Below are 144179 nucleotides of genomic sequence, written 5' to 3'. Positions count from 1 at the left end.
ATGAATTTTCAACTCTAAATTTGTGACATAAAAAAGCCAAATTTTTTTTAAAAGTATATTAGTGTTCACTCTCATTTATGCGCCAAAGATTTGTTGTAAGTTTAAAAGTTGGGGAAAAGGTAGTGCTCTAAAGAGATTGTTGTAGTTTCTTTGTTTTCATGTCATCACAGTTTTATGTAAAAAATTTATGAAAATTTGCATTATAAAGAAATACATTTAATTAATTAATCAAATGTATAGATGTGAAAAAAAAATTGACCACTATAAGTAGAATCTATATAGGCACCAATGTATTAGTCTATGCTGATCACCAATGGCCAATAGCATTATACCTGTGATAGTAGTGTAAGGGAAGCCACCACACTGCTATACGATGTCATACAAACCTATACTAGTGATATTGAAATGATCACTATGTACTATTGTTGACGTTGTTTAAAATTAGTTTGGTGGTGTTCATATTTACTGGCATAAGCTCAGAGATGAAGTTTATCACTGGTATTAGCTATGTACATTTTATCTTCAAAGGTTTGGTTTTCCATTTTCCGTTTGTGCTTGGCTTTACGCCTTTGTCATTGTCAATTTGCTTCTTTGATTTATTTTTAATGGGGTTGCATTTTTCTTTATTTCTTTTTATATTCATGTTTGTTAAGATTTAATTAAACTTATCTTGCATCCTTTGCAAATATTTACTTACTGTTGAACCTTGTTTTCTTTGCAAATATCTAACTAGTAAATATTTTTAAGGTGATTCTTATAAGCACTTTCGGTCTAAAGAATTAGAGTTCATATGAATGGTTGTTGGTTCCACAATAGCAACCAAAGATGATAATGTAGAATTAAGCAAGTAGATTCATTTAACAAAGGTTAAAAGGACACATGAATGCAAAAGTATATGCAAGATATTACCGTGCTTATGGAATCTAACCTTTTCACCTACATGTATTTTCCTGTCTTTCTCTCTTAGTAGTGACACACATGTATATCTCCTTCTGTTCTCTACAAACATTTATTGTTAGCACATTTTTACAATCAAGCATTCTTGTTGCTACTTCCTATTGTGCCTATGGGTATTACTCATAGTTTTCAAATATAGTGCTTATTGTATTTGAAAGTCATCATGTACTTATAGGAAGCAACTGGTGGTGCAAACTCATCTCATGCTTGACTTTTGGGATAGGAGTAGGACATTAAAATGTAAATTACCAAATGCAAAGACATTAGTAAGATTGTAAGGCTCACTCTCACACCTGACCTTTTACACCCAATTTTTTTTCGACATAATTCATTGAAGTGCGATGACATAACAATCAAAATAGAGCTACACATATCAAAATATCCATCAGGTGAATAATTCATTTATGCACTAAAATCAGTTACAAAATGACTTCACATTTGTCAACGACACTCATGACAAAAACACCCTGAAAATAAAGTATCGATGTCTAAATAAAAATAAGCATCAATGGAATAAAAACATGATGCATCAGCATGACTATACACAAAATCTTTCCAGTAAGATGTGAGCAGAGCCCTTTGATCAACCTATTGCTTTGGATTCGCCAAAACTTGAATTGAAAACAAACGAATAACAGAAGATTGATCCTTTGTAGTATGATGACAGCCCCAAAACTAACCCTCTAACATAAGGGCATAAATTTAGAGTCCAATATACAAAAGAAATATATTCATCTCAATATAATAATGCATATGTGCATTTTAAAAAACTATCTTTGTAGTCCCTTATATATTCCATATGTAGGCATTACTCAATAATCCCATCAATACATATGTTAGTTATATTTGACTCATTCACATTCATTTCATTCATATTTGATTCATTTAATTGACAACTCCTGTGGGTGCAAAATATTGATGCGTGCATACCATGGGCGACTTTCAGTCAAGAAATAACCCCCATGGTGGTCTGAAACAATATGGATCCAAACATGTTGTAGTGGTAGATGAATCTGCTAAGAAAGTATATATTTCAATGGGAGTTGCTCGGCCTTCCCTAGGACACCTAGGTTGGGAAGGTGGGAGCCCAAAACACAATAATATATTGGGGCCTAGCACTGTTTGCATTATGAGCAGGTGAGATTAGTGGTGAAGGCAGGATGTATCTCAAGTGTATTGTCATAACCTACTAACCTCAAAACAATTAATAATCATATATAGAGATACATTTTAATTAAGATTGGCTAGCACACAAGGTTGGTTCACTTCTAAAGTGCAACCAAACTCCAACCGCCTTCATAAGAAGGTCACACATTTAATCAGTACTCTTGGCTAGCCAAATCATACTATTGGGTACCCCTACCCGTTAGTCCATTATCATATCATTTCGCCAAAGCTATGCAAACAAATCACATAATAGTCAATCCATATGAAAACTTAGCCAAACCATAGAAAATAATCTTGATTCGTTGTTAGTTCGTAGCTGTCCTAAGCAGATATCAAGCTAAGATGTTCATTAGAGTAGAGAAGGTACTTGACTCGATACTTTGGCTAAGTTGTCCTAGGTAGTTATAATTTCTAGCATGCATATACTATTGCATAATAGTTTAAAAATAGTCAATCAATCTCACAGATACATTTATATGTCAAGAGCATGAAGATGCACTCATCCTTCAAATAAGAATACATTCATAGGATTCAACGATCCTAAAAAACCCACAGTGTGGAATGTAACATATAGTCCATATTTGGCCTTAGGAAGGGATTTGCCTATAATGCCATCATACATGCCACGCACCTTGACAAATACCAAAATCAGTTCGAGCACTCGATCATATTGCTTAGGGTCTACTCGATCTACCAAGTCCACCAACAAAAATTCAAAACAATAAGTTCTCTATCTACTTCACTCACAAAATCTATTTAGGTAGGAAATATGACTACCAAGTCGAAGGTTAACTCAAAAGGGTGCCGAAAGGTTGAATTAGCCTCTAGAGAATTTCTTCAAGTTTTTCCCATACTTATGAGGTCATGACCAACTGATCTGAACTCTAAGTCTTCCTTATAGCCCATCAGTAGTATGTTTTTTAACTTGCCTTTTTAGCCAAATCCTAAAAGGAATTCACACGTGACATTTTGACTCGTTGGTTCATATTATGTTACCAGCAATAATAGGTTGCCATAAAGCAATATATACACATGTATACCTATATGATCTTTACTTCATGGAATCCTTGTTTGGTTAACTAGCAAATATTCATAGTAGACTTCGCACACATAACATCAATGTAATCTACCCAAATACATCACTACGCATATCTTCAATTAGTCAAATATCTAAGTCTAGAAGGCTAACATCCAGTTGAGGCATCAACCATGCAATATTCTTCTCTTTTGTGAATCCAATGATGACGCCACTAGCTGACTAGTAAGAGCATAAAAGCAATTGAATCAACAAGAAATAAGCATTTTTACCGTTCTCTAGTGTATGCCCAAACCCTAATAAATTACATGTTTTGTGTTCCATTTAAATTTGTAAATTTAACATGCGAATCAACATAAGTACTCACTCTTCACATTCATTGCAATATCCAAAAAAAATATACCATGGATCAAAAGCCCTCTAAAGCAGTCCTAAATCTCCCCGATATTATAAAGATCTTTCTTATGCTCCCTTTCTTATGCTCCCTAAATGCTTCAAATATAAATTCATCATGCTAACAAGATAATTATCAACTTCACTGAGGCAATTATCAATAAAAATTAGGCTTGTTTGACAACGCTCACCCCTCTTATAGCTTTCACACTGATGTAGTCGTCCGCGGCAGCCCCTCAAATGTTAGGCCAGTACACAAAAAGCCGATGATAGTCTGCTATCGCTGCCTTCAACACCCTTTAATTGCTAGAAAGAGGGAGAAAATGTATTCCTCAAGCTGCCAAACCCAAACAACATTAAAGAAAGTGAGAATGAGAAAAAGGAGACAGTGATATGGAGAGAGAGAGAGAATGCATGAGGAAGCTCAAGAGAGCATAGGAGAAATGTGGGTTAGCATGAGAGGGTCACTGAACAGGGGTGGAGGGAAGGGAGGGCCAGCAAGGGCCTTGCCCCTCCCTCAGATTTTTTAAAACTTAAAAAATTAATTTATAAATCTAAAAAAATTTAGTTTAATATATATAAAAAATTTGAAATTTCTATTTTGGCCCTTGTTAAAATTTTGAAACTATAGTTTGGCCCCTGCGACAAAAAATTCTGGTTCCACCTCTATCACTGCGGTGAGTGAGGGAGTCCCCAGAGGAAGAATAGAGGTGAGGCAGTGAGAGAGTCGAGTTTAGTAGAGAGAGTTCGTGAGTGAGGGAGCTTGCACATAGAGAGAGTTCACGTGAGGGATATTGGAAACGTGGAAGCTTGGGCTAGAATGAGGGAATAAGTGAGAAGAGAGCGTGCATGCAGTCGAGGGCTTGAGCGTTAAAACCAGGCAAATGAGTGAGAGAGAGAGCATGAGGGTGAAACAAAGAAAAATAGTGAGGGAGGAGGCATTACCTCAACACTGCTGTCCTCTTCCTCCTTTGGCTCAAACTCTACCTCTACTTCTTTTTTCGCAACTTCTTCTTCTTCCTCCTCTTAATTCATGTCTCCTTCCCTCTCTTGCATTATGCTTAGAACATCTAGAGTGGGAGAGAACTCTCGAGCATCTGATTCTTCTCAGCCCACGGGCATGAAACGCGGGTTCAGGTCTGGATCCTAATTCAGATTCGTCCTGCTTATGCAAATAAACATGAGGTGTTACATCCTATCCCATTAAAATAAAATTTCATTCTAAAAACTTAGAACACACCTTAAAGTGAGAACAAGTGTGGGTACTTCTTCAGCATGTCAACCTCGAGCTCCCATGTGCACTCCTTCTACCCATGGTGCTGTCATTCCACCTTTACTAGAGAAATTTTGTTGGTGCAAAGTACTTGTTCTCTCTAATCTGTAATGCTAATAGGTTTTTCTTATATTTTTAAATCATCTTGCACTTGAATACCTTGAAAATCAATCACATGTGTAAGATCTAGGACACACTTTTAAAGCATGAAGATGTAGAAAACATCATGAACATGACTCAACTCTAATGATATTGCCAATTTGTACATTGCCTCTCATACTTTCTCTAATATGTCAAAAGGCCCAATAAACCTTGGGCTCTACTTTTCCTTAATCCTGAATCCAAAAAAACCTTTAGTAGGTGGGATTTTCAAAAACACATGATCACCAACCTCAAAATCCAACTCTCTATAACGAGTGTCAGGATAATTCCTTTATTTACTATGAGTTGTCAATAATTTCTTCCTTATCAACTGTGTAATTCAATAATACCAAAGGGTTTTCGATCTTATTATCACTCATTTTGGTCCAACAAGTTGGCGATCAAACGCCTTCCGCACCATGCTTCAAAAGTGTCATCCCAATGCTAGAGCGATGACTGTTATTATATGCAAACTTTGTCAATTTCACATGTTTATCTCATTCTCATTTCCAGTCTAAAACACAAGAACGTGACATGCCTTTTCAGGTATGGATGGTCTTCTTAGACTGTCCATCCGTTTGGAGGTGAAATACTGCGCTCAACTTAAGTTTATTGCCCAATGTTTTTTACAGTTGCCCCCAAAACATAAACGTAAAATGTGGATCTCAATCTGCAATAACAGACTTTGTTATCTCATGTTGTCTCACTAACTCACCAATATATAACTGTGTGAAGTTTTTTAGTGACTAACTGATTTTGATTGGCAGAAAATGGGTTGCCTTTGTAAGTCGATGAACAATCACCCAAATAACTTTGTGTTGTCCTATGGTGCGAGATAAACTTAACATGAAATCCATCGCGATTTTCTACCATTTTCATATTGGAATATCTATCTTCTACAACAAGCTTCCAAGTTGCTGATATTCTGCATGGACCCACTAGTAATATTCTGTAATATCATGCTTCATTCCAAACTACGAATAATTCCATTTCATATCTTGAAACATCTTTGTATTGCTATGGTGTATGAAAATTTTGGATTTGTGAGCTTCATCAAGTAACTAATGCATCACTTCTTCATCTTTAGGGACACGCAAACTTTTTTGAGACCACATGGAACCACCCTTAGCCTAATACCATGGGGAATCTGTCTTCATTTTTTCTTATCTATTTTTAGCAAAATCAGAGTCTTTCTTTTGCTTCAATATAAGCTCATTCAATAATCGATATCGTATCAAAACAACCATATTTGCTTTGTTCCCATCACATAGGTGAGACTATCATGCTATCATATCTACCAAAAACGTTCAAGAGCGATTCGCCACACAACATGTCCTTGCCTCCATGTCTCTGCTCAAAGCATCAACTACCACATTAACCTTTCTAGGGTGATACGATATTTTGAAATCATAATCTTTTAAGTACTCAATCCATCTTCTCTCTCTCAGATTGAGGTCTTTTGAAAAATATGTTCAACGACTTGTGGTTCGCAAACACCTCAAATGCTGCCCTATAGAGACAGTGCATCCATACTATAAGTGTAAATACAACTGCACCTAACTCTAAATCATAGGTAAGATCATGTTTCTCATTATTCTTCAACTATGCTAGATGCATAGGCCACTACATGACCATCTTACATTAATACACAACTATAACTAATTCCTAATGCATCAGTATATACAACAAATCTTGACTTCCCAGATAGAAGCATCAAAATAGGTACAAAGGTAAGTTTCTTCCTTAGAATTTGAAGACCCTTCTCACACTCTGCAACTCATACAAATTTCACTTCCTTTTTTAATAGCTTAGTCATAGGCATAGCTATTTTTGAAAGTCATATATAAACCTGTGATAGTATCTTACTAATTCCAAGAAGTTTCTAACATCAGTTAGATTGTGTGGCATCCTCCACTCTTATACTGTTGACACCTTAGCGGGGTCTATATAAATTCTATTCTTCGATATCACATGACCAAGCAAGTTTACCTCATTTAGTTGTAACTCACATTTTGATTACTTGATATGTAACTTATGTTGGCGTAAAATCTCCAACACATCGCTAGGTGGTCCCTCTGTTCTGCCTCGCTATATGAATACACCAAAATATCATATATAAATACAAATAAATCGATTCAAATAGTCTTGGAAACTCGATCCATGAGGTTCATAAATGTCAGGAGCATGGTCATCCCAAATGGCTTGATCCTAAATTCATAGTGCTCATATCTAGTTCAAAAGGATGTTTTACCAGCATCTATTCTTGTATCAAAAGCTAGTGATAGCTTGTCCTTAGATCAATCCTAGAGAACACATTTGCATTCTTGAGCTGATCAAACAAGTCCTTAATTCTAGGAAGCAGATACTTATTCTTGATGGTGATTTGATGCGGTAATCAATGTAGAAGTGCACGTCCCATCCTTTTTCTTAACGAACAACACAAGTGCTCCCCAAAACTATACATTGAGTCATATACACCCTTATCTAAGAGCTCATGTAGTTGCTTTTCAATTCTTCTAGTTCTTCTAGTACCATATGATATAGTGCCTCGGAAATAGGGATTTTCCTTGGTAACAACTTTATCTTGAACTCAACTTCCCTTTGTTAGGGTTAAACTTGTTAACTCTTCATGAAACACTTTGAGATTTTCACTTACAATGGCTATATCTTCTAGTTTTATCTGCTTAGTCTCACTAGCCAAGACATTGACCAAGAATACAATATGACTTATGATCACTAACTATGCAGGTAAGTGATACTAATGAATCTCTATATCCATATCAAGTAAATACTCGCTACACAAATCTTAAGCATGTATAGAGCTAACCACTTTTAAGACATATGATGTCATTTTGACTGACACTTATAGCGTAGTGGCAAATCGACCTTATATGAATGAATGAGTTGTCCCTACATCAAGCAACACATTAACATTTGAGACACAACATGGTTGAACAACCAGTGATTGAGACACAATAGTGTCAGGATCATTATATTTATTTAAAGCAGCTATGAGAATAATCACCAGATGGTCCAAAGCTGGCTCTAATAACATGAAAAAGCAAAACACCAAGGAGAAAGAGAGAAAGAACAACAAACAATTTTTGCCATTCTCTCAATGTGTCTCAACTCTCAATGCCCTTGAGAGTTAGGGTTATCTTATCGATGCTTAAGGGATGTGTCAAAGCCACACATCTGGTGCAGACAAAATGTTACATATTAAAGTCTTAAAATATTAGATATGTTATACATAAGAGTGCTTCTCTGGATATGGAAATATGTGAATGAATGTCTCTCTAGAAATTTTTTTTGGCTTTGCCATTATTATGGGGCTGTTTACAATTATCGTGATCCATAATTTTCAGATATAGATCACAATGAATACAACAGATTACATTTTGATTATTCCATTTCCTATCGTCTCTTTTGAGAATTATGATAGGATGAGGTCTTTAGCATCAACTTTGGAAACATTGTCAGAAATTAGGTTGAGTAAGAAGGGAAATAAGGCAATCTTCACCCATGTATGCTGATTAATGAATACATGGCTGAGTGTTGTGCTTAGGTGTTTTCATCCCCAAAATTTATTTCCATTTTGAAGTGTTTTAGAAAAATGAGGTTTTCTTTTGAAATGAGAGAGAAAGAGACTCACCCGTCAGTATGAGCTCCGGCCATTCTCAATGCCTTTATTGGGCGTAACCCGACCAAGAACTAGTCTCTTGCTTTGTACATTCAAATATTTGAAATATTATCCTAAATCCTATATGCATGTGTGCTCAAGTCTAAATAATTTTTTTTTAAATATTGAAACAAATTTTGAAATGACTAAAATATGATTTAGTTTTAAAAAAGTAGTACCCTCAGGTTTAAAACTATTTATCTTAAGGGTTAATGAACCCTTAATAATTGGTAACTTTAGAAACTTGATATTGAATTTTTAGACTAGCTAAAGAGTATAGAAAACAAATTGTTTAAAAGAGACACTTGTAAGATCGTTTGAGTTTTTCAAATATTGTCACTATATCCCAAATAAAAGTTAACTTATACTTGAAGATAATTTTGAAAATCAAAGTTTTCAACTTGTTTGAGGAAATATGATTAGGAACATACTTGTAAATTACTTATTTTGCAAAACACGACTTCAACTTGTCATGTTTTGCAAAAGAAGTTTTTCAAGTTTTGTTTGAAAAATAATATATCAAAATAGATGGATGACGATCATAGTTATTGTTCATCATAGGGCCAAAAAGATAAATTTTATAATATTACAAATATCAAAATAACATGTTGAAAAGAGTGAATATTTGATATTTAAAATAAAAAATATATTTATAATTTTTAGGGATGTTTTCCTTGAATTTAAGTAAGTTTCAAGATTTTACCTTAATTCAATTATCACCTTATTAGGGCTTCATCATGTCTTACTTAAGCTTCTTAGAGATGTGCTTGTGAGCATTCGTAAATCCCATAAGTAATTGTATATGCATGATTACATAAATTCTATATGCATAACAAAAAAATAAAGTAAAATAAAGTAAAATAAATCATTCCTACCATAACATACATCTATGGAGCAATGGAAAGAAAAAATTTGATGAAAATTGATAGAAGTAAGGTTTTAGGTTGCAAGTAACTCAAGGGTGTATTGAAAATATAAGTAACTAATGGAAGGTTAGAAGAATGATTAAGAAAAATATGAAAGATGGTCTTGTAATTTGAAAATTTGAAAATTTGAAAATGATATGCTCAATGCAAATTAACATGTACATCAAGCATGTTTGAGTGTTTCTCACGTTGGACATGTTCCAACCTCAAAAGTCTTACTTAAACTTCTTAAAGATGTGCTTGTGAGCATTCGTGAATCCCATAAGTGATATATATGTATGACTACATAAATTCTATATGCATAACAAAAAATAAAATAAAATAAATCATTCCTACCATAATATACATCTATGGAGCAATGAAAAGGACAAAATTGATAGAAGATTTCATTTAGTAGGTCACTCAATGGTGTATTGAAAATATAAGTGGCCAATAGAAGGCTAAAACAATGATTAAGAGAACTATTGAAAATGGATTTGTAATTTTAAAATTTGAAAATGACATGCTCAATACAAATTAACATGTACATCAAGCGTCTTTGAGTGTTTATCGGCTTGGAGATATCTCAACCTCAAAATGATAAAAATAGAAAAATAACCCACGTCTCGACCTTAAAATGATAAAAATAGAAAAATAACTCACCCCAAATTCTCACATCGTACCATCAAGATAAAGAATTAGATAGGGAAATGAAAACATAGATATATGATGAAAGAGCAAGAACAGGTAGAGAAAAATTAAAAGAGAAAAGAAGAAAAATGAAAATACATAAAGAGAAATAAAGATAAAAAAGGGAGAGAAAGAGAGAGATGTTTGAAGGAAAAATAATTAAATGAAGAGAAATGAAAAGAGGAATAAAAAAAGAGATAAATAAAGATGAGAAATTAAAATGAGAGAAATACAAGTTAAAGAAAGATAAACGAGTTAAGTGAAATGAAGAAACTATTTAAAATGCTAAAAAGTTGAGTTTAAAAAAAAAGAGAGAGAGATCTTGAGGAAAATATTTGCCTTGGTCATGCTTTCAGAACTTCAAGGAGGTTCCTTAGCTCCGTAGAGACTCTAGACCTTCATCGGCTTGCCATGAAAATAAATGACAAGAAAATGGTTGAAAGAAAAGTTATAAATACCTTTAAAAAAGATTTGGTGTAGAGGTGGCTCCTTATCTCTTCTGGGCAAAGAGAACTCTTTGATTGTGACTTGAACGAGTTGGAAATGCTCCTAGAGAGTCCATTACAAGTTCCTCTAAGGTCTCTTCTTGTTAGAAATGAAGGTTTGAAGTTGAAGAAGAAGATAGTCAAACAAGAAAAATTGAACAAGAAGAAGAAGAGAAAGAAGAAGAGAAGAAGAAATCTAAAAGAGAAGAGAGATGACTCAAAGGCTTGAAAAGATGATGGATTGTTCTTACTTAAATGAGAGAAATGAGGAGATATTTATAAAGGAATGAAGCTCAAGGGCATTGTGGTCTTTTTTAAAATAAACTTAGCCATTAATTAATTATTATTGACTTCAAAATAGCTTAAAACACTAAGAGGTCAAATCTATCCAAACACAGGTTGACTGGAGGGTTGACCACGTCAGGGGCCAGGTTGCCCGCCCAAGGCTTGCCTAGTGTATGTCTGGCCCACTGCTAGGCCTAAACAAGCCGAGCTGGCCCGCCATAGGCCCATTCTGGCATGTTCTGGTCGGTTGTAGGCCTAGCAAGGCCAAAACCAGGGGCGTGCGTAGCCGCACCAGGCCGGGATTGGCCGTCCAGGGCCGTGTTAGGCTGGCTAGAGCTGTGCACGCTAGGCCGCACAGGTCAAGCCAGACCAAGCTTGGTTAGCCTGCCACGTTGGCTGTGGGCCGCAAAAGGGTATTTTGATATTTTTTTATAAAAAAATAAGGTTGGAAAAGAAAAAGATATTTCAAGAAAACCAAGGGCATTTTGAGAAATTCAATGATATTTTCATAAAATCAAGGGTATTTTTGGAATCTTGAATTAGAAACTATCGGATCTAAAAATGGATCTAGCTCTTGGATTTGGATCTAGATCTGGATAAAAATCTTACAATAGATCAAAAATAATGTATTTGAATTTGGATCTCGAATTTGGATCTAAAATTCATATTTGGTTTTACATCTCAGATTTAGATATAGATTGAAGTAAAAATATGAAATTGGATCTACATTTAGATATTTATTAGGAATTTGGAACCGAAAAAGGATATGTAGCTTGACTTTGGATCTTGGGTTTGGATCAGATCTGAATTGATGTGAAGGCACAAATTGGGATCAAATGACTCTAGAATTGAGGTTTAAATCTAGATCTAAAGTTCTACAGTAGATGTAGTTTTAGAATTTGGATTTGGATTTGGCTATGAATTTATTTTGAATCTGGTTTGGATCCAAATTTGGATCTAGGGCTCTATTTTGGATATGAATCTAGTCTTTGGATCCAGATTTGGATCTAGGGATTTGTTTTAGGCTTTTATATGAGTTTTTGAACCGGATCCCACTTTGAATTATAGAATAGGACTAAATTAAGATTGGACTTTCTGTCCAAAGTCTACAATTAGATCTATCCTAAATATCGCTGGTAGTCAAATAAAATAAGAAATTGACCTTAATTAAAAGAAATTGAAGTGTTTGAAGCCGAAAGTCCTTGAAGGCTGTTTTAAAGTTATCACGAAATGTTCAAAAAATGGGAAGTGTAGAATTTTGGAAATTACCTTAGGGTTTTCCTTGCTTCCTTGCTACTAGGGTTGTACAATGAGTCCAACTAAGTCAAACTCGGCTAGAACTATCAACTAAGCTCTCCACAGTTGTAAATGAGTCAAGCTCGAGCTTATATGAGTCAAGTTCGAGTTTCATGAACTCAAACTCGATTGAATAGGGCGAAGCTCATTTAATCTAGTTTTTTTTTTTTTTTTGTAATTTCCAAAACTTAAAACCAAGGAAAGAGATCAATCAAATGGGGAGTTGTTAAATAAGCTTCAATGAGTCAAGCATGAACCGGGACTCAATTTGTCAAGTCAAGCTCGAGCTGAGGTAGAGCTAACCAATATATGAGTCAAGTTGAGCTGATCGAGCTCAAGCTCAACTCATTTCATGTACAGCCTTGCTTGATGCTTTCTACAAATCCAACTTGTATTTCAACTTGGCCAATTGAGCTAAGCAAGACCTGTGTGCATTCCAGATTGGCTATTAGATATATCTAGATCATATGAATGAGGGTGATGCTAGTTTGAATGGGGAGAGATGTTAGTAGACAAGTAATTCACGTCAAAGTGGACTAAACAAGCATCCAATTATGTATAAATTAGTAATTAATTTTGATTTAACCTACAATCACATTAAAAAGCACTATGTTGCTCTCCATGATTTGCACTAACAATGGGAGTTTTTTGGAACCCATTTGCCATTGAATCAGACATCGGCTGGGTCCACCTCCCACCATTGCATTAGCTAGGTTCGCCAAGGCCCAGATAAGACCAGTGACATCCGAATCATATCCAGGTCCCCATCCAACAGGTCGTTTTGTCGAGGTTGAGCTCGAACCAGGCAGACCCCACCTTGACAATGTTCTTTTCGCGCTGGCCATCTCTCCATGCATATCCAGCTGGTATGCATTATGCATGTCCAGGACCACATTGGCCTGGACATCCAACTTGGTGCATCAGGGCCCAGCACTGGGACCAACTACCGGCAAGTTGGATCTGGGTCAGACTTGGCTTAATTATAGACAAACTGGGCACCAACTGATTGAATTGGACGTTGAATGCCCAACATATCAACAAACTTCTAGGTGGACCCATTAAGGTCCCATTGGCAAACTAATCTGTGCAGTTTTAGTTCATATCTAATATTTTATTTCCAACGTCTGCAAACATATATAGAAAATTAGTTAATCAGATCCAGGTCCGATTCTGAAATTGATGTATAGAAAAGGTTAATGAGATCCAGGACTCGAGAAAGCGTGTAAATTTCATATTGCGAACACTACAGATTTGACGGCTATAAAATAGGCATATGAGTGATTTAGAATTGAGTCAAATGTCTGCCTGCCTTGACCCATGTTGAGGCAGTCTACATTTAGGCAGAAAACCACATAGAATCTAGTTCTGTATGATTGGTACCTGAAACCAGATCCAAGTCAGATTTGTGCTCGGATACGTGATCGAGTTCTTAGTACAAGCTTGAAACAGCAATAATCCAGATCCAAAATCCTGGAAGTCTAAATTTGAAGATGTTTTAGGCGCAGTTTTTGTTGGTGCAATGTAACTTCTTTGCCTCAACTCAAGTCCGGTTGTTCATATTAGTTTATTGGAGTTGGCAATTTTTTGTTTTGCAGATTCATGGATCAGTAAAGTCCTGTTACTGTTGCAAAACGATCCCTTAGTAGAACGGATCTGAACTTGACTGGAGTGGCGGACTTTGGGGCCTATCGTCGCCTGCATAATTTGACTCTTTTATTAATTTCCTTTCACTGTCATTGTGCACTTTAAGACTCCCTTCATATATATCAATTTTTTATTTAGTTCAGCATTTGTCTTCTCGGTGAGCAGTCTCTGATGAGTGCTGGAACTTCTGAATGAACATGCTCCGGATGGTCCAGCCTTTACGGGGTATTCTGATGGCTTAGAATATTTTGATTCTGGAAATTCTGTAATCAAATTTTCAGCACAACTGGAATTGGATCGAAAATTCCAGTTCCAATATTCCTTTGAGTTTGATAGTATGAAATTTTGATTTTAGAATTAAAAATAGCTTGTTTGATGAGAAGGGAATTAAAATTTTAGAATCATGAATTAAGGCATTCATGCCTTTTGTCCCAAAGATAAACGAAAAGATTTTAGAATTCGGGAATCATAATTTTAAAATTCTGATTCTGAAATTAGCTTATAATTCCAGAATGAAAACATCATTTGTTTGATAATGCAATCCTCATTAAAAAATGAGAAAAATTATTCTATCCGTTATTTCCAAGTGAATCAAAAGTCTTCTTCTAAATTTGTTTTGATTAGATCCCGTATCACATAATTGGATGACGATTTGGGCTTCATTTCTGAAAGCGATTTTAGATAAGGGTAGCACAATTTCTGACACTTACGTGTAATGGGACGGATCTGCACCGGCTCCCAGTTTGATACCAGACTCAATTATGGGCTGTTTGAAATTTTGATTGAAGAATGAAAATTTCAAAATGAAAATTTCAAAATCATAATTCCTCCTCAAACTGAAAAAATTGCAGATTTTAATTCCTTAATTCCGACAACAAAATACCCTGTTTGTTTAATACTTCCAATTTCTTGAAAATGAACATTTTGATTATAAACCTCCATGATTATGGATATACCAAACGCCCCCTTAGTATTGAGTTGTGAAATTGCATACCTAATCTAACTAATAATTGGATCTAGTTTCGTGTACCATATCTATCTAGCTTGCTTGAAAATCAGATTCTCCGATATCTGTCTGATCTTACAAAAGCAATAGAAAAAAATTAAAGAAACTCGATTCTACGAAACAATAAGCAAATTAAGAAACAAGTGAACACCACAACTGTAACGGAATGATTGGTAACTGTCACGGATCAAGAGAGTGATCCAATATCAATCATCGGCCACCATGAACCAAATTGGATTGGGTACAGCACAGGCAGGGGCAGATCCATCGGATTAAGTAGAACCAGGGTTCGCACAACAAGTTGAGCCAACTCGGGGTCACTCAAACCCTCTCTCATCTGAAACAAGTTGAGCTCGAGTTTAAGTTTATGCTCGAATTGTTAAATGAGTTGAGTTTGAACGGTAAGAACTCAAGCTCAGCTCGGCTGGAGTAGAGTTAACCGTTAGATGGTCGTTCATACTTGAATCAGTTAAAAAATAGTTAATGAGTTGAATGGGTTAAAAGAAATGAGACACACGTAAACTTATCATAACAAGTTAAATGGGTTTGACCCGAGGTTGATGTTGTACGGTCGAGTCAAAGTCAAGCCGGCTCAACTCCAGTTCGTGTCCAGCATGATTTCAACCTGGACTCGTTTCTACACGGAACCAAGATACCATAACGATGGAAGTGGAGCCGGGAGAAGGGTCCATCCACTAATAAGAGAAATTAGAAAAGGGAGGTTGTAGGCCGGGAAGCCATGGTGGGCCCGAAGTGTCCGGCGGGGGCTTTTCGGGCGAGGAATCGGGGCGACGAGGAACTGGGGACCCGAGTACCGACGAGTAAACGGGATCGGCGGACCCTGGGAAATCGTACGGCGATTTTTTAGGGGCGCGTGGACATGGTGGACCGTATTGCCCCCCATACGTTCGTATAAATACGATTCCCGTAGTGCTTGGTGGACCAAGGCGAGGGAACTGGAAGCGGCCCCCAACTGCTTCATGGCGCCCCCCCGATGGGTCGTTTTCCCACACATTAAAACGACGGCGCCGGGAGCCACGCTCGCTTTCATACATATATATTTTAAAGGGGTTTGACGCCATCCCCCCCAAGGAAAGCTCTGGTTTTGACGCGTCCTCCTTCCACAACGTTCCAGGAGGGAAACCCAATAGTGGCGTGAAGGAAAATCAACTTCTTAATTAAAAAATATCTCGACCGATGCATTATTTGCATTTCTCTCTCTCTCTCTCTCTCTCTCTCTCTATATATATATATATATATATATATAATCTTATGTTTATCTTTCAGTCGTATATTATTACCAAAATTGTACATTACCAACTTCACCAAAATCTTTTCTAATTCTGTATCTTCACTTGTATGTATATGACAGAGTTAAATAGAGTAAAATGAACAGAGCTCGAATCGTCTTTCAGATAAGACTACTAAAAATCAAGAACCTGAATTCTATGGTCCGCAAACAATAAACAGACCAACTTGTTCCCAAAGAAACTGTTCTTTTATATATAATGCAACTTAGGTTGAACCCGCTTGGTTGCAAAAGAAGCATTTCAACAAGTTGCTTCACTTAAGAAAAAAAAGGTTCTCAATGCCGAAACATTCGATACGTTTAAGACATGTTAATTATCCATCTTCAAACTTTTAATATATATATTATCAAGAGACACCTAAAGCCAAGGGTCCTAAATTTTCCGTTCGAGCTGTCAAACTCAGAACTTTCTCTCTCCTCAACCAGCCATAGTGGTTAAGGTTCCACTCTCGCCTGACGTATCCGCTCGACCATCCTCTACTAAGTCCTCTCTCTGTATGTGAATGTATATGTGTTCTACTGTGTGCATTGGGAAGGTGGCAAGGATTTCTATTGAAACCCTCCTCACATTTTTTGGCCTTCCTATAGTGTGGTTCAGTTGCTTTGTATTGGGTACTACAAAGTCTGTCTCTCTACCCCTACCAATTGTAGTGTACGCATTTGGTCGAGCCTGCGGCGCCTGAAGTACAGGCCTCTGAAGGTTCATCTTCAGTGGCTGTTACCCTCCGGTCAGTGTTGAAAGTTTAGGGCTGAAGGTGATGTTCTACTTCTGCAGGCTTTAACATAAGGGTTGCGGTTGCGATTGCGCCACGCACCTCTCCCTCCTTTTCTCTCTCTCTCTCTCTCATATTTTGCTGTGGAAGGAGGGCTTCACCACTTAACTCTGTCGCATAAAGGGCTCCAACGTATCTAAGAGAGGGAGAGCTGCAAGACGAGTGGAACAGCAAGTTGTCCGGCCTGGAGCCAAGGTAGGGCTTACATGGACTCTAACCCCTCAAAAAAAAAAGAATAAAAAAAATTATATATAAATTTTAAACATTTTTACTTGGTGTATATAAAAATTTTGAAAAATAATATTTTGTCCTTAGTTTTTAAAAACTTTAGTTTAGGTCCAACTATGGACGTATGACTTGAGCCAAACTTCATTTAGATTCCGATTTGCCCATATCTTGTCCTAGCCTGATTGACCAGAGAGTCATGGTCGACCAAACTCTTTTTCAGCAGTGGGATGTCGGAGGAAGTCCAACAATATTATTCTCGTAATTGAACAAATCTAGGCACTATGTTTTTGTTATCAACAATGAGATTAATTTGTCAGATATGTATCATATTAAAAAATAAGCTGGCTTAGGATACTCTATATATAGATTAGAATCTAAATTCCTATATTGATAACAATTAGTTTAAGTTATAAGGCAATGCTTATGACAGAAACATATCCCAGAGTATTGCAGGTTTTGAGATCGTAGTTTTTTCCATCTTACTATATGTTCAATGGTTTTGATTTTTTATTACTAAAATGTTAATTGACAAAAGTATGTAGCATCATTTTTCTTTTATTAATAGGCCAAATGTCATGAAGTCTAAGCATAGAAAGTTTGCAACCTCCATTAAAATTATCTTAAGAGTTGCATTGGGTTTTAGGGCTTTGTACCCTTTGGGTATATTGGGTAAAATTGTTCAATCTTACCCCATCTCCCACACACACACACACACACACACACAGGGAGAGAGATGTGTTTGAAAGAAAAGATGAGTTCATTGGTACTTTGGAATCTTGTTCATGCTTGTAGTGTTCCTGCCATTCGATCTGTATTTATCTGGAGGTCCTCAAGTACATGCAGTGTAATTAAATTCGCAAGTATCAGCGTCGGCATCTATAAAGTTCAAATGCAGTTAGCACTTCATTATTGTAGTGGTGAAGGCCGGCTTGAGTCGTCAATATGGATCCTCCACTTGAGACTCGAGTTTGACTCATTCATGTAGTGAGCTAGGTTCAGTCATCCTTGGTTAGCTGATGAAGCCTATACGTCATCCCAATCCAAGATTATTGACATAGATGATGGTCATCTTGATAACGATGATGAAGATGACAAGGGTTGGGCAATTGGCTGGACTTCTGAAACTGCTGCTGGACCCATGCACATCTAAGTGAAACGGTTCTAGCCCAAACTACAGTCTCTAGACAGTTGGCAGAGGTGTACTGAGCTCAGTGGCGGAGCCATATATTGGCTGATGTGAGCTGTTTCCCACACCAGTCCTAGATTTTTTATAAGGGCCTTAAAATATTTGTTTACTTATATACACTCTTTAAGGAATGAAAATTACTGTAATTATAATGCCCCTCACCAAAAAAATCTAGCTCTGCCACGGACCGAGCTCGCCAAGTTGGTAAAAAGACTGGGTCTGGATATGCTACTGGGGAAAAAAAGCTTCATGGATTTCGCAGGCCAATTAATACAAGCATGCCATGGGACCCCCTTGGCTGCAACTTGGTTGTGGAGGTCCATGCTGATTGGTCTGGTCCATCCCTACTTGCTCTCCTTTCGGTTCTGTTTTTTTCCAATAATGAAACTGACTTACGGCATCCGACATGGATCGGCGGTAACCCAGACAATTCATTTACTTGGTGGAGCCCTTGGTCTGGTGCAGCCCAGGCAGGTACCAGTTGGCTCAGTCTGCAATGGGTCATCCATTATGAAATAATCTTAATTAGTCCTCTCTCCCCCACTTATTCCCCTCGCTTCGTGCTTATCAGGAGGAGCACCTAGCATTGCCCCTGCGCTGACACCTGATATTAATTAACAAATTAGAAACGATGATCACCCGACTGACACCCATGGCCACTCAAGCATGCAACATCTAACCATTTGTTACTTTTGATGTTTCCAGTAATCTCTGATAAGCACCAATGGCCTATACACATGTTGCTTGAATATGTAAGCGATCTAATGTCAAAATTTAAACCAGTAATAAACTTTTCTATGAACCTGCCCCTCTTCTCTTCCCTTAATCCCTCTGGGGTTCAAGTCTGCTTTATGGTGCTTCGAAGTGGCACTCCTGTTATGCTTCAACTTGTATATCGGTGCTTTCTTTTGCAGCACAAAAGGTTGATGACGTAGGAGTTTGAAACTGAGATTGACCACCTATTAACTTCCAACCCAACCATTGCACGACTACCTTCGGGATAAATAGTTTGTTATTGTTTTTATTGTAGAATGACCCTAAAGAAAATAACGTTATTGACATACTTTTAGTACAAAAGTTTAACTAGACAAAACCTGTGTGAAAGGTTTCGATTTTTATTTAAAAATGTAAATTTTGGAAACATGGAGCTGCTAAATAATTGACGTAAAAAATTATACCTATTTTTGTAAGAGCAGCTTATACATTACGGCCCCCAACAACTGACATGCATTATGGGATGGAAATAAACCAAAATGCCTTGTCGGTTGAATGGAAGACCCCCCTTTATACAAGACTAAAATTGAAACCCAAAAAATTCCCTCTGAAAATTATGAAAAGGTGCCCTCTGGTAAAACATGGGACTATGTCTTCCCATGTTAGCAACATAAGATGAAGTGTGCTCTTGAAATGCCATGTTTTTTGAAAATTAATGTAATTTTTACCTTAGGTAATATTTTGAAAATATAGAACTTAAAAAGAAAAATCCACTTACAAGCTGAATATGATGGTATCTCTCCCATCCTCTTACTATCTACAACACTCTGAGCGTTAACAGTACTTGAACTTATCAATTTTGAGGACTCAAGTCCAACACTCTACCTAGTTGGATACAACCTTTATGGATGAGTTCCTGGAAGAACATAAAATCGTCACGAGAATTTTATTATTTGGCAACAAAGATTTGCAAAACTATTGCTGTTATTTGGAAATTCAAACTCACGTATGCATGTTCATTCAAACTCTATATTAATATATTAACTTGCTGATGTTGGGGTGGGGGGTGGGGGGATAGAAATGCTCTGTATGTACATATTTGTGAAGGAGGGAACCTTTTGTGAACAGAAACCATCCTTTCATCAAGGGGAGTTTATTAAAAGAAAAAAATCATATTCTTGGGGCTGTACACGTGCCCAATCAAGCTCGAGCTGTGCCAGTTAGCCCTGAGCTTGGTTATATGTTGCTTAGCTTGATCTCAGCTCAACCTTGAATGGAGCATTACAAGGTCAACTTGAGCTTGATTTGATAGGCAGTGTGGAAGCTTGAGCTCGGCTCATTTCAGTAAAGTTCAAGCAAATAATATGTAGCTTGTCTTGGAGAGATACAAGTTCACTTGGACCAACATCCTTATCTGAAACACTGAAGTTACATGAACGTAGTCGATTTCAATCAAGTCGAGTTTGTCGTATGCAAACTCGAGTTTTGATTTAAACTCAAACTTGCTTCATTTAACAAATAAGTTGAGCTCGAGTCGAGCTTAAAGTAAGCCAGTTGAGCTCCAATTGGCTCAACTTATTGGATTCTTTGCATATTTCTTGGCATGTCTAAAGCTGCCTTCTGTAAATTGGAAAAAGGATGTTGGGCTCGATATGAAAAATGCACAAAAAATTGAAGATACCCTTTCTTTTCTTTCATTTCCTTTCCTTTCTTAGTTCAACATTGAGCACCACTTTTTGTTGAGCGTAACATTTTCAAGTATACTTGTTCCTTATGTATTGATGCACTTAAATACTTTGTACGAGCATTTGGATAAGGCTTGGCAGACATGATATCAACAAGCACTATTTGAAAAATATATGCGCTTCATTGATTGAGAAAAAATAATTTACAAGATAATAATTTTCCTAAACTAGCACATTCTCTCTCTCTCAAATAATTCTGTCATGCTCTTACAAAGTATTTAAATGCTCCAATGCATAAGCTTGTGATATTCGGGAAATGACATTGGAGAAAGAGAGCTATGATTCATTTTATTATCGCCCTTTGCCTTCTGTTCACTAACATCTATGTATTTAGCCCATGTGTCGTGCAAGCTTTAAATACTTCATCGTTCCAAAATCTAAGTAAATGGGATGGTATCATAACAACTGTATCATGTGTCCTACTTTACTTAAAAGTTCCGCACGCCATTCATGTTTTAAGCTTCTTTGAAATAGAGGAAGACCCAGATACTTTATGGGAAGATTCTCTGTCTTTCGTCTCAGGAGTTGAACTATTTGCCTAGCTATGTCTTGATCAGCTTATAAAAAGGCAGTCGCCAATTTAGACTGGCTCGCCTCTAACCCCCTTCAACTGTGAAAACAGTTGAGGGAAGCTTTAATCTCTGAAACTGAAGCAAGAACAGACTTGCAAAGGCTAGCTACATCGTCTGCAAATGCCAATTATGGAGGACACTTACTAAGAATTCTAGGAATCTCTATCATCCTTTTCTCCTCTTGTCTGTTGAATCTTTGAACTAAAATCTCCATTATAGATATGAAAGGTGGGGAGAAGTGGGATCTCCCTGCCTAAGTCCTCTTTTCAAATCAAAATAGTTTCCAATTTGACCATTAGCAGCCATTGCAGAAAAAACAGAAATGCATTTCAACACCCTTTCGATCCGACTGTGAACAAATCTTATTCGCCAAAATGGCATTGTTATACAGACCACTCCCAGGCAAAAAAGCAACTTGTTCCCTATCATGAACGCTGTTTAGTGGAATGGTCATTTGTTTTACCAAGAGCTTATCACTTTAGCATCATCACGTTTAGGAATGGAAATGATGTTTGATCTATTCATTTTATGAACTAGCTTACTTAAAACAAAGAAGTTTTCTAAAACTGTGAAAATATCTCTGCTGATCCTTAAAAAAAGGTGCCAGGGAAACCCATCAGGCCCTGGCGCACTGTCTTAGAGAAGCTGAAAACTGAATTCTCGGCTGCATAAGTCCAGTATTTTCTGAGTTTGTATGCTCGCATCCTTAAGATCAGGCAAAAGGTCAACTGTACTTGAGAAATTCCAAGAAGATATTGAAGGGATTCATCGCACATGACACTTCAAAACTTGTTAATTGGTTTACACCCTCCGCAATTGAAAGTTGAAACCAACTCAAAATTTCAAAATAAATGTAAATCAGCCTTTTGTAAAGGATATTATAGACGTGCATCTGATGAAGCAAATTCCTATATTCTTTCCACTTCCACCTCTACCTACAACACTCATCACGCAGAGATTCTTCATGGGTTCACTGTGTCATAATTCTGCAACATCAAAACCCTCTTATGACATGAACAGATTTAGTACTTGTATCACAGAGAAATATGACATGAACAGAATTCACTATGGAACAGAATAATAATGGGGAAAAATGAAGCAAACTGAGAAGACTAAAACATTAAAGAAATCTTAATTTTGATCAGCCGTGCATGTCACTTGTAAATTGTCTGTGTTACTCATTTCGTTGTCATGCTTTTCTCACTTCTTAAAAGTTGCTGAACATAGTGGTGGAAAAAAATTTACTATGCATATCTTTTTGTAGACACATTTCCTGATGTTTTAGAAGTTATGTCAGACATATTTTTAGAGAATGAGAAATGTCATTGTCAATAAATTTGGATAAACGTGAACTTTTAGATGATATACAAATGTGCCGTCTCTTTAAAGTATTTATAATTCCTTGTTCAGTTTTGAAGTATTTACATAATTTGATTGAATTACATCTTATATAATTACCAAGGACTATTCAAGTTGAACAAGTGATTTCCAAAAGATTATCATTAATCACAACCTGTATATTATAACTGATTATTATAAACTTTTTTACCATTTAAAATGATTCGCCTATTATTTCTATGCCTCTTATAAATTAAAGTCTAAAAAATAATTTATAGTATGCCCTTTTCCATGTTGTTGACAGATATCTCCTTTTTTCTTTCTAGGCAGTTATGTCTTTTAAAGAATCCTAATGTTTCCACAAGTGACTTACTTGTATCATTTATGTGCGTCCCTTTAGACGTTCTTTTCTACTTCCAAACAAAATAAAAAATTCTTAATAAGTTTTTCTGCAAGTGATTCATGTTTATCGCCTTAGTTTCCATTGATAAACATTAAAATTATGTGATCTAAAACTTATTAATTCTTATCAAATAAATTGTGTTTCATTATGATCACTTAACCCTGTGGTTATGGGGCAACCAACTCATAATTATAGAACTTGGGTTCATGATTTGAATTCTCTCTAACTATAATTGTTCTTACCAATTAAAATTTGGATCTTTGAAATATGTAATGTAGATGGGATAACTTCATCTAGTAGTTTGAATTGAGACTACTAGAACTAGTTGAGATGCTTAACAGATCATTTAATATATAAAAGAAAATGAGTTTGAGTTGTCCAAACTAGTTGAGGCGCTTACAATCATTTAATATATACAGGGAAATGAGTTCAGCTTGCCACATTCGGGATTAATTGTTTCACTCTCACCTTTTTCTCTTTCGTGTACTTTTTTTCTTCACTATATATGTTGCCCTTAACCCCCCCCCCCCCCAACCCCTCCAAAAAAAAAAAAAAAAAAAATGAAAACCAAGATCATCGATAGATATGAGAAACTATTGAGAAGCTCTCCCTAAGGATATCTACTCTAGTTGGGAGGAGTGAATATTCACTATCCCCACCTTGCTCATGACACCTGATAATTGTTCACTGGTAATAGCTTTGTAAATATGTCGACATAACTTTTTACAAAAAGGATCTTAATTTCTTTACTTTGCACTTGGCCTTGAACAAAATGACAATCATATAGAATTAGAAAAAATGAGTGGAGATTGAAGAACCAACCTTTCAAGTTTCAAGCAATCCAAAACCACAATGAAAAAAAAGAGTTCAATCCAAAATTGCCGGTGGGAGGAATAGGGAAGAGAAAAGAAAAAAGGAAAGAAGAAGGAATGAGAAAAAGGGTTCGGGCATGGACAATAAGTCAGGAAAGGCTTTTGCGTGAGAGAGACATCGGTAAAAGCATTACATAAAAACGTCAGTAATGTTAATACTGTAAACATTGCTGATGTCCAATGCGCGTCGGTGAAAAGGACACTAACGACGTCCGTAACCAACACGTCTATCAAAGTAAATCGTCGGTGGGAAAAATAGGGAAGAGAAAAGAAAAGAGGGAAGAAGAAGGAATGAGAAAAAAGGTTCCGGCGGGGGGGGGTGGGGGCAATAAGTCGGGAAAGCCTTTACTAATGTGTGAGACACATCAGTAAAAGCATTACATAAAAATGTCGGTAACATTATTGACGTTCAAGGCGTGTCGGTGAAAGGACATTAACAACGTCTGTAATGAACACGTCTATCAAAGTAGAGTTTCAACGACATGCGATACTCGCGCCAGTAATGTTTGAATGGAAATACGTTTCAACGATGCGGAGAATGCGACGTGTTGGTAAAAATTAGATTGATACATGTACTTTTTACCAACACACAACTGAATTCAAAAACTTTCATCAATGCAAGAACAGTAACCCATTGGTAAATGTGAAATTTCAATGACACAATAGCTCCATGCATCAGTGAAGGCTTCTTTTAACCAACGTCATCCTTTGGATCTCGGTGAAAATTTATGCTTACCGACATTTAGCTTCGAATGTTGGTAAAAGTGAACTTTCACAGCTGTATATTTTCCATGCGTCCGCGGAACCAACTTTTTTTGTAATAGACAAAATTGCAACTTATCATGACACCAAGTCCCATTATTGATCTTCTATCTAAAGCACTACGTGCACAATCGGCATTGGTATATTTTTCTATGTTGGTATTCCCATTTCACTTCATCCAGAAGCCACAACTAGGAGTCCTTTTAAATATTTTAGAATATGATTAACCACATGAGTCTAGCGAGAGGCATGTGCATATTTATTGACTTCATTGAGGGCAAATGTGACATCTGGCTGGTCAAATGAATTGATTTTGCAACTAATTTCTAGTACTTGATAATTATCATCAACAATTTCCAATCTGGGGTTAACTTTAATAGAAGTGATAATTGGTTATGAAACAAGTTCACCTATACTCTTAAGCAAGACCAATGCATATTTTTTTTTTCTATAAAAATAGACCCTTTGTGAAGTGGCTGATCTCAATCCCCAGAAAATATTTCAGCCAGCCTAAAGGTCAGAATTACTAACAATAGATAATCGTCAGCAAAAATAGCGAATCTATCAGTCATGGTATTACTGATGGTAGAAACCATAGACTGACGATCGTAGCGAATATGTCAGTCACTAAAACATGAACATTCATTGACGGTCGGACAAACATCAGTCATAGTCAGGCAAATACTAACACATCGCTGATCTAAAAACATCAGCGATAATCAGATCATTACTGATTGAAAATATCCATGGTAGTCCACAAATACTGATGGCTTTCTATGAGGTGAAAGAAACGTCAGTGAAACAAGGAACACTAGTCATACTGGTCGAACATCAATATTGGGTTAAATTAATACTGATGAGAGAAGGATACGTCAGTAACAATGCAGCCTTTATTGACAAAAGGGTGTCATTGGTCAATAAAAAACTGACTTTTTCTGATGACTTGCCTTTCTATTGATGAAAATCAAGGTTTACTGACATGACCCGTAGGTTGTTAGTGAAATCACATTATTACTGGCAGCTTTTTTTCCATCAGTAATAAGATGTTTTTTTTCCTTGCTTATACTGGTTGAAGTGCTCAACCTAAGATACATAAAGCCATATTTTCAAAGGAAATTGTCTAACAGGCAGACGATTCAATTGGAAGAAGGTTTTTGGATGTCAGCATTCATCTTAGTGCCGTTAATTTTTTTTATTTTCAGCCTCTCTTAGATACAATCACTTCTTTAGGTCGTGGTTATAAAATGCCATCTTATCATAAGTTGAGAGGTTATATTCCTGACAATGCAGTCAAAGATGTGCAGGCATATTGTGATCATTTAAGAATGAGTTGGAAAGACACAGGTTGCAGTGTGATGGTTCATGGATGAACAGATACAAAGAAGATAATAAAGAACATTCAATAAAAATAGTAAGTGTTTTTGATGTTGAAATGACAACGCCAACTTTGAAGACTATGGCCTCAAAATCACTAACAGATCTACCTGTATACATTTTTTGTTTCTTTAACCAAATTTAGCATGAAAATTAGTAGGAACTAAGGGTGCACCATCGAGCATCGTTCGTCTATTAAACTAGCTGTGTGGTTTCATTTGTCATCTATAATCAGATGAACCCAAACCAGGCGTTCAGCTCGTTTAGGCTCATTCAACAAATATAAACAATATCTGTGCTAATATTCATGCAATCATGGTTGTCTCCTTTGCACCTAGATGGCCCCTATTTTAAATTCGTTAGGTACCTTTAGAAAAATTTAATGCTTGGACGACACAAACTTACGTAGAACTCAAGCTTATTATAGGTAAGCTAAACTGGCTGGCAGACACCCCTAACTGGAAGCTAGCTTTCGAGCTAGCTTCAACATGAGGAAGGCGATTTGTCATATGCCATGGTGCAGGAAGAAAAGAATAGTAAGCATATTAAATATCATGTTTTTCCTACACTTCGAGGAGCGTAGCATAACTGATCAGACTGATGAATCGATAAAAGTCCAATCATCAGTTCAATCTGTAAGGCTTGCAAACAGTAGGTACATGATACTTAGTTGACAGGTGTCTTACTCCTCATCCAAATCCGGAATTAACCCCAACTGTAAGGAAGACTAACTTGGCAGAAGCCTAAAGCTGCCTGTAGCATTGGGCTTCAGTAAAGACGTCATAAATGAATGAATTTAAAGAAAGAACACTTCGCTCCTGTTCCTTGGCAGAGTTTCGACCATGGAAGGCCAAATACCTTCCATCTGCAGGATGGCTCACATTCATTCTTTTTTTCCTTTTTTCGATTTCGACCATCCCAACTTTATTTCTGCTTCACGACATGTGATGCACTTGGCTTTGAAATTTTGTCCTCTACCCAAGCCTAATAATTTCAAGGCTTGACCTTCATCTAATTGTGCCCTGTTGACTTAACAAAAGGAGAGTTCAATAAGAAGGCGGGCCTCAACAGAACACAAGAAAACTCACCAGCCCGATTCCATGACTTCTACCATTGCCACAAACCATTGCTTTCAATTGAAAATAAAACAATTCTTTTACAATGAGAGGTTGAGTAACCCTAATCATAAGCACGACAGAAGCACATAAGAAGCATGTGCCTGGGTTGCATAGGTCTACGTCTTCAGTTGCTGCATTAGATCCAATCTCCCCAACCTCCAATCTATACAATCTGGACCATCTGTGTCTCCTTGAGAGCTATTTCACGAAAAGCATCACAATCAGCTCTGTTTCTGCTTCTAGGCCATTTCATACACTAGCAGGGCCACTTATATTTGAAGCACCGTTCATCACCTGATTCTTTAAGAACAGGACTTTTTTATACATTTTTCATTTAAATGGGTATACATTGTTTAGGTATAACAATGGCAAAAAGAATATGCAGCCAGAGCTGTGGTAAATATGTCAACAATCCATAAAAGGGGACGAGAAGATTGTTGAGGGCTTCTTATGCACAAGTGTTGCAGGCTGACTGGCTGATTTATTAGGGAGAAGCAAGGGTACACAGAATGTGCATATTCACAAGCTAGAATGCGGTGTCACTTGGAATCGACATGTTTCATCCATGGCTATCACTGACGCTTTCTTTGGTATAAAGAGTACCCAACAAGTGCTGACATAAACAGTGTCCACAAAACCTGGAAGAAGTTGAAACATTAGAGTTGCTACATACTGAAAGGAAAGAATGGTAACAAAGAGATCTGGTCAGTAACAGTGCTCCCGAGTTTATGAGCCTCGCTGCATGCAGTTTGGTACGGTACTTTGGTGCAACATTGCTCTTGGGTTAGGAAAATAAAGAAGTCAATTTACACAGTGCACATGCCAGAGATATACCGTGTTTATTACATGCCACCTTTCAAGCTTTCTAATCCTCAATTGCATGTCTTCAATCACTAACTGCAATTCTTGCACATCTTGCACCGTACATGTTTCTTGGCTCTTGTGAAATAAGCGAGAAAGCATCATGAAAAGAACATGAAACAGAACAGGAAATTGAAGGATGAAAGATGAAGAAGACTAGAACTTCATTCACAAGTACACATATTTGCACTGACATGACCATGTATTGAGCACAAGTACATAAACAGAAATATGCTACAAACACCGTATCTCAGGATAATCAACCTTTCTGTACATATCAGGAGAACAATGCTGGAGTTGCAAATTTTAGAAAGGAAACTTGAGCAAAACCAAAATTATGCCCCTGTACATACCTTAGGAGTTAATCAATTGATTGGACAATCAGGCAAATTCCATACATTTGATCACACATCACTAAATTTTCACCACTTGTAACAGTTTTATTCCAAAGATATAAGCGTGTATTTCGTTCAAGTACAGTTCAAACCACTAGGCTGGGACGTAAACCTACAGATATGACCATTAACAGTCAATCCAAGTTTCAAAGCTTGTTGACACAGAACTCACACATGATTGGCCTCCTATTGTTAAGTTTGTACGATATGGATCGGGTCACCCAGACTAGACCCATTTGATCCACACGCCCAACACATCATGGGTGGTGGCATACTTGTAACTCTTAATGTTATTTTGTGTATTTTATGTTGTACCCTAAATTGTGATTAGTATATAATGATAACAAGAGGCAGCCGTCAATTGCTGTTGCTCTCTTTCATCTCTCTCTTGCTTGGACGTGCAGCCTACTTCTCTCTTCCTCCTCTTGCATCTAACTTCATTTGGTGGTTTGGCATTAGATATCAAAATCTTACATGGTATCAAAACGGGGTTTTGCCACTAAGAATGTCCAGTAAGAATCTCTAATTTCTGCCCTAAACTTTGTTTCTTTTGTACCCTAGTCCTCAAATTTCTGTTTTCTGCCCTAATCCTACTGTGTGCCCTAATCGTCCTAATCCCCAAAATTTCAGCCCTAATCTGTCTGCATTAATCCCTACCGTCTGCCACTTTTACCCTAATTTCTGTCAGCCACCTAACCCTGATCTCAAAATTTTTATTTTCCCCTGTTTTCCTGATTGCTGCAACTATGGATCCCCACCGCAATTCCAGCATCTTGTCGTTCAATTTTCTCTCTCAACTCATTTCATAAAAGCTAAATCATACCCAACTATTTGACATGGAAACGTCAAATAGTCTCGTTCATCAAGAGTCACCGTCCCTATGAACATCTCAATGGCACCACATCTCTGCCACCTGAATGGATTATGCGAGAGGTGAAGAATGCTACAGGGCAAGTTTAAGAAACCATTGTAGAAATCAATCTTGAATATGAGACATGGATGACTCATGATCAATCTCTCGTTGCTTATATCACCTCCACAATATCAGAGGAAGTTCTGGCGGGCGTTAATGATGATCTTTCAGCACTTGAGTTGTGGACTGTACTTGCTACCACGTATTCTCAAGTATCTGAAGCGAGATTTCTACAACTCAAGAAGCAATTTCAGGATATCAAACGAGGCACACGTTCAGTCTTGGAATACATACATGAAATCAATAATGTCAGCGATCAGCTTGCAATCATAGGGCACCCAGTCAGCGACAAGGACAAGGTACAATAGGCTTTGAGTGGATTGGGGTCAGAATTTGATGTTTTTGACACTGAGGTATTACCTATTCTTCCCTCTTTTGAAGACCTAAAAGCAAAATTGGTTCATGTAGAAACACGAGCACAAAGAAAGAGAATACGAGGAACACGATGTAACGTGGAAAAACCCTCAACAAGAGGAAAAAAACCACGGATGAGGAGGAGCTGGTTGCCCACTAGCCGCCAGACTCTCTCTCTCTTAAGATTTCATTTTCCATAAGGATTAGGGTTACACAACTTAAGTAATGCCCAACAAGGGCTACAAGATGGATCGGGTATGGATCCGGACCCGGTCTCGAGACCCGTCTAACATACTTCAACACTCTACCTCAAGTTGGGCATACATATCAAACATGCCCAACTTGGATACATTTCTCTCGAATGAAGTTGAAGATAGAGCTTTCGTCAAAACATCAGCTGTTTGGTCTTCAGATCTCATGTAAGGAAGTACAAGTTCTTTAGCATCAATTCTCTTGAATGAAATGTCGGTCAATGTCAACATGCTTTGTTCTGTCATGAAGCACAGGGTTGTTGGCCAAGTTGATTGCAGACTTGTTATCGCAATACATCTTCATTGGTTCTTCAACCTTTATACCAATATCCGTCAACAATACTTTTAGTCACAAAAGCTCTGAAACTCCCATAGCCACTGCTCTGTATTTTGCTTCAGCACTGGAACGAGAACAAACATCTTGCCTTTTACTTCTCCACACTATGAGATTCCCTCCCAAATAGATACAATAGCCAGAGGTGGACCTCCTAGTGTCAATACAGCCTGCCCAGTCTGCATCTGAATAACCTTCAATCCCAAGAGTGTCTTGCTTGGCATACAAAAGACCTTTGCCAGGATTTCTCTTCAAGTAGCACAAGATCCTCTCAACAGCCTTCAAGTGGACATCCGTGGGAGCATGCATGAACTGACTCATCACATTCACAACAAAGGTAATATCAGGTCTAGTGAGAGTAAGATAAATCAACTTCCCTACAAGACATTGATATCTTCTTTTAGCCTCTTCACAAAGAGGCTCCCCATCTCTAAGACTTAGCTTATGGCCAGCATCTAGAGAAGTAGAAGCTGGTCTACACCCTAATTTCCCGGTCTCCTTTAACAAATCTAGGGTGTACTTCCGTTGATTTAGCACGAGGCTAGTCTCAGACCTAGCAATTTCAATGCCAAGGAAATATTTCAACTTACCAAGGTCCTTGAGATCAAACTCGATCGCCAACAGTTTCTTTAACTTAATTATTTCATCTTCATCATCACCTGTGACAATCATATCATCAACATATACCAACAAAATAGTAACCTTTTGTTCATTTCTCTTCACAAAGAGTGTATGATCTCCATTCCCTTGATGGTATCCACATTGTTTCATGACAAGTCTAAGTCGTTCAAACCATGCTCGAGGAGATTGCTTGAGCCCATATAAAGCTTTCCTTAACTTGCAACATTTTCCAGGTTCCTCATATCCTGGAGACATACACATATATACTTTCTCTTCAAGGTCTCCATAGAGAAATGCGTTCTTGACATCAACTTGGTACATCTTCCACTCCTTCATCACAGCTAAGGAGATAATGACTCCGACAGTCTTCATCTTCGCAACAGGAGCAAAGGTCTCCAAATAATCAATCACATATTTCTGACTAAACCCCTTGGCTACAAGACGAGCTTTGTACCTTTCAACACTTCCATCTGGTTTGTACTTGATGGTGTAGACCCACTTAGATCCAACCAAGTGAACCGCCTCAGAAATCTTTATAACTTCTCATGTCATGTTTCTTCTCAGGGCTTCCATCTCTTCTTGCATTGCATAAGTCCACTTGGGATCACTTTGAGCCTCAGCAACATTTCTGGGAATCATAGCCAAAGAAAGAAAAGATACAAAACATTTGTAGTCCTTGCTCAGTCTAGAATATGAAACAAAGTTACCAATAGGATGTTGTGTACATGACCTGACACCCTTTCGCAGGGCGATGGGAAGCTCTTCACTTGCAATAACAGTCTGAATCTCTTCTTCAACAGGTTGTTTCTGAGCACGACTTGGGTCATCCAGGGAAGGACTAATTGGATTGGGAGCAGAATTCTCACCACCTGTCATCTCCTCAGTACAGACTCTTCGCCTAGAGTAAACTTGCCCAAACAGACGATTGCATTCCTCTCCTGCCCCAGTAGAACACTCTCCATTTTTCTCTTGTTCAAGCACCTCAATAGAAGGACCAATGGATTCACGCCTGTAGTCCAAAAAATCTGTAAACAGAATTTCCTGACTCGAAGAATACTCTTCCTTTGACATAAAATTCTCCCCCTGAAGAGGATTCTCACGAAAATAGGAAGCATGTTTAAGGAAAGTGACATCTTTGGTAACATAGGCACGACCAGTGGAAGGGTCCCGACACTTATACCCTTTTTGAGTGGGAGAATAACCTAGAAATACGCCCTTAATAGACCTTGAATCAAGCTTTTTTATGTGAGGACTATGATTGTGAATAAAACAAACACAGCCAAAGACTCTTGGTGGAAGAGAGAAAGGTTCACGACTCCCCGGTAACATAGAGTGAGGCGTCTGCCCATTCAACACACGACTAGGCAAACGGTTTATAAGATACACACTGGTCAACACAGCATCCCCCCAATACCTTTTTGGAACATGACGTTGAAAAAGAAGAGCTCGAGTCATATTCAATAACTGACGATTCTTTCGTTCAGCAAATCCATTTTGAGGAGGAGTATAACTACAGGAAGTCTCATGAACAATTCCGTTTTTTCGAAAGAAGCTATCAACAGACTGACACATATACTCACGAGCATTGTCAGATCGAAAGGTCTTAACAGATGCTCCATATTGAGTTTCCACATAAGCAATGAAAGTCTCTATGGCCGTAGGAACTTCACTACGGTCTTTCAACTAGTAGACAATAGTGTTACGAGAACAATCATCTATAAAGGTGATAAAATACTGAAAACCATGATAAGAAGGAATCCCTGAAGGCCCCCACACATCAGAATGAATCATGACAAATACCCCATGAGACCGATGGCTAGACAAAGGATATGAAGCCCTAACATGTTTGGCCAGGTGACAGACATCATAGGACACCATAGTCATATCTAACCTGGAACATAAATAAAAAAATAGCTGTCTAAGAATTCCAAAAGGCAGGTGTCCAAGGCGCTCATGCCACCGTAGAAGCAATTGAAGGGACTCCTCTCTGTTCTTCGTTGCTTGACTGACTGCCGTCATGAGAGCCTAAGCAGTACGCATAGGTAAACGATATAGCCCGTCAGAAGTCAGACCAATCCCATTCCTCTTTCCTGTCACCAAGTCCTGCATAACACAGCGATCAGCAGAAAAGATCAGTTCGCAATTCAACTCTTTCGTGATCTTGCTAACCGACAAGAGGTTCAAGGGAAGATGGGGAACATGTAGAGCATTGTGGACAAAGAACTTGTTCAAAAGTGGGAGACTCCCTTTCCCAGCAACAAAGATAGAGGAACCATCAGCAAGAGAAACATGTTCCTTTCCTGACGAAAGCTTATACCCATGAAAGACTTTAGGATTGCCGGTCATGTGGTGAGTAGCGCCACTGTCGATGATCCACTCTCCCATAGGGGAATCCGCCATCACGTCGATCGACCACCCAAATTTCTCCTGCAGTGACAAAGGGCAGCCGCGGCAATGGGGAGCACGCAGCAACTGGCGTGAGCAGAGGTGCTGGAACTCTGCAGCAGATCCCGCAGGAGAACAATGATGCAGGGAGTAGGTCAGGCGCCGATATCGACGGCGCAGAGGGCGATGGCAGGGAGGAAGGGGGGCAACAGCAAACGGCGGCGGCGGCGGCGGCGAAAACGACGACGGTGACAGCAGCGGCAGCGGCAGAAACGATGACGGTGATAGCAGCAAGGGCGGTGACGCCGGTGGCGGTGTCAGCAGCGTCGTCGGACGATGCAATAGAAAGGTAACGACGTCGGACACGACGACGGCGGCGGTGACGGTGGAAACGACGACGGTGACAGCGGCGGAGGCGAGTGAAGAAAACTCTACGATCACCAAAAAAGTCCCAATCTCGTGGGCTCTGATACCATGTAGAAACACGAGCACAGAGAAAGAGAATACGAGGAACACGATGTAACGTGGAAAAACCCTCAACAAGAGGAAAAAAACCACGGATGAGGAGGAGCTGGTTGCCCACTAGCCGCCAGACTCTCTCTCTCTTAAGATTTCATTTTCCATAAAGATTAGGGTTACACGACTTAAGTAATGCCCAACAAGGGCTACAAGATGGATCGGGTATGGATCCGGACCCGGTCCCGAGACCCGTCTAACATACTTCAACAGTTCAGCATGAAGCGAGTCGTGTACAACGACATGAATTAGTTCATTCTGGCAATCACAATGTGTTGGTCACTGGGACCCATGCTTTGCAAGGAAGTCGTCCAAGAATTTGGAACTCACAGGCAGTGATGGGGAGAGGTATCCTTTCTACACTAAACACAGATGCACAGACAAATGTACCATGAAGGATACCTACTTGTTTTTATTGCAATAAGAGAGGTCTGTGAAGTCAGAATATTAGCATAATCCTCAGAACAAGGGAAAACAGGTCAAGCGTGACAATAAGGCAGCAGGGTCATCTGTTTCGAACACGATTGCAACGTCGAACATTTCCCCTGATGTACAACAGATTTTAATGACAGTGTTGTCTAAAGTCAATCTCAAGCAAAATGAGGAAGGATAATGGTATGTGGATTCTGGTGCCGCAGCTCATGTAACTGGTGACGCAGGTAAGCTTTCTAGCGCTCTCCCTTATTTAGCAAACGGCTCAGTTGTCACAGGAGATGGTTTCCATCACAAAATATCACATATTGGAAATGCACACTTATCCATGGTTCATTCCTCCATACCTTTAAAAAATGTTCTCGTTGTTCCAAATGTCAAAAGAATATATAATTTCTGTGTCAAAGCTTATTGATGATACTCATTCCTCTGTTGAGTTTACTCCTTCTATTTATGTCAAAGATGCTCAAACCAAGAAGACATTCGCTGAGGGTGTTCGCAAAGGAGACATACGTCATTGAAGAAACTCCAAAGGTGTCTAAGTCTTGTGTTTCAGATTTAACTTTCCCCAGCCATAGTGAAGTCAATATAACAGAGTATGATATGCCATCTCTTTGGCACAGTTGTTTAGCACATTGTAATCGGTCTTTCATTCAAAGTCTTGTTACAGACGGACTATTACATAAGTCTAGTCTAAGTCCTGTCAATGAGTCTTGCATGTGCTCAAGCTGTCATATTTGTAAGAGCCATGCCCTTCCTTTTCAATCAATAAACAAGCGAGCTTCGAAGTTATTTGACACCATATATTCTGATGTTTGGGAGCCTGCTTCTATTTCTTCGTATCTGGGAGTAGATATTATGTTGTTTTCATTGATTCTTATTCACGTTATACTTGGATTCACTTCATGAAAAGCAAATTGGAAGTTTTTCGCTTATTCACTCAATTTCATGTCTTGGTCCAAAACAAATATTCTAGTAATATCATGCATTTCGAATGTGATGGCGATGGTGAGTTCATTTCAAATGAATTTACTGAGTATTTACTAAATCATTGGATTACTAGACAGATTTCATGTCCACGCACACCACAACAGAATGGTATTGTTGAAAGAAACACAGACACATAGTCAAAAGTGCTCTAAGTATGATGCATAACACAGATGTGCCCATGACTTTGTGGACTGAAGCCTTCCATACAGTTGTTCATGTTATGAATCAACTGCCACTATCCATACTTGAAGGAAAATCTCCATTCTTTATTTTACATAAAAAACAACCAAATTATGATGAACTACATGTTTTTGGATGCATCTGTTACGTTCATGTTGATGTTTCTTTGAGAAATAAGTTTCACGATCGAGCTGTCATGTGTCGATTTGTGGGTTATGCAGAAAATTATAAAGGCTATCGTTGCTACAATCCAAGACTGGACGTGTGCATATTTCACGACATGTTGTTTTTGATGAGCTCAGGTTGAAGGATTTAAAGGACTCACATGCAACACTTAATGTAAGAAATGATGTATATGAATCATGGCTGAATGCTGAAATATTAGGCCAAAGAGCTGATACACACCACGCAAAGTGACAGGATTATTGATAAACTTGAGACAGCCACAGACACTCAGATGGACTATAAATGTGACTATAATAGTCACTAAAGAAGAATATGATAGGAAAAGGCACTAAGGCCACTTGAAATATATCAATCTTATTGAATGAATGTCAAATGGCTGTGTAAAACAGTATACATTGTACAAGAGGCAGCCCAAGAATATATATAACCAATTAGAGTGAAGGAGAGAAGGAAGAGAGGGCTGTTCTAGCCGTTGGAGGTTCCAACGGCTCATAAAGGAGCCGTTGGAACTCCCAACGGCTAGAACAAAGGGGAAACAAAAAGAAAAAGAAAAGGAAAAAGAAAAGAAAAGAAAAAGAAAAGAAAAAGAAAAGAAAAGAAAAAGAAAAGAAAAGAAAAGAAAAAGAAAAGGAAAATAAAAGAAAAGAAAAAGAAAAATAAAAGAAATAATAAAATACATAAAAATGAAAATAAAATGTAAAAAATGTAAAACCTAATCTAGCTATGATATCAACAAGATATCTTATTTCCTAACACCCCCCCTTAAACTTACGGTGCTAACACCGAAAGTTTATTTAAAAAAAAGTTGAATCTGGGAGAACATAGAGGCTTCGTGAAGAAATCAGCCAGCTGGAACTCGGAGGAGACATATGGAAGTTTGATTGTCTTGTTCAAAAATTCTTCACGAACATAGTGACAATCCATCTCTATATGCTTTGTTCGTTCATGAAATGTTTGATTCTTGGCAATGTAGATAGAACTCTTGTTATCGCAGCACAAATCAGTAGGTTCTTCTATTCTTGTTCCCATATCAAGAAGCATTTGACGAAGCCACACAATTTCCATAGTTGTAGAAGCCATGGCTCGATATTCAGCTTCAGTAGAGGATAGAGAGACTTTCTGTTGTTTCTTGCACTTCCATGAGATGAGTGATTCTCCTAAAAAAACATAAAAACCAGTAGTTGAGTGTCTATCATTTGGATCTCCTCCCCAATCAGCATCAGTATAAGCAATCAAGTTTAAAGGGGAAGAGGAAGACATAAATACTCCCTTATTTATTGTTCCCTTGATATATCTAATGATACGAAGAACAGCTCCCATATGAACGGTTGATGGAGCATGTTGGAATTGACTCACAGTATGAATTGCATGAGCAATGTCAGGCCGAGTGATGCTAAAATACATTAAGGAACCCACAAGTTGTCGATAATGAGTGGGATTTGTAAGTGGAACTCCATCATCAATCTTCATTTTGTTTCCTACTGCTTCAGGAGTTTCTATGACCTTATCATCTGTTATGCCTGATTTAGCAATGATCTCTGCAGCAAACTTAGTTTGTGATAAAAAATATCCTCTAGTAGAATATGCAACCTCAATACCCAAGAAATACGTTAGAAAACCTAAATCTTTCATTTCAAAAGTTCTTTGTAACAATTTTTTACATTCTCTAATACCTTCCTTATCACTACCTGTAATGATCATGTCATCAACATACAGTAGGAGGATTATGATACCTGCATTAGTATTCTTAACAAACAAGGCAGTGTCAGTTAAACATGAATGAAATCCATAATCAGAAATAACAGAGTAGAAACGGTCAAACCAAGCTTTAGGAGCTTGTTTGAGGCCATAAAGAGCCTTATTAAGTCTAAGAACTTTTCCTTGAGGAACTGACAACCCTGGTGGTACTTCCATGTAAACTTCTTCCATAAGATCTCCATTTAAAAATACATTTTTAACGTCCATTTGGTAGATATTCCAGTTTTTAATAGATGCTAAAGCAATAAGGGTCCTAACAGTAGTCATTCTAGCTACAGGAGCAAAGGTTTCCTCATAGTCAATACCATATTCTTGAGCGTAACCTTTGGCAACAAGCCTGGCTTTATATCTTTCTAAAGATCCGTCACTTCTAGTCTTCACCTTGTAAACCCACTTGCATCCAATAGTCTTTTTTCCTATAGGTAGGTCTTGTATTTCCCAAGTTTGGGCTTTTCTCAAGGCATCTAATTCTTCTATCATGGCATTCTTCCATTCAATATATTTAGAGGCTTCATTAAAAGTAGAAGGTTCAAAGTGAGAGTGAATGGCATTAATTCTAGCTCTATGAGTTGGGGTGAAAGTTTCATATGACACAAACCTATTGGGTTGTCTTACATTTCTAATAGATCTTCTAAGGTTTTCTTCACTTTGTAGAGTTGGTTGGAGATCAATAGTCTCATGATGTTCTCCTTCATCAACATCTTGTTGCCGGTTTCTTCTATGATATGTGATTATATCCTTGGCTACTCCGTTATCGTTATCATCAGTGTTACTATCATCAACATCATGCATTTCATCATCACATTGAGAGAGATACTTAAATAAAAAGGAATAATCATTGTTGTGTTGTGATTTTTCACAAATTTTGAATCCATTTTCGTCTTCACAAAACTTTACATTTCTTGAAACTATGATCTTGTCTTTGACTGGATCATAACATTTGTAGCCTTTTTGTGTTTCAGAATAACCAATAAAAACACACTCAATAACATTTGAACTTAGTTTATCAGCCTTGTCATTAAGAACAAAACATTTGCAACCAAAAACACGAAGCCTTTTCAAATCAGGTTCATATTTGAATAATTTTTCAAAAGGGGTTATATTATTTAAAGCTTTTGAAGACATTCTATTGATGAGATATACAGATGCTAGGGCTGTTTCGGCCCAAAAGTTTTTAGGCACATTTTTGGCAATAAGAAGAGTTTTAGTTGTTTCAATTATGTGCCTATGTTTTCTTTCAGAAAGTCCATTTTGTTGAGGTGTTCTTGGACAAGATTTTTGATGGACTATTCCATAGTTTTCTAAATATCTTTTGAACTCATTTGAAATGTATTCGCCTCCAGAATCAGTCCTTAGGATTTTTAATTTAGCATTAAACTGTGTTTGTACTAAGTTGTGAAAATTTTTGAACATCTCAAAAACCTCAGATTTGTATCTTAAGAAATATATCCAACAATATCTAGTGAAATCATCAACAAATATCACATAATATGATAGCCCTCCTTTTGACATGATAGGAGAGGGCCCCCACACATCGGAATGAACAAGTTCAAAGGGAAAAGAGGAAAAGAAGCTTCTTTGTCCAAAAGATAAGGATTTCATTTTTCCATGTATACAATCATTACATTTGAAATTCTCAATACAAACGTCCTTGGTAGGACTCATCATAGACAATTTTCTAATGTTTGGATGACCTAATCTTTGATGCCAAACATTAATGTCCACATTTTTCACATAGTGACAAAACTTTTCCTTGGGGATGCATAAATTGTCCATGTAGTAAAGGTCCCCTTTTCTAAAACCTTCCCCAATCAATCTCCCGGTTTGGTGATCCTGCACCAAACATTTATTTGATGAGAAAACAATGTCAAAACCAAGATCTGAAATTTGAGATACAGAAAGTAAGTTAAGATTAAGTCTAGGGACATAACTAACTTTTGGAACAAAGAACTTTTGTTTTCCAAATTCTTTTTCAAAATCCCCGATCCCTTTAACATTCAAAGATGTTCCATCGGCAGTAACTACATTAGATTCTTTTCTTGCTTGTTCAAAATTGGTCAAAGATGATATATTTGGTGTCATATGAAAAGATGCACCGGAATCTCAAAGCCAAGAAAACATACCGGGAGTGTTGGAGGTAGATGCCGTTGTTGCTAGTGCTCCGGGATTCGACTCTTTGATCATAGGTTGAAGCACCGACATGATTTGATTCAACGTTGTGGAGATTGAAGAGAGATCACATCCTTCATTTGCAACATTTGCAACCCTCCTTTGGTCAAATTGTCTATTATTGTATTGCCCACCTTGTGAATATGAAGTTCCACTTCCACGGTTGTGTTGCCCTCCTTGAGGATATGAAGCTCCTCCTTTGAAAAGATTTCCTCCATAGTTTCGTGGTTGTCCTTCATTGTTATTCAACTTTGGACAACTAGGTCTAATGTGACCCGGTTCATGACAAAAGTGGCAAACAACCTTAAATTCCCCTCTATTTTGATTTTTAAAGTGAGGAGGTCTAAAAGATTTGATGTTGTTCCCGGGTCTAGAGGCGGCTAAAACTTTTTCTTCTTGTTTGGAAATAAGAACACTATCTAATTCTTTGGATAATTTCATTCTAGTTTCTTCACCGCTTAACTTCGTAAGAAGTTCATGAATGGGTGGAGGAGAGGCTAAAGAAAGTAGGGCTGACCTAATTTGTTCAAATTCGGGTCGTAGACCTTGAAGAAATTGAAAAAACCTAAATTCATCGATTTCTTCTCTTCTAATCTCATGACATTTACAATCCAATCCTAGTTTGGGAGTAAGTTGATCTAACTCATTCCATACACTAGAGATTTCTATAAAATAATCTCTAACATTATTCTCACCTTGCTTGATACTTTGGGCTTTTTGAATCAAGAGATATTTACGGGCCATATCTTTTTGGGTAAACATTCCCTTGAGATATTCCCAAACTTCACTTGCTCTTTCATAATACATGAGATTTTGGGCAATTCTAGGTTCTATACTTCCGTAAATCCATTCTTTAATTCTAGAGTTTTTGGCCTCCCAATCATCTAATTTTTTATAGTATTCATCCATGGCATTTTTTCTCTCTTCTACATTCAAGTCTTTCTCAACTCCATTTTCAATTTTGGTCAACTTGAGAGAAGGAGGGGTAGACGTACCTCTTATGAAACCCCATAAATATTTCCCTTTGATATGCATCTCCAAGCATTTTGCCCATAGAGTGTAGTTGGTTCCATCAAGCTTGTACGGAGCATGATAACTTCCTCCTTCGATCAAGACTTTGGAGTCCTCCATAAGAGCAAGATTTTAAGTAACAATCTCCAAGAGAAACAAAGAGGAAGTCCTCCTAGAAATTTCACCAAACAGTTGGTGAGCAGCAATAATAAGGTCTTCAAGAAATGTTGATCAGCAACAATGGCCTCGTCTGAAAATTTTCTTCAACAGTCCAGTAGCATAAACAGCAAAAAACAGCTTATAAAAGCTTTCCAACATGCAGCCCAATGGCTCTGATACCATATAAATGTGACTATAATAGTCACTAAAGAAGAATATGATAGGAAAAGGCACTAAGGCCACTTGAAATATATCAATCTTATTGAATGAATGTCAAATGGCTGTGTAAAACAGCATACATTGTACAAGAGGCAGCCCAAGAATATATATAACCAATTAGAGTGAAGGAGAGAAGGAAGAGAGGGCTGTTCTAGCCGTTGGAGGTTCCAACGGCTCATAAAGGAGCCGGAACTCCCAACAGCTAGAACAAAGGGGAAACAAAAAGAAAAAGAAAAGGAAAATAAAAGAAAAGAAAAAGAAAAATAAAAGAAATAATAAAATACATAAAAATGAAAATAAAATGTAAAAAATGTAAAACCTAATCTAGCTATGATATCAACAAGATATCTTATTTCCTAACACAGCATACCTGCATCTACTCATACCAACAGAATGAACATGACTTCACCTAATCGGTTTTTAGGACTGGTGTATAATCGACAATCAGTTCCTGCAACTGATTCAAAAATTACCACTACTTGTCCATGTAGATTAGAACATGTGCGGCACTCTATTGATAGATGGGTCAGTTATGATAATTTCTCTTTAGATTTTCAGCTTTTCATGACAGAATTGAACAAAAAGGTGGAGCCAAAATGCTATGAGCACACGTGCAAAAGCAAATATTGGACCGAGGCCATGAATGAAGAAATAGCTGCCTTAAATGAATGTCAAACCTAGGAGATTGTTCCTCGTCTAGATGGTAAGAATGTAGTGGGCTCAAAATAGGTTTACAAACTCAAGTATAAACCTAATGGAAGCATTGAGAGATATAAGGCTCGACTCGTGGCTAGAGGCTTCACTCAGTAGTACGGAGAAGATTATGATGAGACTTTCAGTCCAGTCATCAAGATGGGAACGATCCGAGTTATCATCTCTCTTGTCGTCTCATATGGATGAAATTTATATCAGTTGGATATTAAAAATATTTTTCTTCTGGGCTTTCTAAAGGAAGAAATATTCATTGAATAACCTCCAAGTAATGCTACCAATGATCCAGCCAAATGGGTGTGCAAATTACAAAAATCACTGTATGGGCTTAAGCAAGCATCTCGCTCATGGTTCAATAGATTCCCCCTTCATATACAGCAGGCTGGTTTTCTCAGAAGTTCACTTGATCATTCCTTATTCATCTATCATTCAGGTGAAGTTACCACTTGGCTACTCATATATGTAGATGACATAGTTCTTATTGGAAATTCTTCATGTCATATATCTCATGTTAAGGAGGTATTGCAATAAGAATTCAAAATGAAGGATCTCGGCGAACTACGGTATTTCTTGGGTGTTGAGCTTGATAGAAAAGGTGACACATTAACTCTTACGCAGCATAAATATACTCTTGATATTTTGGATAGAGTAGGTATGACAAATTGCAAACTCATAAATACACCTAGTGTTCTCAATACAAAATTAAATGCCTCTGATGGGAGTGATGCATACTCAAATCCTAGTTTCTATCGGAGTATGGTTGACATGTTGCAATATCTCACTTTTACACGCCCAGACATAGTATATGCAGTGAATTAAGTATCTTAGTTCATGCATGCACCCACAGAGGGGCATATTGATGCTACCAAACGCATTTTGTGTTACCTTAAGGCTACTCTTGGGGATGGATTCGTCTACACAAAACAGTCAATAGTTTTGCATAGCCACAACATTTCCACCTATACTGATGCAGATTGGGCAGGTGATCCAGACGATAGATGATCAATTTCCGGTTATTGTCTCTTCCTTGATTCCAACCTTATTCGTTGGAGTAGTAGGAAACAGCGTGCAGTTGCCAGATCTAGCACTAATGCAGAATATAGGGCACAGCTGAAGCTTCATGGTTACGTCATCTGCTTGGGGAACTCTACCTTCTCATTGCTCAGTCATCTCTATTTTGTGACAACCAAAGTGCGATCAAGATTGCCTTCAATACTGTTCTACATAATCGCACTAAGCATATAGAGATTGATCAACACTTCATTCGTCAAAAGGTTGCAGAAGACGAGATTGTTCCCACTTATATAGCCACGTCTCAACAAGTGGCTGATCTTTTTACCAAGGGACTCAGAGGCACCATTTATGAGAATTGAAGAACAAGTTGTGCATGATCGAACCCCATGCACAACTTAAGGGGGGCTGTTAAGTTTGTATGATATACTTGTAATTCTTAATGTTGTTTTGTGTATTTTGTTTTGTACCCTAAATTGTGATTAGTATATAATGATAACTAGAGGGATACGTCAAGGTTGCTGCCCTCTTTCTTGCATGTGCAGCCTATTTCTCTTTTCCTCCTCTTGCATCTAACTTCATCTGGTGGTTTAGTATAAGATATCAAAAACCTTACAAAGATGACCACTTCTAGCCAGATAAGGCTGCTCAGAAATCAGTAAGAAATTTTAGAGGCAATCTGAAATGCAGACCAGAGAAGTAATGCAGATAAGAACAAATAAATTTAAGAAATATGTGATGCTGAACAAAAGAAGACAACCTAGAACAGAAGGTAGAAATGAGTTGACAAGGGAAAAGTTGACGAAGGAATGAGAGTAGAAACTAAGGCAGAATGAAGAAGATGCAAGAATATAAGGCGAACGCATAAATTGAGACAGAATAAAGGAAGACGGAGAAAATAACCGAAATATAAATTGAGAAATAAAATCTACTGAGACATACCTCTTGGATAAGCATCAAGTCCTAAGATCAGATTGGCTTTGATACCATGTGAGAAAACTCCAAAATACTTTCATAGCAAGGAAAAGGAAAGAGAAGGAAGAAACATGGCAGAATATTACACGTCCTAAATGAGGATTGTGACTAATTTATTATTTATAATGTAATGAACAAAGTACTATAATACCTTTATGATGCCAAGGTATTTGCATGACATATACATATGTAATATATGGATTGGATCTATATCCAAATCTAAAACAATAAAACAAACAACTAAGACAAACATTATGCATGTTAACAGATCTATCATGGCTCGTCGCATGACTGTATAAGACCATACGTAGAAGAATGGAAAATCTACCTGAGATTGGATGTGTTGCAAGAGTTTATGTAATCTTGCTGCTGGATGACCATGAGTGCCTATTGAACACTTTCCACTTGTACCGTTGCTCTCCAAAATAATTTGAAGATAATTCTGCATATAGCATTCATCAAGGCCAAGTATATAAACATCTATTGACCTAAGCAAGCAAATTCAATTAAATTAATATGCACACTTTGATTAAAGCACTAGAGAGGGCACTTTCAATGTTGTGCCCAATCCTGATTGGATTGCACATTCTCCCACCAACAGTAGCTGGTGAAAATTTACTTATCCAGCAGCAAGGGAGCTCGATTTTGTCTGACTTGAGTTAAACTGAATCTCACATCGAAAATTGTGTCAAAAAAACAGAATTGAATGCTAAAAAAACCAGATTGTTCAAATTCTTTTCTATTTGATTTTCCTCAGACATACAAACCGATTTTCCTCAGAAATACAAAATCCTTAGAACCAAAAAGTACCAAACACTGAAATCAACAGAGCACAGCTCAAGTGCAAAGCTGGGACAAGATAGGCAACTGTCCAATGTTTGAACAAAAATGCTAACCTTCGCAAGACAAAAGATCACCTTGTCTAGTAAAACCTGATGAATGTTTTGATAGTTCTTTGAAATCTCATTAGTTCAGTATGGCATCTAAATCATATTGGTGGGTGTACAGTTTATATGCAAAATACTATAAAAAATTCATAATTTAAGCAAAAAACAATAAACAAGTCATGTAATCTGAAAGATACATGTTAACCACCAATAATCCGTAATAACATAATGAAAACTGATTTAGAAACAAGCTAAATCAAGTAAAAGTAAGTTGTCTAGATTGGTTCCTATCCAAAAAGTACCTAGTCGTGTCCTGTACCCGTTTTTCTGTGTTGGCATAGCGGCACGGGTACAAGAACCTTACCTGAATACCCATGTGACTTAGTATGGTATTGTACAAACCTTGGTAGTATATGAACCATTCAGATCAAGTGCAGAGGCTGCCGCAGCTACTGCTTCTTTATTCAATCCTTTAATCTGAAGGTAACATGTTGCTGCATCCTCAAATTCATCCACCTCTATAAGAATCTGTAGGAGGTGAGTGAGAAAAAGCAATGGACAACAAACCAATATTTTTAAAGAAAATGGTGTTGACACTGCAGGTCCTCAAAACAATATACATTCATTACGACAAGACTTTAATATCTTTTTCCACTTCTTAGCCTTTTTCCAAAAGGATGACCTTCAAGGTTTCAAAGTGCTGGAGTTGAGATTTATTTAGAATGTACATGTCAGGGAAAATAATAACTGTTCCAAATGGCAACCAGACATTCAGACGACAATCACGCAGCATGATAAACAAAATTTGAGAAGCAGTACCATGAACGGCACATTACTTTGGGTTAGAAGAATGAACGACTCAGTAATTGTACATGCACTGTTTAAACTTTAAAGGAATATAAATGGCACATTGTGCAATTCGTTAGCCTTATCTCACATGGACAGATTTGATATTAGATGCATTTTGATATCATAATGTTCTTTGCCATGACATATAATGTACTTGTTTTGCATCATTTAATCTTATAGTAAACCTCAATGAGTGTTCTTTTAGTAGAGTAACAGTATAATGAAGCATTAGAAATTATGTAAGTATGCGTCAATCACTCATTGAGGTTTGACTTGAGTATGTATGTATATACATATATAATGTTCTTGTAACTTTTATATGTTCATCTTATTTTTCTTTTTCTTTTTTTTTAATTTTTCTTTCTTTACTTTTTTATGTTTTATTTGGTTCAGCTGTTAAACAGCTGAGCTGATTGAGCTGGCCATTTGCTAGCCGTTGGAACTACCTCCCTTCCTCTACTTCTCCTTTTGCTGTCTATAAATAATGGAAGCCTTTCCCATTGTAAACAATTGCCTGAGTGCCTTCTTCTTGTATTTGTTTCTGGATTAATAGTGTGAAAACTTTGTTTTGGCTAAGTGGCCAAGTTGTTTGACTGACCTCTCTTGAGGCTGGGCACCAACCAGTTGGTATTGGGGCTTGATTTACATGGTATCTGTTGAATTAGAAGACTTTAAGTTTCTAGGTGGTTCTTTGCAATATTTAATAGTTAGGAGTTCTCTTTAAACATTCCTCTATTTTTAGTTGATGTTATTTGTAAGTCTCTACCTTTGCCCTAATCTCTTTATTATTGAGATTAGGGTTAGTAAATAACAAGTTATTCTCTCTCTAAGACTGCCGGCTCCAAGGTTCAGATAGTTCTTGTAAGATCTGGACAGAACCGAACCGCTGACCAATTTTCTTATTCTCTCATTTTTCCTATTTTAGATGTGGGTTTGTGAGTCGGATGGATATGACCCTTATGTAAGTCGTTGGTTGGATTAGGTAAATAGTTAGTTGATAATAAACCCAATAACTAGTATTGAGGATACATACATAGCTCTTAATGGGGATTAGAAACCTAAGAAGCAATATAATTATTCTCTGAAGCTGGCTTCAAGTGGGGGTGTGTGAGTGAGTTGTTAGCCGATGCTAACAAAGGTATCAAAGCCCAGAGGCTTCCAAGAATTGTGAACAATAGTTACCCCAACCTTGTCATCCTGATAAATGGTTGCAGAAGCAGATATGTATGCCACAGCCTGGTACCTGGAATCAGAAAGAAGTTCAATATCTGCAGTTCAAACTGCACAGTTACGTATGTGTAGCATGGAATAAAATGCTAGTGACATGACAAGGACAAGTAGGCAGCAGTAAATATTAAAAAAATATTAAATAGGACTCATGTTTTTTTGTAAACCACGTGCTTCAACCACTCAAGATCCAAAAATGATAATTTTGATAAGTTCTTTAGCACCAGAAATGAGCATGAAGAAGTCCAATAAGCTATAATATGACAAGATCACAAAAGATTACTCAACTGCAAGTATTTTTTTTCACCAGAAGGCCTCTGTTCTTGTGTTTCTTATTTTTCTGTCACCAATCATAATTTCCTAACTTTTACTTATTGTTTAATCTCCTCTCAATACACCCTGCAACGTAAAAGGTGCAATAGCAGAATATTCTTTTATCTGTTTGTACCAGGTTCAAAATGTCTTCTCTTTCATTGCCTTCACTATCCTGCATAATCTCTTTTATCTGTTTGTACGAGTTATTTTATGAGGAAAGGACACATGAAGAACGAAGCAATTGCGTGTGTAACTTGTTAAAGAGGATTTTTGCAATATTAGAAAGTTAGAGAGTAGGTCTTTAAATATTTTCTTATACTTGTTGGACTGTTTTTGTAATTTCTGTACTGCCAGCCCTAATCTCTTTAACTTGAGATTAGGGTTTACGTTAATGAGTATTCTTTTGGACTCTCTCTCTCATCATAACATGGTATCAGAGCCTTCTCCGGTGTCGACAGCCAAGTGAGTTCTCCGGCGACCATCTTCTCCAGCGACCTCTTCCTTCCTCCCTCTTCTCATCGCCCATCTCTATTCCCTCTTATCACCCAATAAGGAAACGGTAAGAGAATAGAGGTTGGGTGTGCTGTGTGGAGAAGGGCCTGATCATGCCTATGAGGAAGGCTTGCTCAGATCCTTAAGTGGATCTTGTGGATGTTACTGCTATTGTGATCAGAGTTTTATGTTGACCGTGTGGGGCAAAGTCAATCTGCTTGTTGTGGATGCAGTTTGAAGTGAGGAGCTGCTGTTTGTGGATGCAGTTTGACGTGAAGAACAGAATGATCTACAGATTATAGATGTGAAACCTCAGATCGTGTGGAGCAAAGTTTGGCATGTGGAGCAGAGTTGATCTGCTGATCGTGGAGGCTGTTTCAGCCTTGTTCTTGTCGTGGATGGTGCTCTGCTGATCGTAGGTGGGCGACTGAAAGCAGAGCAACAACAGTCTGCTGTAATATGCAGAAATCAGCAGCAGTCTTCGGAAAGTTTGTACGTGGGCCAGCAGCAATCTTCTGAAATCAACAGTCTGCTATAATATGCAGAAATCAGCAGCAGTCTCTCTGGTCGTGGATGCAGTTTCAGGCATGATCAGAGTATGCTAGTCATGTGTGATGATTAGAGCCTTGTAGCATAATTGATCTGCCATATGTGAATGTTGGTTAAAATTGCTAGTCCTATGTGCAATCGTATGTGGGATCACTAAGGCTGGTGCAGCACCAGTCATCGACTGTTTATGTGGAGCAGAATCTGGACTGCGAGGTGTGTGAGCTGTCATATGTGAGACAACTAGAAGTGGAGCTGCTACGATCATCGGCTGAAAGTGGAGTAAACTGGTACTAACCGTGATTCAGATCTAGTGATTACAGATCCTTTTTTGTTGCCCAGCCTATCAAATTTTTTTTACTGTGGTGGTGTGTGAAGATACTTTTCTCCTTTGTTGCTGCTACTGCATCTTATACCTACATATATTGTGCGTCAAATTCTGTTTGGGAGTTTACTATGGCTGGAAATTCCTTCTCATATGAAACCATGATCTGGTCCACCTGGACTTGGTGGAGGTAGAATCACTGCAGACAAAGGTCCTTCATCCCAAACAGCTCCCTCAAGGGCGACAATATCTATGGTTGAGTCTTCTACTGATCCTCCTATATCCATGTCATATTCCCTTAAGTATGAATATTATCTTGTTCTTGCTCAGAGATCTACCTCTACATTTGCCAATACTGTTGTAATAGGCTCAACCCTCTTTATCGGTGCTCTCACTAATAATATGATGTGGATGATAGATTCTGGTGCCTCCAGGCACTGCTGTAATCAACCACAGAAGTTTTCATCATTAATCAGATTCTCTACACCACAGCATGTCAGACTGGCTGATGGCAAGATGTCTCCTGTTTTGGGCAGCGGTGATATCTACCTACCACACTTAGGTACTATTACACGTGCTATATGCTCCTCAATTTCCTATTAATTTGTTATCAGTTAAGCAGCTGGCTATTGACTTACAGTGTACAGTCATTTTTTATCTTGGTTCATGTTATTTTCAGGACTGACCAACTGGGAAGATGATTGGTGGCAGCTGTTGACGTATGTTGAATTTGGGTCACCTATCCGGGTCTGGATCTGGACCCGATCTAGTGTGTTACTGTTATAACCCTACTTAACCTGTGTAAACCCTAATTTTCGGTGTGTGAATAATATTCTAAGGCTAGTGGGCACCAGTCCTCCTCACCCGTGGTTTCTTCCCTCTTGTTGAGGGGTTTTCCACGTTACATCTGTGTTTGTTCCTTGTTCCCTCGCTTTTATTGTTTCTACATGGTATCAAAGCCGAATAGTTTCTGAGATTACTGTTCAGATTTGACGAAGAATCCCTCGACTCTGTTTGGTGAAAGGTCGTTTGTCGTCGTGAAGCTCCGGTGGACACCGTCGACTCGTGCTGTGACATCACCCAAGCCCAACATCGCCCGACGCTCTGCCTGGTATCATCGCTCGAGCTCCTCCATCGCCCGAGCCCAACATCGCCTGACGGTGCCCTTTTTGCTCACTGTCGCCCGAGGTCCACTATCGCCTGAGACCGTCGCCCGCCTCTGTGAGCGTCTCGCTCCAACGACGTCGCCTCTCGTGTCTGTCCCAGCATCGCTTCATCGCCCGATGTTGTCTGCCTGCTTCGCCCAACACTGCTCTCGTCTCTAGATCTGTCGTTGCTGCCAGGCCCCTCAACGTGTCTCTCCTGGTACGCTCTCTGCCAGTTCCCATAGAGCTCTGGCGCCTCTATTTTGCTGTCGTGGCCTACTAGATGCCCTCTCCTGCCGTGCGTGGGGTGCCATCATCACCCTGCTCCCTACTCCGCCACTGCTCCTTGCTCGGCCGCTGCTCCACTGCTACATCCTCGTCTGCTTCAGCTCGAGCCTTTGCTGCAGACAAGAGACGACCCCTCTTCCCGTCTCTGCTCCCTGTCGCCGGCTTGCTGCTCCCTATCGCCGCCTCCCTACTACTCCCCTCTCTGGCGCGACGTGTTGTTCCGTTGTTGTTCATCGTCTAAGACGCCGCCCACTTCTGTTGCATCGTCCAGTCCCAGTGGTGCCTGTCATCGTTTCAGCAAGTAATCTTTCTTTCTTTTATCTTTCGCCCTGTTGTTATGTGTTTGTTGTTGCGGCCTGCGTGCCTTCTCTTCTTGTGGTTGGCTGTTTTGCTGTTGTGAGATGGCTGAATCATCCTCTTCTACTGTAAACACTGGTCAGACTGAAGTTGGGGGTGTTAGAATTGAAAATATACATGTTCAGGTCACCACTATCCGTCTTACCAAAGAAAACTACCTTCAATGGTCTGCTGCTATGACTATGGAGATCGCAGGTCGAGGCAGAATTGCTTATATAAAGGGGAGGAAGATTGAACCGGCTGAGACAAATGTTGCCTAGGACACATGGTTTCTTGAGGACAACCAAGTTAAGACTTGGATTGTCAACTCTGTGTCCCCCGAGATTCAACCTCTTATTCTTCGCAAGAAGACTGCGAGGAATATGTGGGTTATACTTGAGCAGATGTATAGCCAAAAGAAGAAAGTTGTTCGGGTGTATCAGTTGATGAAGGATGTCTATTCTCTTCGGCAAGGTGAACACTCTGTAGCAGATTTCTATGCTGCCTTGAAATCTAAGTGGGAGGAACTTGACTACTACTCTGATGACACTTGGGATTGTCCTCAAGATCAAGTGCATTATTTAGCCAAAGAATGAGAGAATAGGGTATTCTTATTTTTAGCAGGGTTGAATGATGACTTTGAAGGTATAAGGAGTCAAATCCTTAATTCTGACAGACTACCTAGTATTGAAGATGCTTATGCCTGTGTAGAGGCTAAAGAGCAAAGACGCCTTGTTACTACTGGAAAAAAGGGGAATCACATCTCGTATAATGAGAGGTCTGCCCTTGTTAGCCGTGGTCCTGTAGGAGCTGCCCGACTTCCTCGCAAGTGCACTCACTGCAAAAAGACTGGTCATACAGTGGATTTTTGTTGGGACCTCCATCCTGAAAAGAAGAATAGCCGAGGGAAACCTTCCAGTGGGAAGAAATCTACTTCTGATGCTACCAACTCTAGTGGAGGGAAAGCCTCTATCTCAGCTGAACAGATTCGTGAGCTTCGTGCTTATCTAAGTCAGATTGATGTTGGTCAGGCCGAAGTGTCAGATGATGTGAAGGTTAACCATGCTCTGGCCATTTCTGGTGAAAAAGGTAATTCTTTTATGGAAGAATGGATTGTTCACAGTGGTGCCACCCATCACATGACTGGCAATCCTAAGTTTTTTCATGAGTATAAGCTATCTTCTGAAAAGGAACGTTTTTCTCTTGCCGATGGTTCCTTTACCTCTATGGCAGGAAAAGAGAGTCTTTCTTTGTTAAACAAATTTTTAGTACATGGTGCCTTACATGTTCCTCGTCTTCCCTTGAATCTGTTATCTGTCAGCAACATTACTAAGGAGTTGAACTGTGAGCTCATATTCTCTGCAAATCGTCGTGTTTTGCAAGATTTGGTGACAGGGAAGAGGATTGGGATTGGTTTGGTGTCTGAAGGCTTATATCGACTTCCCATCTGTGTGGCCAATGCTCTTATGACAGCAGTTAGGAGGACCGAGAAGAAGAGAGGAGATTGTCTTCAGTTATTTTTGTATTGACATTAACGCCTTGAACATCTCCCTTTTGGAGTTTTGAAACAGTTATGTTCTAGTTTGAACATATCTATGATATCTTGTGATGTATGTCAGTTTGCTAAACATGTTAGGGCTTCATACCCTGTTTCCAACAGTCGTTCTAATGAAGTTTTTCCCTTGATTCATTCTTATGTGTGAGGGCCTTTGGGAATTCATACCCGTTATGGTTTTCAGTATTTTATAACCTTTATAGATTATTACTCAAGGAGTACCTTTGTTTACCTATAGAAAGATCGTAGCGAAGTGCCTCATGTCATAAAGACCTTCATTTTTCTTGTGGAGAACCAACATGGTGGTTCCGTTAAGACCTTTCGGTTTGATAATGCTCGTGAGTATGTGTGTCAAGCTGTTGAGGATTTCTTCGACAAAGGGGGATTGTTCATGAGACATCTTGTAGCTATACCGCTTCTCAAAATGGGGTCGCTGAGAGAAAAAATCATAAGCTGCATAATGTCACCAAAGCCCTCTTGTTTCAAAGGAATCTTCCAAAACATTATTGGGGAGATGTTGTTCTTACTAGTGCATACTTGATTAACCGCATGCCTAGTCGTGTGTTAAATGGGCGGAGCCCCCACTCTATGCTTCGACATAATCGTAACCCTTTCATCTACCCCCTCGTGTCTTCGGACGTGTTTGCTTCATTCGTGTCTTTGGACGTGTTTGCTTCATTCATGATCACAGCCCTACTGTTAAAAAACTTGATCCAAAGTCAATTAAGGGAATATTTGTTGGGTATCCTCCTACTCAAAAGGGGTATAAATGTCTCGATCCTACCACTAGTCGTGTTTACGTTACCAAGAACGTCACATTCTTGGAACATGTCTCTTATTTTGGTGAGAATTCTCTTCAGGGGAAGAAGTCTATGTAAGGAAAAGAGTATTCTCCGAGTCAGAAAATTCAATTTACAGATTTCTTGGAGTACAAGCGAGAAGAGAGTCCACCGATTGTTGAGGTGCTTGAACATGAGAGGAATGAAAGGTGTTCCACTGGGACGGAAGAGGAATGTAGTCGCTTGTTTGGGCAGATGTACTCTAGGCGAAGAGTTCGTACAGATAAAGAGACTGATGGTGAGAATTTTACTCCTAATCCCAATCCTTCTTCTTCCCTGGATGACCCAAGTCGTGCTCAGAAGAAACCTATTGAGGAAGACATTCAGACACAAACTAAAAATGAGGAGCTTCTCATTGCGCTGAGAAAGGGAGTCAGGTCATGTACGCAACACCCTATTGGTAACTTTGTATCATATTCTAGACTGACCACGGATTACAAATGTGTTGTATCATCTCTCTCTTTGACTGTGATTCCCAGGACTGTTATAGAGGCTCAGAATGATCCCAAGTGGACTCATGCTATGCAAGAAGAGATAGAAGCCTTGAGCAGAAACCGGACATGGGAAGTGGTAAAGATCCCTGAAGCGGCTCATCTGGTTGAATCCAAGTGGGTCTACGCCATTAAGTACAGACCAGATGGGAATGTTGAGAGGTACAAAGCTCGCCTGGTTGCCAAGGGGTTTAGTCAAAAATATGGGATTGACTACTTGGAGACTTTTGCTCTTGTTGCAAAGATGAAGACTGTTAGAGTTATTATTTCTCTAGCAGTGTTGAATGAGTGGAAGATGTGCCAACTTGACGTTAAGAATATTTTTCCCAATTGAGATCTTGAAGAAGAAGTGTATATGTGTATGCCCCCAGGATATGAGAAACCGGAAAAATGCTGTAAACTGAAAAAGGCTTTGTATGGGCTCAAGCAGTCTCCCCAAGTATGGTTTGAACGTCTTAGACTTGTAATGATCAAGGAAACAGAGATCATACTCTGTTTGTAAAGAGGAAAGAAGGTAAGGTTACTCTCTTGTTAGTCTACGTTGATGATATGATTGTTACATGTGATGATGAAGATGAGATAACAAGATTAAATGGTTTACTGGCTGCTGAATTTGATCTCAAGGACCTTGGCAAACTAAGACATTTTCTTCGTATTGAAATTTCTAGATCAGGTACGACCCTTGTGCTAAATCAAAGGAAGTATATTCTGGATTTACTGAAGGAGACAGGAAAACTAGGGTGTAGACCGGCTTCTACTCCTCTGGATGTTTGACACAAACTCAGTATTAAGGATAGAGAACCTCTTTGTGAAGAAGCTAAGGAGAGGTATCAATGTCTGGCTGGAAGATTGATCTACCTAAATCTGACTAGACCTGATATCACCTTTGCTGTGAATGTGATGAGTCAGTTCATGCACGCGCCTACAGATACTCACCTGAAGGCTGTCGACAGAATCTTGTGTTACTTGAAGAGGAATCCTGGCAAGGGGCTTCTATATGTGAAATAAGGGCCGATTGAGGATTGAGATAGAGGGGTATTCAGATGCAGACTGGGCAGGCTGTGTTGATACTAGAAGATCTACTTCAGGGTACTGCGTCTACTTGGGAGGAAATCTTGTTGTTTGGAGGAGCAAGAGACAAGATGTTTGTTCTCGCTCAAGTGCAGCGGCTTAATATGATACTAGAAGATCTACTTCAGGGTATTGCGTCTACTTGGAAGGAAATCTTGTTTTTTGGCCACTGCAAAATCAGAAGATAACCCAGCTAAAAATTTCGCCACCATGTGCTGCTCAAAGTAGGTTTTATACAGTGTTGTACGTATCGTACGATACGACCCCGTATCGTACGATACACCCCCCTTCACCCTTTCGCACCATTTGGGCGATACACCCCGTATCGTACGATACGGGCTGATTTCGCAAAAGGGGGCCTGAGACCTACTTATTCGGCTTCTTTTTGAAAAAAAGCCTCTGTTCTTCATTTCTCAAGCTCGGATACTGCCGTCAGGGAGGGCGATCGTCCATTTTCACCATCAAAAAGTTGATTTTCACCGTGAAATCGAAGATTAAGGGGTCGATTTGTGCGTGGGTGGTTGATTTTCGTTGGGAGGAAAAGGGTTTTCTTCATTTCTTCTTCGTAAGGTATGAAATCTCATGTTTTTACCATATATTCATAATTTTTTACCGTACAATCGTAGATTGAAAGATTTTGAGTGTTTTTCATTAAGTTTACCATAGGATTTCGTTTTTTTTTTTTTTTGAAGATATGGATCTCACATGCCAATGGTGCGAAAGGGTGAAGGAAAATAACCGCTTGAAACTCAAATGTAGCTTCTGTGGGAATACATTTTCAAGAGGGATTAGTAAAATGAAACACCATTTGGCAGGGACCTCCAAAGATGCGTCTCCTTGTGTTGGAGGACCAAACAAACCTTTGCCTCCATATGTGCGTCAGCAATGTTTAGATATGCTTCATGCTTTACATCAAAAGAGGATACAGAAAGAAATTGAAGAGGCAGATGTAGGCTATAATGAGCCTTTGGAAGATGAAGAAGAAGAGGAAGAAGCTTATGAATGTGATGATGAAGATGATAGCATTCTAAGAACAGATTTGGAGACCTCAAGAGGTAAAGATCGTAGAGCAAAAGGGATTACGTATGAAGAAGGTCGATCTGGCGTAACGGGAAGGAAGAGAAGAGGCACAACAGATAGGGCCAGGCGTGGTATGCAACCACCTAGTGGTAGAGTTCCTACTGGCAGGTCTAGTGTTGGCTCTATTAAGAGCTTTTTCCCTTCATATACTAGCCCAGGTGGTCAGCCGCAGATTCGTGCTGCTATGACATCTAAAGATATGCTATATCAAGCACAAAAGATGGTAGGGAAATGGTTTTATGCTGCATGTATTCCATTTAATGCAGCTAATTCTTTTCAATTCCAAGCCATGGCAGATGCAATTGCTTCTATAGGCCCCAGATTCAAAATGTCATCATATCATCAGTTGAGGGGTAAAATTCTTCAAGATATAGTGAAAGAAGTGTCTGAACATTGTGATGAATTGAAATTATCATAGAAGGAAACAGGTTGCTCCATTATGTCAGATGGATGGACTGATATAAGGTCAAGAACACTTGTAAATTTTCTTATTTATTTCCTTAAAGGTACAATGTTCTTGAAATCTCTTGACTTGTCTGATATTCCTAAGACTGCTGAGATTTTGTTCAATGTTTTTGATAATGTCGTACAAGAAGTTGGACCTACAAACATTGTACAGTTTATTACGCATAATGCTGCAAATTATAGAGCTGCAAGAGATTTGTTATTTCAAAAGTATGGAACATTCTTTTGGAGTACATGTGCCACTCATTGTGTTAATCTTATGCTTCAAGATCTTAATGAGATGCATGATATGAAATCAGCCATTGACCAATGTCAAGAGGTAACAAAATTTATCTATAATCATGCATATGTATTGAGTTTGATGAGAAAGTTTACAAAAGGAGTTGAATTGATACGACCTGCACAAACTAGATTTGCCACAAATGTATTGACTGTGCAGAGTGTGGTGAAACAAAGAACTCCTTTGAGGCAGATGTTCGCTAGTGAAGAATGGGTTGCATATTCACATGCTCATAAAAGAAATGCTTCTTTAGTTGTGGATATCATATTTAATAATGAATTTTGAGAATTATGTGTGAAGCTATTGAAAGTTTGTGTTCCATTAGTGAAAGTCCTCAGGTTAGCTGACAGCGAGGATAGGCCTTCCACAGGGTACTTATATGAGGCCATGGATAAAGCAAAAGAGGCAATTCGAGACAACTTAAAAGGAAAGAAAAAGTTATATATGCTCATATGGAAGATGATAGATAAAAGGTGGACTGAACAGCTTCATCAACCTCTTCATGCAGCATCTTACTATCTAAATCCTGCAATTAGATTTTCTCCTACATTTAAGAAGGACAGAGAAGTCTAAGTGGTTTGTTGGATTGTATTAACGTGTTAGTGGCAGATTCTAGAGAACAAGATGCCGTCAACAATGAGTTAGATCTATATGATACTTGTTATCGGGGCATGGGACAACCTGTCGCCGTTCGAGCCAGGACAACCATGCGTCCAGGTAAATACATAGAAATGTTTAATTTACTTTGCATTTGTTACATTTGATTATTTTAGAACTTTCACAATGATTTGTTATAACGTTACATTTTTGTTTAGATTTGTGGTGGAATAGGTATGGGTTTGATTGTCCAAACTTAGCACGTTTTGCAATCAAAGTCTTCAACCAGACATGCAGTGCTAGTGGATGCAAAAGGAACTGGAGTGTGTTCCAACATATCCATAGCAAAAAAAGGAATAGGCTTGAACATAAAAGGTTGAATGACCTTGTCTTTGTTCGATATAATATGAGGTTGAAACAAAGGTAATATAGCTTAATGTTTACATTTTTTGTACAATATATTTATATGAAATTATATATTAACAAGTTTTCTCTTATGTAACTTAGAGAATTACAAAAAACATCAGCAAGGAAGCACACATCTCAGTTTGATCCTATCAGCTTGAAAAACTTTGACGATCTAGAGCCATGGATTGAGGAAGAACCGGCTACAATATTTGATGATGAAGATCTTGAATGCTTCAACCTTGAAGCTGAAGCAACAGAAGGCTTTGTTGATGAAGTAGAGTCTGCTAGTGCTACTTCTGGTGCTGAATATGTTGGTGAGGATCTTCCAATTCTTGACTGTTGAAGTATGTTAGATGGGTCTCGGGACCGGGTTCGGATCCGTATCCGATCCAACTTGTAGCCCTTGTTGGGCATTATTTAAGTTGTGTAACCCTAATCCTTATGGTGTGAATGAAAGACAAAAGAGAGAGAGAATCTGGCGGCTAGTGGGCACCGGCTCCTCCTCATTCGTGGTTTTTTTCCTCTTGTTGAGGGTTTTTCCACGTTACATCGTGATCGTTGTTTCTCTTCCTCTTCTTGTTCGTGTTTCTACATGGTATCAGAGCCGACGAGTTTGGGAAAGTTTTAGGGTTTGTGAAGTTCCAACCCTAATATCTCTCACCGCTACCATCGCCACCACTGCAGTCACCGCCGCCGCTGCCGCTGCCACTACCGCCGCCGCCGCCGCCGCTGCTGCCACTGCCGCCGCCACCGCCGCCGCCGCCGTTGCTGCAGCAGCCACCGCCGCTGCCGCCGCCGTTGCTGCAGCAGCCACCGCCGCCGGTGTACCCAATACCACTGTCGCTGTTTCCGCCGCCGCCGGTGTCACTCTTTGCGCCATCGCCATCGTAGCCACTCTTGCGGCGTCGCTCTTGCGCCGTCGCTCTTGTGTTGTTGACCGTCGCCGTCACCGTTGTCCCTTGCGCCACTGCCTTTTGCGCCGTAGTCTTGCTTCCCGAAGAAGAAAGAAGATATGCGTGCTTAGGCGCTTCCTAAGCTTGCCTCCCCCTATTCATGTCACTTCCTAGGGGTCTTTTGCAAATCCGATGAAGTGCATCCGCCTCTTACCTGCAATATATCGCTTGGTTGATCTTTGATTCCATCTTCTTGTTTTTGTTTGGCGCCCACCGTGCAAGAAGAGGTGGCTGGTCCGTGACTTGGTAGAGGGCGTAAAGGAGGAGAGGAGCGTAACTTGAGGATTGCCTCAACGTCTGCCGGCGCTCCGGCGATCGCATCCCCCTTTCCTTACAAAAGACCGGGGTTAAATTGGTCTTACGGGTGAAGGCTTTCCTCGTCTCGAAGTTGATTTCCTATTCACTTCTATACCTTGATACTTGTTGGGTTTTGCCTCTTGGATCTTGTTTCCAGCAAGGAGAACGTGTGGCGAAACCTCTACCCGTGGGAGATTGCAGCCCGAGAGAGAGAAGGCACCGCTTCCGTCGAGCGACATCGACGATTGTTTCCCCCCAATCGACATTCTGTTCACTCTTGGGGCTGATTGGGAATCCGGATATTACTGCCCGTTGGTGCTCTCTGTTGTCATCGGTGCCTCTCTTGTTGCCTCCTGTTGGACTATCTGTGATTATGGCAGCTTCTTCATCTATAGACGTTATGGCGGATTGCCGTATGGGAGAGTGGATCATTGATAGTGGCGCTACTCACCACATGACCGGCGATCCTAAGGTCTTTCATGGGTATAAGCTTTCATCAGGAAAGGATCGTGTTTCCCTTGCCGATGGTTCATCTATCTCTGTGGCTGGAAAAGGGAGTCTCCCACTTTTGAACAAGTTCTTAGTCCACAATGCTCTACATGTTCCTCATATTCCCTTGAATCTCTTGTCGGTTAGCAAGATCACGAAGGAGTTAAATTGCGAACTTATATTTTCCGCTGATCGCTGTGTTATGCAGGACTTGGTGACAGGGAAGAGGATTGGGATTGGCCTAGCTTCTGACGGGCTCTATCGTTTACCTATGCGTGCTGCTCAGGCTCTCATGACGGCAGTCAGCCAAGCCACGAAAAATAGAGAGGACTCCCTTCAGTTGCTTCTACGGTGGCATGAGCGCCTTGGACACTTGCCTTTTGGCCTTCTTAGACAGTTGTTTCCTGATATATGTTCCAAGTTAGATATGACTATGGTGTCTTGTGATGTCTGTCACCTGGCCAAACATGTTAGGGCTTCGTACCCATTGTCTAGCCATCGGTCTAATGAGGTATTTGCCATGATTCATTCTGATGTGTGGGGGCCTGCAGGGATTCCTTCTTGTCATGGTTTTCAATATTTTATCACCTTTATAGATGATTATTCTCGTAACACTATTGTCTACTTGCTGAAAGACCGTAGTGAAGTTCCTACTGTCATAGAGACTTTCATTGCCTATGTGGAAACTCAATATGGAGCATCTGTTAAGACATTTCGATCTGACAATGCTCGAGAGTATATGTGCCAGTCTGTTGATAGCTTCTTTCGAAAAAAGGGAATTGTTCATGAGACTTCCTGTAGTTATACCCCTCCTCAAAATGGAGTTGCTGAACAAAAAAATCGTCAGTTATTGAATATGACTCGGGCTCTTCTTTTTCAACGTCATGTTCCAAAAAAGTATTGGGGGGATGCTGTGTTGACCAGTGCGTATCTTATAAACCGGTTGCCTAGTCGCGTGTTGAATGGGAAGACGCCTCACTCTCTGTTACCGGGGACTCGTGAACCTTTCTCTCTTCCACTCAGAGTTTTTGGTTGTGTTTGCTTTATTCACAACCATAGTCCTCACATTAAAAAGCTTGATCCAAGATCTATTAAGGGCATTTTTTTAGGGTATTCTCCCACTCAAAAAGGGTACAAGTGTCGAGACCCTTCCACTGGTCGGGCCTATGTTACCAAAGATGTCACTTTCCTTGAACATGTTTCCTATTTTGGTGAGAATCCTCTTCAGGGGGAGTACTCTATGTCACGGGAAGAGTATTCTCCGAGTCAGGAAATTCAGTTTACAGATTTTTTGGACTACAGGCGTGACTCTGTTGGTCCATCTAGTGAGGTGCATGAACAAGAGAAAAATGGTCCATCTAGTGAGGTGCATGAACAGGAGAAAAATGGAGAGTGTTCCACTGAGGCAGAAGAGAAGTGCAATCGTTTATTTGGGCAAGTTTACTCTAGGCGAAGAGTTTGTACAGATGAGATGACAGGTGGTGAGAATTCTACTCCCAATCCAATTAGTCCTTCCCTGGATGACCCAAGTCGTGCGCAGAAGCAACCTGTTGAAGAAGAGATTCAGACTGTTGCTGCTAGTGAAGAGCTTCCCATCGCCCTGCGAAAGGGTGTCAGGTCATGTACTCAACATCCTATTGGTAACTTTGTTTCATATTCTAGACTGAGCAAGGACTACAAATGCTTTGTATCTTCTCTTTCTTTGACTATGGTTCCCAGGAATGTTGCTGAGGCTCAGAGTGATCCTAAGTGGACCTATGCTATGCAAGAAGAGATGGAAGCCTTGCGAAGAAACATGACATGGGAAGTTGTAAAGATTCCTGAGGCGGCTCACTTGGTTGGATCTAAGTGGGTCTACACCATCAAGTACAAACCAGATGGGAGTGTTGAAAGATACAAAGCTCGTCTTGTGGCCAAGGGGTTTAGTCAGAAATATGGGATTGATTATTTGGAGACCTTTGCTCCTGTTGCGAAGATGAAGACGGTCAGAGTCATTATCTCTTTAGCTGTGATGAAGGAGTGGAAGATGTACCAACTTGATGTCAAGAACGCATTTCTCAATGGAGACCTTGAAGATGAAGTATATATGTGTATGCCTCCAGGATATGAGGAACCTGGAAAATGTTGCAAGCTAAGGAAAGCTTTATATGGGCTCAAGCAATCTCCTCGAGCATGGTTTGAACGACTCAGACTTGTCATGAGACAATGTGGATACCATCAAGGGAATGGAGATCATACACTTTTTGTGAAGAGAAATAAGCAAAAGGTTACTATTCTGTTGGTATATGTTGATGATATGATTGTCACAGGTGATGATGAAGATGAAATAATGAGGTTAAAGAAACTGTTGGCGATCGAGTTTGATCTTAAGGACCTTGGTAAGTTGAAATACTTCCTTGGCATAGAAATTGCTAGGTCTGGGACTAGCCTTGTGCTAAATCAACGGAAGTACACTCTAGATTTGTTAAAGGAGACTGGGAAACTAGGGTGTAGACCAGCTTCTACTCCTCTAGATGCTGGCCATAAGCTAAGTCTGAGAGACGGGGAGCCACTCTGTGAAGAGGCAAAAAGAAGATATCAATGTCTTGTAGGGAAGTTAATTTATCTTACTCTCACTAGACCTGATATTACCTTTGCTGTGAATGTGATGAGCCAGTTCATGCATGCTCCCACGGATGCCCACTTGAAGGCTGTTGACAGGATCTTGTGCTACTTGAAGAGGAATCCTGGCAAAGGTCTCTTATATGTCAAGCAAGACACTCTTGGGATTGAAGGTTATTCAGATGCAGACTGGGCAGGCTGTATTGACACTAGGAGGTCCACCTCTGGCTATTGTATTTATTTGGGAGGGAATCTCATAGTGTGGAGAAGTAAAAGGCAAGATGTTTGTTCGCGTTCCAGTGCTGAAGCAGAATACAGAGCTGTTGCTATGGGAGTTTCTGAGCTTTTGTGGCTGAAAGTATTGTTGACTGATATTGGTATAAAAGTTGAAGAACCAATGAAGATGTATTGCGATAACAAGTCTGCAATTAACTTGGCCAACAACCCTGTGCTTCATGACAGAACAAAGCATGTTGAGATTGACCGACATTTCATTCGAGAGAGAATTGATGCTAAAGAACTTATACTTCCTTACATGAGATCTGAAGACCAAACGGCTGATGTTCTGACGAAGGCTTTATCTTCGACCTCATTTGAGAGAAATGTATCCAAGTTGGGCATGTTTGATATGTATGCCCAACTTGAGGGGGAGTGTTGAAGTATGTTAGATGGGTCTCGGGACCGGGTTCGGATCCGTATCCGATCCAACTTGTAGCCCTTGTTGGGCATTATTTAAGTTGTGTAACCCTAATCCTTATGGTGTGAATGAAAGACAAAAGAGAGAGAGAGTCTGGCGACTAGTGGGCACCGGCTCCTCCTCATTCGTGGTTTTTTTCCTCTTGTTGAGGGTTTTTTCACGTTACATCGTGATCGTTGTTTCTCTTCCTCTTCTTGTTCGTGTTTCTACATTGACTATGAAGATGAAGAAGAAGATGATGAAGATTATGAATGATGAATCATTATATGTATCAAACCACTTAAGAGTTATGAATCTATGGTTGTTGAACACTTGAATGTTTTATCACTTTATGACTTATGCTTTGTTGATTGAGATTGAATGATATTGTTATAAATTTTGATGTCTATGAAGTATGAAGTATGAATGATGAACCGTGAATGCGTAAGTTTATAGCATTTAGCAATAATAAGTCTATCATTATCTAAAACATGTTTTCTATGAAGAATTTATTATTTTTAATTTTTTCTGATTTTTTTTATGAATTTTCTGATTTTTTTTTAATTTTTTCTGATTTATTATTATTATTTTAAAAAAAATTACGATATGGTTATGATACGTTACGATACGTTACGATACGGCGTATCTTAAAGCCCGACCGATACGCCTTACAATACGCGTTTTACAACATTGGTTTTATAGCATGATTGACACGGGGGACGTAGGGCTTTGACCCTCTCATAGGCTAATTTGACTGACGCAAAGTATTGGGCCAGATCTGAGTCACCTTGTTGGAGTTTAAGAAGTTCTTCTTCAACCTGCAAGACTTTGTTCATATTCTTATCGTGGGAATAAGTTTGCTTCAAAAATTCCCACATATGTTTGGCAGAGGTATAATACGCAATCGTAGGAGTGATGTGTGTCTGTACGCTATTCATAATTCATGACATAACAATATTGTTATCTTCCTCCCATGTAGAATATTTTCCTGTCTTGGTTGGGGTTCTTCCTCCTCAATAACATGTTTCTTTCTGTGCCCCTTAACAGACATCATAAATACGCGAGGCCGGATTTCATAGTTTGAGTTGTCTAACTTCACGGTAGACCCAAATGAAAGAAGATTCCCAGAGACTTTATATTCTCCCTGCATATCAACAATAGTATCCCTCTGCTCCATAGTGAAGATCAAAGAAAAATCTCTGCACACTTAATGTAGGCTGCTGGAAAAAAAATGAACGTGCAGGCAGAAAAATCCAATCACAGATTTTAACGTCTAGATGTTGTTAACATGCATTCAACGCAGGTAGCAGTCACACCTCCTTCACGACCCTGAACAGCAGAAAACTTTGCCGATAATTACTGCTGAGAAACAAACTTACAGACGAAGATTGTCGCTGTTTTTTCTGTTCCCAACCTCAACTTTCAAACAGCAAGTCCACATCTTGCTGTTCCACAATCAGCAACGTCAACAAGCCATCTCCATGATCAGCAGCAGCAACAAGCAATCTTAGATCAGCAGCAACGACAGGATCCCAGCAGCCACACCATGTCAGCGACAAGCAATCTTTGATCAGCAACAACGACAAGATCCCAGCAGCCACGGCATGTTCCACTAGTGGATCTGATCACGCGTTCCACATAGGAGTGATCAGATTCCACCCACCAGTGAGCAGTAGAGAGAAGAAGATGAGAAAGAAAAGGGGGAGATGGGAGAGGAGGAAGAGTCACCGGAGAGGAGATCGCCGGAAATCTGCCAGTCGCCGGCAGCCTGAAGTGATCACGCCACTGGCTCTGATACCATGTTGACGTGAGAGAAAGAGAGAAGAAAACACGTCCAATTTGTTATTCATCACTAACCCTAACCCTTACTTAAGGGAGAATTAGGGTAAAGAACAAAATTACAATGTAAACCAAAAAGTTATTGAAAATAATTAAAGAAGTGTCAAGTTCTTTAATATTCTAAAAACTACCTCAACATCAACAACTTGCAGAGAGATTCTTGTGTTAATTGCTAAGTCATCATGCCCATCAAACAATCTTTTACCTGGAAATATTATATCTCTTGATTCAATTACATTAATGTGCAAAACTTCATAGATTAGGCAAGAAAGATATCTTCATGCATTTCTAGCTAATTAGTAAGTTATCTCATTAGTTATATTTTTTGGAAAGACGAATCCCTTTTGCAAACTGACTTATAATGAAAACAAGTGCATTTTTTTTTCTCCTTCCCATTTAGTTCGTCAGTTTAAAAACAAAGGCTCATTTCATTCTCATTTTTCTTTATTTCCCCATTTTTTAAGATTTTTTTACAAAAAAGAAAATACCAAAATTTGTGAAAATGATCATATGAACAGTGATCCCCAAGTTTCAATGTGGCTTCCCATGTCACATGGACTCGTAAGGGTGCCATACCGTATTGATGCAGCAAAATGATGTTTGGTATTTCTTTTTTTTTATAATTTTGATTTTTTTTGTCTAAATTTTATGGATATAAATAAATGAAAGCGTTGCTACATAGGTGCGGACAGTGGCATGGACCATTTTCAAAAAGCTTGGCTAAAATGACATTGGCTAAAATGACATGATATATATATATATATATATATCATGTCATTTTAGCCAATGTCATTTTAGCCAAGCTTTTTGAAAATGGTCCATGCCACTGTCCGCACCTATGTCACATAGGTGGGTTCTTGTGTCCTAGGCTAAAAAAAGCTTTTATTGGACCTAGTGATATAGATAGATTCAACAATTTTCTTATTAGAAATTTCAGCACATTCCTGTGTCTTTTATCCATCCAATTTTCATGCACTCTGAATTCTGAAACACTGATATTTCCTTTTACACCTTGTGCAGTGAAATATAGGTAAAATCATGCTTTTTCTCCTGAGATCAGCGAAACGCTTTTAGACAAACAAAGATGGCTTTACAAAACCATGTCTTTTTCCTGAGATCAGGGAAAAGCTTTTAGACACAGAAATCACTTTAATAAATCAGGTCTTTTTTTTCTAAGATCAGGTAAAAGTTGTTGGACAAACAGAGATCACTTTAATAAGCACGGCGTTGAAAGATGGATCCATGAATTCATGATTCAAAGTAGAAACTCACCCAAGCTTTAACAGTCCACTGACTGTACAAACGTTGATGTCAAAATCCACTTTAGGCTGCAAAATATAGTCCCCTTCCCTGATAGGCTATAGCGACATGAAAATAGCATAGTCAGGGTTTCACTATCAACAACTAAATTAACATTAGTAACAGAATGATTAAGAAACGGACAGATAATTGAGAGTAACAACCTCTCTTATCAACAAAGCAAATCTGCCTTCACACATTCTGACACGTACAAACTCTCTTTCTGCAAGCTGCTCGCTCAGGCGCTTCATAGGTGGCATCAAATATATGTCCGTAAATTTCTGAACTGAGCTCCTCAGCTTCTCAGAGTCAAGAACCTTCTTTATTGCATGCTGTGATACCTAAATTAGACATAGCAAGTACTAGTAACAGATTTCATTTTATTAAATGTGCTTCTTAACAAAATCTGAAGCAATATACCTTCCTGTTACTTTTCAAAACAAATAATGAACTTTCTGGTGAAAGTACAGGATCAAAGTCATTCTGTATTTTAATCTACATCAGAAAAATGCGTTAGATCAGCAAAATTTTGATCAATCATCGAAATGTGTCATAATTAGGTTCCAAAGCTGTTCAGTGTAAGGAGAAGAATAACTGATGAAAGGGTAATTACATCAACAGAATATGGGCCGTCACAGTCTCTTAGGCACGCCGTAATTATATTTAAGAATCATAATACAAGTTACAGATGACATAAGAGTACATAAGTAAAACACAGAGAGAACAATTTGCCATTGATTACATGCCAGTTAGAATAAGCTCATGATATAGATCAGATAATGAGTCCGCAGATTCAAAACACCATCATGTTTTTTCACCCTTCCTCAAGTTTTGCATGGTAGTGGATAATGAACAAATTGCCTTTGAGCATCCAGAATCTGTCCTTAATCTAGGCCTTTAGTAAACAAATCTGCGATGGTGCAACCTGCTCTAGAGATTTAACAAACTCAGGCTCAATCTCATTTTCTTCAACCTTCTGCCTTATAAAATGTTGGTCAGTTCGATGTGCTATGTTGGAGAAGAACCAGCGCCAGCGTCGACACGGGTGGATGCCGAATAGAATTAGATTACATCACAATTCATAAGTTCAAAAGTCAAAACATATAGTTATCAGTTATCACCTTTCTTGGTGTTAGAAACCAAAAGACCCTCTTTCTCCAAGCTTCCCACCGTTCCCACTACGAGAAAGAAAGCTTCTTCACCGGCAAAGCTTGATGCGAATGGGGAAAATCTCTCCCTCCCACGTCTCTTGCAGTGTTTAGAAACAAGAAAAGAGAGAGAGAAAGAAGCGTAGGTTTTTAAAAGATCACACAAAAAAGGGGCCGTCGGGCCCCTTTTTAATTTTTTCCCATACGATACGGGGATGTATCGCCCATATCGTACGATACGGGCGATACCCTTGCGATACGCGAGCGTATCGCGTATCGCAAGCATAACATATAGGTTTCTTCGACCTAAACGATACGTATCGTACGATACGGATAACATTGCATAGAATGACGTGAGACATTGTTCAACGTGTTGGATTTTGGATCTAGATGGAAGATCCAAAAATCTTATTGTTTAACACCCTCCCTCAAGCTGTGCATGGTTTTGAACCACGAATAGCTTGCACTTCAAAAACCAGAACCGATACTTTGCCAATCCTTTAGTAAATATGTCAGCAGCTTGTTCATTAGTTCCAACAAAGACTGGTTCTATCTCTTTATTCTCCACCTTCTGCCTAATAAAATGTTGGTCGATCTCAATGTGTTTTGTTCGGCCATGTTGTATAGGGTTGAAAGCAATGTTGATGGTGCTTTGGTTGTCACACATTAGTATTGAGCTTTTAATTTTTTCTCCTATATCTTTTAGCAAGTGTCAAATCCAAGTCACTTCTGCCGTCCCTATAGCCATACATCTATATTCAGCCTATGTACTTGATCTTGCAGTTGCTCTTTGTTTCCTACTACTACAAAATACCAAATTTTTGCCTATAAAGATGCAAAAACTAGAGATAGATCTTCTTTCGTTTGGGTCTCCAACCCAATCAACATCCGTATACGTGATTAATTCATGACCAACAGCTTCATTCTCACTTCTACAATACACTAATCCATCTCCAATAATTCCCTTGAGATACCTTAGTATCCTTTTAACTGCATTCATATGTGTGTCTCTAGGTGCATGCATAAATTGAGACACTTAATTTACTACATAGGTAATATCAGGTACAGTAAATGTTAAATATTGAAATGCACCAACAATACTGCGATATTTGGTGGGGTTTTCATATGTTTCCCCATCATTTATACTCATCTTTTGGTTCAGAATACTAGGTGTTTCAGCAAGCTTATAATCTATCATGCATGTTCTATCCAATAGGTCAAGAGTATATTTCTGTCGTGATCTCCTTGCCTATCAATTTCAACCCCAAAGAAATATCCCAGGCTTCCAAGATCTTTCATCTTAAAGTTTCTCATTAACAGACCCTGTATCTCATCAAAATGTTTCTCTGAGCTCTCTGTAATGATAATGTCATCAGCACATATAAGGCGGAGGGCAGTAACATTTTCTTTCTTGAAAATAAAAAAGGAATGGTCGAGAGGACTGTTTCGAAATCCGTATTCCTTAAATTTTGTTTGAAAAACCGTCAAACCACATTACAAGAACGTAGAATACAAAGACAGAATGACATGAGGGTGTTAATCACGTTTTTACATGTTAAACGTGATTAACCCCTTTCCATCAAACAGTCCCACCGTATCTTTTTGCAGGCAGCAGTAACTTTAGACGTCCAACCTTGTCATGAATGAGGGGATGAGAAAAAAGAGAAGAAGGGAAGCTGCGTGAAACCCTAGATGGCACGGTCCTAGGTCTGATGCTCTGATACCATGTTGCGTAGAGAAGTAGAGAAGAGGGAGAAGAGAAGAACGTGAGGAAGGAGGAGAGAATAGGTCGCAGTCAACTTACGGCTGCTCCTCTTTCATTAGACTAAATAATGATTAGGGTTATGTTTAACCCTTTACATAAAGAGTACAACAAAATTTTAAAATTCAGAAAGCTACCTAATATTAAATCCCAACATACATAAAACTGTAAATACCAAAGCAGCACGTTTCCTCAACAAGTACATTATCTATGCTTTTGATATTTGGGAAAAGGTATCAGCAAGAGTTTCTGATAATTCTTCCGTAGTACATTCATTAGAAACTCAAACAGCACTTGTTGAGATAAAGTAGATAGAATATATGCAACCAGACTTTGGTCACGTCTCATCCAGACAACATGTTCAGGGTTGCTGTTTTCTTGAACAGCAATGACCTCTCCTGCCTCATTTTTTATTTCCTGCAGAATAGACTTTGGTGGAGCCTTTGTTGAACCATCGAGATGTCCAAACAGGCCTTGACTCCTTCTAAAATGCATGATCTGCCTTTTCCAGGTTAGATAATTTTCATGGTTAAGTTTTTCAATAATAAGATGAGGAAGAAAATTTGAGGACATACCAGAATGTGAAAGGTTTTCCATGAGAGCAGAAAGAAAGGGTAAACAGGTAGAAGATGAGAGGAGAAAAAGAGGACAAGATATAACAAGATGTGCCCCTTGGTAAGCAAGAAGAAAGTTTGTATAAAATGACAAGAATGACGCAAGAGAAAAGTAAATAGTCAAGATAGAGACAAGATAGGAAAAGAATTCTAACCATATAAGATCCGTTTGAGCATTCCGTTAGAAATCTAGCACCAATATGTGTAATTAAAAATCTGTATTCATGCGGGAAAATAGAAAGAGAGGATGAGACAGGGAGGTCGTTACCAAGATGGTCTACATGGCCCATATTTATATTTTATTATACTCAATCACTTACAATTGCTGAATCCTAAGAGACTCTTCAATCATAGAATCCTAGGAGACTTCTCACATATCACAAGGACATAGAATACCGCATTACAAGAACGTAGAATACAAAGACAGAATGACATGAGACAATGTTCAACGTGTTGGATTTTGGATCCAGATGGAAGATCCGAAAATCTTATTGTTTAACATAAAGAAGGACCAGCCATGCTACTTGATGATGATCATATTGAGTGACTGAACATTGAAGGAGTAGGAGAGTTTGGTGAAGAAGAAGAGAGCCTGCATATGCTGGTGAGGACATTCTACTTGAAGGGGATGAAGAAAATGAAGCAAATGAGGATGAAGATTATAATGAAGATGAAGAAGATGAATAGATAGATTCTATATTTTAAATCTTTGATGATATGATGTAAAACAGTCAAACTTTTACTGTAAAAGTCTTCGAGACTTTAAGCTTTATCATGCTTATCATATGGTTATCATTATTATGCATGTGGACAATAAATTATGAAAGTTTTTTTTATGTGTGTGGTACCATGATGAGTTTGTTAATATGAAACACATTTTTCATTATTTTTTCTACTTTTTCTCTATTTTTTGGAATTGCTTATTTTTTAATGAATTAAAAGTAAATTTATGATACACTTAAAATACGTTATGATACGTGTATAGGTCGGGCCGACCGATACGCGATATGATACAGCTTTTACTGTTTTACAACATTGGGTTATACACTTTTGCGTTCATAACAGGAGAGAATCAACGGTAAGAACACAAGTAAATTGGTCCAGACTTGGGTTAGATGGAATCATGGAACTAACCAAGTTTTAAACGATGTTTGGATGAAAGACACTACTGATTGATTGATATTTGTCTTAGCAACCAGTCTGTATCTAAAAACACGAGCACATTATATTAGTGCCTTGATTTTGTGTTTAGGCAGCTTTATATGGCTGTCATTTCTGCTCTTTAACACATTGTGCAAATAACTACCTTATCATGCATCTCGTAACCCACTCAAGAAGGAGGTAAAGCGACAACAATGAGATCAAGGGCCGTCGGTGTTGGAGAGTGAGGCACCGTGAAGATCAAGGAGCTCTAGCATTAAACCCCGCACATAGAATTAGGATTTATCTTCTTTCCCTCCCTTCCATAAAGAGTGAACCCTCGTAACAGGATTTTATTGCCTTCCGTTTGTTCTATTTAGTGTACCCACTCTTGTATTTGTTCAAAAGAATCCATGCAACAACATGAAAAACTGTTGAACACTTTGTAGAACTTTAATTTCATGCAATAGAAGTATTTCTTGAGTATTACAGCTTTTGATCAATCCTGATTCAACTAGAATTTTCCATATATTGATTATATACTTTGTTGATAGATTGTGGGTTTCGGGTCCGGATCCATACCCGACCCGCCTTGTAGCCCGTTTTGGGCTCTACTTAAGTCATGTAACCCTAATCCTTATGAGTTAATGATAATCTTTAGAGAGAGAGAGTCTGGCTGCTAGTGGGCACCAACTCCTCCTCATTCGTGGTTTTTTCTCCCTCGTGTTGAGGGTTTTCCACGTTACATCGTGATCATTGTTTCTCTTCTTCTTCGTCTTGTTCGTATTTCTACATGGTATCAGAGCCGTGAAGTTCCGGCGTTTTTGGTTGTCTTTTGCCCGTGTTAGAGGAGAATCGCCCGACACTGTTCATCGTCTCGCCCGTGCCCGACGCTCGTGCCCGAGCGTCGTCTGTCACCCCGCCGCCGTCTCCGCCCAGCGCCGCCCTGATCAACGCCGATCAGGATTCCGCCGTCTCCGCCTAGCGACAACCGGCCCAGCGACGCCCTGGTTAGCGCAGCCGCTTCCGCCCAGCGTCGGCCTGCCCAGCGGCGTTCCCGTTCTGCTGCTTCCGCCCAGCGTCGGCCTGCCCAAACGACGACCTGTCCAGCGGCGGTCTTTTTCCGCCCAACGCCGTGTCCTTTTCCGGCGCCGTGCCGCTCTGCCTGGTCTGTTTCCGCCCAGCGCCGCGCCGACTGCCTGGTCTGTTCCCGCCCAGCGCCGCGCCGCTTTGCCTGGTTCTGTTTCCTGCTCTCTGTCCGTTTTTTGGTGTTGTATCGTGTGATTGCTTCTTGCTGCCCTTGCTGCCTACTGGTCTGTGATTATGGCAGCCTCTTCCTCGTCAACCGTCAACACCAATCCCACTGAAATAGGGGCTTTTAGAACGGAGAATGTTCCCATGCAGGTCATCACTCTTCGCCTCACCAAGGATAATTATTTCTCGTGGTCGCCTGCTATGACCATGGGGATTGCTGGCCGTGGTCGCATGGCCTATATTGATGGGAGCAACCCCGAACCAGCAAGAACAAGTGATGTGTGGCATACTTGGTTTCTTGAGGATAATCAAGTGAAAACTTGGATTGTCAATTCCGTTTCCGCCGATATTCAGCCCCTTATCCTTCGGAAGAAGACTGCTAGAGACATGTGGGTGGTCCTCGAGCAAATGTATGGCCAAAAGAAGACCGCAATTCGTACTTACCAAGTAATGAAGACAGTCTATGGCATTCGACAAGGGACCTCGTCTGTTGCAGAGTACTATGGGGCTTTGAAAGCCAAGTGGGAAGAGCTTGACTATCATTCTGATATTCCTTGGCATTGTCCCCATGATCAGGCGCTCTATGTTGCTCATGAATGGGAAAACAGGGTGTTCCTATTTTTAGCAGGTTTAAATGATGAGTTTGAAGGTGTTCGAAGTCAGATTTTGAATTCAGGGGAGGTGTCCAGTATTGAAGATGTGTACTCCTGTGTTGAAGCGGAAGAACAGCGAAGGCTTGTTACAAAAGAAGGGAAGAGGGAACTTGTGCCCTATAACGAGAGATCTGCTCTCGTGAGTCGTGGTCCTGGCGGCCCATCTAGGTCTCTTCGCCGGTGCACTCACTGCAAGAAGACAGGTCACACTGTGGATTATTGCTGGGATCTTCATCCAGAAAAGAAGGGGAACAGAGGGAGATCTTTGACTGGGAGAACGCCCGTGTCTGAGGTGCAAGCCTCTAGTGGAGAAAAAGTCTCCATTTCTGCTGACCAGCTTCGTGAACTAAGGGCTTATTTGGGCAGGCTCGATGTCAACAAGACTGAGACCTCAGAGGGAACTACAGCTAATCATGCTCTTGCAGCTATTGGCAATCAAGGTAACTCTTCTGTGGGGGAATGGATTGTCGATAGTGGTGCTACTCATCACATGACAGGTAACCCAAAATTGTTTCATGAGTATAAGTTGTCCTCGGGAAGGGAACGTGTTTCTCTTGCAGATGGTTCCTCTACCTGTGTGGCAGGCGAAGGCACTCTGTCCTTGTTGGACAAATTTCATGTGCAGGGCGCTTTACATGTTCCCCAGTTTCCTTTAAATCTCTTATCAGTCAGTAGACTTACTAAAGAATTGAATTGTGAACTTATATTCTCTGCCGATCGTTGTGTTTTGCAGGACTTGGTGACAGGGAAGAGGATTGGGATTGGTTTAGCTTCTGATGGATTATATCGTCTTCCCATACGTGTGGCTACTGCTCTGTTGACAGCGATCCGCAAGACAGATAAGAGAAGAGAAGATTGTCTTCAGTCTTTTATGTACTGGCATGAACGTTTTGGGCATTTACCTTTTGGGATTTTGAAACATTTGTTTCCAGACTTGTGTTCCTCCTTTGATGTGTCTTCCATTTCTTGTGATGTTTGTCAGTTTGCCAAACATGTGAGGGCTTCGTACCCTCTTTCTTCTAGTTGTGCTAATGAAGCTTTTTCTCTGATTCACTCTGATGTATGGGGACCTTCGGGCATTCATACCCGTCAAGGTTTCCAGTATTTTATCACTTTCATTGATGATTTCTCTCGTGCTACATTTATATACTTGTTAAAAGACCGCAGCGAGGTTCCTCGAATCATCGAGACATTTATTCTTCTTGTGCATACCCAGTATGGTGCGAATGTTAAAACTTTCAGGTCCGATAATGCCCGTGAGTACATGTGTCGGCCTGTTGAGGAGTTTCTTAGACAACGGGGGATTGTTCACGAGACATCCTGTAGTTACACCCCCCCTCAAAATGGGGTAGCTGAAAGGAAAAATCGTCAACTTCTTAATGTCACCAGGGCTCTTTTGTTTCAGAGAAATCTTCCTAAACACTATTGGGGTGATGCAGTTCTTACTAGTGCCTATCTTATTAACCGCATGCCCAGTCGTGTTTTGAATGGTAGGACTCCCCACTCGTTGCTTCCTGGCAGTCGTCCACCATTTCCTCTTCCTCCTCGTGTTTTTGGTTGTGTATGTTTTATCCATGATCACAGTCCAAATGTCAAGAAACTTGATCCTAGGTCTATCAAAGGTGTCTTTGTTGGATACTCCCCTACGCAAAAAGGATACAAATGTATTGATCCTATTACTGGTCGAGCTTATGTTACGAGGGATGTTACCTTCTTGGAACATGCCTCTTACTTTGGTGTGAATCCTCTTCAGGGGGAGCAGTCTGTGGGCAGGGAAGAGTATTCTCAGAGACAGGAACTTCAGTTTATAGATTTTTTGGACTACAAGAAAACAGAATCACTTAATACTGTTGATGTGCCTGAGAATGAGGAAAGGGGTGACAATAGCATTGAGAAGGAAGGCCCTCAGTTGTTTGGACAGTTCTACTCTAGACGAGGTACTCGGACAGAGGTGATGACTTGTGATGCTAGATCTACTTCCAATCCCAATGCCACTCCTTCCCTGGATGAACCAAGTCCTACCGAGGAGACCGTGGAGACCCATGATGAGGTTGAAAAGAAGAATGACGATCTTCCCATTGCCCTGAGAAAGGGTGTCAGGTCATGTACTCAACACCCTATTGGTAATTTTGTTTCTTATTCCAGACTTGGGAAAGATTACAAGTGTTTTGTTTCTACTCTTTCTTTGGCTGTGATTCCCAGGACTGTCGCTGAAGCTCAAAGTGACTCCAAGTGGGCCGATGCAATGAAAGAAGAAATAGATGCCCTAAGAAGAAACTTGACATGGGAAGTGGTGAAGATTCCTGAAGCCGCTCACCTAGTTGGATCCAAATGGGTGTATACCATCAAGTACAAACCAGATGGGAGTGTTGAAAGATATAAAGCTCGACTTGTGGCCAAGGGATTTAGCCAGAAATATGGAATTGATTACTTGGAAACCTTTGCTCCTGTTGCGAAAATGAAGACTGTGAGGGTGGTTATATCCCTAGCTGTGATGAAGGAGTGGAAGATGTATCAACTGGATGTTAAGAATGCATTCCTCAATGGTGACCTCGAAGAAGAAGTATATATGCATATGCCTCCAGGATATGAAGAACCAGAAATGTGTTGTAAGCTGAAAAAGGCATTGTATGGCCTTAAGCAATCGCCCAGAGCGTGGTTTGAACGACTGAGAAGAGTGATGATACGTCATGGATACAAACAAGGAAATGGAGATCACACTCTGTTTGTGAAGAAGAAGGAGAGCAAGGTTACTCTCCTGCTCGTCTACGTAGATGACATGATTGTTACTGGAGATGATGAGGAAGAGATTATCAAGCTAAAAGGGTTACTGGCTACAGAATTCGACCTCAAAGATCTTGGAAAACTAAGGTATTTTCTTGGTATGGAGGTTGCTAGGTCTAGTACTGGTCTTGTACTAAACCAAAGGAAATATACATTAGACCTGCTGGAAGAAACTGGTAAATTGGGATGTAGACCTACTCCTACCCCTTTTGACACTGGGCACAAGTTGAGTCTCAGAGATGGAGAGCCTCTCTGTGAAGAAGACAAGGGAAGATATCAACGTTTGGTTGGGAAGCTAATTTATCTTACCCTCACGAGACCTGATATCACCTTTGTGGTGAATGTTTTGAGCCAATTCATGCATGCGCCAACCGATGCACATCTGAAGGCTGTGGACAAAGTGCTATGCTACCTGAAGAAAAATCCTGGTAAGGGACTCCTGTATGTGAAACAAGAGACTGTGGAAATCGAGGGCTATTCTGATGCGGATTGGGCAGGTTGTGGTGATACCAGACGATCCACTACAGGGTACTGTGTCTACTTGGGAGGAAACCTTGTTGTATGGAGGAGCAAGAGACAGGATGTTTGCTCTAGATCCAGTGCAGAGGCAGAATATAGGGCAGTTGCTATGGGAGTGTCAGAGTTATTATGGTTGAAGATATTGTTGACTGACATTGGAATAGAGATTGAAGGACCTATGAAGATGTATTGTGATAACAAGTCTGCAATCAACTTAGCCAACAATCCTGTACTTCACGACAGAACAAAACATGTTGAAATTGATCGTCACTTCATTCGGGAAAGGATTGATGCGAAAGAGTTGATCTTACCTTACATGAAGTCTGAAGACCAAACTGCTGATGTTCTGACGAAAGCTCTTCCTTCAGCTTCATTTGAGAGGAATGTATCCAAGTTGGGCATGTTTGATATGTACGCCCAACTTGAGGGGGAGTGTTGATAGATTGTGGGTTTCGGGTCCGGATCCATACCCGACCCGCCTTGTAGCCCGTTTTGGGCTCTACTTAAGTCATGTAACCCTAATCCTTATGAGTTAATGATAATCTTTAGAGAGAGAGAGTCTGGCTGCTAGTGGGCACCAACTCCTCCTCATTCGTGGTTTTTTCTCCCTCGTGTTGAGGGTTTTCCACGTTACATCGTGATCATTGTTTCTCTTCTTCTTCGTCTTGTTCGTATTTCTACATACTTGATATTCAAACAATTGTCATCGGGGTTCGACACGGACTCATTACTTATAAAATCTGGAATTAAAAGTATAACTAGTGTTGTTTCCCAGTGCATTGCATCAAAATATTTGATTTTTTAATTGCTACAGGGTTCAAAATTGATCTACAAATTGCATTTATACTCAAAAAGCACCACCATGCATGAGGTATGTTTTTTTCCATGCATAACCTGTTCACCTTAAATAACTTCTCACACTCCTGCATCTCAAACCCTGGTGATCGTTGTAGGTATACAGTATCAAACGTGTCACTATAAAAAAATGCATTCCACACATCTATCTGGCATAAGTTCCATCTATAATGTACAACCACATATCGAACAAGTTCTTCAAGTTTGCCTTTCCCTTGTATTGTTTCTTGTAGAATTCCCCAAATGGATTCCAATTCCACTTGGATATTTCCACAAACTTCCTCAGTTATTTTGTGCCCGAGAGTAAAACAACTGGAATTTCTTAACAAATCATTCACTTCATAAGGAGTTAGAATCTTCTTGGCCACTGGATGGAAGGACTCCAGTCCCACAAAAGGCTATTCCTCATGAGAAAAAGAATGAGAAACAAGAGACCTTGATAGAACAGATTATCCGAAATACATCAGCTGGAAGAAGAAAGATCAATCTGTCATTGCCTACATCACTTCTACTTTGTCACAGGAGATGCTTCAGGAAGTCCAAGATGCATAGCCATAGAACGCTAAGACATGCTGATCCAAATATACTTGATGGTTTCACAGGCCAAGATTGTTTTCTTACACAGAGAATTTCAGCAAACATAAAACAATTGTATTGAGCATACAACATTCTAGTCCCAGTTCATTCAAAGTCTTTTTGAACTTTATCCTTGTCTAAGACTTCATTCCTAAAAATAGCAAGCTGATCTACTATAGCCTTTATTCTATTCAAGTATTTCATAACCAACCTTTAGTTTAGCCCTTTCCCATGCTTAAATTCATCCTTCAAAAATAAAACCCTTGCCTCTGAGGTTTGATAATATGTTTGTGCAAGTTTGTCCCACAACAGTCCAACCATAAAATCATCAAATATCGATGTCAGCACATTCGGAGAAAGTGTGGAAGTGATATGTTCAACCAATGCCGAATCCAATTCCATCCAGCTTGCATGGTCTAGGTTTCAAATATGTTGGATTGATGTCACTAGGTTATCACCCTTTCTTTTCTATGAAATAAACCATTGTCACATAAGACGCTAACGGGTATAATACGGCGAGGAAAAAAACGGGTATATTACGGCGAGGAAAAAAATCTCGGGAATAAAACGGGAAAAAGACGGTAAATTTTTAAAAAATAAATAAAAAAATCCTAACAATTATATAAAAATAAAATAAATGAGAAATTAAAAAAACATTGGAAAATAGCTAGATAAGCAACAAATTTTAGGTACATGTCTGAAACAATTTGCCAACTTAAAAATTGAAAATAAAGTTTAAATTGAAAATAAAGTTTAAAGTTAATAAATTCTTCCCCTTCCCCTCCCAAGTGAACTCCAGCAAGAGGCGGGAAATGAGAAAATCAAAAACGGAAAAAGGAGAGGATGGCGGGAAGTTAATAAGCCCCTTTCTCTTTTAAAAAGACGTTTTTGCCATTAAAAGGAGCATCCAAGTTTAAAAAAACCAATTCGTTTACAAATATTACAATGCGTGCCATCCTTTAAAAAGACATTTTTGCCATTAAAAGGAGCGTCCAAGTTAAAAAAAACCAATTCGTTTACAAATATTACACGCATGCCATCCTTTAAAAAGACGTTTTTGCCATTAAAAGGAGCATCCAAGTTACAAAAAACCAATTCTTTTATAAATATTACACGCGTGCCATTTCTTTTAAAAACATGTCTTAAAAAACGTGGAAGACGGGTATAAAACGCGTTTTATACGCGTCTTTTATTTTTAAACGTTTTTTTGAAAAAAACGCGTTTTATTCCCGTTTTATACGGTAAAGACGTTTTTAACGTATAATACGCGTTTTTTTTAAAATAACGGCGTTTTTTGTGACAATGAAATAAACTGCAGTGAGATGGAATATATCCATCCAGATGCCCAAACAGATATTGATTCCTTATGAAAGGAAACTCTTATCTCTTTAAGTTCAGAAAACTAGCATGGGCAACCTTTTTAGAGGCAAGTTGACTCAAGAATTGGGAAGAACATCCAATACAAGAAGATGAATCTGTTGGCCAAAAGAAGGTTAAGAAACAGAAGGATATGAAGTGAAGAAAACCTAATTGATCAGCGAGATATGAAGCAATAAAATATTCAGATAAATACAAGAATTGCAATATAAGCATGCGCTTCCCTTTTCTTTTTATCCTTTCTTTTTGGGGAATTCTCCCCGGAAAGCCAATTCCTAGAACCCAATCCGACCTCCATGATTGGTTTTAGGACAGTCACGTCCTGCCAATGTATATGTGCTGATTCAGTATCATTATAGAACTGTTTCAGGTTCAGCTAGCATAAAAAACAGATTCTATATTTCTGTTGCAGTGAAAATCTGAAAGATATCTCAGATAGAATAGAATAGAACACAGATTCTAATGTTGTGCTACAGTAAAATTGAAAGAAAAAATGAGAACAATATAGAGAATCTCTTGGAGATAAAGGCATGTTGGAACAGAGAGTATCAGTTCAAGATTGAACAAATATTCAATATTAAACCCCACATTTAGATCAGAATATGAAATAAAGAGAAAGGCAATCCAATTCAACATCAGACAACAGGTAAAACAATGAGCTGATGTCAATCAGAACCCAATCTCATGTCAGAAACCAGAATAATAACCATAACAAATATGAAAGCAGACTTCAAAAAGAAATCAGATCCGAGGCGTAAAAGACAAAGATATTCAAATCATACTACAGACATAAAGGGCAAAGATATTAGAGGATGCCAAATGAAAAGGATTTCCATTCAAGAAAACCATACAGGGATTGAATTTCAGAATTGTTTAAAGGTAAACGATCCCGGAAGAACAAAATAGAGAAAAAAGGCTTCAAGGACATAAACAACATGAGAGAAGAAAAGCGTGAAATTTTTGTGACCAGGAGAAACAAGAGTTATAGATCTCTTTGGCATACATTTCGTATACGTCTACAATCTGGCTCTGATACCATGATAGAATTCTGACTCTTATATATTGATTAAGCGACCAGTCTTATGTCAATAGAAAAGAAACGAGGGAAAGAAATGCACTCAAAGGGAGGAGGGCAGCAGCACACAAAGTCCTCAACCCTAGTGATTTGATATTTACAGTCTTGCATTTTATATGGATGGAAATGTCCCCAAACCATCAAACAATTTACAGTACAGCAACAAGTGAGTCAGTTCTGCATGTGCACAAGAGTGTACGTGTTTGTTCGGATCCAAGCATGATCAAATCATCACATCTTATCAAGCAATTCTCTCTTGTAGATAGTTATTGCTACTCTCACCAATTCTATTAGTTTATTAATGTTATTGATGTGCTGTGTGGTTTAATGCACATTTTTTAGGCATAATTCAGTGATATTGAAGATTCGCCTTCAGTGCCATGTCCTTATTCCTATTTGGGCAGGTTTGTTGTGCCTATATGTGAGCAGCTTTACAACTGTTTCTGCACTTTCTTCTGTAACAAGAGAAGCATATATTGTAACAGGACAACCTTGATTTTGCTGATTATTTCACAATATGAATAATGAAACCAATAAACACAGGTAATAACAATTTCAACAGTCTATAGGCAATATGCTTGTACAAGCGGGAAATAGACTTGACAGTTTGCTATCTAGGTGCCCTAGACAAAGCAAAACAAATGCCAACTGAATGCTTTCACCACTTTAAAGAGCTCACATCGGCATCAGCAAGATGAGGTTTGATATTTTGCTGGAACATTGGAAATACGGTATTCATAATCTCCTCCTCAGATGCAGTGCCGCCTGCCATTCTCTGGTCCTTCATGACTCTGTCAATCAAATGGGAATGCACCCCACCAACCTGCCAGTAGCAACCCAATGAAAAATCCTTATTTGGATACTGGTTCATTGGAACACAAATGCTGTTCATTATGGAGTTTATGAATTTAGCTTACAACAGCAATCAGCAAATCAAAAGAAGTCCGTACTTCAGGATGCAGAGCATGTATCCCCTCGAAAATTACCTGACCAAGAGAAGAGAAAAATTAACTGTTAGACAAGAGAATGTAGGAAAATATTATTCTTTTTTTACTTTGAAATACGAAACTTCTTGACATAATCACCTTCTATGATGGTGCTCATTTATGATTCATTACAGAGACAGGTGATGACAATATTCAGTTTAACAAGGTGATTTAATGACAGTATCATGAACTTCATCATGCCAACATCAGGGTGTGTGGTTATGTGTCTGTACTTTAAGCTTATAAACAAGGGTTGCCACACCATTATGAATTACTAAAATTTACTGTCTGGGATATTACACAAGAGAAGGAAACATTGAGCGAAGCCACTTGCAGTAGTCTATGTTTCTGTTAGACACAAACTAGGATATGTGTCCTTATACATGCTCAGAGATTAACATACTCAGGGGATGGGATTTACTTATTCATTAACCAAGTTGATCATCATAAATGAACATTACTTCCTTTAGTTCACAAAATATTACATTCCGCTAACATCTTTGACAAGCCTCCAAATTCAGTAACATGATAACATCAATGAACTTGTTCATGTTCAAACACTTATAGTGTGTTTGATTACGTCAGATCAGTCGGGTGGTTTAAGACCTTATGACCTTAGATCCTAGGATTTTAGACACTTCTAATAAAAAATTGAAATTTTACGTTTGAAAGACGCAAGCATTACACCAGGGATTTGAAAACTTTGCATCTTGAAATCTGTCAACATCAAGTCAGACCCCCTCTCCTTTGTCATGAGATCCATGAATTTAAAGCACAATGATGATCCTAAATCAAGGGTTTTCAAATCCATAGTTTGATATTTGGATCTAAGGTCCGGGTAATCACATGCTCTCCTAAATTTATCATCCATGGTGAATATTGAGAAAACCGAAATATCCACAAAATGTCATCTCTCATCTGCTTTTATCATATGAACCAGACTCTTCCTAGTCAGCTGTAAAATCTGCATTACATTCTTAACAGTTGGTCAAGATAATTATAACAGCTAGCAAAGCAACAAATGCTTAGAAAATATAACACTAACATTTAACTAAATTGCACACAAGCACAACCATCGAACATAAAGACTGATGAATTCAACGAAACTAGCATATTTCATTCAAGGAGTCTTCATTTTGTCCTAGCTACTGTTAGAATATGTCCAAATATTTTTGTGTGTGTGTGTGTGTGTATAGTTGGTTATCTTTATAGTTTATATATAATCATATATGGCTAATGCATATATGACTAAGTGTTCTTATACAGCCAACTTCTGCATAGGCCATCAGGAAAAAGAAAAATGAAGAAAAAAGAAAAAAGAAGAAAAGAAGGAAGAACAAGTGAAGAAGATAGCCCTCATCTCCACGTACCCATGTCTACCCGTACCCATAGTGAATACTTGGATACACACTTGGGCATTTTTTCAGTTTAGAAACTGATCTAAACTGTTAAATTTTACGTGAACAATTTTTTCCAACTCAGTTTTCATTCTATTTTTAGAGTTATCGTTCATTAACATGTAATGTTTTAATTTAGAATCACTTATTGCTTTCATTTTTCTTTTTTTTTGTGTTATTTAATATGTGTGTGTGTGTGTGTGTGTGTGTGTGTGTATATATATATATATATATATATATGTATTGGTGTACCCCCATACTCATATTTTCTAAAGTTTGTGTGTCCATACTCAAACCGTACCCATACCCATGTAATTTAGGATTTATGATTCTAACTAAGAAAAAATGTCTGCCGAAAGTACGGCAGTTTCCCAGTTCAATTCTTTCCTGTCAAGGCTTTAGTGAACCATTTTATCTGATTGAGTTGGTTAAATCAGGATTTGGAGGAAACACTGGAGGCTTATGTTATATTCATGTTAAATTTGGACAAGTAATCTCCATGGATACGAATACACGTGCATATCCTATGATATCTGTTAGGACAGCTGTAGGCATGTTAACAAGTTGAGAATGACTGCTCAAGTACGACTCACACATTAGACAGCATGATAGACTGATAATTGTATAGGACAGCATTTGTGGACCATGGAAGGAAAATATTATCCATGGTTTGCATTGATATGCCTGAATTGTAAACTAAACCTATCGGATTTTGATTGGAACATTTAATTAGATTATTGCATAATGAATATCTTGAAACTAGACAATCGTTGGGTAGTTTTATGGAATATTAGAAAGTTAGGGTCTTATTTAAAGATATCTTACTTTGTGTTGGATTATTTTTGTAATCTGCCTGCCACACCCTAAGCTCTCTTTTATTGGAGATGAGGGTTAGTGAATGAGAACTTTCTCTCTGCCAGCTGCAGACTTTATCACGGTATCAGAGCCAGCGACCTTCTGCAACTTCCACCGGCGACGTTCATGATTTTCCAACAAACGTCTCCCTCTCTGCTCTCTCGTCTTCTTCTTTCCCCTCTTTCTGCCTTCTTCCCTCGTCTCCTCTTTTTCGCTGATCGGCGTTAGTGGAGTTTCACAAAGAAGGGAACCTAACCACAGTTGGTTATGTGATTAGGTTCCCACCGTGGAGCATGTGGGTGACCAGCAACTAAATGGGAGTTGCTCGGATCGAGTGGTAAGTTGAGCCAAACCTAATTGTGGATAGTGGAAACTTGGGTACACGTTGAAGTAGGTATCCATCTATCATTACCTTGTGTTGGATTTCTTAATGCATACGGCACCTTGGATTCTGTGAGAAGTTAGTGTATTCCTGTGACAAGCCTGACTCCCTGATTTTTTATTCTTTATCAATGTGTGACTGAATTTGTGCTGGATGTTTGCTGTCAAGTATTTCATGGTATGTCGTGTCTCTTCCTCCATTTGTTCACATGCAGCCAAGTTAGTTTTGTAGTGTGATTGATTACTCTCATGGAAGGGAAAAATATGGCTGAAAGCTAAGTCACACGGGCATTGCTATTTGGCAGCCGCACCTGAGTTGACACAACTCTGCACGGGCGCGGCCTGGATTCGCACCCAGTGAAGATCAACAAGAGTCGACCGCACCTGACCAGCTTCGCCCATTTAGGACGTGCACCCGACTCCCGTCAAACGTGAGTCCAGTGCAGTCAAAACCTTGCCAAGCTTATTTTTGTCATTTTTTTGATTTTTTTTTTTTTTAAATTTTTAAGCAAAAAAAGGGATTAGGGCACGATCATGGTCTTCCTCTCCTCCCCGTGCGTCCCTCTTTCTCTCTTTCCCAGTGCGTCCCTCTTTCTTTCCAGCAGAGATTGAAGATTTCTGGCTACTGAAATCTTTGAGTGGGTCGAACAACAGCCAGCGGCCACGTGTGATGTGCGACGGGTCTCCGAGTAGAACGACGGTTTCTCAGCCTCATTTCCAGTGGTTTCTTAGCCTTGTTTCTAGCGGTTTATCAACCTTATTTCCAACAGAATGGTAGTGTCTCACTCATATTTCTGGTGGGTACTCAGCCTTGTTTCTGGCAGATTATCTATCTGTTGCTTCATTTCTGCCATCTGCACTTCTCAGCCTTATTTCCTATGTCACATGGGTGCAAGGTGCGGGTGCTGGTGCGAGTGCGGGTGTCGGTGCGGGATGCAGCAAGTTTAAAAAAAAATTGGGTGCGGGTGCAGCGAGAGCATATAAATTTATATAAGTAATTTTATTTGTCTACATTTTCAAACTTTTTTTTTATCAAGGTTACCTTAATCTCATACAAAATTCGAAGTTTTATTAAATAAAATAAGGGGGGGAGAGAGAAGAGGGAAAGATAGGAGAAGGTAAAAAAATGAAAAAAAAAGAAAAGAGAAAAGAAGAACTTGGTGCAGTCAGCAGCACCCGATTCGGTTCGACCGAGTCGGATGCCGTGTCGGGCCGCACCCGCATCGGTGCGAGTATGCCACCCTGTGTGACTTAGCTTATTTCAGTTTGTTGTTTTTCCATGTTCTGGTTTTGTTGTATCACCGATTCAACTAACGACTCATGGCCACGAGTGCTTCTGTTTTTCTGTTTTACGCTTAAATCAGTCCATGTTATTAAGTTATTAACTTATATATACTGTTTTTGCTGTTTCTCCCAGTTTATATTTGCTGTTTTTCCATGTCTTGTTTTTAGTTTTACTTGTTTAGCATGACTTTTAGTTTCATTTTATTAACTTATATTTGCTGTTTTCTCGTTTATATTTTGTTGTTTTTCATGCCTTGTTTTTGCTTGTGTAGCACGACTTTCAGTTTCAACTTTTATGTTATTAAATTATATAGTTATATATTTGCTTTTATAATAATAATTAATAATAATAATAATAATAATAATAATAAATAGTATACCATCGCCGTACTGCCGCACCTAATTTTTTTGGGATGTGCCACTCCGGCACCCACACCTATATGACAGGCTGAAAGTGGTAGAGTTGTTTCCCATAATGATTACAATCATGGGCAATCATTTCCCCATTGGATCGGCTGTGATGTTGGATGGCTCCAACTATGACATTTGGTCTTGTATGTTTATGATGTCGGTCATTGGACATCACAAGGAGCATGTCATTGAGGAGGATGAACCTAACGTAAAAACTGATAGATATATAACTTCGAAGGACAATAATATTGTTATGTCACGGATCATGAATAGTATGTGTAGAAACACGCAATGGAAGAGGAAAACGAAGACAAAACACAAGATATACGTGGAAAACCTCAGGAAGAGGTGAAAAACCACAAAGAAGCTCTAACCTAGGGGCAAAACCGTAACCCTATGAGAGAGAAGATAATTTCCACTTAATCAACTAATTTACAATAAGTGGAGATTATAAGAGAGAGAGGTAGAGAGCCCCGCCTAGGGTACCGAGCCAGCCTCGGTATCCGTGCCCATGAGACCGGGTCCATATCTGGACCCGGTTCCCTATTACAAGATATTCTAACACTCCCCCTCAAGCTTGGCATACATGTCAAACATGCCAAGCTTGCTAACATTCTTTTCAAATTGAGAGGTACATAAGGCTTTAGTTAAAACATCTGCAACTTGACCTTCAGACTTCATATAAGGCAGGATCAATTTCTTTGAATCTATGCGTTCCCGTATGAAATGGCGATCTATCTCCACATGTTTGGTTCTATCATGAAGGACAGGATTATTAGCTAGGTTAATCGCAGACTTGTTGTCACAATACATCTTCATCTTCTCTTCCATTTCAACCCCAATATCTGCTAGAAGAATCTTTAGCCATAACATTTCTGTAACCCCCATAGCAACTGCCCTTATTCAGCCTCAGCACTGGATCTAGAACAGACTTCCTGCCTTTTACTCCTCCATACCACCAGGTTACCCCCAGAAAGATACAGTACCCTGTGGTAGACCTTCTAGTATCTGTGCACCCTGCCCAATCGGCGTCAGAGTATCCTTCAATATTCAGTTGGTCCTGCTGAGTATACAGTAATCTTTTCCCTGGGTCATTCTTTAGGTACCCCAACACTCTCTCTGCACTTTTCCAGTGACAATCAGTAGGAGCATGCATAAACTGACTCAACACATTTACAGCATAAGTAATATCAGGGCGAGTAAGAGTAAGATAAATAAGCCTACCAACCAGCCTCTGATATCGTCATTTTCCTTCCTCATCCAGGATGTTACCAGTTTTGATACTTATCTTGGTACCAGACTCCATTGGGTTTAGAAAGGGCCTGCATCCCAGTTTACCTGTCTCCTTTAGAAGATCCAGAGTGTACTTCCTTTGGCTCATAACAAGTCCTGTCTTTGATCGAGCAATCTTTATTCCCAGAAAGTACCTTAATTTACCCAGATCTTTAAGATCAAATTCAGCAGCTAACCTCTCCTTCATCTTCCTTTTTTCTTCTTCGTCGTCACCTGTGACAATCATATCATCAGCATATACAAGAAGAACGCTCACCAGACCATTTCTCTGCTTAATGAATAGGGTGTGATCACTGTTTCCCTGTTTGTATCCATTAGTCTTCATCACTACCCTCAGTCTTTCAAACCATGAGATTGTTTCAGTCCATACAAGGCTTTCTTGAGATGACAACATTTTCCGCTTTGAGCATACCCAGGAGGCATGCTCATATAGACCTCTTCCTCTAGATGGCCGTTCAGAAATGCATTCTTGACATCAAGCTGGTCCATGCTCCACTTCTTTTGCACTGCTAGTGCTAAGATGACTCTCACTGTCTTCAGTTTACCAACAGGAGCAAAGGTTTCAAGATAATCAATTCCATATTTTTGGCTGAACCCCTTTGCCACTAGGCGAGCCTTATACCGTTCCACAGTACCATCAGGTTTGTACTTCACATTAAACACCCACTTGGAACCAACTAAATGAGTCCCCTTGGGAATATCAACCACTTCCCAAGTGTTGTTCTTTGCCAAGGCATCCATCTCATCTGTCATGGCCTGTAGCCATTTAGGATCCTCTTTAGCATCTTCCACACACCTGGGAATCACAGACATAAACAAGGAAGTAATAAAGCATTTGTAATCCTTGCTGAGTTTCGCATATGAAACAAATCTCTGAATGGGGTGAGAAGTACATGACCTGGTTCCCTCGCGCAAGGCTATGGGAAGATCTTCATTTGGTGGACTTGGTTCATTCGGGGAACTCACAGGATTGGGATTGGTTACATCAACATCTTCAAGCACATCTTTCTTCTTCCTGGTGTACACCTGGCCAAACAAATGGCCACGGGCAGTGGGCTGTTCATCCCCAGGGCCCCCTTCCACATGACTGTCTCTATCATCTCTGACTGTGTCTGCCACACTGTGACTAACCTTGTAGTTCAATAACTCCATAAACTGAATCAACTGGTTTGAAGAATACTCTTCCACACTGTTTCCTATACACTCCCCCTGAAGAGGATTCACAGGAAAGTATGCCTCATGTTCATGAAAGGTAACATCCCGGGAGACATAAATTTTGGAAGTGATAGGATCAATACATTTGTATCCCTTCTGAGTTAAGGAATACCCCAAGAAGACAGCTTTGATAGATCGAGGGTCAAGCTTCTTGAGGGTTGGACTGTGGTCATGGACGAAACAAATACAACCAAACACCCGAGGAGTAAGAGGCCAAGGGTTATGAGTGGGCATGAGCACAGAATAAGGGGAACGACCAATCAACACACGAGTAGGCATACGATTAATTAGGTGGGCACTAGTGAGAAGAGCATCACCCCAGTAGCGTTTAGGAACGTGTCTATGAAACATAATAGCCCGGGTGACATCTAATAAATGGCGATTTTTCCGTTTAGCCACGCCATTTTGGGGAGGTGTGTAACTACAGGACGTCTCATGAACAATACCCTTGCTCCTCAAGAAGTCATCTAGGGATTGGGAGACATACTCTCGAGCATTATCAGTGCGGAAAGCCTGAACAGATGTCTGAAATTGAGTCTCAACAAATGCAACAAAATTTTTGACAATGACGAGAACTTCACTACGTTCTTTCAGCAGGTACACGAACGTACAACGGGAGTAGTCATCAATAAGAGTCATAAAGTAATGAAAACCACGACAAGTGGGTACTCCCGAAGGACCCCAAACATCAGAGTGAACCAAAGCAAACGGACGGGTGGTTTTATTGAAAGAAATAGGGTACAAAGCCCTAACATGTTTACCAACTGACACACTTCACAGGTGAAGGAGTCCATGGAAACAGAAATAAAAAGCCTAGGAAACAACTTCTTAATCAACTGGAATGGGAGAAGTCCAAGCCGCTCGTGCCATCGCATGATAGTAGATCTATCCTCCACGCCTGACAACTGTCCACTAGTGGCTGAAATGAGAGCAGAAGCAACCTGCACGGGCAGTCTGTAGAGTCCATCAATAACCGAACCAATCCCAATCTTCTTCCCCGTCACCAAGTCCTGCAGGAAACAACGATCAGCAGAGAAGATTAGATTGCAATTGAGTTCTTTGGTAATACTGCTGACAGATAACAGATTCACAGGAATATTGGGAACATGAAGAGCATTATGAAGACGGTATTTATTCAAGAAGGACAAACTCCCTTTTCCAGCCACAGAAATAGAAGACCCATCAGCCATAGACACACGTTGCAGCCCGGAAGACAATTTGTATTCTTGAAACATCTTAGGGTCCCCTGTCATATGATGCGTAGCTCCGCTGTCAACAATCCAATCACCAAGGGAGGAATTACCTTGATCGCTTGTGGCAACAAGAGCTTGGGCTAACTTAGCTCCCTCAGACGTGGATGCTTCCTCCGGAGTAGTAGAGGCCATAGATAGCCGACTGATGTAAGCTTGCAATTCCTTGATTTGTTCAGAGGAGGGCTTTGATGTTTCAACACTCGAGGAGCTACCCTGACTAGAAGCAGGCACAGGAGGACCCCGCCGACTAGAAGGAGGACGACCACGGGTAAGCCGCTTTTCAGGGTGAATATCCCAACAGAAATCAACAGAATGCCCCAACTTGTTACAATGACTACAACGTCGAACAAGACGTTGTCCAGTCCCTGAAGTACGGTTAACAAAGGCTGAGGGGGAACTCCCATGACTGGAGGCAATATGCATCACCTGACGTCGTTGTTCCTCAGATTCCACCCGAGCATAAACTTCCTCAATCCCAGGGATCTCATCACAGCTGAGAATTTGACTCCTAATGGATTCAAATTCATCACGTAGACCTCCAAGAAAAATAAAGGTCCGGTCCATCCATTCTTTTTCCCAGTACAAGGCATGATCAGAACCACAATTCCAGTCATCATTCACATGATAGTCCAGTTCCTCCCATTTAGTTTTCAGGGCTGCATAGAAGGATGCCACAGACAAGTCACCCTGTTGAAGGGAGTAGATGCTACGTTTAATCTGGTACGTACGCAGGACTCTTTTCTTACGGCCATACATCCTCGCAAGCACAGTCTACATATCATAGGCGATCGACTTTCGCAAAATAAGTGGCTGAATATCAGCAGAAACAGAGCTAATGATCCACACCTTAACTTGACTGTCTTCTAATGCCCAAGTCGCCCATCGAGGATCTGTTTTACTGGGCGCAGGTGTCTCTCCCGTGATATAGGAAAGACGACCGCGACTAGTTATCCCTATTTCAAGTGCAGCAGACCAAGAGAGATAGTTGTCTTTATTCAGCCGAATGGAGGTGACTTGAACCGGCAAGTTTTCACTTTTAATATTGCTGCCCGTGTCAAAAGTCACATCGGACTTGGGCGTCGTCTCTCCAGCCATAACGACCAAAATGAATCCACCAGTCAGAGAAAAAAAAAACAGATCTATGGAGAAGAACCCGGGCAGTGACAGGCGGGATCTCCGGCAAGAGGCACAGCGCGGAGATCAGGCCAGGCGACGGCGAGAGGCGTCAAACAGCGGCGAGACTAAGGGCGACGCCAGGCGGAAACAGACCGGCGAAAGCAGTCGATGGAAGCAGCAAACGATGCCAAGAGCGCAGGGCCAGGTCGTCGGACGGTGCAGAAACCCACGGCAACAGGGACACGGCGGAACCCCACGGAAACAGAGACACGGCGGCAGAAGCAGGGTGCGTCGGCCGTCGGGCGTCGGGCGTCGGGCGGCGTCGGGAGACGGGCGAGTCGTCGGGTGCGTCGGGCGAGGAGCGTCGGTCCAGGAGAAGAACCCGTCAAGAGTCGGGCGGTGAACAGTGACAGAAACCGATGAACAGTGACTGGGACGAGTCCCCTCCAACACGAACACAAGCGAACGGCCAACCAGGAATGCCGGAACTTCACAGATCTGATACCATGTAGAAACATGCAATGGAAGAGGAAAACGAAGACAAAACACAAGATATACGTGGAAAACCTCAGGAAGAGGTGAAAAACCACGGAGAAGCTCTAACCTAGGGGCAAAACCGCAGCCTCGGTATCTGCGCCCATTGGACCGGGTCCATATCTGGACCCGGTTCCCTATTACAAGATATTCTAAAAGTATGCAACCTCAGACTGCACCTATTCTCACATATTATACATCTGTTAAACATATGTGGGGCGTTTTGAGGCAGACTTATTCTTATGATGAGAATGTGAGTAAGATCCTATAGGTTGAGGAGGAGTTGCTCCAATTGAAGCAAGGTGACCAAGATTTGCTCAGCATTTTCCCTTCATCAAATCAGCTTATGAGAGAGTGAAATCCCTTCATCCTCTATGCAAAAAGTGTGTTACAAAACTCACTTTAAAATTTTAAATAGACTATGATGGCTAAGTTCTTGACTGGTTTATCCCAAGAATATGCGGTAGCAAAGGTGCAAATGATGACCAGGGCAGAAATTCCCAGTTTAGCTAAAGCACACAACAGCTCAGCAGGTTGTGTGCTTTTTAAGCCCTCAAGTGATTCCTCAACTTCAGCTCTAGCTGCCAGTGGAGAACATGGATAGTGATCCTTTCGGTCTTGGTCCATCGAGTCAAGGGTTATTTGATCTCCTTCATGTTAACTTGTGGGGCCTAGTTGGGGTCAGATCCAGTCTAAATTTTGGTATTTTCTTGTTGTTGTCAATTATTATTCTAGAGTCAATTGGGTTTCCATATTGAAAGAAAGGTCTGAAGTCATTTGTACTCTCAGCCTCAGGAACCTTATTATTGAAATAAAATCTCAGTTTTTGTAGTTATGTATGTCTATACTGATAATGCTCTTGAATTCAAATCTTCAATCTTAATGAACTTTTCTTCTGACTATAGCATCTCTCCCCAATTTACATGTCCTCATATCTCACAACAAAATGAAGTTGTCGAAAGAAAGCATCGCCAACTTCTGACTGTTGCCTGTATTCTCATGCTACATATCCGTTTACCTGCATATTTTTGAGAAAATGCAATCCTCACAACATGTTATTTGACCAATTGTTTATGCTCATCTTCTAGTGATGACTAAAGTGCCCATCAAGTTATCTATCCTAATCGTCCATTGTTTCTAGTTGCCCCCAAAGTTTATAGATGGATGTGCTTCATTCGTATCCTTGGACCTTGTTGATAGATTGTGGGTTTCGGGTCGGATCCATACCCAACCCGCCTTGTAGCCCGTTTTGGGCTCTACTTAAGTCATGTAACCCTAATCCTTAAGTGTTAATGATAATCTTAAGAGAGAGAGAGTCTGGCTGCTAGTGGGCACCAACTCCTCCTTATTCGTGGTTTTTTCTCCCTCGTGTTGAGGGTTTTCCACGTTACATCGTGATCATTGCTTCTCTTCCTCTTCTTCTTGTTCGTATCTCTACATGGTATCAGAGCCGTGAAGTTCCGGCGTTTCTGGTTGTCTTTTGCCCGTGTTAGAGGAGAATCGCCCGACACTGTTCATCGTCTCGCCCGTGCCCGACGCTCGTGCCCGAGCGTCGTCTGTCGTCCCGCCGCCGTCTCCGCCCAGCGCCGCCCTGATCAGCGCCGCTCAGGATTCCGCCGTCTCCGCCTAGCGACAACCGGCCCAGCGACGCCCTGATTAGCGCCGCTCAGGAATCTGCTACTTCCGCCCAGCGACGCCCTGCCCAGCGGCGTTCCCGTTCAGCCGCTTCCGCCCAGTGTCGGCCTGCCCAAACGACGACCTGTCCAGCGGTGGTCTGTTTCTGCCCAGCGCCGTGTCCTTTTCCGGCGCCGTGCCGCTCTGCCTGGTCTGTTTCCGCCCAGCGCCGCGCCGACTGCCTGGTCTGTTCCCGCCCAGCGCCGCGCCGCTTTGCCTGGTTCCGTTTCCTGCTTTCTGTCTGTTTTTTGGTGTTGTATCGTGTGATTGCTTCTTGCTGCCCTTGCTGCCTACTGGTCTGTGATTATGGCAGCCTCTTCCTCGTCAACCGTCAACACCAATCCCACTGAAATAGGGGCTTTTAGAACTGAGAATGTTCCCATGCAGGTCATCACTCTTCGCCTCACCAAGGATAATTATTACTCGTGGTCGCCTGCTATGACCATGGGGATTGCTGGCCGTGGTCGCATGGCCTATATTGATGGGAGCAACCCCGAACCAGCAAGAACAAGTGATGTGTGGCATACTTGGTTTCTTGAGGATAATCAAGTGAAAACTTGGATTGTCAATTCCGTTTCCGCCGATATTCAGCCCCTTATCCTTCGGAAGAAGACTGCTAGAGACATGTGGGTGGTCCTCGAGCAAATGTATGGCCAAAAGAAGACCGCAATTCGTACTTACCAAGTAATGAAGACAGTCTATGGCATTCGACAAGGGACCTCGTCTGTTGCAGAGTACTATGGGGCTTTGAAAGCCAAGTGGGAAGAGCTTGACTATCATTCTGATATTCCTTGGCATTGTCCCCATGATCAGGTGCTCTATGTTGCTCATGAATGGGAAAACAGGGTGTTCCTATTTTTAGCAGGTTTAAATGATGAGTTTGAAGGTGTTCGAAGTCAGATTTTGAATTCAGGGGAGGTGTCCAGTATTGAAGATGTGTACTCCTGTGTTGAAGCGAAAGAACAGAGAAGGCTTGTTACAAAAGAAGGGAAGAGGGAACTTGTGCCCTATAACGAGAGATCTGCTCTCGTGAGTCGTGGTCCTGGCGGCCCATCTAGGTCTCTTCGCCGGTGCACTCACTGCAAGAAGACAGGTCACACTGTGGATTATTGCTGGGATCTTCATCCAGAAAAGAAGGGGAACAGAGGGAGATCTTTGACTGGGAGACCGCCCGTGTCTGAGGTGCAAGCCTCTAGTGGAGAAAAAGTCTCCATTTCTGCTGACCAGCTTCGTGAACTAAGGGCTTATTTGGGCAGGCTCGATGTCAACAAGACTGAGACCTCAGAGGGAACTACAGCTAATCATGCTCTTGCAGCTATTGGCAATCAAGGTAACTCTTCTGTGGGGGAATGGATTGTCGATAGTGGTGCTACTCATCACATGACAGGTAATCCAAAATTGTTTCATGAGTATAAGTTGTCCTCGGGAAGGGAACGTGTTTCTCTTGCAGATGGTTCCTCTTCCTGTGTGGCAGGCGAAGGCACTCTGTCCTTGTTGGACAAATTTCATGTGCAGGGCGCTTTACATGTTCCCCAGTTTCCTTTAAATCTCTTATCAGTCAGTAGACTTACTAAAGAATTGAATTGTGAACTTATATTCTCTGCCGATCGTTGTGTTTTGCAGGACTTGGTGACAGGGAAGAGGATTGGGATTGGTTTAGCTTCTGATGGATTATATCGTCTTCCCATACGTGTGGCCACTGCTCTGTTGACAGCGATCCGCAAGACAGATAAGAGAAGAGAAGATTGTCTTCAGTCTTTTATGTACTGGCATGAACGTTTTGGGCATTTACCTTTTGGGATTTTGAAACATTTGTTTCCAGACTTGTGTTCCTCCTTTGATGTGTCTTCCATTTCTTGTGATGTTTGTCAGTTTGCCAAACATGTGAGGGCTTCGTACCCTATTTCTTCTAGTTGTGCTAATGAAGTTTTTTCTCTGATTCACTCTGATGTATGGGGACCTTCGGGCATTCATACCCGTCAAGGTTTCCAGTATTTTATCACTTTCATTGATGATTTCTCTCGTGCTACATTTATATACTTGTTAAAAGACCGCAGCGAGGTTCCTCGAATCATCGAGACATTTATTCTTCTTGTGCATACCCAGTATGGTGCGAATGTTAAAACTTTCAGGTCCGATAATGCCCGTGAGTACATGTGTCGGCCTGTTGAGGAGTTTCTTAGACAACGGGGGATTGTTCACGAGACATCCTGTAGTTACACCCCCCCTCAAAATGGGGTAGCTGAAAGGAAAAATCGTCAACTTCTTAATGTCACCAGGGCTCTTTTGTTTCAGAGAAATCTTCCTAAACACTATTGGGGTGATGCAGTTCTTACTAGTGCCTATCTTATTAACCGCATGCCCAGTCGTGTTTTGAATGGTAGGACTCCCCACTCGTTGCTTCCTGGCAGTCGTCCACCATTTCCTCTTCCTCCTCGTGTTTTTGGTTGTGTATGTTTTATCCATGATCACAGTCCAAATGTAAAGAAACTTGATCCTAGGTCTATCAAATGTGTCTTTGTTGGATACTCCCCTACGCAAAAAGGATACAAATGTATTGATCCTATTACTGGTCGAGCTTATGTTACGAGGGATGTTACCTTCTTGGAACATGCCTCTTACTTTGGTGCGAATCCTCTTCAGGGGGAGCAGTCTGTGGGCAGGGAAGAGTATTCTCAGAGACAGCAGGAACTTCAGTTTATAGATTTTTTGGACTACAAGAAAACAGAATCACTTAATACTGTTGATGTGCCTGAGAAGGAGGAAAGGGGTGACAATAGCATTGAGAAGGCCCTCAGTTGTTTGGACAGTTCTACTCTAGACGAGGTACTCGGACAGAGGTGATGACTTGTGATGCTAGATCTACTTCCAATCCCAATGCCACTCCTTCCCTGGATGAACCAAGTCCTACCGAGGAGACCGTGGAGACCCATGACGAGGTTGAAAAGAAGAATGACGATCTTCCCATTGCCCTGAGAAAGGGTGTCAGGTCATGTACTCAACACCCCATTGGTAATTTTGTTTCTTATTCCAGACTTGGGAAAGATTACAAGTGCTTTGTTTCTACTCTTTCTTTGGCTGTGATTCCCAGGACTGTTGCTGAAGCTCAAAGTGACTCCAAGTGGGCCGATGCAATGAAAGAAGAAATAGATGCCCTAAGAAGAAACTTGACATGGGAAGTGGTGAAGATTCCTGAAGCCGCTCACCTAGTTGGATCCAAATGGGTGTATACCATCAAGTACAAACCAGATGGGAGTGTTGAAAGATATAAAGCTCGACTTGTGGCCAAGGGGTTTAGCCAGAAATATGGAATTGATTACTTGGAAACCTTTGCTCCTGTTGCGAAAATGAAGACTGTGAGGGTGGTTATATCCCTAGCTGTGATGAAGGAGTGGAAGATGTATCAACTGGATGTTAAGAATGCATTCCTCAATGGTGACCTCGAAGAAGAAGTATATATGCATATGCCTCCAGGATATGAAGAACCAGAAATGTGTTGTAAGCTGAAAAAGGCATTGTATGGCCTTAAGCAATCGCCCAGAGCGTGGTTTGAACGACTGAGAAGAGTGATGATACGTCATGGATACAAACAAGGAAATGGAGATCACACTCTGTTTGTGAAGAAGAAGGAGAGCAAGGTTACTCTCCTGCTCGTCTATGTAGATGACATGATTGTTACTGGAGATGATGAGGAGGAGATTATCAAACTAAAAGGGTTACTGGCTACAGAATTCGACCTCAAAGATCTTGGAAAACTAAGGTATTTTCTTGGTATGGAGGTTGCTAGGTCTAGTACTGGTCTTGTACTAAACCAAAGGAAATATACATTAGACCTGCTGGAAGAAACTGGTAAATTGGGATGTAGACCTACTCCTACCCCTTTTGACACTGGGCACAAGTTGAGTCTTAGAGATGGAGAGCCTCTCTGTGAAGAAGACAAGGGAAGATATCAACGTTTGGTTGGGAAGCTAATTTATCTTACCCTCACGAGACCTGATATCACCTTTGCGGTGAATGTTTTGAGCCAATTCATGCATGCGCCAACCGATGCACATCTGAAGGCTGTGGACAGAGTGCTATGCTACCTGAAGAAAAATCCTGGTAAGGGACTCCTGTATGTGAAACAAGAGACTGTGGAAATCGAGGGCTATTCTGATGCGGATTGGGCAGGTTGTGGTGATACCAGACGATCCACTACAGGGTACTGTGTCTACTTGGGAGGAAACCTTGTTGTATGGAGGAGCAAGAGACAGGATGTTTGCTCTAGATCCAGTGCAGAGGCAGAATATAGGGCAGTTGCTATGGGAGTGTCAGAGTTATTATGGTTGAAGATATTGTTGACTGACATTGGAATAGAGATTGAAGGACCTATGAAGATGTATTGTGATAATAAGTCTGCAATCAACTTAGCCAACAATCCTGTACTTCACGACAGAACAAAACATGTTGAAATTGATCGTCACTTCATTCGGGAAAGGATTGATGCGAAAGAGTTGATCTTACCTTACATGAAGTCTGAAGACCAAACTGCTGATGTTCTGACGAAAGCTCTTCCTTCAGCTTCATTTGAGAGGAATGTATCCAAGTTGGGCATGTTTGATATGTACGCCCAACTTGAGGGGGAGTGTTGATAGATTGTGGGTTTCGGGTCGGATCCATACCCGACCCGCCTTGTAGCCCGTTTTGGGCTCTACTTAAGTCATGTAACCCTAATCCTTAAGTGTTAATGATAATCTTAAGAGAGAGAGAGTCTGGCTGCTAGTGGGCACCAACTCCTCCTTATTCGTGGTTTTTTCTCCCTCGTGTTGAGGGTTTTCCACGTTACATCGTGATCATTGCTTCTCTTCCTCTTCTTCTTGTTCGTATCTCTACAGACCTAAAAGTGATACACTAGCTATCCTAGCAATTAAGTATGTGTTCATTGGCTATTCTCGAAGCCTTTTGTGCTTTGATCCGTAATCTTGAAAGGAGTATATCAGTGCGGATGTCCATTTCTTCGAGTCTAACCCCTACTTTAGTCAGCCTCCTACTTCCTTTGAGGTGCCAACCTCAGTTCCTTTCTCTATCCCTCCGGTCTCATTACAGTCCTTTTCCATCTAACCCTTCTCTCAATGCGAGTCAGTTCTATGATCCCTCATTGGTCTACACATGCCGACAGGACCCCACTCATGATCGTCCACCAGAGTCTTCTCAGGATGCGAGTATCACTAAAGAGAGTAAGTTTGATTCATTTGCTCCACATACAGATGTATCTAACCCTTGCCAGGACTTGTCTGTTGCCCTGCACAAAGGCAAGAGATAGTGTTCCCTGGCATCCCATCTCATAGTTTTCATCTACTGACCATGTTGGTGATAGCTTGCAATAGTTCCTACATGCTATGTCAGCTCATGCCATTCCTACTAGTCACCAACAGGCATGGTTGGATGGTAAGTGGCGACAAGCTATGCAGGATGAGATGGAGACACTATTGCAGCATGGCACATGGGACTTAATTGATCCTCCTCGTAACTGTGATGTGGTCGGCTCCAAATGGGTCTTCACAATTAAGCATCACTCAGATGGCTCTATAGAACGATATGAGGCTCGCTTGGTAGCTAAGGGTTATACCTAGACTTAAGGGGTCAACTTCTTTGAGACGTTTTCTCCACTGGCCAGATTGGGAACTATTCGTCTTGTTATCTCGGTTGTTATCCATTCTTAGTGGCCCATGTATCAGCTTGATGTGAAAAATGAATTCCTACACAGCAACCTTGAGGAGACCGTATATATGAAGTAGCCTCCCGAGTTTGAAAGTCAAGAGGAGTATGGGAAAGTCCGTCGTCTGAAGAATGTGATTTATGGACTCAAGCAAAGTCCTCAGGCATGGTTCCACAAACTATCTGAAGCTGTTTCACAATGTGGACTTGAGAGATCGCCACTTAACCATTCTTTCTTTATAAAGAAGTTCTCCAGAAGTATAGTTATTCTAATAGTCTACGTTGATCACATTATTTTAACAAGTGATTGTGATAAGAGATTTTGTGATCAAGAGATTTCAGCTAGAAACACATTCCTTCATAAATCAACTATGATACTTTCTTGGGATTGAGGTTGCCCGCAATAAGGAATGTGTAGTTCTGTCCCACAGAAAATATATTCTTTATCCGTTGCAGCATACAGGAATGTTTAGGAGCCAAGCCTGCCACTCTGCCCATGAATCCACATTTCCACCTTCATGATGATCAGTCAAAGTTAGTGGATCCACAGTCTGACAAATCTCTATTGGCAAGTTTCTTTATGTCACTACAACTAGACCTAATATTAGCTTTGCAGTTGGGAAGCTAAGTCAGTTTATGGAGAAGCCCAAGAAAATCCATTGAGATGTTGCATTGATGGCTGTAAATATTTGAAGTGATCCCAAGCAAAGGAATTTTCAGTCTTCACAAGGGTGCTTGAATTTAAGTTCAAAAAAAATAGACATGTCAACACTATTGAGAAACCACAACATAACTTTATGATTACTAGTCTTCTCCTTTCGATTTTTTTTTCTTAATAACAATATTTTTGTCTTCCACCACCCAATTTTTGGCAGTATTTAATTGAGTCACTTTTCCGGAGTAATCAACAAATCCCCAGTCCCTTTCCTCCTATGTGATTATCCATCATGGAGAACCAAGTCATTGGATGAGGTAAGTTTGAGAACTGGGAAGGAAAGTGTTCCTTATCTACCAAGAGAACAACTGAAATAAAGGAACGAGCACCAAATATAGGCATCAGCAACAAAGAGATGCACATATAGGTATATAAAATAAAGTGAAACATGGTAGGGTAGTGGAAAGGACACCATATCTCCAACAGTAAAAGGTAGTGCATGAAACTGCATCATAATGAGAACAAAAAAGACATACCACACCACAATCTTCCATAACAGATAACTTGCGGAACCCCTTACGAGAACGACTCTCAAAATCAAACACAGGGACTTTTGTCCTCTTCTTGGTTTTTATGTCATTGATAGTCTGCTGGAAAGCCCACAATTAGAAGAACTATAAGAATACACAATATGATTTCAAGCAAGGACATTTTAATCTTGACTTAACTGACAATCTCAATACTTTGGATCCTTAGACCTTAGGTATTCACTAAAAGCACAAAATAGAGCATAGAAAAGCATACCTCCAAAATTAGAGATATATCAAGAGACCGGATATTGTCGTTCATAAAGGCTGTCACCCTCTCAGGTATATAATAGCTTTCCAAAGAAATGACCTCGCAACCAACAATATTGGCCAATTTACAGGCCATACTACTCTTACCAGAACCACTGGGTCCACCTGCAGTTCAATGCCAAAATAATAATCGTTCTTGAAATAAACAAGCTCCACACAATCATTAAATTTCTCAGAAATTGGCAGCTTTCTATTAATCAAAAATAACATTAGACATGAGCAGCAAATACTTAAGACAATTGTTGTTCTTTTTAATTCCCTAAGCAAGTGAAAAACAATTAACATATATAAAGCAAGTAATTTATTGGTGTAGTTAACTTAAGCAAGTGCATATTAGTTCATTACCTCTATCTTAATCTCACAACCCATGGAACATAAACAAGGTTGTTTGACCTCTTATATTTTAATTTCCTTATCTAGAAATGGATTTGATGAAAGACACTCCAATTTGAAGGGAAGAGTGAGTTCCCTTGTGTTTACTTATTGTCTTGCATTGTTTTGCTTTTGTTGAGTCCAATTGCAGTGTTATGCTTTCTTCGGTTTTGTTGTAGTACTCCAAACACATGCCAGGCAGTGTTATCCATATGATACAATACGGAGCCATAGCATATCATACGTGTCGTATAGGTTCGAAAGACCTATATGGTATAGACACAAAATGCATATGTATCATGTTAGTATCGGCTATATGTCTTATGATATGGTCCCTAGATCATACGATATGGTCCCTAGATCATACGATATGGTCCCCAGATTGTACAATACACTCTGTATCTTATGATACGGCTTTGTTTTCCCAAAAAAATGCTCCTTTTTTGTTGAGATACTTTTTAAGTTTCTCTCCCCTTTCATTTTCAAATTTCTACGGTTTCGTTGTAGTACTCCAAACATAGGGCAGGCAGTGTTATCCGTATGATACGATACGGAGCCATAGCATATCATACATATAGTATAGGTTCGAAAGACCTTTATGGTACGTGCATGATACACAAAATCCATGTGTATCATGTCAGTATCGGCTGTATATCTTACGAATATGGTCCCTAGATCATACGCTATTGCCGACACAGACTATATCTTACGCTACGGCTCTGTTTTCCCAAAAAAATGCACCTTTTTTGTTGAGATTTTTTTTAAGTTTCTCTCCCATTTCATTGTCAACGCTTCTAAGAGTTGTTGGAGGGTGATTTTTTGCTATTTAAAAAAAATACAAAAAAGTCATTGACTTATGAGAGAAATCACCAGCTTGAAGGGATGAAGATGAACAAAATAATGATTATTGCACTGATAATAATCATAATGTTGTTTAATCATAAACATTATTTCAATTTTCATTTGACAGTGAACGACTATGGATTATATGTTTTGATGTGATGTAAAATACTTTCAAGTTTAGATTTTATTTTATTAATGTGTCGTTACTTATGACCGATAAATCATGAATGTCCACTATGTGTGTGATGAGTTCTTTATATAGAACACACTCTTTTCTTGATTGTTCAAGATTTTTTCTGAATTTTCTCTATTTTTTCTGATTTTTTTATTTTTATGAATTAAAAAATAAATTTATGATACATTTAGAATATGCTTACGATACGCGTATAGGTCAGCCCAACCGATATGTGTTACAATACGCTTTTACAACATTGAGGCCATGTCAATGTAGCATTTTGGTTGTGCCCTAGACCTATCCTCAAGATGCCCTAGGACCAATGTTGTAAAAACTAAAAAACGTATCGTAAGCCGTATCGGTCCGGCCAATAGATACATTGTATTGTAAAGTATCGTAATGTATCGTATATATATCTTAAATTTATTTTTAATTCAAAAATGGAGAAAAATCAGATAAATCAAGAAAAATAAAAATTATGTTTTTTTAATGAAAAAACATGTTATACATAATGGCAGGCTTATTATAGGTATGAAGTTACTTCACAAACATTAATAAGTGGTCATAATATCATATAGTAACACAACATGAACTAAGACATCAAGAAACATAATTTATAAGATGATCGACATAATAACACAAAAAGTCATAAGATCCATAACACATCAGAAACCAAGTTTTACGTACACTATACATCACATCACAAGACAAAATTGTTCAATGTTAATGCAAAAAACAAATGAAAACAGCTTCATTCATAACCTTTATCATCTCATTCTCATTTTCATCTTTCCTAGAAGATACAAACCCTCTTTATCTAAACAAGGACCCGATATGGTCAACATAGCCAGGACCATATCCATCAAATTTAGGACTTGGTCAAAGTTGACCAAGTCCTTTTCTATTCGAAATTTAGGGTTTTAGCTTCTCTTTTTACATTGTTTATACTCAGTAAATACATACAAAGCTGTCGGATACGGTCAACGTAGCCAGGACCATATCCATCAAATTTAGAACTTAGTCAAAGTTGACCAAGTCCTTTTCTGTCTGAAATTTAGGGTTTTAGCTTCTCGTTTACATTGTTTATACTCAGTAAATGCATACAAAGCTGTGTTTCAAATAACTATAACTCTACATCAAGTTTGATGCTAATATTTTTTGGATTTTTAGTATGTCACTTTCATATTTTGTTCAACATATATATATATATATATATTACCCCTGTACCCAACTTTTTTTAAAATAGTCTGACCCCATACCCATACTGGCAATTTGTCATCCCAAGCATTCCCAACTCTTCCGCATCTATGGTTACCCAACGGTCAATGGCAAGTTGCCCAGGGTTGCTAGTTGTCACTCCAGTCTCTTACCATCAGCAGAAGTCAGTATTGTTTGGGAATGTTTGAATTTCACCTACCTGTCCTCAAAATCATTTGTCCCCTGCACGAGGCCATTTTTCCTGCTATCATGTTCACCATGCGCTAGCAGCAAAATCGTTGGTTAAACATGACATGCTTGCTTGTAGCTTCAACTGCAAACCATAGGGTCGCTCTTCAAAGCCTTTGGTATATTTTATACTATGATTTTCCTTCTGTTCTTCTACCATTGCCAAGAACGAAGGACAACCTAGCTTTGATACCAATCTGATGTAGTGATTAAAGTTTCTCGCTCCGGAAGAATGCAATGAAAGCAACTTGAATAAAGAAAAGAATGCAACGAATGACAGGATGGAGAACAGAAAGCAAAGAAACAAACGGAGAACAAAGAAAGGAACCAAACAAAGTAAATTAGGGTTTCAGTTAATGATCTTTACTAACTAGTAACTCCAGTTAAACTACATGTCTCCCTTAAATAGATTTCTAATTGCACTGGATCTCAGCTCCACTATTAAAAATAAAAGGTCCACACTCAATTTAATAAATAAAAAAATGAACCAAATAAATAAATCAAATATATGGATCCAATATGAATCCAAGCTGAATCTAATATCAAATGAACTGCTCATGCAGCAAAAAGCTATGCAAGGAAACGAATTGCGTATTAGTATAAGACAGAAAATTATTATTGGACACAAATTGTAGTAACAGTTCTGAAACCATAATTATATGCTTGTTATGGATAGGAATTGCAAGTAAATAAAATGTATAACGGAGAGCCAATTTACCAATTCCCACAATTACTGGAAACCCTTTGTTCTCCAACAATATCTGCAACAGATATCAGATTCAAAAGAAAAGAATGTGACTGAAAAAGCACAATTTCAGAAGTAACATATGCCTAATAGTTAACATCTTTAGATTTCCCATAAGAGATGCAAGTGGGTAAATATTTAAAATCTATCCTCCAGAACTAGCTGACCTGAATCTTCAATATGGAAACAAGGAATCCCTCATCAAAGTTATAAAATTTATTAGCAGGAAGATGCTGAGCTGCATGCCTCAAAGCAGAAGAATCTGAAGGTGGTTCTTGTGAGAGACCTATATGATCAAATTCTAATCAATGGCATCCATAGGACGGCATATATTATATGCATGTCTTGTAAACCAGAGCACACAGCACAGCAAACAAAAGGACCAAGAAACAGCCAGAGCATAACTCGCCACATGCAAGGAAGGCAATGGGGCTTTGGGCCTGTCAAAACTTTGAGGTAAATGTTTAATTTTCATTGGAGAAATACCTCGGCTAATAAGCTCCATATGAGAAGAAGGGAAACAATGTGAGATGGAAGCCATTGTTTCATGGGTTTTCCTCCCTGGATGTGAGACTGGTGTAGAAAGCGGTGGCACAGCTGCAAGTGAAAAATGACTTGCTCAAAGCCCTTGTCCTTCAGAAATAATATTATCAAAAATAAAATTGACAACCATATATGTTTCCATAAAATTACCTTTACTCTCTATAAGCATAGCCAAATAGGATTTGGTGATCCATGGACCCTTGACCCCAAGCAAAGCTGCCTCAGCCTCAACCACCTATACAGAGAAATTGATATCCACATCTTGTCAACCATTGTCACATTCTCGGGTATAATACGGCAAAATTATGTACCTTGGGAAAATCTCAGGAAAATTTTTAATAAATTAAAAAATCCTAAAAATTATGTAAAAGTAAAATAAATAAATAAATAAATAACTAATAATAAGACTTTGAAAAATGATTAGATAAAATCATAAACATGATAGGATGTGGGTGAAAAGTAGTACAGTAAAAGCAAATAATAGCCATATGATATGTCACATGGGTACGGGTACCGGTACGGACCATCTTTAAAAAACTTGGGTACGGGGGTACAGCCGTACACACACATATATATGTCAAAAAATTTCAAAAAGAATAACATATTCGCACATATATATATATCAAAAATCACAAACAGAATAACATATTGTCATATTCATAAATCATATTCATAAAGAACTAGCATTATTCTGTTGTATTTTGCATAATGTCATCTTTAAGTTCAGAGAAGAACATCAGACACAAAAATGACAGAGATAATAAAAGTGACAACAAAGATAATAAAAGAAGGAAGCACGCAATGACAGAGACGAAAGAGTAGGCCCTGGTTGAGCTTTACAGTTCTAAAATTGGCAGGAGAAAACAAAAGAGGCATGACTGATGACACGTATTGCATAAGCAAACAGGGAGACACAGAGACAGAGAAGGTCGATCGAAAGGTGAGAAAGGCGTCTACTGTGAGGGTTTCGAGCAGTAGGAGAGGAAGACTGGCTGGTTCTGGAAAAACAATTGTTATTGAAAAAAACAGAAGGAAAGAAACAAGCAAAACACCGTGAACAGGCAAAAGGGGTGGCCGTCGACGGCGAAGGCAGTGGTGGAGCCGATGAAAATGAAAGGAAAAAAAAAAAGGAAAAAAGAAAAAAGGAAAAAAAATACTGTCACAGTCGCCTCCTACCGTTTGCTGTCGCCGGTCGCAGTCTCCGCTGCCGTCGCTAGTCGCTGCTGTCGCCAGTCGCCGCTGCCGTCGCTCGGTGAGAGGTAAGGTAAGAACAGACGAACGAAGGACGGATTAAGGGTTTCGTTTGTTTTTGTTTAACGTTAGAATGGTTTTAAAAGTTCAAATCAAATAATCGTTAAAAATAAAAAAGGACGGATTTAGACTCGGTCAAAGTTGACCGTGTCAAAAAATGGACGGATACGGCCTCCGGTGCGTTGACCGTACCCAGTACGGTCAACGCCGCACCATCGGCGTACCCAAGCCCGTACCCGTACCCGTACTGGTGTCGTAACGGTACCGAACGGGTACTTCGCCTTCACAGGCGTACTCGTGTATCATAGGCCATATGTAAGATTTACAAAATAATAAATTTGGTTGGTCTCCATACTAGACCCAATTTGCTCAGTCGCATGATATAAAGGCCGAGTTAATGAATATGAAGGAGTTAATGTTATGCATTAGGGGTTTCATAGGAGCAGTTGGGCTCTCTCTCCTTCTCTTCTTTATTGCATCTGATTTTCTGTAAACCATCTCCCTCTCCTCTTTATTAATAATTAATCTCCATTACTACATGCACCTTTCAGCACTCTCTCTTCTTTATTATGCTTAATTTTCTGGTTAATCATCTCTCTCTCTTATTTAATACATTTAAAAGATAGAAAATCACGGTTTGGCTGCACACTTAAAGAAAAAACCTAACATCCAGTAAAAAAAACGTAAAAAAGAAACGTGTTCGCGTTTTTTATTTTCTGATATCTTTTTGAAAAAAACGTGTTTTATTGACGTTTTATATGGCGGACTTATATTTAACGTATTTATCACTTTTTTTTAATAAAACGCAATATTTGTGACAGTGGGTGTGCAACATTTAATTGTTCCTATTTAGCCAGAATATAGAACTCGGAAATGAGAAAATGAGTGACCCCACAAACAAATATCACCTTGTAATATACAAGGAGTTTGTAAAGTGCATACATGACAATCAGCAAAAAAAGCATTTCAACCTACAGCTTCATATGTTTAAGAGCATAACTTTCATTGTGTTTCATATCCAGAAGATTGAAAATAGTGTTTCTCATGTTTCTATTCCAAAAGTTACAATATTCCAAAGACGAAAATGACAACCATAAATGAACACAAGATATACTTTCAACGTAGTGCATCCAACAAGACATCAACCGAACACACTTTCGGTATCAATCCTATCAACTTTAAGAGATTTTGCTAACACATTAACATGAATAGACTGGATCATAGACCATACAGCATCTGGAAGCCAGGCCAATCAAGCTATTGTCAAATGGGTGGTTTCGCATAACCCGTGAAACCCAGTAGCTGAGATAGATTGGATACAAGCCTTATACAGCCTATGGAGGCTAGGCACACTAATCTAATAACCAAATGGACTGTCTTGCATGATCCATCAAACCCATTCTAGTTTTTTGCATTCTGAACTCTAAAACCAAATTGCTCAGTTATGGGACCTGCAAATAAAATTTCAACATGCACACAACATTTCGCATGCTTATTCCAAGCTAATCAGAAATGGAGTTCTGAGCTTCAGAGTTTGGTGAACATAATTGTTGCAGAAGAACTTGTACTCACAAAGACCCTTCCTTGCCTTCCACAAGGGGTGTCAGATTGCAGGTGAAACATGTAAAATGGCTGCAACCTTGGCCTGCTTATTGTAAGCAATCCAGAAATGAAGCTCCTTTCTCATTTTCCACAAGGAGATACTCGATTGTAGTTGAAACATATCCAAAACAAGTTTCACCTAGATAACTTGCATTGTTCCTATTCATGTAAACTAGATTGTTTGTGCCGGTCCTTGTGTGCATCAGAATAAGAAAGCAGATTGATCTTGTCAACTGTGCTATGTTCAGGTGATCACCAAATAATAACTTCCAATAACAGCATAGGATTGTCTTAGCTTCAACCATTCATGGCAATTATCAAGTTTAGCTTTAATCATTAGAAAACACATTACCAGTCATAATATTTTATTGGTAATCATAAACACAAACGTCTGATCAAATAAGAAATAGAATAAATTCCAATCAACTGCATACATCTACACATATAGATCCAATGTTTATGACCCCATAGAAGATACAAAAGTAATATAGCATCAGGGCATGAAATGGTAGCTAAGACCCTGCTTCCTCTTTCCAGTGTTGATATCTCCCTTTCAAACTGTTAGAATTTAAGGTTTAGATTTCTTGTACGTACGCATATATATATTTGTATGTACGGTCATATCTCATATACCCTTGGTTGTTTGATATATGAGTTGTATATATTTATATATGTGTGTGCATAGGTTCTTTATGTATTTTCCCTTTATTTTCTATGTATTTTTCTGTTCCTTTTTTTGTGACTACTTTTTAACTTTCATTATTAGAAAGAGAGAGGGGAGAGAGCTGTTGGGCAGCTTCCAATGGCTAGATTTATAGCTGTTTGAGCTGGCTCAACAGCCATCTCCTTCTCTCTCTTCTTCTTCTTGTCGTACAAATAAGGGACTGTGGTCCGTTGTTTAGTGTGGGCTTTAAGGCCTAGTTTTTAGGTGTTCTTTGAGACTTGGCAATACAAGTTATTTACCTCTAGTTTGAGGTTTCTCCTTGTGTGAGTTCTTGGTGTGGCTGGTGTCATCTAGTTCAGCTCTGATTTACACAAACATGTGCTAGCAATGGTAGCTTCAACTCCCCTAGATAAGTAACTTACAAAAAATGCAGGAAACAAAGGGCTAATACATATGATAATCAAAGGATATTGAAAAGCTAAAAGAGGAAGTAGCATACAAAAACTTACTTTCCTGCTTGTGCCCTTTAAGACCAAAAATGTCTCACCAAGCTCATCAATACTTTCCAGCAAAATGGAGACTCCACCTTTGTTGATAGATGTCGATCTACGTTTATAACTAATAATAACTTTGTAATCCAGCTGCAATAGTCCACCCAATGTTGTCCGTCCAACCTGCAATGTGAAATAATAAAAATATTTGATAAAGACCCTTTCTCAAGTGAATATTGTACAACTAATATTAAGTAGTCCAATGTAGTCAGATTGTTGAAATTACCCCCAAGTTTTCCTGCAGGATAATTAAGGAAGTTTTTAAATGACCACCAACTTGCTGTCCACTTCATTTGCATACCAAACTTTTAGAAATTTTTAAATGTCTCATGAATTATAGGTTTCTACTCTCTCTCTCTCTCATATCGTTCATGTGTTATCATAGGTGAGGGTTTTCAGAGGTCTTCATCACGACATTTGTTTTGTATTTATGAGGTCTCTATCTCTCAATGGGGTCCGCCTAACTCCATCTTGCAATCAAAAGAGAGAGATAGAGAGAGAGAGAGAACCTTTCTCGAAAGATGGGAATTAGTTTGGAAGCGTTTCTTTTTTTATTTGATGGGTAGGATTGCCATTTACAACAATTATCATAAAAAGGATTATTTTATTTTATTTAGGTGTTATTTTTTTACCTCAAGCCAACAGTTTGGAGACATTCAAAACCTCTAAATTTTGGTGTGCAAATGAATGAGGTCTTAAAGTTTAGTGTACTTTTAAATTTTCCCTAAATAATAAATAGACATAGCTGCAAGGCTCAAAAGTTGTACTAACAGGCTAGTTCCCTATGATCCCAAGGATGCACTCAACAATGAAAAAAAAATGCATTATATTTGCCACTGTATTAATGAAGCCAGATTCTAATGTTCTTATTGTTGACGTGAGAGAAAGAGAGAGAAGAAAACACGTCAAACTTGTTATTGATCACTTACCATAACCCTTACTTAAGGGAGAATTAGGGTACAAAACAGAATTACATTGTAAACCAAAAAGTTATTGAAAATAATTAAAGAACTGTTAGGTTCTTTAATAGTCTAAAAAGTACCTCAACATCAACACTCTCCCTCAAGTTGGAGCATAGACATCTACCATGCTCAACTTGTTACAACACTTTGAAAATTCACTAATTGCAAGACAGTTTGTTCTTCAAGGACCACGTGAGTTGTAGAAATCACTCTTCCTTGAACTAAATCACGAATGTAATGACAGTCTACTTCAATGTGCTTAGTTCTTTCGTGAAAGACCGAGTTATTTGCATTATAAGTAGCTGCCCTGTTATCACAAAACATTTTCATAGGTAGTTGAACTGGAATGTCAAGGCTTTCAAGCATGGATTTAACCCATGTTAATTCTGTTGTCGTTTGGGCCACGACCCTATATTCTAACTCAGCACTAGACCGTGAGACCACATTCTGTTTTTTGCTCCTCCAGGATATAAGATTCCCTCCTACAAAAACACAAAATCCAGTAGTAGATTTTCTATCTTCAACAGATCTTGCATAGTCTACATCACTATAGGCTTGGACATCTAAGGTTTTCCCTTTCTTGAATAGTAGTCCTTTAACGGGAGAGAATTTTAAGTATTTGAGTATCATCAATGCAGCTTCCCAATGAATCTTCTTTGATTTCTCCATAAACTGACTCAGCTTTCCCACTGCAAAACTAATATCTGGTCTTGTAACTATCACATAAACTTTCCAATTAAAGATCTATACATCTTGGATTCTACAGGTTCTGACTGCTCATCATGTAGGTGCAATTGTGGATTCATGGGAATGGTGGCAGGTTTTGCCCCCAACATTCATGTTTCTTGCAATAAGTCTAAAATGTACTTTCATTGAGAGAGAACTATTCCTTCCTTGCCACAAGCCACTTTTATCCCAAGAAAATATCTCAAGTGTCCAAGATCTTTAGTGACAAAGTGCTTCTCAAGAAATTCTTTGGTCTCAAATATACCTTGTTTATAGTTGTCGGTCAATATAATATCATCAACATATACTGCCAAGATAACCATACCCAACTTTCCCTTCTTAACAAACACTGAATGATCAAGAGGTGACCTCTGGAATCCACTCTGTGAGACAATATCAAATAGTTTATGAAACTACGCACGGGAACTTTGTTTCAGTCCATATATGGCCTTCCGCAATTTGCACACCTTCCCACACTCCCCCTGAACCTCAAAGCCAGGTGGTTGTTGCATATAAACTGTCTCCTCAAGATCGTCATGCAAGAATGCATTTTTGACATCCAATTGATGCATCTGTCAGTCATACTGAACTGCAAGAGAAATCAAGAGGCGAATGGTACCTAGCCAAGCCACTGGTGAGAAGGTGCCAAAGAAATCAATACCATAGGTCTGAGTATATCCTTTTGTGACCAGCCGAGCTTCATAACGTTCAAGGGTGCCATCTGCATGGTATTTGATAGTGAATACCCATTTGGATCCAACAATATCACAACTGAAAGGAGAAGCAACAACGTCCCACGTGTGGCGTTCCTATAAAGTATGTATTTCCTCTTCCATAGCCTCGCGCCAATTAGGGTCTAGTAATGCTTGCTGATGAGATGTCAGAGTAGTATAAGTAGACAGAGCATGAATGAATTAGCGCACCTTGTCACTTACATATTCAGACGTCACAAACTATGAAATGGGATGAATGGTGCATTGACGTTTACCCTTCCACAAGGCAATAGGGAGATCCTGCGAGTCAGAGATAACCGAAGTTGAGTAATCAGGTACACTTACCTCAGGAGAGGATGATAGAGGAGAGCCATGTGAAAGATCCTGTCGGCCAGAGTAGACTAATGGAGGATCCGAAAAACGATTTCGGGGTGGTGATGAACTCAGAAGGGACATAAGCGGGAAAGGTGGGATTGGCAAAGGGCATTGAGGGAGACTTTCAGGGCAAGAGGTAGATGATTGTGGGAAATATGGACGGGACTCAAAGAATGTGACGTCCGCACTGACATACTCTTTCTGGATGAGAGGGTCAAAGCATTTGTAGCCTCGTTGGTTCTTGGGATAAGTGAAATCAGATTTCAGATTCTTAAGTAGCTTTTCTTTGTTCTCATTTGAATCTGAATTTCAAATTGATATGTGAACATTCAAAAAAGTGGGTGTTGGTAAGAGTACATCCAATTTCAATGTGATGGTTTTGACATGCAAAACGCTGCACCATGGCTAAACATTTAAATAGGAGAGAAGAGACAGAGAGATAATACTCAGCCATGACGGCACACAGAGAGGGAGACTAACTGAACTTATAGATACATTTTCGGGCTTGGGCAGCAAGTTTATTTCGCTTTGGTCCAAGGATATGAACAAACCGACAAAGCATGTGCATCCAAACACACGAGGTGGAGTTTGAAACAATGGAACGATCAAGGTAAAACATTTGAATTGGAATTTTGTCAAGTATAGATGAGGATGGTAGGCGCTTAATGAGGTAACATGCAGTTAGGATCGCATCTCCCCAAAAGTAAGATGGTACATGGCTATAATACCATGTTGACGTGAGAGAAACAGAGAGAAGAAAACACGTCAAACTTGTTATTGATCACTTACCCTAATCCTTACTTAAGGGAGAATTATGGTACAAAACAGAATTACATTGTAAACCAAAAAGTTATTGAAAATAATTAAAGAACTGTCAGGTTCTTTAATATTCTAAAAACTACCTCAAACGTCAACACACATGACATGTACAAGTTTACTTTGCATTTTCTGTTGTCAACAGGATATTGTAGAAAAAGGGCACTGAAAGAGCAAAATGTAGAGCCATAAAATAAATGTTTTGTCCTTATGGGTTAACCAAATTATGAGACAGAGCAATGAGAAACTTAACCACTCATCAACTACATAACCTTGCAGCCGTGGAGCTGTTTAGTTGGATTGATACGAAGAAAGGTACTCAAGCAAATTCAGGCACCAATGCAGTAGAGGAAATTAAGTTGGCAACGAACAAGAAAAGAAACAGCATAAAAGATTGGTAACAAATGATAAATGAACATGACAACCAAGAAAAAGTGTCAAATCCAGCTACACAATTTAGGCTCGAGAAACTCTTGCTCAAAATAAAACAGAACTTAAGAAGAAAAACTAAATGCAAGCTTAAATTATCTGCTTGGGAACCATGCACAAATATTCATGAATGTCCTTCAGCCTGTTATATATTGTCTCTTGTGTTTGGAGTAAGTCTAAGGCAGGGAAAAAAATAGAAGAGGGATAGCTACGTCATACAGGTGTAGGGTGCAGGTGCAACAAATAAGAATTCATAATTAACAATTAACAAGCTATGTTTCTAGTGATGATTCAGTAAAACATAAAGCAAATTCTCTGTTGCTGTACATAACTCCGGTGAGTCGTCTTTGAATCTGTGTTAATTAGATGCGGAAATTTGAGCAAGCTATGTGGGACAAACAAAAGAGCAAAAGCATTGAATAAAGTGTCAGACCAAATATCATCACGTAAGCAGTCTCACCTCAAATTCAGCTTTAGGCCGGAGAATGTAGTTCTGATGAACAAGCCTCTGATCACCAAGTGACAAGTAATATTTGATTCCACATTGCCGCACCTTTATCCAATCGCTAATGTTAGCTTGTTCAGTAGCAGTTGGTGATCTCAGGAACATCTCAATATAACTGAAGAAAAAGGTAAAACACAGTAATCGATGATGGAATCAAAAGCCAATGCAAGAACCAGAGAAAGAATATAAACAACAACAAGAATGATTTTTACAAAGGACAAGACTGAATTCATTAGTAACAACTTGGAATGGCATTGTCTATCCATCCTTCCAGCACATGCTACGTGTTGGTCAATCCAATCGGCTTATATGAATTTGATAGTTCATCGATCAAATCACTTACTCCTCACTTCGTGTTTCGCTTCCATGAAATGGGAAAGTTGCAGGTGAACCTGGTGGCTGTTACACAACATATATTTCTATTCGTCAAAAATTATGGTAGACAACAAAGTTTTTAGGAGATATGAAGGGAACAAATAAAAAGACTCAATATAATGGGAACATCAAATACAATCATAATAACAAAACCCATAGTTAGTTTTGCAAATAGCAAAAACAAAATGAACACATACATACAAAAAATGAAACTATATGCAAAAAACGAAAACTATATGCACACACACACTTTATATAAAGAAATACAACTTCATTTGCAAACTTCTCGCTGGAACCCTTCAAGAAGAAACAAGGCCCTCGATGAGACCATTTGTTTCTAATATGAATGTTAAACTTTACTGTACAATACTTATTGCAATACAAGGAGAAGCCTATAGTATAAAGCGCAATAATAAGAGATTTGTACAGTTAAAAAAGATGGATGAGGAAACAAAAAAGTCATCCTTTATCAACTCTAATCGCTACTTAAATAGAGATTACTCAAAAATTACACAGCAGTCCACCTTAGTACAAGAAAGTAATAAAATAAATCTTAATGAAAAATTTTACTAAGTACCACCAACTAATAAATATTTCTCTCACTACCACAAACTTATAAATATTTCTCACAATAGTCCCCCTTAAGCTGGAACCCAGATTTCTATCATGCTCAGCTTGTCATAAGGCTTCAAAAAGATAAAGCTTGCAACCAGCTTCTTGAACACATCAACCATTTGATCTCCTAAGGCTACATGAAGTGTAGATACATCCTGATTATACTAAATTCCAAATATAGTCCAAATTCATCTCAATGTGCTTTGTCCTCTCATGAAAGACAGGGTTTAATCCATCTCAGCTAGTAGTGGCTTTATCATCACACTTCATCACTATGGAACAGGAAGTTCAACATGTAAATCAGTTAATATGGATTTCATCCACATTAAGTTGGCTATGGTATAAACCATAGCTCTACATTCAGATTCTACACTAAACTTAGCAATGACATTTTGCTTCTTGCTCTTCCATGTACCAAATTTTCTCATAAAAATACAAAACCTTGCAGTAGTTTCCATCTTCAATGCTGCATAATGCCTTAATCAGCAGCACCATATGCTACTACATCAAGAGGTGATCCCTTCTTAAATAATTAAGCCTTTCCCAGAAGAAGAATTTAGATATATAGGAATTATCATAGCTACATCCTAATGCATTTTGGTTGGTGTCATTGCAATCTGACTAATCTTACTGAGAACAAGAGATATATCAAGTCTAATAACAATACCATAAAGCAGCTACCAACAAGAAAGTGATAGCCAATGCTCTCACCTAGCTCATGCTATCCATGAAATAAGTGCCTCTTGGGGTCCATGAGAATATTACAGGTTTAGCACCCAACATTCTTGTTTCCTTCGATAAATCCAGCACATCCTTGTGATAAGATAACAGTATACCATTTTACCTTTGGCCACCTCAATGCTCAGGAAATGCTTGATGAGCCCAAGATCTTTGGTGACAAAGTGCTTCTAAAGAATCCTGCATGCTGCTCCCTATAAATATTATATCATCCACATAGACAACCGTAACAACCACTCTATTGTACATCTTCTTAATAAATAAATAAATATTAATTGTTGATTTACAAAGGTCAAGAGAAGACATAACTTGAAATAAATAAAAGAGGTTGTAAATTATAAATAGGGCTTCGCAGGAATTATAAAAGAAGGTTTCAAAGTAACAAAAACAAAAAAGAAAAAACCGTAACTTTATATTTTCATCTTCTCACCCACCCATGGAACTACCTGGCCACAACTGAAAATTTTAGAGAAGATGAGTATAGGGATATAGAGGGTGTATGTACATGCATACATACATACATATATGTGATTGTGTGGCTGAACATGGGCTTGAAAGACTGGAGTGGACTCCCTCATCAGTTTTGAGGTTCGAAAATAATTGGAGAACTCACTAGATATTTGTGCATGTTATGCAATGTACTTTCAGGCATTGTGAGATCCTATTATTTTTCGTGTATGTCAAGCTCTAAATTCTGAGTTATGGGACTAATAGACCAACGATGAAAATTTTTCTGCCTCATGGGAGGCAGATTTTGAAGAATCATGTGTTTGGGTGCTGGTCTAGAGTGGCATTTAAGCCTGCTGTTTGTTAAATGCCAGCTCATTGTCCTAGTTCTTTTTAGTTTAGCCTCAAAGGGTAGTTGTTTGTGTTTTTGAACATGGAGTTTTGGCAGGACAGAGAGTATACCTGAAGTCAGGGACGAAAACAGGCAAGCTGAGTTGATTTTGTGCATTATTATGAAGATGCTATTTCCAATGGTGTGCATGTTTATTGTTTTCTTCACGTGAAATTTAAGGTTCGGTTGGATTTTTGAACATATAACAGAAATTTGCATCGTTAAGGACAGTTGTTTTAGTAAGAATTACATTACCTTAAGTGGTCTTTGCAAATTCCATGTTGCAGCTCTTTTTCCTGCCTTAAAGGTCTTGCTAGATGACGGAACTTGTGATTTGAAAGGACTGTCCACAGAATTTTAACAGAGACCTGTTCAAGTATATGAAAAATATTCTCTTCTCTTGATGGTCCTGACTTATTATATGGAAAAGTCGGTGAGCTTGGTGCTGCATTATCATCAGATTGAAGTTTAGTTACAATGGCAATATTTCAGTCAGGCCTTAGCAAACTAAATTTGTTTCTAATTATTTGAACTGGTGTTTAGCAAGTAATTTGAGCAAGTTTATACCTAATGACATTGATTTAATTGTCCCTCAGCTGCTTGAAACTAGCAATTAATTAGTTCAAGTTCTGGCTCGTAATTTTTTGTCTTATTTGTGATCGATGGAATTGGAAATATCATACTTAAGTCAAGTACGAGTGTAGACTTATGTGGACGTGTGGCAGTTGGATGAAGAGGCTCCATGAGTAAAGACAATATATATCTATTCTTATATGGCCAGTCGTGCTCACCACTAAGATGTGATGATCTGTTGAGCCAAAAAGACATTTAGAACTTCAATTCAAATCCCGACTAGGAATGAGAGCCAATAAGAAATTAACTATAACACTCAAAAAGAGAGTTGGGATTCTAGATCAGCCGGCCTCAGTTCTGTGAGGGTGGAAAAGCTTGAAAAATCTTTTGGTTGGAGATTTGTCCTCCCGCAATCTTTTAGAAACGTCAATCACCTGCCTAACGGCTTTTTCCTACCTAGATAAAGACTGATAGTGCATTAAGTATGTAAGGAACTTATAGTTCTGAGTTTTTGCAGGTGGACCTGGAGCATCAAACGGACCTTGAAAGAGAGGATTTGGAGCTTGAACAATTTCTTTTGTTTGTGGAGACACAGGGCCAGGTATGACGGCATTCTAGGGAAATCTCTTCCAAGTGCCAAATATGACATGTTCCACAGCTCCTAAGTGTGGGCTCCTAGGATTGTCAGACCATGAAAACAATGTCCCACGTTAAGAAGGATGAGTGATCTAGTATTTTGTCCAATAAATTATTGATTGAGTGTGTTGCTTGTTTTAGCCTTCGTGAAAATGGTAAAATTTGTACATGCTAATGTTTTTCACATGCCTATAAATCTATGTATTGTCAGTTGCCTTTAATTAATTCATGATTGTGTAAGCATGCTAGAAATATAACTGTTTAGAACAGTTTTAAGCAAGTTATCAAGTTGAGTACCTCCTCGGCCCCAACCGCACAGTAGTAAGCATCCTAACATAATATTACTTAGGACAGCTAGGTACTGGCCATGGATCAAATCTACTCTCCATGGTTCGGTCGTTGATTTATGTAAAATGAATAATATGGAATCTCCTTTCCCTTGTGATTATGAAATGATGAGTATCGACTGAATCAAATATGTGAAATTCGCGTTTTATTTACACAGTCTGCTAGGTGGGCATATGCACCCATTATTATATATGTTTAATGCGGACCACGAATTGTATGTTAAAACTTGAAAGCTGTAGTGATACCCTTTGTGTATTTTCCAACTAGTTCCAAGGAAAATGACTGAATATATGACCTCCAAATGAATGTGTTTTGGGGTTGGTTTAGCCTCGAAGTAGTTGAGTCAACCTTGTGTTCTAGCCGAAAATAATGTCTATGTTTCTCACATCATTTACTGCTAAGAAATGCTAATTTGAGTTTGAGATCAGTTGAGCAAGGCAATTCGTTTGGGATACATCTCGCCCACACCACTAGTATTGCCTGCTCGGAGGGCACGTGGTGCAAGGCCCTAAGGTATGCAATATTATTGCATATTGTGTTTGGAGCATTGGACTCTCGCCTTGTCAACTCTAGGTGTCCTAGAAAAGACTGAGCAATTCCCATTGGAATAAGTTCTTCCTTGTGGACTGCACTACCGATGCAGCAAGTATAATCCGTAATATTTCAAACCACCATGAGGGTTGTGTAAGATTTTGAGATATTACGCCAAACCACTGGACTGAATCCTTTGTAGATGCGAGAAGAGAAGAAGAGGAGGTGACTGCAGGTGCAATAGAGAGAGAGAAGAAAAGAGGGCAGCAACCGTGGCCCTTCCTCCTTGTCATTAATATAACCTAATGTATGCTACAAGTAAATACAGAAAACAACAAGTATTTACAAGTATGCCACCGCCCATTATGTTTAGGTATATGGGCAAGATGGATCGGGTCTGTAGACCCGATCCAATTTGTACAATCTTAATAGCCCCCCTCAAGTTGTGCAAGAGGTTTGATCATGCACAACTTGTTCTTCAATTCCCAGAAATGGTGCCCTGTGAGCCCCTTGGTAAAAAGATCAGCCACTTGTTAAGACGTGGCTATATAAGTAGGAACAATCTCGGCTTCCTCGACCTTTTGACGAATGAAGTGTTGATCAATCTCTATATGCTTAGTGCGATTATGTAGAACAAGATTGAAAGCAATCTTGATCGCACTTTGATTGTCACAGAATAAAGATGACTGAGAAATGGGAAGGGAGAGTTCCCCAAGCAGATGACGTAACCACGAGGCTTCAGTTGTGCCTGCAGCCATTGCCCTACATTTTGCCTCAGTGCTGGATCTGGCAACTGCACGTTGTTTCCTACTACTCCAACAAATAAGATTGGAATCAAGGAAAAGACAATAACCTGAAACTGATCGTCTATCGTCTGGATCACCTGCCCAATCTGCATCAGTGTAGGTGAAAATGTTATGTCCATTCAAAATAGTTGACTGTCTTGTGTAAATGAGTCCATCCCCAAGAGTAGCCTTAAGGTAACGCAAAATGCGTTTGGTAGCATCCATATGCCCTTCTGTGGGTGCATGCATAAACTGAGATACTTGATTCACTGCATACACTATGTCTAAACGTGTAAAGGTGAGATATTGTAGCATTCCAACTATACTCCGATAGAAACTAGGACTTGAGTATGCATCACTCCCATCAAAGGCATTCAATTTTGTGTTGAAAACACTAGAAGTATTTATGGGCTTGCAATTTGTCATACCTGCTCTATCCAGAATATCAAGAGTATATTTATGTTGCGTAAGAGTTAATGTGTCACCGTTTCTATCAAGCTCAACACCCAAAAAATACTGTAGTTCGCCGAGATCCTTCATCTTGAATTCTTGTTTCAATACCTCCTTAACATGAGATATATGACATGAAGAATTTCCAGTAAGAACTATGTCATCTACATATATGAGTAGCCAAGTGGTAATTTCACCCGCATGATATATGAATAAGGAATGATCAAGTGAACTTCGGAGAAAACCAGCCTGTTGTATATGAAAAGAAAATCTATCGAACCATGAGCGAGATGCTTGCTTAAGCCCATACAACGATTTTTATAATTTGCACACCCACTGAGTTGGATCATTGGTAACATAACCTGGGGGTTGTTCCTTGTATACCTCTTCCTTTAGAAAGTCATGAAGGAAAGCATTTTTAACATCCAACTGATATAAAGTCCATCCATGTGAAACTGCAAGAGAGATGATAACACGAATCGTTCTCATCTTGATGACTGGACTGAAAGTCTCATCGTAATCTTCCCCATACTGCTGAGTGAAGCCTCGAGCCACAAGACGAGCCTTATATCTATCAATGCTGCCATCGGGTTTGTACTTGAGTTTGTAAACCCATTTTGTATCTGTGTAGATAAAGTTGTGCTGTCCAACTGAGTATCTGTGGCTGTCTCTAACTCATCAATAATTCTGTCACTTTGTGCATGGAATGTATCAGCCCCTTGGCCTAATACTTCAACATTCAGCCATGAATCATATACATCATCTCTTACATTAAGTGTTGTTTGTGGCTCCTTTAAATCCTTCAATCTAAGCTCATCAAAAACAACATGTCGTGAAATATACACGCGCCCAGTCTTTGGACTGTAACATCTATAGCCCTTATAATTTTCTGCATAACCCACAAATTTGCACATAACAGCTCGATCTTGAAACTTATTTCTCAAGGAAACATCAAAATGTATGTAACAGACACACCCAAAAACATGTAATTCATTATAATTTGGTTGTTCTTGGTGTAAAATAAAGAAAGGTGATTTTCCTTCAAGTAGAGACAATGGCAGTCGATTAATGACATGAACAGCAATATGAAAAGCTTCAGTCCATAAATTCATGGGCAGATCTGTGTCATGCATCATACTTAGTGCACTTTCAACTATATGTCTATGTTTTCTTTCAACAATGCCATTCTGTTGTGGTGTGTGTGGACAGGAAATCTGTCTAGTGATCCCATGATTTAGTAAATACTCAATAAAATCATTTGAAATGAACTCACCACCACCATCACATTGGAAATGCACGATATTACTAGAGTATTTGTTTTGGACGAAGGCATGAAATTGAGTGAACAAGCGGAAAACCTCTGATTTTCTATTCATGAAATGAATCCAAGTGTAACAGGAATAAGAATCAATAAAAACAACATAATATCTACTTCCGGAAGAAGAAATAGGAGCATGCCCCCAAACATCAGAATATATGGTATCAAATAACTTCGAAGCTCGCTTATTTATTGACTAGAAAGGAAGAGCATGGCTCTTACAAATATGACAGCTTGAGCACATGCTAGACTCATTTACTGGACTTAGACTAGACTTTTGTAATAGTCCGTCTGCAACAAGACTTTGAATGAAAGACTGGCTACAATGTGCTAAACGACCATGCCAAATGGATGGCTTATCATACTCTGCTATATTGACTTCACTATGACTGGGAAAAGATGAATCTGAAAGACAAGACTTGGACACTTTTGGAGCTTCTTCAATGACATACATGTCTCCTTTGCGAACACCCTCAGCGAATGTCTTCTTGGTTCGAGCATCCTTGACATAAACAGAAGAAGGAGTAAACTCAACAAAGGAATGAGTATCGTCAATAAGCTTTGACACAGAAATGATATTTTTTTTTACGTTTGGAACAACAAGAACATTCTTTAAAGGTATGGAGGAATGAGCCATGGATATGTGCGCATTTCCAATATGTGATATTTTGTGATGGGAACCATCTCCTGTGACAACTGAGCCTTTAGCTAAATAAGGGAGAGCACTAGAAAGCTTACCTACGTCACCAGTCACATGGGCTGCAGCAGAATCCACATACCATTGTCCTTCTTCATTTTGCTTAATATTGACTTTAGACAAGGCTGTCATTAAAATCTGTTGCACATCAGTAGGAATGTTTGATGTTGCAATCGTGTTCAATACAGCTGACCCTACTGCCTTATTGTCACGTCTGACTTGTTTTCCCTTGTTTTGAGGGTTATGCCAACATTCTGACTTCACATGACCTCTCTTATTGCAATAAAAGCAAGTAGGTATCCTTCTTTGTACATTTGCCTGAGCATTTGTATTTGGCGTTGGAAGAATACCTCTCCCCATGCCTGCCTGTGAGTTCCAAACCCTAGGACGGCTTCCTTGCAAAGCATGGGTCCTGGTGACTAACACATTGTGATGGCCAGAAGGAAATAATTCTTGTCGTTGTATACGACTTGCTTCATGTTGAATCAATTTTGCTTTCAGGTCTTCAAAAGAGGGAAGAACAGGTAATACCTCTAAAGTAGTGCAGAAAACATCAAAATCTGACCCCAAACCACTCAAAGCTTGTTGTACCTTGTCCTTGTCACTGACTGGGTGCCCGATGATTGCAAGTTGGTCACTGACATTTTTGATTTCATGTATGTATTCCAAAACTGAACATGTTCCTCGATTGATATCTTGAAATTGCCTCTTGAGTTGTAGAAATCTTGTTTCCGATACTTGATAATACGTGGTAGCGAGTACATTCCACAACTCCAATGCTGAAAGATCATCATCAACGCCCGCCAGAACTTCTTCTGACAATGAGGAGGTGATATATGCTACGAGGGATTGATCATGTGCCATCCACGTTTCATATTCAGGATTAATTTCAGCAACGGTTTCTTGAATTTGCCCTGCAGCATTCTTCACCTCTCGCATGATCCATTCGGGTGGCGTAGGTGTGGTGTCATTGAGATGACCATAGTTGATGTGATTCAGCTTTTGGGAGATGAGTTGAGAGAGGAAACTGGACGACAATATGGAAGAATTGTGGTTGTGATGGCCCATGGTTGATTTTGAGGCTAAACGTATAAGGATGAAGGCTTACAGTAGATACTAGGGTAGATGATAGCAACCAGAAAAACGGAATTTTAGATTAGGGCAGACGTCAAGAATAAGGGTAGAGATCAAGGATTTCAGGGTTAGGTCAAAGATTTTAGGGTTAGGGCAGAAAAACAGAAGTTAGGGCAGAAATTAGGGCAGAGATTTTAGGGTAGGGCAAAGATCAAGGGATTTTAGGGTTAGGGTTAGGTCAAAGATTTTAGGGTTAGGGCAGAAAAACAGAAATTATGGCAAAGATTTTAGGGTTAGGGCAGAAAATAGAAATTAGGGCAGAGAATGAGACTTCTTACCGGACAATCTCAGTGGCAACAACCTGGCTCTGATACCATGTAAGATTTTGAGATATTACACCAAACCACTGGATTGAATCCTTTGTAAATGCGAGAAGAGAAGAAGAGGAGGTGAATGCACGTGCAATAGAGAGAGAGAAGAAAAGAGGGCAGCAACCGTGGCCCTTCCTCCTTGTCATTAATATAACCTAATGTATGCTACAAGTAAATACAGAAAACAACAAGTATTTACAAGTATGCCACCCCCCATTATGTTTAGGTATATGGGCAAGATGGATCGGGTCTGTAGACCCGATCCAATTTGTACAATCTTAACAGGTTGTCTCCCAACCTAAGGTTGCACATGGTGTCAACGCGTTTGCGTTTTGCATCTCCATGAGCTATAAATAAGAAATAGAAATGTGAATGAATTGTAAAGTACACTGATTAATAAATTGTGTGCTAAATTTTCCTAAACAAAGATTGAAAGCTTACATGAGATAAATTATATAAAGTTGTACAGTGTATTATCTTGTGATGGTTGTTTAGACCCTTAGATTTTGTACTACACGGAAGAGATTATTGATAGTCTAACATAGTGCATGTCTTCTTCTGTGTGTATTTGTGGCTATGATTGATTATGTTCTTAGTTCCCAGATTTTAGCCCTTACCCTAGAGGGTTAGGGATTTATTTGGCTTGTTGTCATAACGGCTCAGCCTTCCATTGTTTCTTTTTTTTCATGACTCAGCAGGCCATAGCAGCAAGTTGATGTTGGTACTACATCATGTCATGTTTTGTGTATTGTCGTGCTGGTGCATCGTGTCTTGTTTTTATGGTCCATGGATGTCTTTTTTTTCTTTTGAAACACCATCATTTTGTTATAAGCTCATTTATAATAATGAAAGTCATTTTGTACGAATAGTTTACTTGATGCCTTCTGCTGTAGGAAGAAAAGAGGTGAAAAATCGGGGCGTAACACCATGTGCTACTGTGGCCACGAAGAGCTCGGTCATTAGTGATGTCTGAAGGCATTGAGAGCCTTCGGCAAGCTAAAGACGCTTTGGTCAAGTGCAGAAGAAGTAGACCTTGATGCAGACATGAGATCTAGGGATGCTCTCGAGGACGGTAGTGGCAGTGGGTGTCCAACTTGTGATTGAAAGCTAGCGAGTGCAAACATTGGTATAGGGTATTGGCCTTGGCTCAGGAGAGCTTCCAGGACACATGAGTTGCCAAATTCGTGTTGGCTTCGTCTTCATGGTGATGAAAACTTGGTCTAAACCAGGGTGCCCACCAAGAACCTAAGAAGGCTGAGAGGACAGCATAGCCATTATAGGAATTGCAATAAGAAGACACGAGAAGAGAGAAAACACTAAAAGGTTCTTTATTTCATTCCATGCGATATTCAAAAATGAGGCACAAGGAGATTTTATACATAGAAGCATACCCTCCCTTCCATAACAGAAAATAAAGGAGAAATCCTAATTGCCAAAATATAGGAGATTTTATAGGTAGAATCACAAAAAAGTTTTTCGGGTTTTAAACAGCGAGGTTTTAATCGAGTATAATACAGCAAGCTTGAAAAAAAAGATAAATAAGGTAAATTTTCAAAATCAGAAAAAACTAAAAATAGGGGAAAATGAAGTGAGAAACTAATAATGCAAACATAAAAAAAATAAGTAGATTTGCAACAAATAAAAATCATAAAATGAAAAAAAAATAGTTTGTCATTTAAAAAATGAATAATAAATGAAAAAACGGAAAAAACATGAAAAAAATGTCCTTTTTTGCATCTTTTTCGCGTTTTTGTTCTTTTATCATTTTTTTTAAAATGCCTTTTTTTCTTAAGGTTCAAATGGCTAATTTATTTATCACCTTTTTTTTTAAAAAAGGCATGTTTTTTGTGACTACTATAACCTAGATTCGGGGAGCACCAGTAGGTGTGGACTTGCATGTGTCGTGCAAGGTTGTTGTTTTTAGCCTGTGCGGCATAGGCAGCACATGTACAGGCCCATGAAGGCATTAACTAGGGTTTCTAACCGTCGAAGACTTTGCCCCTAAGTGGGGATTCACCTTTACATCTACTCTTTGTCACATGGGTACTGCTGTAAAGGCAGCGTACCCATACCGGTCAGGTACGACACCGGTGCTGGTACTGGTACTGTCCGGGTACCTCTTGGGCACTGGTCAAACAGTACCGAACACAGTCAACGTACCCAGGACCGTATCCGTCCAATTTCAGACTTAATCAAAGTTGACTGATTCCTTCCCTATCCAAAATTGAGGATTTCAGTTTTGTTTTTTACACCATTTACACTTAGGAAACACATACAAAGCTGTGTTTTCATATTTTTGTTCAATAGTTTCTTCTTTAGAAACTATAAATTTTGAATCATGAATGTGTTATTTTGGTTGAATTCTTATTTTATGATATATATATAGTCGTACCCCCGTACCCAAGTTTTTTGAAAATAGTCCGAACCAGTACCCGTACCAGCACCCGTACCGGCACCCGTACCCGTACCTATGTGACATAGCATCTACTGCTCCAGTCCAGTATGTTGTGTGGATCGAGATATGATCCAACTGGGTTTGGAGATGCAGCAGAAGCTAAGAAGCTAACCCAGGATGGATTTAAATATGGTGTGGTTGACTCATGCGCTTTGCACTGCACAGGCTAGACACTTGCTGACATGACTGAAACGGCCGGTGTGCATATTGGTCAACCCAGTGTCAGCAAAGATTGCTGACAATAGAGTGTCAAGTTAACCACTTTTGTAGGTTGGAATCTGATGTAGCACCGTATGGTCAGAAGACTCAGAGCATTGGTGTGTGACTCATGTGCAGGACCAAGGCGGGTCCACATCACCAAAGCCACATCGGCACCAACATCTACACCCACTTGTGTTGATTGGGTGCAGTAGACTGAGTGTTGCATCTATGTGATATAGTTAGAACTATCATGACAACTTAAAAACAAGTGTATGCACCTTATTGCACTTTAGCTTGTAGATAGGCTCCCTAAAGGATGAGACAAAGCTATTGTTGATTCTGATCTGCCAAAAAAGAAGAAGAAAATAATCAAGTGGCAATTGAGAAGTGGCATTTGCAATTGAACAGGTAACAGATAACAACCTGTGCACAGTTAAGGTCTGGTTCAATGTAATTTCTGAACAATGGGAAGATGCTGTCAACAAGGTTTTCTAGTGAACACATATTCCCAATATCATTGTTGACTTTACTCAAAAGACTGAAATGAACACCACCAACCTGAATCATAGTGAAAAAGCAACAATGAAATGAAGCCTCATTTCAGATTATAACATCACTGCTGCACTTAGACTTTCAGACTGACTTACAACTGCAACCCGAAAATCCAGCAATGGTTGCAATGATGAATGTAAGGCAAAAACACCATCAACTATCACCTGGAAAAACAAGACTTCAAACTGACAACTCAAGCCAAAGAATCCAGCAAAGATTGCAACAACGAATGTAAGGCAATAACATCATTAACTATCACCTGAAAATACCATTATGAATAGAACAAAAAGCAAACCACAACATAGAAGATAATTCAACATACTACTCCAGGTGAGCAACCGTCCAATATCCTCTGTCCAACACGTGCCTTCTTCTGAAAGTCAAATATAGGTACTTCTACGGAATTCCCCTTCAACAAATCCTGTTTGCAATTGAACAGATATATGGCAAACTGAGCAGACTTTCCCCTTATCCAGTAACAAAATCTATAAAAAATTTGAAGCATAATTAGGTACCATAAGGTTTTTCCTTAATTCTTCCAAGTCTATCGAATCCAATTCATTTCCAATATCAAGTCCATTCTGGTAGTCCTCCATTGATATGACAAAACAACCAAAGACTGATGCTATCTTCTTGGCTAAGCTTTAGAAGATGTAGAAAAGGTATGCATATATGCTAGTTATAAAATAAAATAAGTGAGCGAGCAAAAGAGAGAGAGGGATAAAGCAGATGCACAGACAAAAAAAGTACCTGGTCTTGCCAGAGCCACTGGGGCCACCTATGCCTACTGTGATAAGGCAACTCTTTTTTCTTCGAAGTTCTTGAATGGCTTTCACCAGCAGATGATATCCCAAGTCAAAAGACTGACCAAAATCCAGAACAAGGCATCAGAACTAATACCAAACAAAGTGAAAAGTATGTTGTGAAAGTTGAACATTAAGAAATTAGAATATAACCATTAGCCTCCTTATGCACAGAATCCACCTGTCTATATATATGTCAGAAGGTGTTACTGAGCTTGTCCAGTGCAAGGTGGCCTAGCTGAAAACATATTTGAGTGCATCTTTTTGGAAAACTAACTGGATACAGAGGATCTCAAAATCTACAGCTAAGGAGTCAAATAATAGACAGATCTTTTTATGTATAGATCAGATTTTTTAAGGCAGAAGAGATCACCCCATCGTCAAACTTGAACTATACCTGATGAAGCACGACCTTTTTGTGTTGACTCCTAGGTTTTTGGACATGAAGGTCCCTTTTCTAAAGTTTATTTTGCTAAAAGAGCCACAGGTAAATATGATATTTGCTAGAAAGCTCACACACTCAAGTTTGTAGTATTGTCCCTATACATCTTGAGCTTGAATATTATGGATTATGGTGTCACACACAATTTTCATTAGTTTAGCCTCCCAAAAGAGAGATTAACATGCCCTCTAGAATTAGATTTTAACAAATTTAATCTTCATAAATCGTTAGCCATTAATTTTCTATTATCAAAACATTTGAACCTCTTTATTTAGAACCTTTAGGTTATGCCTTCTGCGTCCTATTCATATCAATTTAGAAACAGTGTAAAATCTAATTTACCGGTCAAATTTTTATGATTTTGAATTCTATAACATTAGGACATTTTGCGCCCATAAATATGGTCTTGGTCAGATTTGCAAAGTGGCACTTTCAGTGCTTGAGGCCAGGAGGCCCATGGGCAAGATCAAAGTAGGAACTAGGAAGCATGATTGATTTTATCATGCCAGATTTAAGCTGGGAGTATCAATTAAAAGGCATTACCCAGTCTCACTCATCTCTCTCTCTTTCCCCAGAGTATTGGATGAATCCATCCAAACTGAAACTACAGATTTTGAAGAAAAATGGACGGTTGCCATAAATAACAACCACATACCATCTTTTTTTATGTGTACTTTAAAGGAAATGAAGATTTGGACTACTTAGTGGAGCCATTTGTTTAATTATTTTTCAGGGTGAGTGGATGTTTCTTCCATTGCCCTCCTCCCCTCTCTGCCTCTCACTCCCGGGGTTAACAGAGCATGCTTTGGGACCTTTATGACACAGGAGAGGAGCCTACTGGGACCGGACAACGACCACGAGGATCATAACCTAGACCCCTTGTGAGTGGACCGCCTTACTACCCACTGCACTATCTTCTGGTTTCTTCTCCAATATAGTTTTTCTCCTCTACAGTAAAACGAACTGTTTCAATTTATCAGTTAAATGTATGATTGTGCTTCCGAAATATGGGAACTTAGATGATCTGCTGAAATATACCTGTTGCGTGAGACCAAGGGAGAAGAGACGAGGTTGAGAAAAAGAAAGAGAGAGAAAAACCACTTTGCTATTAAGCCTAATCTCTGATTAAAAGAGATTAGGGAGGGGTGGCCAAAACAAAAGTCCTCAATAAATATAAAAGATAACAAATAAGACATGTAACTTCTTAAAAATTTCATAAAACTACCTAACCCATTAAAATATTCTAACACTCCCCCTCAAGCTGGAGCATACATGTCAATCATGCCCAGCTTGTCACAACCTCTCGTAAAATCGCCAATAGGTAGTGCCTTAGTGAGTAAGTCTGCTGCCTGGTTCTCTGATGAAACATGCACTGTAGATATAACTCCTTCTTGCACCAAATCTCTAATGAAGTGACAATCAACCTCGATATGCTTTGTCCTCTCGCGAAATACATAATTATTAGCTATGTCAACTTCAGAAGTTGAACCCTTTTTAAACCTCAACATTTTCCCTGGATACGACTTTAAATACCTAAGAACCATCATGGCTGCTTCCCAATGTACCTTCCTCGGTTTCTTCATAAATTTGCTCAAATGTCCCACTATAAAACTTATGTCTTGACGAGTGATAGTTACATACAGCAGTTTCCCAATGAGAGATCTATATGATTTGTGAGTCGACAACTTCAGATTGATCTTCATGCAGATTGAGACGAGGATTCATAGGTAGATTAGCAGCTTTTGCTCCAAGCATCCTGGTCTCCTATAATAAGTCCAACGCATACTTCCTTTGACATGGAATTAGTCCTTTATTAATTCTGGCAACCTCAATGCCTAGGAAGTATCTCAACTGGCCAAGATCTTTTGTTACAAAGTATTGTTGGGAAACTTCTTTGTAGCAGAAATATCCTAATCATTATCTCCTGTAAGAATAATATCATCCACATACACAACTAGAATAAGCATACCTGAAGCCTCTTTTTTGATAGAAAGGGAATGATTCAATGGAGACCTCTGAAATCAATACGTCGACAAAACCTCATACAGTTTATGAAACCAAGCACGATGTCTCCATTTGAGTCCATATATTCCCTATGAGCCTCGAGATGGTATACCATAGATATCGAAGCACTTGTCCACAAGATGACCCATTTTCCGACAATGGGAACATTGAAATCGGCTACGTCCTCCAATCCCCTATACCTCTTCCTCTAGAGACAGGAGAAGAACTTGACCCACGTCCATTGGGCACCACCAATACTGATGTCGGTGTGCCATTGATAGGCTGAGGTAGAGTGATAGCCAGACAACTTAGCCTGTTATATGCCTCTGCCAAACCAGGGATATCACTCCCAATGAGCATGTGTGGCCATTGAATATTCTCGGAAGAGACCTGCCAAAAACTTGGAAACCATACTTTGCTCATAATGAGTCTTATAGCACAACTTCTATGGGAGTTGAAGGGATTTGAGTCGCTCAAAAGTGGCTTTGACAACTGGAAAATATTGAGGCAAACTCATATCATCCTGTTGTAGTTTGTATAATTCTTCCTCTACCTGGAATACCTTACTCATATTCTTATCATGTGAATAAGTCTAACATAAAAAGTCTCACATCTCCTTAGCAGTGGTGTAATATGCAATGGTAGGAGCAATAGAAGAGTTCATACTATATATCATCCAAGACATAACCATGTTGTTATCCTCTTTCCAAGAAGCATACTTTCCAGTCTTGATTACTGCTTCATATTCCTCACGTAAATATTTTTTTCGATGTCCAGTGACCGACATGATGAATGACCTCCACCAGATTTCATAGTTAAGGCCATCGAACTTAACTGTAAAACCATAAGAGAATGGATTGCCCCCAATTTTATACTCATGAGAAGAATAAGTTTGGGATTTTCAGGCATCGTAAATCTGTCCACAAGAATTAAGCCAAAAGAGAATATATATATATATAGTAGAATAAAGCTGATTAGAAATGAACCATCGACTATCACCACACTGCAGAAGTAAAAAATATTACGTTGACTGTCAACACATAACAGATTGTAGAATAATGGATTGGAGAACTCTTCACGGCAGACTAAACTTCTGCTGAATCATAATACTTAATCTGATAAATTTACTGAAATCATGAACAAATCCAGTAGACCTTTGTAGAAAGAACTCTCACAAACATGTATTTATATATACAAGCAGACCATAAGATGAGCAGCACTCTTCCAAAAAAGTATAAATACTTTCACAACAGACTGTTGTCCGCTTGCTGGCAGCCACACCACGACTAATACACACACAAAAAAAAAAATCCTTGTGAGTCTTCTAATCCATGACTACTTGTGTTGTCACCTCCAACGAAGACTGGGTTTTAATTTATCTCACAATTCTGCATTAGCAGATAATTGTCTCCTAGCATCCACGAACCATCAAATCAAGAAAAAAAATTACAGCAATCTTCCTTGACTCCAACGACATTCATAGAGAAGTGTCACCATCACACCCAACTCTGAAGATGATCTTCACATCTCCGACGTTCTTTTGGCTCTACAACGACCAGCTCTAGGGCATCTAATCACTACCGTGACATGTTCAGTAGTGATTAGATCCCTGATCTACCACAAGTCACAGCCCCTTAGAGCAAACTGATACACACGAACAAATCTGAGCAAGAGAACAGAGATGAAGAAGAGGAGGGAGGAGGTGAAAGACGAGAGATGAAAGGAGGAGATGTAGCTGGCGTTAGGCAGATCCAAGAAGGACCAGCTCTGATACCATGTTGCGTGAGACCAAGCGAGAAGAGATGAGGTCGAGAAAGAGAAAGAGAAAAACCACTTTGCTATTAACACTAATCTCTTATTAAAAGAGATTAGGGAGGGGCGGCCAAAACAAAAATTACATATGGGTCCTCAAGAAATATAAAAGATAACAAATAAGGCATATGCTTAAAAGTTCAATAAAACTACCTAACCCATTAACTAATATTCTAATTTCTAACAATACCCACGCACAAAAAAATTGTCTTCCTTTGTGGAGGATGCCTACAGATCAATATGCAACTGCAGCATCTTCAAAATAAAGAAAGAGAAAAGGAAAAAGAGTCTTTCTTCCATGTCTACTACCACATCCACTAGCTTGTTATTTAGATCAATGGCCATCAACCTATAGACATTAAAGTCATCTTTGGAAATGAATGACCATCCCCCCACCTTGTTCAACATAATTTTGAGGCTGTGATCAAGTAGAAGTAGGAGACTCGATCACATATGCAATACACCATTGAAACTATCTCAGACAGCACAACAGGCAGCTCCTTTATTCCCAATGCAAGTTAACGTTGAAAATTCCTCCATGAAGCTGGTGTAAGCAACAGCCGAAGTTTGACTCGCTTCCAGAACTTGCAGCCTAACTATTAGTCAGCGAATACCATGATCTCGATTGAAGGACAAGGAAATTAGTACCTCTGTCCTGCCACATTATTCAATTTGCTAGCGACTCCTTCAAAATTAATTTGATATATGAATTAATCATCCACGACATAACGACATATAAAAATCATGCTTCCAGTTTCCGTAACAAGCAAGAAGGTTAAAATGGTACGATGCCAACACTAAAAACTAATAAAATACTTGCAATGCTGAGAATGTTTTAAGAACAATCAAATTCCTGCCCAAACGCCTGAATAAGGGTCATGAAGCTACAAATTTCAAATGACAGTGAACAAAAGCATAAACAGGCACCAACTCCAAACGCCTTAACCAGATAAAATGCACAGAAAAAACCGCAAGATCATCAACACAAGCCTCAACGAGTCATGAGTTCTGGGCACGAGAAACCGATTTGCATATTCTAAACCGGATTCACATATTGCTATCTTTGTATCACGACAGAGAAAACTAAAAAAAGCGGGTCACAGTCACACAAAACACTTGAAGACGAATAAAGGTAAAAGCACTCGATTCTCAGGCTAATACACAGCAAGAAAAATGACCAACATAATGGGTAAAGCTGTGGGATGATGAGGATGAAACTCGTGGAATTGAATAGCTTTTCAACGCTTACAACGTCGAGAGGAAGGTTGAACTCCTGTGAGCTGGACGAAGACGCGTCCGAATGACCGGAATTCCGTACTACGCTGTATTCCTGAGCGAGCTTGAGGAGTATCTCGTCTTCCATGGCGGACAGGAAGGAAGGGAGACGTCCCTTGCGAGCCTTTCCCTTCCCTCTTCTCTTCCCTCTCTCTCTCTCTCTCGCTCTCTCTCTCTTCCCAATTTGCAGGAGAAGAAGGGGAAAAGTGGAGCTGCGTTTGGGTGACACTGCGAAACGCCGATTTCGCAACCCTGTTTCGGGTTGTTTGGGTGACGGCGAACCCAGTCTCGCCTAAAACCTGTTCGAAACCATGTTTGTAGGACACGTTTCATGTGTCACACTGCTTCCGGTGAGTTACATTTTATGTGTCACTGCGTCGGGTGAGTTTCGAATAGTTTGTATGGAGTAGCTTCCTATGCTGATAGTAAAAAATTTTATGGCGTTAGTTTAAGGGTCTTCATATCACTTTCCTTTAATATGGTACGAATATGCCCTATCATTTAGTAACACATCGATAACTTTGCTTGTTGTCCATAATAGATATGCAAATTTCAGATATCTGGTGCAGTGAGCATGGGCATACACCCGATCTGACATCTAAGGCACCATCAGTTTGATGGTATTATAATCGGTTCAGCGAACACCGCAATCAGACCGATGCTATAGCCCAATCAACCTAGTATCTCTTATCCACTTCATTCTTCTATTTGAAGAATCCATAGATTGGGCCCTTCCTCATTAGCATCCTCATGCAACTCAACCCAACTGTAAATCATATTGAAGGTTATCTCCAAATTGTTGAAAGTTTCCCTCCCTAGAATCCAACAATGTTGACTCTATGTAATCTGTCTTTAAGGATGCAGCCATAGAGTGCTTGTATGTTTCCTCTTGTGCACAACGAAGAGTTGTACATATAGACCTTAACGTGGAGATCTCCATATATCCTATTGGACAATGAGTTGGAGGCACTACATTTGGTTCAATTGAACTGAGGAAATGGAAACAATACTCAGATATCTTGTGCTTGGGCATACACCCAATCCAGCATATGAGACACTATCGCTTTGATAATGTGTCTACTGAGTTTCCTTAGCCCTCCAATCGGACCGGTACTATTGACTCAAATCAGCATCCATATCTACTTATGCAGACTATTTAAAGAATCCATGGATTGGGCCCATCCTCCTCAATATTCTTGCCCACTCGTTTGAATTGAACTGAATCAAAGGAAATAGAAATCTAATCTTTATTAAGGTGTTCTTAGGTGTATACCTTAGCCAACTTCAAGTTGATGGTATGCTCGACTTGTTCATTTTGCCCTATAACCAAACCAGTGGCATCAATGACTCTGACTAGTACCCTTCCAACTTCATAGTCTATTTATTTGAGGTATCCATGGATTGGGGCCCTCTTCCTCGTTATCAACATGCACTGGTTTAAATTGAACTGGAAAAAAGGAAATAGAACTTGGATCTCTGATATAGTGTACTTATATGTACACTAGATCTGGCATCCAAGGCACCATCAATTTGATGATACGTCTGATCAGTTACTGATACCATCAATGATTCAAACAGGTATCCCTTGTCTACTTCACCGGTCTATTTGAAGAATTCATGGATTAGGCCCCTCCTCCTCAATATCCTCATGCTCACATTTGAATTGAATTGAAGAAATGGAAACAAAACTCATATCTCTGATATGGTGTGCTTAGGCATACACCTAATCCGGCATCCAAGGCATCATCAGGTTGATGGTATATGTAATGCTTGGCATCTTGGCAGGTCCGGCTGGATCAGGTCCAAAATGAAGAGGAGGCCCCATGTCAGCTCTCCCTCTTCGCCTCTCTCGCTGGTTTGTGCACAACCAGTGGCGGAGCCAGAAATTTTTGGCTATGGGGCACTAGTACATAGTTTGTGAAAAAATTTTCTGTTATTTTAAAAATAAAGCAAATATTGGCGTGGGCAACACAGGGGTGAAGCTGGGTTGAGACTCCATTTCATATGGAGTTTTCTTGAGCTGGCGTGGGCAGGCGCCCACACCTGCCCCACGCTGGCTCCGCCACTGTGCACAACGCAAAGAAAATAGGAGGTGGAAGAAGGTGCAACGGCGGCGGAGGTGAAGGGCGACGACACTCAGGTAAGCTCCCTTGATGTCTCCTTGTCCCTTCTGTCTTCTTCTTCTTCCTCGCACACTACCGCATCTTTGTCCCTCTCCCTCTCTTCGATCTCTGTCTGTCTCCCCCTCTATCCTGATTTCTCCTATTCATTCCCCCTCTCTCTCACCAACTCTGAACTCACCACTTGTTTTTCTTGCATTCTCTTTGCTCATTCCGTTTCTCTTCTACACTCTTTCCCTCCTTCGCTACTCACTCGTCTCTCTGCTCGCACTCTTTCTCCCACCAGCCTCCTCTCACTCGCAATGTCTCTCACTCTCGTCTGTCTCTGCATTCTCCCCCAACTGAGCAACCTCTCTGCATTCTCCCTCTCACATGTCTTTTTTTTCCTCGTCCGAACTCTCACCCTTTGTGTCTCTCTTCGTCTCTCCATTGTTGTCTCTTCATGCACCCGTGCGTGTGTCTCCCTCAACCAAACCACCTCCCTCACAGCCCGATGCCCTCTTCTAATGGCAAACCTATATATTGATCTCTTTTTGCTCATTCTCACTCTATTTGATGTTGTTGGGTTGGATTGTAGCGTGAGGAACACGTCTTTCCCCTCATACCAGTGAATAGAAGGCATTCGAGGCGACAACATCATATAACTTTAGTTGCTTGTGGATCAGTTGAGCACTTGAGTGGTTGCTGGGTTAACTACAGCAGCTAAGATGCTAAAAGAGGAGTGAGCATAATTCTATTGGATTTTTGCCCTAGGAATGTACATGATTATCTTTTTAGCATGATGGATTAATATTTGAAGTGATTAGGAAGCATGGTAGAGATTTTGATGTTGTTGAAACTGTTTAGAACCGTTTTAGTGAATTCGTGATGTATGCTATTATTGATGTGCATATTACGTCACTTGTTGGGAAAGAGTATGTATGTTGGGAAACATAATTGTTGGAATGACACCTCAACTTAGAAAACAAGTGAGAAACATACTGGTGATAGGTTGAATCGAAGTTTTGAGTTCTAATCGCTTGGTCACAACTACAAAGAGTTGGAAAGAAACCTATTGGAGAGCTTTTTGGGCCGATACTACGTGTCGAAACCCTTTTGAGGCGATGACCTATGTCTCAATGATCATATTTTTTACTTGTATAGATTTTAAAGTGAAACAAGTAGAAAACTTATTGCTTTAATATTTTTGCAAGCATACAGGGCACGTCGAGTAGACCTTGAGCAACAATATTCGAAGGTTGAGGCAATTTTGAGAATTTGTGGTAACGCACATCAAGTGTGGGAGCATTCTAGCCAAATCCTTGCCTAGGACCATATTTAGAGTGCGTCCTCTTCATGATCATTGGATCTTATGTTGTGTTTGATTTATTGATGTGTGTCATAATTTACTTATTTCACATGAATGTTTGTGTGTGATGGACTGATCATGAGATAGTGGATTGTCTTTAAATTACTATGTGATGGCATATGCATGCTGACAATTATAACTCTTTAGGACAGATTAGGCGGGGTATCGAGTTGAGTATTTCCTCAACCCCGATTGTGCATTAGTGAGTATCGTAGCATGATAATTGAATATGACAACTACGAGTCAATCACAGATCACGACTACTCTCCGCGGTTTGGCTATGTTTTTGTATGTTATGTTAGTTATGTCTGATTGATGTGAATGCTATGATATTTTTGCATGCATTGCCGTGGGTAGTGATGCAATTGAATGAATTTGAATGGTAGATATATCCGTAAAGTTATGATGGCTAGCTAAGAGCATTGTCTATGTGTGTAGCGCTCATATGGAGGCGTCTTGAGGTATGGGTTTACTCGTGAAGTGAACCAACCTCGTGTGCCAAACCGGTCCTTTTGTGAATTTGTTCTCATAATGATAAGTAAGAAAGAATAATTAATGTGAGGTCAATGAGTTATAGCAATATGTTTGGGATATGTCACGCTCGTGCCATTGGTCTCGCCTGCTCAAAGCGCAGGCGGTACAAAGCCCAGGATATCGTTGTGTGATGTGCTTGGAGTGTGAAACTTCCGCCTTTTTAACCTAGGTGTCCTAGGGAAGGCTGAGTAAATCTCCTTGAAATTCACACATTTATGGATGATTGCTCTATCACTATAGCGTGAATGGATCCGTATCGTTTTAGGCCACCATGGGGGGTTGTCTCTTTACTGTAGGTCACCTATGGTGTACACACGTCTGTGTTGCTCCCACAGGAGCTGACAATTCACTAAAGCAAATGTAAATGAAATGAATGTGAATATGTATAAAGTGAATGTGACTATTGAGTGTAGTAATTATGGTCATTGTGTGGTCCTTATATGTCGTGGTCTATGTGAGGGGCTACCATGACAAATCATGTGACTGCATGCTCCTATTATGATATAATAGTGTTTATGTTTTTATATATTTTACATCTCAGATTTGAGCCCTTATTTTAGAAGGTTAAGGATTTATATGGTTTGTTGTCATACTGCGAATACTAAGCCTTCTATTGTTTATTTTTTCAGGTTTTCGTCGACCCGAGGCCGCAAGTTGATCAGATGGTTCAACTCACATCCTATTGGGGAGATTTTGGGTCTATTGTAGTGCCGACCTGTCATGTTTTGGTTTTATTGATGTCTTGTTTTTGTTAAACATTGATATTATTCTTTTGAGGCATTTTGTCATGTCTATCATTGAAAAATATAAAGGAATTTTGTATGTTAAATGTTCGTCTTATTGTCATTTTGATGTGCATAGCTCTTTTTAATCGTTGTGTCATTACACCTCGATATTTTATGTTGAATAAAAAAATATATATAGGGGTTATTTGGGGTAAAAGTGTTGGGGTGTGACTGTATATCTGATCAATTCACTTAGGCATACAATCAAACTGCTACTGCCAATGACTTAAATAGGTATCCCTTGTCTACTTAGATAGTCTGTTTGAAGAATCTAATAGATTGGCCTCTCTTTAATATCCTCGTTCGATCAATTGAATTATGAATCATTTCAAAGGTTATCTCTGAATTGTCAAACGTGTCCCACGCTGGAATCCAACAATTTGGACTCCTTCCAATTAGTGTCGAGCAGGGTGACCATAGAGTTGTTATGTGTTTTCTCCTATGCACAATGAAGGGTTCTATATAACACTGCAACTGAGTGTAGAGATACCAATATAAGATATTAGGTAGTACTTAATCAAGAGGCACCACAATAAGTTGGATTAAACTAAAAAAATGTAAGATAACTTGGATCTCTAGTGTGGTGTGCTTGGGTGTACACCTGATTTGACGGCCAGGGCACCATCACTTTGATGGTACATTCAATCGGTTCACGTAGCCCTACAATCAAACCAGTACAATGAACGAATCAAACTAGCATCCCTTGTTTTTACCAACATATTTGAAGAATCCATGGATTTGTCCCATCCTCCTTGATATCTTTATGCACTTGGTTGAATTGATTTAAAGGAAATGAAACAATACTCAGATCTCCCGTATCGTGTGCTTGGCATACAGCCACTATTTGGGAAATAAAATTTGTACTCACATTCGTTTCCTTGTGCAGGAACATGAGAGATAAAAGCCATCATGTCGGTACAAGGCCTAACCATTCCTAATGCATTAACCAAGGGTAATCAGGCTAAGGACTAAGTTTATGGGTTAAGTTTAAGCTCAAATTATCATCCTAACCTATTGAAACCGAAATAAACATGCATTAGGTTTAAAAAATCTTATGGTTTTGAAATCTATGTTGATTGTTAGATTTTGAATTTAGATGAAATTGATAATATAATTGAGGGACTTAGTTCATTATCCTGATCATCATAGATGCATACAAACGAAAGCTAAGTATAATAGGATGCATGCTAAACTAAGTTCAAGCATAGATGAGACCTAGTCTCTAGGGTGTGAGGATGTAGACCTAAAAGATCTAAAATCTGAATCCAATAACTTTTAAGATCCAAATCCGAGACTTGAAGTCTAATATCAAGATCCAATATCATAATTCGTAATCCAAATTTGAATTTAATAGATGTAGATCAAATCAAATCAAATCAAAGATCCAGTATTAAGTGGTTCTTCATCCAAATTTAGATCCATCTAGGTCTAGTATGAAATTTTGGCAAGGTTTCAGATCCAAGTTTAAGATCCAAAGTTTTCTTGATCCAATTGGGAGTTCCATGATCTGAACTCAAAGTTTTAGGTCTAAAGTTTAAAGATTTGTTCCAATATATATTCGATTTGAGAATAATCCCTAAGGTTTGAGTTAATATGTTCAAGAACCGAGAATTGATCCAATTGACCGTGATTTGATAGAAATCCACATGGTTCAGTCTTAAAGATTCTTTTGATCTGATTGCAAGATCTATGATCCAATTTCTACATTACAGATCCAAAGTTTGGGATTTGATCTGACATTCATATCCAATTCAAAATGTTATGGCAATTCAAGTTATAAGATTCAAACCGGAATTTGATCCAATTGAGCTTGATTCATCTTAAATTCTCATAACTATAAGAGGGGTGAACGAGGCCTAATTGAACTTATTTTGTTTGTTATTTTTCCTAAGTGCATGAATAATTATCTTTTGAGCATGCTAGATTCAAGATTGAATGATATAGGGCCCACAATAAAGAATTTATTACATTGGAGAAGGTTTAGGACTGCTTTGGAGGGGTGTTGATCTATGCTATCTTTTGTCAGATATTGTGATATTGATGGGAAGACGAAACATTTAAGTTACTATTACTAGTGAAAAGTATTGTGTCATCTTCGGATTGTTAATGGGAAAGTAAAATTTCTAGTGGTGATGCCTCAACATGGCAGCTTATATTAGGTGTCTAATTAATTGATGATGCCATAGTACTATATTTGGGAAGATTCATGCTTATTGACCCCAATCGTGTGACCCTGGTATCACTTGGAGCTAGCGAGTGAGAAAAGTGAATTGAGGTTTATAATAATTTGAGAGTGTATCTGCAATCAAAGAATTTGAGAAATATTTATGTTGAATTAAATTGAGGGGAAAGCTCATGCAAACATGTGGAAGGTGAGTGAAGGCACTCCATGATCTGGTAAATATGAGAGAAACTTGAAGAAATGTTTTATAGGTTGATTCAACCTATCGGCACTTGCTCGAGTCGATAACCTACGACATGGACCTATTTCTTACATAAATAGGTTTTAGAGTGAAGTGAATAGAAAACTTATTGCTTTGAATTTTTGCAAGTGAATTGGGTACATCGAGCATACCATGACAACTATCAGCCAATCACATATCAAGACTACTCTCTATGGTTTGGCTAAGTTTCAAACACAACACACCACCCTAGGGTGTTCAAACCCAAGGTATGCTGCCGAGGCACCAGGTGGGTGCGACAATTTAGCTCCCCATTTTGGACCCAGAAGAGGGTGAGAAGCAGCTGCAGAGGCACGAAGTGGGCACGGTAGCAGGTGGACTAGTTTCACCTCCTTTGTTGGAGAGCACACGAGGCCTCAGATTAGTTGGCAGATTGGTGGATAGTTGATGGAGATGGGTGCTCATCTTAAGAAATCGGATATGGATTTGGTTTTTATCACCTATGAGAACGAGGAATTCTCGCAAGATATCGTTTTGGTTCATGGAGTAAATATGGATAAGGGTCCAACGAAGGAGCATATCATGGCTGCGGCGAATTCTAATTATGACCTCGTATTTAGACACCCCAGCATACATGGTTACCATTTCCAACTTGAGCTAGACAAGGCTAGCCGAGAAATCTGGATAACCAATCTGACTCAAACGGGTAGACTTAGCGTGGTGAGGTTTGGGATAAGATCCCAACCAACAATGCAAATATACCCAGGCGAAATCATTAAAATTGGGAGTTCACCTCGACATTTCACGTTGGAAGTGATACCCTCTACTATGGACCAAGAAGATGACAAACCTGAAGAAGAGCCTAACGAGGAAGATCACAGACTGAGGATTGAGAGTGAGCAAGAGGAAAAAAGTTATTCCCCTTCCAGATCATATGAGGGTTATGTAGCCCGGTAGGCGTTAGATGAGAAAAAGGGGTCCCCTCCCAAAACCCCAAATACCACGAGCAATACAACTCCTTTGTCAGCTAATCTGGGTAACCCAATAAGAAAGATGGGGAATTCAAAGGTTTATCGGCAGACCTTCACCGATAAAGAGGTCCCCAGAGTAGAAGAACACCCTAACAAAAAGAAGCTAGGGGCAGACAATACGGGTCAGCAATCAAGACAATTACATGAAGAATGTAGTGAGTCCCCTACCAAAACACGGAGTCAAGAGGTGCATAAAAACCCGAGCACTCCGTCCCCACCCACAGGCAAAAATTATGAAGAGATGAGCGTGAGTTGTGAAGCCAAATCTGTGGGTGAAACAAGCAACATGGCTCAGTCTCAGCCGAGGAAAACAGGAAACTCGAAAACTTATAGGCAGTCTCATGCAGATACGAAGGTCCTTACGGGAAATGGATGCCCTATCAAAGAAACGCCAAAAGTGACTATTACGGCTACAACTACAGGCTGTGTCACTCAGACCTCAGCAATACTAGCCGACCCAAACTTGGCTACACCTAGTGACCAGCCGAAACCGATTGAGAAAGGGGCCGAACACTTCAACAATCTAGAAACGTTAATTGATGAGGAGCTAATCGAAGAAATTGAGGCAATGTGGCAAGCTCTAGCGGAAACCACAGAAGGTTCGGAAGGAGCAAGTGACCTCGAACCCCTTGAGAGCATAACGCCATACGATAGCATAGAGTTGATACGTTGTCAGTTGAGGAAGGAGCTCGCACTATGTGTTGACAATCGAAGTAACGAAGGGTTGACAGAAGAGACCTTCGTAACCCCGACAAGGATCATAACTCTGAGATCCCACTATCTTGTGGAATTCCCAGATCATGCCCCACTACTTGCAATGGGGTAGAGACCCATGGTGATAAGGAGAAGGGGCAAAAGGCAGCAGTCGAGCCAGCTGAGTGCTATGAGGACCAGAGTTTGTCGTAGATAGCCAAATGGGGCTAGTTAGACACTTGATGGAAGAAGGCGACCCAACCACGACAGGGTTACACTTGCTACCACAGGACTTCGCTCCTTAGGATAAGGCAAAGCCTAAGGAGGGTGGTAGTGGTGCGACGGAGGGCTTGAAAAAAACCCTACAAAGAATTGCGGCGCAAGAGCTAATTGTTAATTTTCCCAAGATGAAACCTGTAACTGCTGTGGGTCAAAGGGGGAAAGTTGAAAACGTGACTTGGAATCCCAGGAAAAGGGGTTGCTCCCAACCTCATGGAAGGAGAACGAAACCGTGGTGTCAAAAGGAAGAATACCGAGAAGAAATAGCACCCATACAATCTCACCTAACACGGAATGAGGGAAGCGGAAGCATGGGTGGACTTGGTTGACAACAAGGACCATCGGCCACCACTTGTGGGCCCAGAAAGGATGGACGCATATGGCAGCCTGGCAGGCCCATGACAGGGGTAAACCGAGGGGTATGGTGGAATACCCAAAAGAATCCAAGCAGCTTTTAGGGCAGCATAGGTCTCTACGGGCAGATACCAATTGATTACGGTCCAAGGCAGAAGCGAGATAGTCTAGCATTGGTTGGAGGAAGGCAAACGAGAGTAATAACACTAGTATATTGTAAAGGGTCAAGGTGACTATTTCCAAGACAAAAGACCTCCCTAAAGTCATTACGTAGAGACTATGGCCCAAAACGGACACCTAACAGCTTAGTAAAGCTGAAAGAAAATGGTTTGGTCATCCAAGGAGACAACCTTGCACGAGCTTTGGAACAAGCTCGATTTAAGGGTGGATCTGATATGATCCTAATTTTGACAGTGCCTAGGCCAGTCGACAGTGTAGCCAAGGGCACCCGATCAGAACAAGTCAGTGGAGTGGGCTGTAGTTGGGCGCGTCGAATACCACTAGATGAAACAAAAACCCCAGTGTTAGGTGAGGCTGACCTCGGCAAGAAGTGCCGAGAGCAATAGGTTGAGGCCGATGACGTGACCTAGAATGGAAGGCAGTCGGCCACGAGGGAAAAAGGTGCGCCGAAGAGGGTTAAGACGCTGCCAATTCCAGCCGATGGTAGGCCAAGGATGACCTATAATGCTACAGTAAGCAGCCGAGCATGGCTGGCTGTAGGCAACATCCAAGGCCAAGAATGTCACGTGCAGCCAGCGACCGTGCATGAGTTAGCCGCCGAAGGCAACGACGAGGCTAATGCGGAGGGTGGAGAAGTTGGCGGGCGCGATGAGAGAGGTAGAGAGGCTATCTTAGCCTTAAGCATCACAAGGCACGAGGCCATCAGCAGGCCGTGATAAGGCATGCAGCCGACAGTGGACGATAGCAGTCCTCGTACAATGCAGTGGGAGGTGTGGGCAGAATAGCACTGGCCGAGAGGTGCAAACTAAGATTGTAAGAGGCTAGTGTGCTTGATATGAAGGCAAAGGAGATTGGATCAGAGTTCGGAAAGGGTAATGGGCTGAAGAAAGCAGCAATAGATGGCCAACATCCACAGGCAGATGTGCAAAAATGAAAACAGTACAAGAGGACCCATACCCGAAAGAGACAGAGCCAAGCCAGGTGTTAGGACCCAAACCCAAGAGGAATGAGCAGCTTAGAGCGAACCTAGGCAAGTTACCATTTGAGAGGCACTTCACATCCAGACAAGTTCCCCCTCGGATCCAGAAGTCCGAGAATCATTGGAGCAGGTGAAACAAGAACTGATCCAGACACCCATTTGCTTATGCTTTGCTTTTCCCCCTCGGATCCAGAAGTCCGAGAATCATTGGAGCAGGTGAAACAAGAACTGATCCAGACACCCATTTGCTTATGCTTTGCTTTTGCATTTGTTTTTGTACTGTCTCAATTCGAGACACTCTAGACTCATTTGCTTTTACTACTTTGTATCGGCTCGGTTTAGGAATGCCCCATTATTCAATATGCCCCATTTTATTTGATGTCTTGGAACTTTAGTTTCGAGTACTTTAGTTCCATGTTTGCTTATGCATGGAACTGAAGTACAACCTGAATATAATAAGTTGTAATTGCAAGAGGGTTGATAACATCCCTTGCCTACTTACAACAATTCACCTAAGCAAAAAGTATGTTATATATTTTCCACAAATTTGTGGATTTGCACAACCACATCACTTCTTATAACAATGTAAAATTTGTGCAAGCCAAAAACAACCACAAACCTACCGACAAATTTGTGGATTTGCACAACTAAAGTTCATCATATCATGTGTACACAACAATTGCATATACCAACATCCAAGCAAAGCCTATGTTCTTCACATTTAACCATAATCAACTATGCTAATACATCCATCATAAAGCAAAAGTAATAATCCAGTGTTCTTCAAGCAAATAACCAACAATACAGACACCAGAACTAAGAAAAGACTGTCACAAGTCTACACCATATCATTCCCCATTGTTTATGTGTAGTTCCTACATGAATACAACTAACCTTAATCCCTTGCTTCTTTATTAAGTACTCGTGTAGATGCCATTCCATTACTTCTAAATTGGTAAATGACCTGAAAACTACACCATTTTACCAATAGATGAGTGGTTAACAATGCTACTAACTGTTAAATATGCCTGGTTCTCAGACTTTAAAACTTGTATGGCTTCATCTTTGATTCTCTACAGTTGAAAAAATAATGTCATTACTATGCAATCAATGTAAGATAATAGTAAACCAAACAATGTAAAAACAAACTCAGTATGAGGTGAGCAATATGTATGCATGCCAATATCAAATGCTAACTTACTATTTTGGAAGTCTATAGACATTTGTGTAGTTATAGCTGAGTACAATGAATTGTAGCTTCCTTTTGAGAAGTATGTGTTGCAACTTCAAATTTATCAGCAAATGTTGCATTATTACTTGTTTCATGCGAAGTAGTATTGTTGTCAATGAATTATTCTGCACCTCCATTCTTGTCTATGATAAAATTATGCAATACGAAAGTAGCCAACATAATTATCACTAGTTTATAAAATGATACTTGTAATCGGAATATATGAAAACGTCCTTTCAACATCCTAAATACTTGTTCCACTATTGTTAGGAGTTGAGAATGTCGATGGTGATATAATTCCTCTATAGTATTTACTGGTTGTGCACCCCATGTATTATATTTAGACACATGATAAAGATGACCTTGATATGTTGTTGAGAGACCATATATGTTAGGACAAACCCCATCAACAAGATAATATTTATCAATACCACATAGTGACTATCTTCAAATGTTATTGACATAATATTTTAACACTCTATAGTATCATTGCTATAAGAAAGTTGGCATGTCCTTACCTTGTGGTATAATGAAAGGGTCTCTTTCATGATCAAATGCATAGTACAATACTCTTGAATCATATGCACTCCCTTCCCATCTTGCTAACACATTAGAATCACATGTCAAACCCCACTATGGTCATGACATTCTATGATGGTACTCCTTTTCTATTCAGGTACCTTCCATTTGCTGTTGATGACACCCAAACAAGTATATGAGGGCCATCAATAGCTCGTACGTGGTTCTATGTACATATAGTATCATTAGATGCACATACAATTTGAGATAAGCTAGAATTATAGCAAATGTTTTTCAACGACGTTAATGTCACTAGTACCTTGCAATAGATTCTTGCCTGTCAATGTATCACATAATCTCACATATCTATTTTGATCTATCTGTAGTATATCTAAGCAATTTCTAGGATGGCCATTAATTATATTTTGGATGAACATAGACCTAGCATCATTGTATCAATGATTAATTCATCTTCCTTATTAAGAAACGATGGAGCATTTATGTTATTAGTGGGATAAGTTGAGCCAACATTGCCTTAATTTCCTCATCTGATGCCATGAATGCAAAATACATGCAGATATGTATGCATATCATGCCATATGTTTCACTTGCCATGAAATGAATTGTGAAATAGTCATAATCATGCAAGGCATTAATAAAAAAATTATGCTCATGAAGTAGAATTCTACTCATAAGCAAAAATCAACAACACAAGGTACATTGGAGAAATACCTAAAGTTCTCCAATTTGAAAAAACCAAGAAACTCTTGCTTAAGGATCAAGGTTGAGAAAGAACTGTCAATTTCTTGTCAGCGAACACATCATAAGCAAGTTCTAGCAATCAGTCATCTATCTTGCCTACTTTACAAATCTCATGGAGTATAGATGCACAATCATTAAACTATCTAGCCCTAGAACCTTTATATAGACCCTTGACATTATCTATCATAACTTTCAACATCTTATGAACATCCTCATCAAAGTTTCCTTTTCTTTTCATTCGAATTGTTCACATTAATTGAAGGAGAAGGAGTTGGCGATGGTTAGGATCTTTCATCATTTAAACATTTGTGTGAACGATTGGGGACTTTTAGTAAATTCCCATGACTAAAAGTCATTAGGTACATGTTCACCAGCATCATTATCAAACAATCTTGATGTTGTATACTTGTTGTTACCAGTGGTGCTTGAATCTCCATATGTATCAACCCAATCTTCAAAATATTTCTATTGTTTAGCATTTTTAAAGTTCTATTTAGCTGGATATTTCTTCAACAATACCTACAATCATGTGCTATAGCAAAATAATACTTACATAAAAAATTATGCCAAAAATCATGTATGACTCACAGCTATGTAATTTGCCGATTCATCAAATAGGATATCCACTGAATAATTGAATAAGGTAGGATGAATGTCAAATGCACTATGGAATAAACCTTATGTGATGGCATAAAATATCCTTATATATATATATATATATATATATATATACAATAGAAAGATAGATAGATAGAAGTTAGATGATCAATATGAGCTAATGATATAACATCTTT

The 144179-nt window shown here is 39.4% G+C and overlaps 1 protein-coding gene across 11 annotated transcripts; it reads right to left on the bottom strand.

Moving 5' to 3' along the window:
• Positions 1-27346: 27346 nt before the first annotated feature.
• LOC116256082 (uncharacterized) lies at positions 27347-130448 on the bottom strand. 11 transcript variants are annotated; one of them, XM_031632248.2, is made up of 26 exons: positions 130143-130448; positions 124583-124695; positions 124348-124474; positions 124155-124253; positions 123928-123996; positions 123704-123838; positions 123559-123624; positions 111619-111674; positions 111231-111390; positions 106708-106872; positions 102832-102916; positions 102625-102735; positions 102306-102424; positions 102112-102154; positions 98505-98662; positions 98237-98350; positions 79900-79935; positions 79629-79772; positions 65613-65687; positions 65357-65533; positions 65166-65251; positions 46767-46821; positions 45132-45257; positions 44171-44284; positions 28186-28290; positions 27347-27989 (listed from the first exon to the last, which is right to left on the bottom strand). In XM_031632248.2, exons 1-26 carry the CDS (start codon positions 130254-130256, stop codon positions 27924-27926), a joined length of 2718 nt encoding a protein of 905 aa, XP_031488108.1. In that variant the 5' UTR covers positions 130257-130448; the 3' UTR covers positions 27347-27923. The 11 variants fall into 11 exon arrangements, 7 of the variants coding, with proteins under 7 accessions (XP_031488108.1, XP_031488105.1, XP_031488106.1 ...); XM_031632245.2 differs by having other exon boundaries at positions 79867-79935; positions 130143-130447; XM_031632246.2 differs by having other exon boundaries at positions 79867-79935; positions 98237-98347; positions 130143-130447.
• Positions 130449-144179: the final 13731 nt, after the last annotated feature.

Source organism: Nymphaea colorata, chromosome 6, assembly GCF_008831285.2.
Source record: "Nymphaea colorata isolate Beijing-Zhang1983 chromosome 6, ASM883128v2, whole genome shotgun sequence".
NCBI lineage: Eukaryota > Viridiplantae > Streptophyta > Magnoliopsida > Nymphaeales > Nymphaeaceae > Nymphaea > Nymphaea colorata.
This window is presented reverse-complemented; position numbering and strand designations above follow the sequence as displayed.

Bases quoted from the DNA above. Each gene is read 5' to 3' on its own strand.
- LOC116256082 (XM_031632245.2), bottom strand. From the start codon at position 130,256: ATGGAAGACGAGATACTCCTCAAGCTCGCTCAGGAATACAGCGTAGTA. The intron at 106,873-111,230 runs GTGAGACTGCTT...TTCACATTGCAG, and splicing joins GGCCTAAAGCTGAATTTGAG to GTTGGACGGACAACATTGGG. The intron at 98,351-98,504 runs GTATGCTTTTCT...TGGGCTTTCCAG, and splicing joins ATATATCTCTAATTTTGGAG to CAGACTATCAATGACATAAA.